Source organism: Calliphora vicina, chromosome 1, assembly GCF_958450345.1.
Source record: "Calliphora vicina chromosome 1, idCalVici1.1, whole genome shotgun sequence".
Classification (NCBI taxonomy): Eukaryota; Metazoa; Arthropoda; class Insecta; order Diptera; family Calliphoridae; genus Calliphora; species Calliphora vicina.
The window spans coordinates 148,806,013-148,928,253 of NC_088780.1; the positions used below are offsets into that span (position 1 = coordinate 148,806,013).

At 29.4% G+C, this 122,241-nt stretch overlaps 6 protein-coding genes and 1 long non-coding RNA gene across 11 annotated transcripts; 5 read left to right on the forward strand and 2 right to left on the reverse strand.

The window, feature by feature from the left end:
- Positions 1 to 3,118: 3,118 nt before the first annotated feature.
- On the forward strand, positions 3,119 to 3,507 carry LOC135958982 (uncharacterized). Its single transcript, XR_010576486.1, has 2 exons — positions 3,119 to 3,246; positions 3,315 to 3,507. It is a non-coding gene; the product is annotated as an uncharacterized LOC135958982 (long non-coding RNA).
- Positions 3,508 to 6,487: 2,980 nt separating this feature from the next.
- Positions 6,488 to 7,064, reverse strand: LOC135958986 (metallothionein-2). Its single transcript, XM_065509958.1, has 2 exons — positions 6,664 to 7,064; positions 6,488 to 6,598 (listed from the first exon to the last, which is right to left on the reverse strand). Exons 1-2 carry the CDS (start codon positions 6,686 to 6,688, stop codon positions 6,489 to 6,491), a joined length of 135 nt encoding a protein of 44 aa, XP_065366030.1. The 5' UTR covers positions 6,689 to 7,064; the 3' UTR covers position 6,488.
- Positions 7,065 to 7,182: 118 nt separating this feature from the next.
- LOC135958994 (metallothionein-4-like) lies at positions 7,183 to 7,561 on the forward strand. Its single transcript, XM_065509970.1, has 2 exons — positions 7,183 to 7,301; positions 7,370 to 7,561. The coding sequence occupies exons 1-2, from the start codon at positions 7,277 to 7,279 to the stop codon at positions 7,477 to 7,479; spliced, it is 135 nt and encodes a 44-aa protein (XP_065366042.1). The 5' UTR covers positions 7,183 to 7,276; the 3' UTR covers positions 7,480 to 7,561.
- Positions 7,562 to 11,822: 4,261 nt separating this feature from the next.
- On the forward strand, positions 11,823 to 18,870 carry Spps (Sp1-like factor for pairing sensitive-silencing). The gene is made up of 2 exons (XM_065516111.1): positions 11,823 to 14,761; positions 15,995 to 18,870. Exons 1-2 carry the CDS (start codon positions 12,251 to 12,253, stop codon positions 17,318 to 17,320), a joined length of 3,837 nt encoding a protein of 1,278 aa, XP_065372183.1. The 5' UTR covers positions 11,823 to 12,250; the 3' UTR covers positions 17,321 to 18,870.
- Positions 18,871 to 26,543: 7,673 nt separating this feature from the next.
- On the forward strand, positions 26,544 to 112,703 carry twin (CCR4-NOT transcription complex subunit 6-like twin). 5 transcript variants are annotated; one of them, XM_065516117.1, is made up of 8 exons: positions 26,561 to 26,876; positions 31,190 to 31,221; positions 31,484 to 31,612; positions 31,688 to 31,874; positions 35,955 to 36,130; positions 107,832 to 107,900; positions 109,649 to 109,961; positions 110,043 to 112,703. In XM_065516117.1, the coding sequence occupies exons 2-8, from the start codon at positions 31,215 to 31,217 to the stop codon at positions 110,818 to 110,820; spliced, it is 1,659 nt and encodes a 552-aa protein (XP_065372189.1). In that variant the 5' UTR covers positions 26,561 to 26,876; positions 31,190 to 31,214; the 3' UTR covers positions 110,821 to 112,703. The 5 variants fall into 5 exon arrangements, with proteins under 5 accessions (XP_065372188.1, XP_065372185.1, XP_065372189.1 ...); XM_065516113.1 differs by having other exon boundaries at positions 26,552 to 26,876; positions 31,484 to 31,874; XM_065516114.1 differs by lacking the exon at positions 26,561 to 26,876 and adding an exon at positions 26,883 to 27,660 and having other exon boundaries at positions 31,484 to 31,874.
- LOC135964054 (G-box-binding factor) lies at positions 49,486 to 52,413 on the forward strand. Its single transcript, XM_065516112.1, has one exon. The coding sequence runs from the start codon at positions 49,741 to 49,743 to the stop codon at positions 52,399 to 52,401; it is 2,661 nt and encodes an 886-aa protein (XP_065372184.1). The 5' UTR covers positions 49,486 to 49,740; the 3' UTR covers positions 52,402 to 52,413.
- A 4,449-nt stretch (positions 112,704 to 117,152) lies between the features above and the next one.
- LOC135964057 (NFX1-type zinc finger-containing protein 1) lies at positions 117,153 to 120,776 on the reverse strand. Its single transcript, XM_065516118.1, has 4 exons — positions 120,552 to 120,776; positions 119,448 to 120,490; positions 117,910 to 119,259; positions 117,153 to 117,840 (listed from the first exon to the last, which is right to left on the reverse strand). Exons 1-4 carry the CDS (start codon positions 120,676 to 120,678, stop codon positions 117,550 to 117,552), a joined length of 2,811 nt encoding a protein of 936 aa, XP_065372190.1. The 5' UTR covers positions 120,679 to 120,776; the 3' UTR covers positions 117,153 to 117,549.
- Positions 120,777 to 122,241: the final 1,465 nt, after the last annotated feature.

The following is a 122,241-nucleotide window of genomic DNA, read 5'->3' on the forward strand; positions in this document are numbered from 1 at the left end:
ATTTATGAACAAAATTAACATATTTTGAGAAATATTAAAATAAAAGCTTATTTTTACTTAAAATATATCCATATTTACTTGTATATGAGTTTTTGTCCTCGTAGGATACCGTTAACCTATTCGCAGGAATGACCAAAAAAATTAAATTTTTTTAACGGCAGTTTCAAAACTCCAATTTCAAATTTTTAAAAATTTTGTTAAACAAATTTCAGAATTTTTTGATCATCACATGGGGATTTATTGACAACATAATAGGGAATAAAAATGTGAAAAAAGTATGTCAATACCTCCTATAGTTTTTCCGTACCTGCGATATAAATTTTGCGATTTTCGAGAAAAACTAATTTTTTGGCCATATTTCGGGGAATGACCAGAATTTCCTTACTGTAATGATTTTTAAGTAAAAGCTATTCAGAATAATATAGTCCAGGTAATTTTAAATATAGTCTGAAAGTCTTACTAAAATCGGAAAACTTTAACCCTTAAATCGTGAAGGTCAAAGGTAAATTTTTTCAATATTTGGAATTTCTAATGGATAGATAGCGAAATATTATATATTTTTGGGCCGATTTTGATGAAACTTAAGAAAAATATAAAATGAAGTCTAGTATTCACAATAACAGTACAAAAATGGAAATTAACCCTTAAGAGTACTTGGGGTCAAAATGAATGTGTTTTTCGTGATTTTAAAAGTTGAGGGTCATTTGGACCCCAAGTGCTATTAAGGGTTAATTTCCATTTTTGTACTGTTATTGTGAATACTAGACTTCATTTTATATTTTTCTTAAGTTTCATCAAAATCGGCCCAAAAATATATAATATTTCGCAATCTTTCCATGAGAAATTCCAAATATTGAAAAAATTTACCTTTGACCTTCACGATTTAAGGGTTAAAGTTTTCCGATTTTAGTAAAACTTTCAGACTATATTTAAAATTACCTGGACTATATTATTCTGAATAGCTTTTACTTAAAAATCATTACAGTAAGGAAATTCTGGTCATTCCCAAAAATATGGTCAAAAAATTAGTTTTTCTCGAAAATCGCAAAATTTATATCGCAGGTACGGAAAAACTATAGGAGGTATTGACATACTTTTTTCACATTTTTATTCCCTATTATGTTGTCAATAAATCCCCATGTGATGATCAGAAAATTCTGAAATTTGTTTAACAAAATTTTTAAAAATTTGATATTGGAGTTTTGAAACTGCCGTTAAAAAATTTTTTTTTTTTTTGTCATACCTGCGAATAGGTTAACGGTATCCTACGAGGACAAAAACTCATATACAAGTAAATATGGATATATTTTAAGTAAAAATAAGCTTTTATTTTAATATTTCTCAAAATATGTTAATTTTGTTCATAAATTTCTTGTTCTAGTGGCCTGAGACACGTTAATGGCCTGGCGATTTTTTAATAACTTTAACATTTTTTCACCAATTTTTGTCTTTTATATCTTATTATAACGACAATTACGTACACATTTCGATTCTTTTAAATTAAATTGTAAAAGTCATTATTTAATGGCAACATTTTTACAAAAACTGAAAAAATTGCATATTTTCCCCTTGTAAATGCACCTCAAAACTTCAGCGTCGTTGCGCCACCAGTTAACGTTATCTTATCATCCTAATATTTTACACAATGTGTTTCTACAATACATAGAACAATTCTAGAGGGGGGGACGGCCTGTACCTAAAAAGTTTTTTTCGTCCATACAATCTTGGAGCACTCTAATGTACATATATATGTTCTCTGTAAATATGTGTGATTACTATTGTTTTAATAGAGTTTTTACTATTGTTGTTGTTGCTACTGTGTTTGGTTTTAACTAAAACAACGACATTTTGAAATCAAAACCATTTACAATATCCTGAGGCGCAACAGAAAAAAAGAAAAACACAAACTCTACTCTCTATGGATTTTTTTCATTTTGTTCTATTATGTTCCTATGAATGATTCCAAAGCTCATGATGATGCTCTTGTTCCTTGTGATGATAATGTTGCTGCTGTTGGTGGTGTTGGTGTTGGCTTTAAAACAAAAGCCATAGAAACAGATTCTACTCGTAACTGATGATTTTGGTTATGATATGGCTAACTGGCTTTTGGTGTTTAGTTTACATACGTTCGAGTTCATTTCGTATTGTTGTTTAATAATTCAAAACAACAAAACAAAAAAAGATGCATATTGTTGTTTAGCTTTATTATATTGTTGCTGTTTTGTAGTTTTGCTCTTTAATTAAAACTATTGTTAAGCAAGTAGGATAATAGTCTCTTCCAGTTTGTTGCATTTGCATATTTTAGATTCTATTGTACATATCATTTGCTAAAGGAAGTCTTAACATAAACAAAGATCTTTTAAATATAAAACAAACTATATTTGTCCTGCATTATTCCAATGATCTTAATTTAAAAGGTTATTGCATGATTTCGTTATAACGAGGCTGATTCCAAAACTGGAATGAAAGCAACAAATTCATTGTTGAAGTCTCAGTTATTGTTAGGTATCGGTCCAAATTAATTCTCGGTATATATATGTGTACCACTGGGATATTCCCAGCAGTTAAACATGTAGTCAATGTATACCTTATAGCAGGCGCGGATCCTGTTCAGTCATAAAGCAACATTTTATGTTACATTTTTCACTTTTTTTATACAAAACTTTTCGGTTTTTGGGGGGAGGGATTTCATTGTTTCACCCTTATAGAATAATTTGGCTTTTCATTATTAAATGACAATGTTAGGTGAGCATGACTCAGATGTTTAATAATATTGTCTATAAGAAGTTTCCATTTGGTACTTCAGTTTTCTTTTTTCTAAATATTTTGCTTAAAAACACAAATTCTGATAAAATCGTACTGATATGTTCTGGTTCTTTTGCTTGGTCTCTAATCAAAAACACTAGATAATTTCGTCACACATTTCGTTGATTATATTATGGGAAAACTGATAACAATTTACAAATGTTATCTATTGCGCACGATTTTATGCGGTTCTACACATTTGTGAATTTCTTTTTAATTCATAAAATTATAAAAAAAAAGCTTTTTTCAATGTGCAATTTCACTCCTCACTAAAGCTTTTACGTTATACACAAATGCTAAATTTCAGTACTATAAAATATCCATTAAAATTGTGAAAAAGTATCAATTAATCAACACAAGTTAATTAGTTAGTTCTACATACAAAATCAACAAAGTTTAAAAACAGAATTCAAAAAATGGGCTGCAAAGGATGCAATAACAGTAAGTTGAAATTTCTAAATTAAAAAAACCAAAAATATAATTTTTTTATTTAAATTTGTTTATTTCAGACTGCCAATGCTCTAGCACCAGATGTGGCGATAACTGCGCCTGCACAAAGGAGTGTCAATGTGTTTGCAAAAACGGTCCCAAGGATAAATGTTGTGAAAATAAAAACTAAAATTTTGAATAGTAAAACTGAAAATTGTGGTAAACAATTACAACAATAAAAATAAATAATACAATATGTAGTTGAAAATACAACATGTAGTTGAAAACATTAAAAAAAATATCTGGGCACATATGCGGTTTATAATTATTTTGTCATTCCACAAAAGTATATATATTCTGGGTCCTTATAAAATTCGAAGACGTTCTAGCTATGTACATCCGTCTGTGCATCTGTTGAATAGGGTCTACAGGGAAAGACTTAGGGGAATGAAAAATGTCTCAAATATTCTTTGTTGATCAGAAATGTTTGGTATTGAAAATGGGCATAATAGACAAATAGAACCAGAGTTATGGACCAAACTGTGAGATAACCTCCCACAAATTTTTTGCAATTTTTTTTAAATAACAGCAGATAAATACATTATCGTTATTTGTATTATAAAAGAACAATACTGAAATGTTGAAAATGGTAAAAATCGATCAATTATTTCTTCTAGCACACATTAAATATCTTCATGGAATATGGCTCTATGGCACAGAAATGTCTATAGAATAGTGGTATCCATAAAGAATATGTTATTGAAACAGGTAAAATCAGATAAAAACAAGTAAGAGAGCTATATTCGGCTGAGCCGAATCTTATATACCCTTCACCAAATTATACTTTAAAATACAAGTTTTAAATATTTTTAGGTAAACAAAATATAAAATTCATTTTTCAACATTTTTTTTTAAATTTTTTTAGATTAATTAGTGAAACAAATTTTGACAAAAAAATTTTTTTGATCAAAAAAAAATTAGGGTTAAAAAATACTATTCCCGATTTTGACCCATTGTAGGTTCAACTTACTATAGCATTATTGCGATGAACTTTGAAATATCTAGCATTAGATAACCATATTGTCTATATTAATGACTTAGTCCAGATATACTTAGATAAAAAATTGGCCAAAAATCGAGGTTGTGCCGATCTTTTCCTTACATCTCAGCCATTTGTGGGCCGATTTTCTCGATTTTAAATAGAAACCAGGCCGGAAGAATTCCCGATATATTGATGTATCTATCCGGTTTGTAATTTATTTGGGGCTACGGATAGTTGATTTCAACATACAGACGGACATGGCTATATCGACTTCGCTATCTATAACGATCCAGAATATATATACTTGTGGGGTCGCAAATGAAAAATGCCACTCATGGTGAAGGGTATAATAAATGTACAAAAGTCGGTGTCAGTCTTATATTAATGGTGGATATATACGATTCGTCATAGCCTAATATAACATTCTTACTTATTCCGAGTAATTTTCTTTTTTTTATTTTTTAGTGGAATTACCAAATTTTCTTATACAATTGTTTCTTTATTTTTATACCTACCATACAAAAAGATGGGGGTGTATTGATTGTGTCATTCCGCTTGTAACACATCGAAATATTCATCGCAGATCCACAAAAGTATGCTGGGATCTAAGACGATCTACCTATGTCCGTCCGTCTGCCTGCCTGTTGAAAACACGAACACAGCTAGCTGGGAGAAATTCCCCACAAATATTCTCTGCTGATAAGGTTTGGTTGGTATTGAAAATGGGCAATGATTTTACATACAAATGTCCCCCTGGAATACTCATTGAGCAGTCATAAATATGTTGATTATGCTGTAATCCTCATAAAATTAGTTCTAAGTAGATACTCTAAATTATACATACAAGGTCCCCTCAAAAAATTACTTGAACATTCATAATTAATTGTCTTATAATAACACTGTCCAACAGCATTTTTGGAACAGAATAGCGACCCTATAATTCTGAAAGGGCATGTTTTCTAGATAATTTTTGTAGAATAAACTTATAGTCCACCTGCTTTTGAATTTTTACAGTAGGTCAAAGTTTTAATTTTTTGATAGAAGGAGCAACTGAATAAAATGATGTAAGTTAATGTCTAGGAGAATTCTTATTGTCACAGTTATATTGTGGAATTCTATGGGAATAATTTTTGTGGAAGATTTTAACCCTCTAGCTCCTCTCCTTAGGGGTCAATTTGACACTTTTTTTAAGATAATCATAAAATTCCTTTCAAAAAGGACATTTAAGGACTGAAATATTCGACGAAAATTTTTGACGGAAAATTTCAGTGGAGGTCACCAAAGATACCAAAGTTGTAGTTACGCTAAATTAGCAAAATTGCTTGGGTCTCAAATTTTTTAAAAAAATTGCCGAAAATCTATTCCAATCAAAAAGTCTCAATTTGTTGGACAGTGTAATTAATATGGTGATGAAATTAGACACAAACAAGTTTTATATGAATTTAAATCTTTTTACCAACTTTTGTGAGGATCGTTCATAAATCATTTAAAGTTTTAAGAAATTAATCACCCTATCAACTTCTGTTCGGAACATAGTTCGGAACATAACTGATTCAAGGCCACCATAGAATGCCATAACTACATATTGATGGGGGATATACAAGATTCAGCACAGCCGAATATAACACTCTTGTTAGTTCTGAAAAGGTAACAAATCAACCTGTGAATAAAAGAGGGCGAAATTAAAATTGATTGCTAAATGTATCTTAATATTTTAAACAAACCCACAATCGAGATATGCTGCTTTTCAAAAGCAAAATGTTGATCCATTATATAGAAAGAAATATTAACTGGTAATGTTAAAACAAGAAAGATTTATAACAAAATCAATTTTTGAAAGTTTTAATTAAGTTGTTATATAAAATAATTTATTCCAGCTTGAGTTTACCCCCTGTCTACACTTGACAAATATTTATTATAACAATTAATGACGTTTGTTGTCAAGACAAAGTTGTCTGTGCAAAAGCACTAACAATTTTGTCATAACTAATAAATGGAGACTATACTGGATAATTTTATATCATGACAACGATTTTGACGTTTATCATGATAAAAATTTATCAGGTATAGACGAGCGAACACCTTAAACATTTTGGTTTATTTGTAATTAATCAAAAATTGTTTTCATTTTAATTCATCAAAATTTAAATTGATTTTTTTTTATTTTTTCATAATTTGATAAAAGTTTTATTAGTTTTCTTTAAAATAGTCTTTAGTTTTTATTTTCGCAACATTTATCCTTGGGTCCATTCTTACAAACACATTGACAATCCTTGTTGCAGGCACAGTTGTCACCACACTTGGTGTTAGAGCATTGGCAGTCTGTAATTTCATTGAATATATATGTTTTAAAATATTTTTTTTAATAAAGTGTTAATAAAACTTACTGTTATTACATCCCTTGCAAGCCATTATGTTTTTTTGTATTTTTTTGTAATTTGATTTAATCTTAAGAACTTCAAATGTTTATTTGATATTGTTTTTCAATTTGTATTTATTTATATTTTATATACTTTGGTTTGAAAGCATGAAAACCTTTAGTAGCGAGCGAAATTGCACATATTTTGATAAAAAAAAAGCTTTTTAATTTTATGAATTATAGCAAAGTTACTTACGCATCAAAACAACAAAATATTAGTCCTAAAGACGTGCGCACTAGATAAGAAAAACAAAAACATTATTCTTAAAATAAAACATTTTTTATTGTAGATACGAGTACAATTTTTCCTTATTTCGTTGCTGCTGATAGAAAATTAATAATTTATTATCTATCTGTTGCACACGTGTTTCTTGTTTTTCCTGAACAAAATTTATACAATTTTTCACAAATATTTTGTTATCAGTTTTTGTGCAATTTCACTCCTCACTAAAGCTTTCAAAGTTCAAACACATTAAAAGAACAAGTATAAAATAGCTTTCTTTGCAGAGAGAAATTATCAATTAACCATTACAAGATCTTGATATAAAATCAACAAAGTTAAAAAAAAAAAAATTCTAAACATGGGCTGCAAAGGATGCAACAACAGTAAGTTTTAATTGAAGTTTCTAATAAAAAGAAGTAATAATAATTTAATTTTTTTAATAATATTTTAGACTGTCAATGCTCCGCCACCAGATGTGGAGACAACTGTGCCTGCAACACCCAATGCAACTGTGTGTGTAAAAATGGACCCAAGGATAAATGTTGTGAAAACAAAAATTAAATATGAAACTATATTTGTAAAATATCAATATTATGAACAGAATATATTGATTAAATAAAAAATAAATAAACTTGAATTTCATAAAATATAAAAAGTCTTTTTACTGTTTTAATTAGCAAATTTGAATAAACGCTAGAATATTGGAAACTTTGCTCAAAATGAAATCGACCCGTGAATGTAAAAATAGGACCGACATATCATGTAAATTTATTTATAAATTCTGTTCACGGTTTTCTTACTAGTATTTATGTAATCGACACTGAACAAGTTCCTTAATATTAGATCTAAGACCAATTAAATATTCAATCATATCCGTTGCAATACTCTGTCCTGCCCTTATAACTAACTGCATCTGATAAAGTTTCCTTCGTGTTATAATTTACAGTTCGTGTTTTGCGATCCACAATATCCCATAGGTTTTCTATGGGATCGAGATTTGGCGATTGGGCAGGCCACTTCAAAAAAATATACCTCATTGGATTGTAACCCCAAACACATATCTAGGATTGTAACCACTCGGCTGGAATCTCCAAACTAGGGACATATTTTTCTCAACCTATGGATCTATACCAAATTCCAGTCATAATAACTTTTATGATATGAACTAGCTGAACCCGGTCCGCGTTGCTGGCGTAAACAAAATTGTTTATCACAGACCGAAAATCAAAAATCTGACAGTACACTGTTACCCAAAAGGCTTTTCATGAAGATTCCGTGAAAATTTCATCAAAATCGGTCCAGCCTTTTTTGAGTCTATACGGAACATACATACACACATCCATTTTTATGAAATATAGGGCACTAGCGGTATAATGTAAAAATTTGATTTTGCCACACCCCTCCGTCCACAGACCGAAAATCAAAAATCTGACTTTACAGTGTTACCCGCTAGGCTATTCGGATTCCCTGAAAATTTCATCAAAATCGGTCCAGCCTTTTTTGAGTTCATTCGGAACATACATACCCACATACATACAAACATCAATTTTTATATATATAGAAGATAGATAGGACTTGCCACCTTTCCCTTCGGTCGTCTTACAAATGTTCTCTCGGATGAATTTGAATTCATCCGAAAAGAGAACAGTATTTCATTTCTGTCTCGGCAATTTTATATGATTATTGCAAATAAATAAACGAACATTACGGATTTTTCAGAAATTATAGGTTTTTCGCGGGGTGATAGCAACTTAGACCAGCGTCATTTGCCTTGCGATTAACAGTTCGAGAATTAATTTCAAATTTTACATTATTTATAACCTTCCGGGGAGTCATCCTTTTGGAAATTTTTTAAAATATCTTGTTATTTTAAGTTATCTTCCTCACGAAATTTTTTTTTATATTTTTCGAAACTTCTAATTTATTAATTAAATATTATTTTGGTTTTTAAATTTCCACAAATTTTAACTCTAAGCATTTTTAAACTTATCTAACCAAAATTTAAAAACTTATTGTGCTAACGAAACAATTACAAAAGGAAATTATCAAAATAAATATTGAAATAATGATAAAACAAGATGATTTTTTTAAATCGATTTCTACATATTCTTTTTATTTTACTTCTTTTCATGAAGAAGTTTAAAGTTTCCACATTCTATAAATGTATAATAAAACTTAGTAAATTTGAATTTATCTTAGAAATAAATTTGTAAAAATCTCATGTTTTTGAAAACTGAAATTACGGAAAATAGTTTTAAAAAAATGTTCCATTATATTGTCAATAAAATCACAATAAGAGAAAAAACCCAGATTTTTTGTTAAAAATGTGTTCTCATTAAAAAAAAAAAACAAAACTTATTTTTATTATGAAAGAACTAACTAATAATGTTTTCTTATTTAAACATGAAAACTAAATAAAATCTTAAAATATACAATAACAATGAAACATCATTTTCCTAACTTGCAAAAACTTGGCAGGTTGCCAATTAAATGATTAAAAATTTATAATTTTTCACACAAAAAATAAATAATTAAAAGGTCTTGGACTTAAAATTTATCAATGCAAATAAACTTTTAAAATTCAAAAAGCTTATAAGAGTTTTATTAAAACACAATTTAAATTTATTTCTTATCTTGTGCGCACGTCTTAATTACTACAAATTGTTTTGCAAAATTGGTGTTTAATTCATAAAACGAAAAAAGCTTTTTTGTACTTGCCCATATTTTATCTATAAAATTATGTGCAATTTCACTCGTAACTAAAATCCAACAAGTAAGAAAGTATAGTCGGGCAAGCCCGGCCATGATACCCTATACCGAGTATATGATTATAAACAGTTTTCTGTCGATATAATGAAACTTATTATTTGTATTGAATCTTATTTGAATACAAGTGATATTCGGAAGTGGGCCTTATATGGGAGCTATGACTAATTATAGACCGATTGTTACGAAATTTGGTGGGATGATTTACGTATACATATACATATTATGAAATATATTTATTTGAATATGTATTTCAGAGATTTATGCACATTAATGAAATTTTAGGGAATCGTGGTTATATGAGAGCTATGGAACATTGTGAACCGATCGGTACTAAATTTTGTAGTTTTTGCTCAAAATAAAGCTTAGGTCGCTTGGACTTTAAAAAGTCAAAAAAGTTTTTGATTTCGGAAATAAATATAAAATTTTTTTTTTATTTTTTTAAATATTTTTTTCTAAAAATTGTGTCAGAATTACTATCAAATAGGTCTAATTTCATCCCGATCGGAAGACATCGATTTTAAAAGTATGTTCACTTGACATTAGGGATGCCAAACGGGACTGGGTTTTACAAATCCCGGGATGCGGGATTTTAGAAATGTAAATCCCGGGATCCCGGGATTTTTCGGGACCCCGGGATTTTTCGGGATTTCGGGATTTTTCGGGACTTCGGGATTTTAGTTAAACGTCAAAAACATCAAATTCAACAATAAAAACTATTGATTTCATTAATATATTTAAGTAAAAATATAACAAATCAAAAACTAAAGCATTAAATTAAAATAAATGGTCCATGATTTCCCCTAGCTCCATACAATTGTCCCCCGGAGTACTGTTTGAGCAGTCATAAATATCTTGATTATGCGGCAATTCTTAGAAAATTTTGCACAAAATGAGTTGTAAGTACTCTGAAATTATACCGTAAAGTACTGCGGAAATCGGACTACATTTGCCCCTTCAGAAAATAACTTGAACATAAATTTCGTAAAAGTGTAAATTGTGTAAAAGCCTGTCAATGGAAGGGAGACGTGCTGCTTCCTGATTCAAATGAAAAAATCTGGCTGCGTTTGGATTTGAAGCGAGATTATTATAAATATGCAGAAATTTAGCTTTCTAAGAGCTAGTTTCTGGGATAGAGATAATCTACATTCTTCGCTTAAACCTAAATTAAACTAAAAATTGTGTTTCTCAAACAAACAGATGGAAAATAAAATAAACAATTCAGCACAGCAGCTCTTTGTTTTTATTTGCTTTATTAACATCAATTTAATTTTTAATATACATTTTATATACTTTTATGTCCCTTTTTCTTATAGAAAGTTAAAATTTACAAAAAAAGTTATGTACGCGGTTGCTTTTTCTTATAAAATTTAAAGTGTTGCCATATTTATATGAACAAATTTGAAGAATAAACATGTGATTTGACTGAAAAGTATGGCAATGCTAACAAAATTAATCCACTAGTGAGAAACACAATCATTGGTTAAATTCCGGCAAAATATGTTTCAGGATTAATATAACAGCGTGTTAAGCTGAGTTTAACTGACAAGTAAGAAACTAGCTCTAAGTATTTTGGGTGCTTCAAAAATCTTCCTAAAATATCAAAAATCTCATAATATTTCGGGATTTGTTAATCCCGAAAAATCCCGGGATTCTTTTTCACAAATCCCGGGATTCGGGAAATCCCGATCCCGAAAAATCCCGGGATTTTCGGGATCGGGATTTCGGGATTGGCATCCCTACTTGACATGAAATCGCCCATATACTTATATATAATTTTTTTTGCCCTGCCCGCCCCTTGTCCGGTCTGGCTGGCATTTTTATCTTTTTCTTCTTTCTAATTTTTGCTGCAAATTTATTCAAAATTTTTTTTTTTTAAAGTTCGCGAGCATAAAGCTAAAAATAATTCTTTAGAACAGAGTTGTTATACTAATTTCATTTTACTGCCCCCTACTGTTTATATTTACAAACTCTTCTTAACCATAGACAACAACCTTTTCTCATATCCACTTTTCATCACTTTTCATTTATAACAACCCCGTTTTTCTACATATTTCGCAAATATCTGCCATCAAACTTGGCATCACTTGAACAGGTAATATTTTGACACTTCTTTTCTCTCGTTCTACATTATTTTTCATTAAAAAAAGATGGCCGCATTTTGTAGTAAAACGAATGAAATTTTCATTCATTAATTAAATATAAACAAAAGTGATAAAAATGTTTAATTTTTTTATAAAACTAATTAAGAATATTTAAATTTAGCGAAAGTTATAAAATTTAGCCAATTATTAAGAGATAAATAGGAAATATTTGCTATATAAAATCGGTGTCTGCGTTTTCACTGAAGAATGGGAATGAACAATAATTGAGTGTGTGGTATAATTGTAAGAAAACGAAGAAGAAAAAGTGGAATATCGAAAAGTGTGTGAAGTGGAGAGAAAGGGAGCAAATAAATGACTATAAACAAAAACGAAAAATAAAAAATCTAAAAAAAAAATGTTATAGAAAAATAGTTTCATTTAATACCAGTTGAATTTTAGAAAAAGCAGTAAAATAAAGAAAAATGTTACAGTATAAAAATACTACGCAAACAAATGCGGCCTCTGCTGCAACCACGCCTACGCAGACACAGCAAGTACAGCAACAGACAACGCAAAATGCCCCCGGTCAGCAGGTTCAAAATCAGGTTGCACAACCTGCCCAGGTTAAAGCAACTTTTGTCAATGCCCAGGGCCAACCACAAATGGCAGGTACCACACTGCCAAACAATCAAATACCGCTCTCACAGATTATAAATTTGCAACAATTACCGCAGCAGTTTATACAGGCGGCGCCGCAGCAAGGAGCTCCCCAACAAGCCCAGGGTTTGCCACAAAACATGTTTCAAATTGTACAACCCATGCAGACGGTAAATATTGATGGTCAAGAGGCCATCTTTATACCGAATCTGAATTCTCAACTTTCTGCCGGCCAACCAATGAATCTTAATGGACAGCAGGTGTTTCTAACACCAAATGGACAAATTGTGAGGGCACCTCAGGCATCTTCACAGCCTCAGACTGTACAATTGCAACCAGGCACTCAGTTTATACAGGGCCTAGGGCAGACTATACAAATACCCGCTGGTTTGGGAGGCGGCGGTCTACAGGAACAAACACTGTTTACAATACCTGGTACAAATATACAAATACCAGTGACCACAATACATAATCCCCAGACCACACAGCAATTGCAACAACATCAATTGCAGCAGCTATTGCAACAGCAACAACAGCAGCAGCAACAACAGAATCAGGCTCACGCTCAGGCACAAGCTCATGCCCAGGTTCAGGCTCAACAACAAGCACAACAGCAGGCTCAGCAACAGGCGCAACAGCAAGCCCAACAGCAGCAGCAACAACAGCAAGCCAACACAAATGCCAATAATGGAAATTCCAATCAAAGTCAACCATCAACAAATGCTTCAGCAACCTCCAATAACTCAACGAATTCCTCTCAAACCACTACCACCACCACAACTCTACCCAGCACCATAACAATACCCGGTACCAATATACAAATACCCACCTCTGTGGCGGCCGCAAACGGACTGCTCGGCAACATCCAGCAATTTTTGGCGGGCAATGCAAATGCCTCGATTAAACTGGAAAACGGTCAGACTTTGCAAAACATACAAATACGTCAGGCAAATCCGGCTGGTTCTTCCACACAAACACAACTGCCGCAAATTGTGCAATTTCCGCATGCTTTGCAACAGCAAACGACGGCCGCACAACAACAGCCCACACTGCAACAAACCACCGTGGCGGTTCAAGTCCCCATACAGACAGGAGTGGGTGGCCAAACAATTTATCAAACGGTTCATGTGCCCATACAACAACTGGCCTCAACAGCTGGTGGTATTCCCACTGCGAATCTCTTACCCACAGCCCAGCCAATGCAAATGCCCCAAATTATACCCCAGTTTACGCAAATCGCCCAGATTGTCACGCCTAATGGTCAAATACAACAAGTGCAGTTGGCTCCGCTGAATGCATTGACTTCGTATCAGCAATTGCCCACCAATGCCAATATTATTCACATACAGAATGCCGCTCAACAACAGCAAGTTCAGGCGGCAGTACAGCAACAGCAGCAGCAACAAGTTCAACAGCAGCAGCAACAACAGCAAGTAGTGGCCGCTCAACAGCAAGCTGCAGTTGTGGCTCAGCAGCAAGTGCAACAACAACAGCAACAACAACAACAACAGCAGCAATTACAACAATTGCAGCAGCAACAACAGATTATAAATGCCATAAACGCCGCCAACGAATCGGGTGCTCAAATACCCACCAACCAGCCGATTACCATCACAAACGCCCAGGGCCAGCAGGTGACTGTTATACCAGCTCAACATTTGCAACAATTACAAAGACCTGCAACACAAAATACCGCACCGACGGCACAGCAACAGTCTGCGCAACCCTCAGCTAACCTGATACAGTTGCAACAAATACCTGGTCTACAAGCTCTGCCCATACAAAACATACCCGGTATTGGTCAAGTGCAAATAATACAGGCTCAACAATTGCCACCCAATATGCAGCCACAAAATATACAACAGCTTTTAGCGGCGGCGGCACCCACAGCCCAGCAACATCATGCAACAGCACCACAACAACAGCCGCAACAACCCCAACAGCAACCTCAATCTACCACCCAACCCCAGCAACAATCTATGAATCCACCTACACAATCTGCTCAAACAAGTTCCACCACTACCCCTAATGCCACCAACACCGCCAACACCCTACAGTTACAGCAGGCCCCCAACACCAACAATAATAATTCTTCCACGGTTTCACAAACAACTCCCTCCACTACACCTCAGTCACCTAGCAGCAGCACCGGCTTACAACAGCCCAAACAGGAGCCTCAATCGCCCACTCAAATTGGCCAGACTTTAATAACGAACATTAAGCAAGAACCACCAGATAGTTCTCCGGTTTCAGCAATGAATAGTTTACCCAATGGCGTGCCACCTGGTACTACACAAATAAAATGGTTAATGCCACAGGCTACAACTGTAACGCAGGTAAGATAATGATTTTTTGTTTTGTATTTTAGGATAAATGTTTTTTTTAACAATCTTTTTTAAACAAAGCTTTTTATTTCTTTTGAATATTATAAAAAATGTTTCAAAATTTTTCACTTGAATCTTAAATTATTGTGAGGGAAAGACAGGTTTAAAGATTTTAATATTTCTGGGTTGAGAGACAGACTCATATTAATACTAAGATTATTTAAAAGATCCCTGAACTTGTTCCATAATCACTAGTTCTAGAGCGACTATAACCAAAACCACATCATTTTATTTGAAGTAGTGATATCGCAACAACTTGTAGCAGAAACCTTTCTAAGGACCATTAATAAGATTCTTAAGAAATGCTATAGAGTTGCAGGATCTTTAAAAATAATGAATATGTGTCACAAATCCACCAGGATTTTAAAAATAAGTGGCGAAGAGGAGCCATACTCTGTGTTAGACAACTATACTGTACATCAGCTAATGAACGGTGTTAAGAGAAAGTTGCGCAAATTATATGAAAGACAGAGAACAATCTAATTTTTTGTTTTTAATTTATGTAAAAATGTAGAATAAGGTTAAATTTGTTCGTGGACAGGCCTTATAAGAATTATTTATTTAGAACTATGTAGTAACATATTGGTTCGTGACTAGTAGTATAGAATACAAACTAGTTCTGAAAGAACCAATAGAAAATACGTTTAATTTTGTTTTGAAAACAATTTTAATTTGATCGTTAAAAAAATTAAATTGAAAAAAGTGACAATTTCGTAAAGATTCCGTAGAACTTTTTCCGAAGGTTACAATTTCAAACAAAAATCATTAGAAGCAATACCAAACTAAAACGAAAACTGGCTATATGCATGAGTTCAAGAACTACATAGTTGTGTAACAAATATAGTTTTTGTTGAGGTTTCAATTATATTATTGAATATAGTTATATAAAATCTCTTGTAAAATCATTATCTAGCGGTAGTTTTTATGATAACCATTTCATATGAACTAATTCACAAACTTCCAGTTTACTATTTAAGAAAACTAGGGATATCTTCATCATCATTGTTTATATAGAAAAAAGCCTCTTTGTATAAATAATCATGTTCAAACTCATTGAAGATTTATTTTTTAATTTAAGTTTGATTTGGTGGTGGTAATTTATTTGAATGAATTTCCATACAAAACGAGACATTTTTAATTTGTTTTCCCTAACAAGGTTACCTAACAGTCTACTCATCCTTACAGGTACAGCAGCAACAAGCCCAATTGCAACAAATTCAGCAGCAAATCCAACAAGCCCAGCAGCAACAGCAACAACAACAGCAGCAGCAACAAGTTGTTTCAACCATCGACAGCATGGCAATACCAGTGACCATACCAGCATCTTTACAAATCACAGCCATCCCACAGGCACAGCAACATCAACAACATACACTGCAGCAGCAGCAGCAGCAACAACCACAACAACCAAGTCAGTTTGTATTACAACATCAACCAACACGTAATGCTTTAATAAAACCTCATACATCACCACAAATTCTAACAGCTGCCGGAAATACAGCGACCACCGTAACGAATGCAACAGGAGCAACACAAATAACAATTGCTACAACAACTGCCAATAGTAGTAACAACAACAATAGTGGTCAAACGCAGCAGCAACAACAACAGCAAAACTCGGCTTCTAATCAACAACAACAACAGTCCAGTTTGCAACATCAACAGCAGCAGCAAAACAATACTCTCCCACCACCCCCCTCACAAACCTCCGTCAATGTCAACATCAATTTAAATGATCCCGGCAATTTGGGCATTAAGCCACGTTTAAAGCGTGTCGCCTGCACTTGTCCCAACTGTGTAGAGGGTGAAAATAAATCGGATCGCAAAAAACAACACATCTGCCATATACCAGGCTGTAATAAAGTCTATGGTAAAACCTCTCATCTAAGAGCTCATCTGCGATGGCATACTGGCGAACGACCTTTTGTCTGCTCATGGCTGTTTTGTGGCAAACGTTTCACCAGATCCGATGAATTACAAAGACATCGAAGAACGCATACAGGCGAAAAACGCTTCCAATGTCCCGAATGCAATAAGAAATTTATGCGCAGCGATCATTTGTCAAAACACATTAGAACTCATTACAAAACCAGATCTCCCATGGAACTTATGGAGTTGCAAAATATTGCCATTAAACAGGAGAAAGTCGACGGCGGTGGAGATATGAATGCAATGCAAGGCATGTCCGAAAACATTGTGAATATTAATTTACCAAACCGGCAAGATGGTAACCAACAACAGGGTACAACAGTTGCTGGTTCAACTATTGTTTCGAATAGCTTAAATAACTCCCTCACATCAGATGGTGGTGGCTCCGCCGGCCCAGGTGGTTTAAATAATTCTGGCTGTGTTGGAGGCATAATGCAGAATGTCGATCATGCCAGTAGTTATGAGCACGATGATGACTGTGATGATGAGGACGATGACGAAATGGACGACGAGGAAGATAGTGGTGATGATGAGGAAAAAATGACCATTTCGATTAATGAATTTGCGGAAAATTCTAACTAGCAGGACATTGACATGCTAATAGAACAATATATGTTTGATGATTTTTGAAATGCGATAATAACAAATGATGTGATCTAAGAGATTTGAGCTGAGATTAATATAATCGAAGTTGTAGGCAATTGACGACAGAAGTTTTAAGAAGTTTTAAACTAGATAACATGATGTTTTCTCTAAAACATATACGAATTTCTTCCATTTCCATAAAAACGTGATATTGAATTGTGTGTTTGAAAGAGATAAAAAGCTATGATATTTTTATAGCTAGCAAGGCAGACATTGAGTTACAAAAAGCGCGGGTGCGTTCGTAATTGCACAAATTTGTGCATCAAAAATTCTGTGATCTTAAAAATTTAGCATTTCAGTGATAACAAATATGCTTTTTTTCACAGTGATGCTCTATTATTGCTGAATTTAAAATCATAACCAAAATGCTTTTTATGAGAGACTCAATGTGAATTGTTTTTATAGAAAATTTTTAACTAAATTGAGTTCCTTCCTTTTAAAGGAGAACTGGAACTAGCGAGAGATATTTTGGAATAACTAGAACTAGCAAGAATTATTGGAGAACTAGAGCTTAAAGGAGTTGTTTAACATGAGTTGTAGATAGGAGAATAGAAAAATTTGATTTAGGGATAATTATTTCTGTTGGTACTCTCGCTAGAAATATTTCTTTAGAAGAACATATTGTAAAAAAAGTTGAGATATTTCAATTATCTAAATTTGTTCATACTTTGTGCCAGCTTCTGCCGCAGTAAATATTGTATATAAAATAGGAATGATATTTTGTAAGATTTAAAAAATTAAATTTCGATCATTTTTAAATAACTAAGTATTTAAAACAATATAAAGTATTTTGTAATTTATTAAATTAAGAATTAATATCAAACAAATTTTAAGATACAAATACATTAAAAAAATATAGACAAAAAAAAAAGAAAATGTTAAAAACACTTAAAAAAATATTTTTAAACAACTTCTGCAAAAACCCCTAGACCTAACAATTTTTTCCATTAACAATCTCTAGCTTATATTTTAAACAAAATCTCTCTTCAAGAAAAAGTATTTCAAATAGAAAAGTTTCTTATTTGATTTAAAACAAAATACAGTTGTATGTAAAAAGACTATTATTTAAATAAACAAGAAAAAGTACTTAAGTACTTTAAAGGTATTAAAATGTAAAAATATTAAGAAACTAAAACAATTTATATAAGAAAATATCAACAAATGCTAAACAGAAGGAACAATAGCACCCAAACGGGAACATTGTTTAGAAATTCATAAATTTTACATATTTACATATTTTATGTTTTATATTTTAGAATGTCGTATGATATCTTGGAGAAATGTGATACCCAGGACTAATTCCTTAAAAAAAAAGATATACTACTTATTTATATGTAATAATATCAAAATTTAAACAAAACAAAAAATGTCTGTCATTATTTATAAATGTAAATAATTTATGTGTCTCTAAATGTATATAGATTATATATACATACGTTAATATCTAATATAGTAGAGTTTCGATAACATTTGCTGTTTGAAAAAAATAAAAACAACAATTTTGTATTGTAATTTGGTTAAAGTGTTTTAAAATTTATATATTTTTTTCTTTTTCATTAAAATTTTGTGTTTTTCTATTTTAATATATTTTACAATATACTCTAACAACTAATTATATGTTTAAATTTTTTACGTTTTTTAAGAATTTTAAATTCTGTTCAGAGATATAAGATTATTTACCACATAAATAAATATATGTATGTTTTTGATTTTTCTTTAAGTTACAGTTAAGTTAGAAGATAACTTATAATAAAAGATATTGAAAAATATTTCTATATTTTAAATGCACTCGAAAATAACAGAAAAATATATATCATATTTCTTGGAAAGTATAAAAAAACAAACAAATATACTATATATAAATATTAATTGTTGAGATTTTATTAAGGGATTTTTACGATACTGGGTCTCATTAAAACCATTTTTTGATTAGAACTAGTGAACAGGCCTGTCACAGAATTCCATTCCGATCGAAAGTGGAATTAATTCCGTTTTTTGCTTCTTCAGAAAAAGTAAAACGAAAATTTCTTTCGGAATAAGACAACTTTCAGTTTTTAAAGTGGAATTGATATTACTTTGTAATTATTTGTTTTTCTAAAATTTTTAATCAGTTTCTGTTCAAATTAAAATCAGAAATACAGAATTATTAAATATTTTTGGAATTAATAAATTACACGGAATCTGAAGAACCTAATACAGAATTGAAACCATTCCGAACAAAATGTGTGACAGGCCTGAAAGTGTTTTTCCCCCAGAATTATATATTCATTAACATTTTTGCATAGAAAATCTACAAAATGGCTGAGAATAAACAAAAAACCACGGAAAAAGTATTTCAGCCAACACACTAATTTCATAACAATGAAAGTATACTAAAGTATATGTATATAAACTTGTCATTCCGTTTGTAATTTCTATACTTTTTAATTTGCGACCCCATAAATATGGCCATGTCCGTCTGTGTATTCATAACAACTTTCCGAAGCCCCCAAGTAACGTTCATACCGATATAGTCCTGGTTCAGTTGCTATTTAAATTCAGCAAAATGGGCTCACAAATAAATTGTAGAATCAGAACTAACTCGATGGATTACTAAGTAATTAATATAGACAATTGTAAGCCATATTTGGCCCAATGGGCTTGGTTAATAAAATTGTATTAATTAGTATTATTATTATTAATATGGTTGTAGAATGTCCTTTCCAACGACGTATAAAACGCCTTAGAAATTTTATTCATACATACACAGAAAAAAGTTTCAACATAAATATTATGATTCGAATTCATTGATTTCAATTCATAACATTTATAAATAATTTCTTAAATAGTATGATTTTTTTAATATTTTATGTTTTGAAATAAAATCTAGAAGGCTTGAAAAATATAATTTCAATTTCATTTTTATTTTTATGTTGTTCAAAAATATTTGAAATTTTTCATGGAAAATTTTTAGTTTTTTTATGATTTTCAGCTACAAAATGATATAAAAAGCGCGAAAATGATTAAATTGATTTAAGAGGATGAAATGCTTTTATATTTATGAATGTTTTATGTTTAATTATAATTTTTAAGTTTCAGATATTCTCCTTTTTATCTTAAAATATTGGCCAATATATGGCTATTATGCAAATATTCTTGCACTAATTCATTATATAATACAATTATAATGCAATTTATTAAAAAAATTAAGTAAAAAAAGCAAAAATTTCCGTCATGTAAAATTTTATAATATTTATGAACATGTTCTTATTTTGAATGAAATAAGTTTGGGAAAAAAAAGTCAAGTTCGATTAATAATATTTATTACAAAATTCATTCCAATTATGAATTTTTTTTTTCTGTGTATCTACAATAAAATTTTTTTTAGCAAAAAAAAATATTTTCACAAAAACATGTTCTATTTTTTTAACAAAAAAAATCCACCAAATAAAATTTTTTCATTATAAATTATACTTTGGTGAAAGGTATATAATATTCGGCACATAATTTGAATAGTTTTTAAAATTGTGTTAAAAATGTATTGAATATAATCCATTTTCAATGATTTTTAAATAAAAAGATTAATTTAATAAAAGCTTACCTTTCAAAAACACAATGAAAAGCTTGAAGCTAGACAGCTGCCTATTGCTGCTACCATTAATTAAAAAACTGCCTAAGGAATGTTATAATACAATATGTAGGTACATTTATCCTAATTAAACAAACAAATGTTAATGGAATGCCCAACTAATTTACGATTTTCGGTTCTCCCAGAGTCTAAAAATATTCTTACTTAAAATTCGGTTAACAGATTTATGAAATGGTTTGAAATAGCAACTAGATACATTTAAATCGCCAATTAGTATCTATTTAGAAGAAATAATTAGCTGAAAACCTTTTGCGATTTTGTTTCAAATATTTTTAATTTTTTTATTAATCGAAAATTTGGGAGAAATACATGGAATTTAATAATTTTGTTCAAAATCTGAATGAAATACAAAACATAATTTTCTTTGGTGATCTTTTCCCACTACTACTTTTAATTCCAATTAATAAATTGGAATTAAAAGTAGTAGTGTTGCGAGAATTTACGAAAATTGTATTTTAGATTATACCACCACAATTACCTATTGGCAATTTTTTTACAAATAAATTAAAGTAGCCAAATTTATTTCCTACAAACAATTATGTAGTTGCCACTTATCCCCTTTAAGTATGCATGTATGTAGATATATATGCACTTATTACATTGCAATTGGGAGCACCCTTTCTAAATAGAAATTGTTGCCTGTCTCAAGGTTGAACAATCTTATCGGTCTTAATTAAATTGAAACATTGAATATTAAATTGTTTACAAAACTTTAACTTTGATACCACTACAGACAATTAAAACTAAATATTGTATATAATAAACCCACAGGCTCTAAATTAACAAAATTGTTAATATTTTATTTAACAAATGGTAGCATTACTAATGGTTGGCTTTTATTTTAAATTTTCTCACTAAACTTCATGTTGTCAACAAACACTTGACTTTCATTAAACACTCATAACAGAGGTCTATACATTTTACTTATTTAAACTATTGAAATTACTGTTTTACTAAACAAATTTATTAATTTTCACTTCCACTATAAAAAATAACGGCACTTGGCCATTACCATTCAATTAGGTGGGAAATCTAAGCTTACACTTATTTGTACAATTTGGTATTAAATATACTACTTAAACCAAAAGCGAAAAGACAGTAGTAGTTACTTACTACAAAAAAAGTAGGAAACGGAAAAGGTAACTATATAGAGTTTTAGTTAAAAATTTTTATATAAATATTTTCTGTAATAAGCCATACATAACAATTGTTATTATTAATATTTTAGAAGATTTTTTTCAACTTCAAGATTGATTTTATTTATAAAAAGTTTAATAAAATATAGGAAACGGATAACATTGAACCGGAAAATAATACCTTTTAATTATGTGTGTACATACCTTTTTGATACAACTGTTTTTAATAGAGTCTGGCAACTTTAAAATAACCTATGTTCTTTCTTTTCATTCTTATATTTGTCTGGCAACATGTGCAGCGAAATAAAAAATAACGGCACATGCGAACAGTGGTTTAAAAGAAAAGTATATAAAAACAAAATAGAAATTCGCAGGCATAAACAAGTTAAACCATTTACTGGAAAGAAAACTATTTTTCTTTGTAAAGCTTATAATAAAATAATTTGATTTTGTCTAAAGTTCATTATCATAGAAAAAACTTTCTATTATATATGTTGACAATCTTTAGTGTGACACGATTCGTTCCTGAGCGTAAATGAGGGAAATCAAGCATTTTTGAGAATAGAAAAAACTGAATTCAGATGGCTTTTATTTATTTTATCATACTTATAGGCAGAAAAATTACATGTGAATCCATAATCATAGGTTCCTACCAATAAATTACATGACAAAGTTGTAGTTCATGCATGAGTTCATTCAACTGATGATGATTGAATTGACTAAGTTTTTTAGTAGGGGTACCTATTTAGAATGAAATCTAATCCTATGGTATACAATTGTGGTTTTTTTTAATCATTGTGTTAATTTTTGTATATAAATTTAAATAATATACACTTCTTTCTTCTAGATACCTATTCATCCTACTTTGGTAAAAGCTATATTTATAATTTTACCGTAAAAATGTAGCCGTTCGACTACAAGCCGGACATACTCCGGAGGTAAAAGGCCGGCTATATATATCTTTATATATATAATTCTTCTGTACGTGTGTTAGTAACTGAACTCCTCCTTGTTGTGTGTGTTTGAGTGGGTCCCTGGATGGTTTAGATTCACAATTGGCCTATATAGGCACAATGGGCATGGCATCCCCCATACAAAGTTAAAATGTATGTATTGCATATCTGGAGTACTATTATAGCGGGAGTCTTCAAACTTTGTGTGAGCTATTGCAGAACAACGTTTGTATATGAATTTAAATAATTTACTCTTCTAGATGCCTATTCATCCTACTTTGGTAAAAGCGATTTTTATAATTTTACCGTAAAAATGTAGCCATTCGACTACAAGCTGGCTATTAGGACATACTAAGGAAAAAGGCCGGTTACAAGAAGATGTAAAACCGAACAGAATAAACTTTTGATACTTTTGCGATCGTATAGGTAATGCAATCTTTAAGGATGCATTAAGATTATAATAATATAATGCTAATTTTATTAAAAAAAATCTTTAAATAACATTCATTTAAAAAATAAATAAAAGTTAAAAGCGGAAAAATAAAATATAAAACAAAGTAGAATACCATATAAAACAAATGGAAGTTAAATTTTAAATATAAGATGGCTTTTTCATAATCAATGTTTAAATTTATCAAAGGTTTTTTGTATGGAAATCTTGTTGTATAAACCTTTTAAATAGGTATGTAGTAATTGATTATGAATTAGGGGGAAAGTTTACAAAATATAAATTAAATATCTTACCTTTGAAATAGATTTTATTTATTTAAAAAAGCACATGACCCCTATTTTATACAGAACTGCCTATTCCTGTCATAATTATGTTTAACCTTCGCTTTACCAAAGTTTTTTTTATGTACATGGTTTACCAATACCCACCCGGGTGACACTACACTTCTATAAATATATGCGACGAACGAAATTTTAAAAAATTTAAAAAAACTTATAAAAAGTTTAAAATGTTTCTATTAAAGTCTATAGAACTCTAAAATTTTTTCAGGGAGTATAAATTTCATTTAAATCGAAAGAAAATTAAAAAAAATATTAAACCAATAAAAACGATGTGGTCACCCGGGTGGGTATTGGTAAAGCGAAGGTTAAACTAACTAAGAAATCTGCGAATAATATTTGTATATACTAATTGGACAAACTATGGAATGGCGCGCCATGGCGTACTCATTTAATATGTATATGATAAATAAATAAATTTCTAATTATAATATTGTGTTGTAATACTTATTAAACAAAATATGTAATTGAATATTCACTCAACTCAAATTTTCTAACGACAAATTTAGAATCTCATTAATATTGAAGTATAAGGTGTTAGATCATTTTCTGTTTTAAATAGCAAATGAACTAATTATTTCTTGAAAATTGAAAAATAATGAACTTTTGGTGTTCAAGAAATCCCCTTAAACTTGAAATGAATATTTATTTCTTATAAGAACAATTACAAAAATGTTGGCTACTGTGTTAATGGACAATTTATAGAGATAAATTATATTAGCCAACAAAAATAAGTTTGACAACTGAAATACATAACTTTTTAGTTAATATTGACAAAACCTATAGTGATCACAATCCTCTTTAAGTAGTAATAGGTACATTAGTTAGTAATTGGGTGCTCCCCTTTTTTACAGAGAATTTGCCTGCTTTAAGGCTGGATACTAAACAAAACACTTGTCAGGATATACATTTATTGTGAAAATGGGGCCTTAATGTTTTTAGCTATAAATGAACTAGATTGATAATGTTTTTTCCATTCCATTTAATATATGGTAAGCTGTACTATGGGGCTGGCTTTTTATTTTAAATTTTGTGCACTAAATTTTATTCTATGAACCAAACACTATTCTTATTAAGCACACATAACTTTAGTCTACAAATAAAAGTTATTTTAAATATTAAATTTACACTTTTACTAATAAATTTTATAATTTTCACTTGTACTATTGCAATTCACTTGTTGTCTTGAAGAAAAAATTAAAAGCACTCAGCTTTTAATTTGGTGGGAATTCTTTGCTTGCACATATTTGTCCAATTTCGTATTAAAATTTTACTTAAAACTAAAAGCGGAAATTAGTAGTAGTACTTAAAAAAAAGTAGGAAACGGAAAGTATGTCTTTACTTAGTTTAGTTTTAGTAACATATTGTAAAATTTTCTTAAATAACACGTAGAAATACTAGTGAAATAATTTGATGAAACTTATTTTTAGCTTTCTATATGTTTTATATTTACATATTATAAAAAAGTGTATAATAAAATATAGGAAACGGAAAAGTTTGTTGCAGAAAATAATACCTTTTAAGTAGATAATACATTCTTCATACAACTGTTTTTAGTGAAGTGTGGCATCTTTGAAATTTGCAAAGTCCATTATACTTGATTCTTATATAAAAAAATATAACGGCATATACGGACAAAGTTTTAAAAGAAAATAATAAATGCAAACACACAAATATAAATGTCATAAAGTTAAAATGTAAATAAAATACATATTGGACATTCGTATATAAATTAATTAAAAAACACAAATAACAAAAAGGAAAAAGTTCAAAATTAAGAAAATTGCAGATGATCATTATTAGCTATATTCGTACATATTTAATAAAAACTTTAATTTCAGATTTTTCTATCCCAGTATTGCCAAAGAAAAAATACCACTCGAAAATATTAAATACATAATAAGATCATAGTCAATAGGTAACAAAATGTTACTCAAAGTGAGGTTCCATGATCCCATCATTATGCCTGCTGCAGATGTTAAGATTATAAAGCGGCGGACGAAAACAATCTCAGATCAAATAAGACATTTAATTTATAGATAAACAGAACGAAAAATGTGTGACCATAAAATTTGGGCGAACACTCCATGTTTGAGGTTTTTGATTTAAGTAAATAATCAAGTCATAAACATACAAATTTAAAAATAACACAAAATAAATTCTGACCGTAATTTTATAGTCAATAGAAATTAGAAATGAAAAGAATAGTCTTGCAAAATTTCTTAAAAATTATAAGTCGAAAATATTAGTTATTATGTATTTATATACATAAATAATTATGAAATTTATAAATAAATAATTTTACATGTTTTAACAATAAAAATACCTATGCATGTAGAAAATCTGAACAAAAAGAATTTATTTCACTAGTTTTTTAAAAAAAAAAACATACTTTTGCATATTTGATAGCTATTAGTTTTGATTATTTCCCCTGTATATTTTAAATATCGGAAATTAAGTATCTTTACATATATTTTCTTGAACATTTTCAACTTGTATTTGTATATTTGTATCTATTCTACAAAACAATTTTGTATAAATTCTCCACAAAAAAAGTACTTAAATTATCAACTTTTAATATCTCAAATTGCTTTGTTTTGTCTGGCATCACCATTTTTTGCTTCCAAATCGCATTACGTTTCTCAAAAAACTAATGACGGCCAAGTGTGAAAAAGTGGCGGCGATCAGAAAAGAAAAAATACATTTTTTAATAAAAAACAAGAAAAAACCATAAAAATAAGTGGAAAAAGTGAAAAACAACAATATAAATTAATAATTTTTTGTTTATACATTATAATAATTTCAAAAAAAACAAGTAAATTTTGTGTTGGAATATCGTAAAACCAAAATTTTGTTTTTGGTAAAAGGCATACATTACCTTTTAGATAGAAAAAACGAGAAGCAAAGTGAAAAAGCAGAGAAACAAAGCCAAAATTTATAAAACTAAAAAATCGTATATAAATATATAAATTATTTTTGTAGTGGAGGTGAATTTATTTTGTTTTTTGCAAATTGTATTTAGCTTAACAAACGAAAATAAAATGCATGTGAATGCTTTGCAATTGTTAAGAGATAATATTAATTAAAACCAAATTGTTGTTTGTGTATCTTTGTTGGTTGTATATCTTTTGTTTGCCTTAATAATAAATGGTCCTATTAGATAGTTTTTTTGTGTGGTAATATTTTTCTGATTAGTTTTGTTGTTTCGTTTTGTTTGTTGGATTTGTGTGCGAGTATGTGTTTTGATAGACCTAAAAAATGCAACACTGCAAATTGTTATTACTGTTGTTATTATTTGTTGGAGCTCTGAATAAACGAAACACAAAGTCAGAGAGAGAGTGAAAGAAAATACGAAAACATTGAAAAGTGTGGTTAAGTTTAATGAAAAAGAAAAATTTAAATTTTGTTCAATAAAATAATAATAAATATAAATAACTAAATGTATTACTCAAAGTAAATATTTTATAGATTGAAAACAAAAAGTTGCAAAAAAACAATTCGTTTATATCAGTAGAGCGGTTGCTGGTCAATAATTTTCTTTTTTTTAATTGCGGGTGCTCCATTTTTGTTTTTCCATTTTATACGCGGACATATTGCTGCGAAAATTTTATTAAAAGCTGTGAAAATATTAAGAAAAACTAAATTTTGTATTTCTTTATTGTAAAAAAAATAAGAAAACAATTGTGTGTATAATTTTGTATGTGTTGAATTTATTTAATTTGTTGCGGGTCAAAAATTGAATGCAGTCAGGTTTGCGTATTTTGTAAATAAGTAATTTAACTTTTATTTAAAGTATATTTTTTCCCCTAAATTCTCCATTTTATTAAAATTTTTGTAAAAGTTTTTTTTTTGTTGTAAGCGACTGCTTGATTTTTACCTTTGTATGTTTTTATGTCTCTTATTTGTTTTAAACTTTTTTTATTTGTCTTTTATTTTTCCAATGTTATTTTGTTTTTGTTTTCTTTTTTAGAGCGTTTTTACATTGTTGCTTGACGTTTTTTGTTTTTTAAATTCGGTTTTTATGTTTTGCTGTGTCTATCTATATCTGTATTTGTGGCATTTATACGGTTGTGTGCCCTCATTCCCTAACACCAATCCTTTTGTTATTGTTAGTGTTTTCTTTTCGGACATTTACTTCATCTCTTCACTACCTCCCATACATCTCCATGCATTTAATTAACCATCTATCGACGTCATTGTATTTTTTTGTGTGTTCCAATATTCTTTTATTTTTTTTTTGTTTTGGAAATTGCTTTGTAATTTAGTACTCATTTTCGGTTAAAATTTTTTTAATTGGTCCATGCTAGATCTCAGTTAAATTTCAAGTTTAGCTTGGAATAATTACATAGAATCGATTAATGTAGAAACAATTACAAAATATTTATACAATTTATAACGAGCTTATAGGTACCGTTATTAAAAATTATTGGAACAAATTAAGATCCCAGTAACTGTATTGCCGGCCTTCGGCTTCGGTAAAATCACTTTTTCTGTATCTATATCAAAATTTTCTGAAGTACTGCCATATAAAATAAAAATGGAATTTTTGGTTCAAATTGTTAATAAATAGTACCATTATATATCATTTAAAAGGTATTTTGAAGCTCAATGATACCCATAATCAACGATCATTTTCTAAATATATGAGAAATTTACTATTAATTATATCGACTTTATAAATTTCTATAACTCTTAAACTAAGAGAGAGCAGGCACAAATTATGAAAACTATCAAAACAAAAAAAATATTAAAATGCAAACTGTTTCGACGATCTTTATTTATGCCAAATTATGAAATTTAACAAAGATTTTCAAGGAAAATTATTTTTTAACTTATAATAACTTTAGTAATTGATTTGGAATACTCCTAGTATTTTCAGATTTTTCATTTTTGAATTTAATGTAATACACAATAGAAGTTATTATTCAAATAAAATGTTATACCTACAAAAGACCCTAAAATATGTCTGATTATAAATTGGCCAATAACTTTAAAACTGTATATCAAAATACCTTTATTTCAAACACATGTTAAAGCTGCCATTTTTTTCCAATATTATTGCAGACTATTAGTCAATTTTTGGGAGGGTATATAGCCTTTGTGCTGATATTTATAACGTCCATAAATATTAGTCTTCGCCAAAGGCCGAAGTATAATGAAACTGGTTAAAATCGGTCCATTATTTCACATAGTCCCCATACAAATAATCTCCCATAATAGGACTTTTTTGTCATAAATTTCTGATTTATATATGTATCTTTGTAGTCAGCCTAGAACCATATGTCACTATGTCAACACTATTTCTGTATCGCCAATTTCACTAGTTAAAATGTCGACAACTTTCATTTAAGCATCAGTAAACATACGTTAGATACAACAGTCCTAGTGTATATCTGGTTATATTGTCTACGAACGCGTCAATAGTTTTTTTATTATGCTGTGCAGTCAATAGGTATAGAAAATAACTACCTAGTTCATTGGATTGGGGTACATCTATCCTCCACAAATTAATTTTATATAAAAGGAAATCACAATCCATAATTGACCATAGATCCCATATAAGTTCCAATTCCAGAAAACCCTTTAACGAGCATAAATCTCTTAAAAATTTGCTATCCATATCCAATTTAAATTATTTTACAAAAATAAGTTTCATATAGAAAGAGATCATGCGACCTAATTTCATTGCTATTGGTTTATAATTGTTCATAACTCCCATATAAGGGCCACTTCCGAAAATCACTCACGAAAAAAAATATGGAAATTTTAAAAGAAAAATGATTTGCACAAATATTCAAATTTACATAATGGCGGTACCATAATTTAGAGATCACTAAGCTATGTTGTCAGCCTTCTTTATACACAATACGTTTAGCAACTTGAAATTTCCCTCCTTATGCTTTTGTTAAACTTGGGCATTTTTTTTAATAACAAAATATATTTCAGAATGGATTATTTTAGCATGACAGAATTGATTTTTTATTCAATTGGGCAATTCAAAAGGTCTCTTATCATGTCATAAATTACTAATATTTCACAATGGTTTAAAAATATTGTTATTGACTTTAAAGCAAAAGATTTCCTAAAAATAATACTAATTCTGTATGCTATGTTTATTGTGTTATCATAACCAACCAGCAGAGATCTGCCCCGAACGCCTAAGAGTTGGTTAATACGAGCACCCGATTAAGGAAATATTAGGACATTATGACATGATAAGAGACCTTGTGAATTGACCAAATATGTTCATATATTAACCATTATATTGTATTTACATAAATGTAGAATTTGAATGGATGAATATTCAACCACAATTTTAATTTAAGTAAATTTACATATAGCAATATCCTAGCTCCTTATACATTGAAAAATTAATTAGCTAACTTGACACTATTGGTCGATTCACAAGGTCTCCTATCATTTCATATTGTCAAAATGTCCTAATATTTCACTACCGCCGAGTAGACTTCACCGACTCTTAGGCGTTCGGCACAGGTTTTTGCTGGTTGGTTACGATAACACAATAAACATAGCATACAGAGTAGTATTATTTTAGGACATTTTTTATTTGAAAGGCAATAACAACATTTTCAAACCAATGCGAAATATTAAAATATTATGACAATATGACATGATGACCTTGTGAATCGAACATATGTAAGTTTGTATCTGATTTAAACAAATGATTGGAGTTCAGGCAGTTGATCCGATGTAGCATGAAGGAGGGACTGATAAATGAAATAGTTTTTTTAACACTCAAGCTGATTTATAAACATTCAAATAACATAGTGTAACTGTAGCTTAAATATAATTTGTAAGTAAAATGCATTTTGTTTAATTTACTTAGTTTATCCGTTGTAGAGTTTGCCTTGTATTCATTTGTGTATACTATTTAAAAATAAACATTCAGTATTATTATTAAATTCAATTTGTATGTTTATATTACATCTCATATTTATGTCTACAAAAATTATGTTTAATGTTTAGTTTTGTAAATTTGTATATTTAAGTTCGTTCGCATTAGTAGTAGTTTATTAGTTACACACAATCAACTTATAAAAAAAATCCAAACAATAAAACAATCAATCAAAAAAGCATCCATCCATTCTTTACATTTATTTAAAACAAACCCCACATTTACCAAATAAAAGCAAATCAAAAGAATAAATTTTTGTTTTAACTTTTACAAGAAAAAAGAAAATTAAATACCCCACAAAACTGTCAAGCAAAACCAACCTACAACAATTAATAAATTAATAATCAACAAACAACAAAAACTTTATTAATATTTTTTTTGCAGAGACGCTTATCATCAGGCGGTTATTATGAAAGGTTATAATTTTTTTCATACTTACAATTATTATTTACAAATTATTAATTAACTAAATTTTTAAAGCAAATGTTTAATTTCATTTCTTTTTATAATTTTTTTCTCTCTTTCTTTTAACTTCTGTTTAATTGTTCTCTGTATTATAATTTTTCTAAAAAGAACACTAAAAAGTGTTTCTTTTTTTTATTAAGCAATTAAAATTTAAAATTTTCTACTTTGTAAAATGTGTAATGTTTAATTTATTTTATTTTTTGGAAAATTTAGGCAACCTGTATAAAATGTCTCGTAATAAGGACAAATATGAAAGCGGTAATCGTAGACAACAGATCTTTATGTCACCCGAAGATGTTGCAGCCGGCAAAAAATCCAACTGGACTGGCATTGAGATAACAGGTGAAAGAAATTATTTAATTAAATATAATTTAAAATTTTATAATATTTTATTATTCTGTTATGCTTTTCATTTAGGCTCCGTTCGCAATATAAGCCCTTCATTGTGGGAATTTGAACATTTGACAGCTTTATATTTAAATGATAATCATTTGTTACGTTTACCAGCTGACATTGGACAATTGGTTAATCTTCGTACATTAGATGTATCCAGTAATAAATTACGTAGTTTACCTGCTGAATTGGGTGAATTGATACAATTAAGGTGAGTTTGAAAATAATTATTATAAATAACCTACTAACTAATTTATTTTAGGAAATTAATAACTATAGTTTACAAGGTTTTTATTCATGATTTGAAACATATGTATATGGGTTTGCAATTTTAGCCCTATAACGTTGGGGAAAATATTGAAAAAAAAATCCAGGTCGTCAAACTTTTGAGATATGTATTTATTAAGAAATAAACAACTAAAGGCATTATTCTTAATCAATTTTTAAATTTATTACAGGGTTATAAAACAAATTTTGTATGAAAATTTTGTTTTATAAAATTTTAAAGTAAATTGTAATTAGGTCTATGTTAATTTTTATTATAATTTATTTGTAATAATTCAAAGTTAAACTTTTATAAAATTACAAATTGATTATGAATAAAGGGTAAAAATAACATAAAAGTTGGAACAAAATTTTAGAAATGAACAGAGTTAATTCAGTTTTTACAAATAATTTAATTTGTTTCCCTCATGACACTTCACTCCACTCAAATCCGGCACTGTAGGCTCGATCAGATAAAAAGTAAACGTTTGCAAAATGATGTAAAAAAATCGTACAGGAGGACATATGCTTTGAGGAAATTATTGGGTGTATAAGTTAAAAATGTGGGATTCACAACAGATGCCGTATCTTTTGAACGTGGTTTTGCCTTTAATAACTTATATTTCATTTGAATTCCCTCTTAGTTGTAAACAACAAAGTTTTTTTTTGCTTTGAAAATGTCGAAATGAAGATCCATGAAGATTGTTGTCAAACTCAACAAGAGCTTGCAGAATTATTGGGATCTACTTAAGCAGCAATTACAAAACGTTTGCGAGGAGCAGGATTCATCCAAAGGTACCGTACGAATTGAGACACACAAAAGACCTTGAAAGACGATTTCGCTTGAAAGCTATAAAAGAAAATAATTTTTGCACCGAATCATTGCTTCCGATGAAAAATGGATGCATTAATATAACTTAAAGCGTAAGAGATTTTACGTGAAGTCCGGCCAACCAGACGAATCGACATCAAAGCAAAATATCCATGGCGCTAAGGTAATTCTGCGTATTTGGTTAGAGCAAAAGTATCCTAATTATTATGAACTGCTGAAATTTGGCCAGACCATCACAGGGTACCTGTACCGAACGCAACTGATTCGTTTGAAGCGAGCAATGGCCGTAAAACGCACAGAATATACGACCAGACATGAAACCGTAATATTGCATCATGACAACGCTCGAATACATTATTCAATATCTGTTAAAAACTATTTAGAATGAAGTGTTTGGGAAGTTTTGCCTCACCCTCCTTATAGTCGAGACCTTATCCCGTCCGAAATATTTTTCGGGAATTTCTTTATAAGTTTTCTTCTTAAAGTTACAATATTAAGATTTGTTGTGATGGCCAAATTTGTTGCCAATTAAATGATTCCATTATTTCCAAATCAAATTAATAACAATAGTAGTGTAATAGTAATTAGTTTATATACAATCTGATTTTAAAAATGTCTCTCAAAACTAATCACTAACCACATTTTTTCTAAACTCCAAACTAACATGAAAAATTATTAAATTCAAAATTTTAATATTGATACGAAGAACTGGTCAAAAATAATATTTTTTTTAACAAAATAATAAGTTTAAAAAATTATTATTAACTACATTTATTGGAATAGATCTGTCATTTAACTATTAGTGAAGCAGATTTAGTAAAAATAGCCAAATTAGTATTGAACTGTATGGCAGTCTTTGAAAAATTCAAATATTTGAAACAAAATATGTCAATGTGATCTGAATATGATTTTTTCTTTCTGGATTTTGTCTCATTTTTACAGTCTTTTTTATTGGCGAAAATAATATAAAATTTCCTGGGAAAAAACGAAAGGAAAGGTACACTTTAGTCCGTAAATATCGTTTTGATATGTGATCCATATCATAGTTTCTATCACCTAGATGATATAGTTCCGATATCGCTATAATGTCGTTTGGACACACGGGTTCCGTTTGTCCTATATTTTTTGAAAAAGGTATATTATGTACAAATCAAGATAATTTAGTTTTTGTAATGGTTGATTAACATATAAACTGAGTTAGGTACTGTTGTCAATGAGTAGACAGACTACTTGTATATACTTTACTTTAAACGAACATTTTTGTATAAAATTCAAACGGATTGAGATATCGTCATCAAATATGTAAAATATAATATATAGATTGAAAGGTATATTAATCAGTGGATTCATAACTTTTGTCACTGTCTTCACTGAAATACCAAAATTCCCAAAACGGGGAAAATATGTTACAAATATTGAGTTTTTTCATAAAATACGTTATTTACCGTATGATATCTTATTAACTTTTGGTGAATTTAAATAATCTGAATTTTTTTACAAAATTGACCAAGTTTGATTAAAAGAGGGGGTCACACGGAATGTATTCCCATGGTAACACGTACATATGTAATTGCACACGTACAATTGTAGGGCTGATGATGGCTCTGTTGCCTTAAATGCGCCAAAAATTTGGATGTGTTTTCTTCTAGAAACAAATACAAAATATATACCAGACCGAATAATTTTTGTTTTCTATAAAAGAAATAAAAAGAAGACATTTTTGGGAAGAAACTTAAAAAATGTGGCTTATTTTAGATTAATTTAACTTTTAATAGGGTCCAGATAACTGTATGGAAATTGTTTAAATTCTTTTTGAAATTTTATCAAAAATACAACAGATATTTAAAAAAAAAAAATTCCAACCCTATCAAGCAAAAAACAAAAAATCTCAGCGAAAATATACAGTCAGAAACTGACTGACAATGTGAAATTTTATAAGATATCTTCAATCGTTCACGAGCTATCGAATTATTTCTAAAATAAAAAGTTTCTAAATCACTGTGTTGTAGTTTACAAAACTATATTAATTGTGGAACAAACATTAGTAATTTTTTTCGATGTAATTTCGTCCAATAAAATATTTTGTTATCTAAAATACACACAATCAATATTGTTTAATATAACAAGTGTTTTGTAAGATCAAACAGCATCAAATAAAACTAAAAATTTGTTTTGAATCATCCTACGTAAAATAAGTTTATAATTGGTTACATATTTTTTGTCAAATATTTGCCATGTGTGACCCTACCTGCACTTAGAAGATCAAAAAAATGCAATAAACAAACCGGCAATTGATCCTCATCGTGTGAATGCTCTCCTATGTTTAGTACGTGAGCACGTAGGTGTAAAATCCAGATATGCCGATTGCTTGAGCTTGATCATTTTGCTTCCAAAATAATATAAAAGTAAGTATATTATTTTGGAAGCAAACGAGAAATAAAAAACAGTGCAATTAGAGTTTTTTAAGAATTTATTGAAAAAAGTGCTTTTTTAAGTCGTCCAATATAGAGGACATAGGTCACAACAACAAAACTAAAACGCAATAATGAAACATTCATGCATATAACAATCAAGCAACTCTTCATAAATATAAATTCCAAACAAATATAGTATTTATTCACTTGTAAATGTACAAAATTTTACTTTCCGTACAAACGAGATATGTCCATAAAGACTGAATAAGGGCATTATGAAAATATCACAAATTAAAAATTCTATAACTCAAAAATAGTAGCAAAAAATAATGCGATCACACAATCTCCCATGAGGTATTGGTGAGTACTAAGTATGTGAACAAAAAAAATGGTATTTTGATAAACGTGACGTATCCTGTAAACAAAAGCTACAAGTAGCACAGTCGGCATATCTGGGTTAAGACTTTAAACGAGTACAATCAAGATATTAAAATTAATAGGTCCACTGCTTTCTCGGATTAGAAGAAGTATATTATTTTAAAACTCAACTATGTTTTTTGTTTATATTATTTAAAGACTCCAATCTGAAACTTCCTTGCTAGGAAATCACAACTCTGTTGTGTAGTTTTTTGTTATTGTAAATAATTTTGTGTTTCCTAATCTTTGGCCCCTAAATATAATAATAAATTCTTTTATGAAATACCTTGTAATTTAATAGTTAAACTCTTTATTCTATTCTTACATTTATATTAATTAATTTGTAATACTTTTTTCATTTCAGAGAACTTTTGTTAAATAATAATTTTCTTCGTGTTCTACCTTACGAAATTGGCAAATTATTTCATTTGCATGTTTTGGGTTTAATGGGTAATCCTCTACAAAAGGAATTTCTATCCATTTATAATGAACCCAATGGTACACAAAAATTATTAACATATATGTTGGATAATTTGTCAAGTAAGTACACTATTTTTATTATTAATATAAGAAATCAATTAAATTTGTAATCATAAAATCAATTACATAAAAGGAAGGAAACATTATCAATAACTCGAAATACTTTTCAAAACAATAGAAGTAAACTAATAATGCATTTAAATTTTATTTACAAGAATTATTAAAGTGTTAAAAAGCTATAATACGATATGTTTAAATAAACATTTTAAGTGAAAATGTGAGAAAAAGCTTTTAAGAGTATAATATGCCAAAAAATAAGTGAAAATGTGGAAAAAAGCTCTAAAAAGGCTAAAATAAGCAGTTAAGCCGGAAATATGAAAAAAAGAAATGTTAAAATAAAATGATATTCCTAGAATTATTTTACATGAAGACAAAATATAATGGCTGTGATATAATCAATTACAAATTGGCATACATTATACATGTCTCGAAATGCTTTTCAAAACAATATTAACAATTCATTTAAATTATATCAATGTGGCAAAATAGCTTTTAAAAAAAGGCAACATAAACATTTTAAGCGAAAATATGGAAAACAGCTCTTAAGAGTGTAACATGTAGTTAAACCGGAAATATGCTTAAACAAATCGTGATTCTTAAAACTATTTTACATCAAAACAAATTAAAATTTTGTATTAATTAATGTTTTTTAAAGAAATAATTTTTAACATTGTTAAAATATTTATTAAGTAAACAAATTAAGATTTAAACAAATATTTTGTTGCTACTCCTCAAAAGCATCCTTCCTATTTTTACACAAATAACTGCTCTAATACTATAATTGTAACCACTTTGCGGCGTTGAAAATGAAACGAATGTTTTCAAATACATAGATATCTGTTTTCTTTTTCAATTTAATCTACTGTATTATTATAAAACAATTTTTAGTTTTTTTTTTTAAGTCTTTGCACTGGCCAAAAACTTTTCAAAAGGTGCAAGTAATTGATGACTTTGCCACAACTCTAATAGACTTGTAAATCATCTTTCATAGTCAACTATAATAAAATAGCTTGTAAATTTCTATTCAGTAGTTATAGGTGATTTTCCTAAAATGTAAAAGATGAAGAAAAAATAACATAAAAATCGATTAAATAGCCGCTTCAATTAACTGCAATTTTCCCGTATAAAGTGAAATGAAAATGAAATTGTTTTTTGTAAGTTAGTTTATGCGGTTTAAAGAAACACACAGGCAAAAAAAAGCAGCAGCAGCACAAGCGAGTTGCAAACATTTTCATAACAACAATGTTTTTTTTTTTCAAGTGGCTAAAGTAGTATTTAAATTACAGTTTTAAATTAAACGCCTTCCAAATCCAACAATAACCATAAGACGCGACCAATTATGCTACCAACCAAAAATAATACAAAGAAATCTGCAACTACTAATGTCGCCTTCATTATTAGCATTGAACTGTGGTTTAAAATTGCCATTTTTGTACTATAAATTTGGTACAAAGTATTAATATATAATCTTTTAGATATAATTTAATGCCTTCAAAGCACACCAGATGCTGTCGCAATAACTTTTAGAATATAGCTTTAGCGTATGTTAATAAAACGTTTCTTCAAAAGTTCAAAATGAACGCCCTACTGCAATCTAGATCAAAACTAACAAAATTAAAATTAACAAATGACCAGGAATCCAGCACAATGACAACTTACTGTGCTTCCCAAATTCGTACCAAGTGATAACACAGTTCAAATCAACTTTTAAATTACAAGAACGGAAAATTTCGGTAATTTTTTATATGCTTTCTTCTTATAATTCAATTATATCAATAGACTTTTTGGTCAGAAAACAACAACAAACTTTTTTATTAATTCCCGGGAATGAAAAAGGTTCGGGAAACTATGAACTCTATATGATACAGTATGGGTGAATTCCAAAATGTATGTATGCAATGCAGTCATATCTTTATCAAGACAAAGCATGCAAACGCGTAGTTAAAATTTTAAAAAAACTTATAATAATGCCTGTTTTTACTTTTTCATACATTTTGCGATATGAAACATTATCAAAGTTTACACGGTTGCGTTAAGAATCGCTCGACTTTTAAAGGTTGCTTTACATACATACATTTTGGAATTCACCCTATATTATCTCAGCGACCTGCCACATAGATTCATGATGCTGTGCATCAATTTAAATGTCCCAGTTGTGGTTAACATCGACAGAGATGATACAACTTTTCCATAATAAGAACCTTTTGCAACTGCAGTTTATTACTATTTTCATAACTGCCTAAAAGTATGCCACTTTTTTTTTGCAAAGTTTTCAATTTTACGATCTACTACTTAAAATAATCATTTTTCTGAGCAAAAATTATGTATTTCTATTTTGTATTTTGGAATTAGCTTAGGACATTAGTATTTTTCGGCATGGAATATTAAAAAGGCCCAGAATTCATTTTCTTTACGAGGTCAGGTGCGATGTACTACATGTCACAACAGTTTTTTTTTTGTTATACTTTAATCTAGAGTTTCGTGTTCGGTTTTAACCGAAACCGCGGTTTTCAAGGCCTAAAACCGAAACCGACAATTATTCTTCGGTTTTACATTTTAATCTATATTCAGCAGAAAAATTCAAAATTTAGAAATAAAAAACAAACTTTTACATCCAAATATTCATCAAATTTCTCTAAAAACAGATCGGTCAAGTTAGAATAGCATTTCCTATATTATCAACTGATTTTGTTTCTATAACACTTAATATTTAACAAATTATCTCAAAACCGATCGGTTTTCAACTTTTTAAACCGAAACCGCGGTTATGAAATTCTTCGATTTTTTGGAAACTCTACTATAATCAGAGATTAATAACAAGATCGTAAACCTAAGTCAGTTGTCAAAACTTAATTTCGTAATAAATATACAAATGTCTTTCGAAATCACTGTCATTGTATAAATCTTGGAGAAATGTAAAAGAAAAAGGAGCTCTACATAAAGTAATGACCAGACAGTCGTACAGACATACTACACATTTCAGAGTGGTTGGTGTGGTCTGGCTGGCTGCTGCTGTTGTTGTTGTTGTGGTGTGCAGTTGAAAAAGGCCGGCCAAGCTACTTTAATAAATCAGACAAGGAGTTTTCTTGTTATTGTTGGTGTTGCAACTGACCAAAGTGTATTTTGTTGCAGTTTACTTACTTGTTTTTAATAAACACAAACACTAAACAACAAGTTACAACAAATTTAAACTAAAAGAGAAAGTTTACTTTACTTTTTTTTGTATTATTTTTTTTTGCTGTACCAGGTTTGTTGTTGTGTTGTTGCATCGTTTTACTCTGGCAACCAAACACTTCAGTAAGTAAAAGCTACAGCAACAGCAACATTAGTGGCAGCAGCAGCATCAACAACAGCAATCGTCATCGTTAACATCTTGGTTGCCAATACCATACATTTTAATATACATTTGCTTGTAGAAATATAGTATCTACGTACCTCTAGTCTAAGCTGTTGTGTACGAAACCCAAAGCCAACCATACAGCCAGCCAGCTCTGATGGACGTACCAACCAAGTGTACGTAGGAAAACAGGCAAAAAAAGTGTTGAGAGTATTGTGTTACTTTGCTGCTGCTGCAACAAGATTAAGTTGAATTGAAATGAAATGAAAAATAAAGTTGATTTTTCTTTTTATCGTGTGCTGTGCTGGTGCATGTTTATACATAGTTTGAAAACATGCATGCAACCAAACAACATTACATACCTTTTTTCGCCGAAGTTAAAGAAAACTATTAAAACCTGCATTTGTTTCATTTTATATATTGTACATACTACTTACTATTATTATTTTTTTTTATATTTTTGTTTATACAAAAATCATATGGCCGGTTTTTTATTACCTTAACTTTTAAAATAAACAGCTTCTGCTTTTTTGCAACATCATCTTTCTTTTTTTTTTGAGTACCCACCACGTTGTATTGTAGAGAAGGGTGTTATGATTTGGTCAATTGATGTGTAACATTTGGCAGATGTTGTTTAAAGTGTAACACAACTGCAGTATAGATTCGAAATTTTGAAATGCTTTTGAAACTTATAAAAAGTATCTAAACCGCTGTGCAGCGCAGTGCTTATTTTTAAATTTACCAATCATAAATTAAATTTATAATTAATTATCCGGAACCATCAATTGTTTTAAAATGTATTTCAGGGTTGGCTGAGATATATAACTGGTTTTTTGACCAATATATATTTCCATATCTAAGTCGTTTACATATACAATATGGATTTCAAATGAAAGGCATTACAGAGACCTCTCCAACGACATATATAACGCCTTATAAACTGGGACCGGCAATGGGTCAAAATCAGGAAAATATTTTTTAACCTGGGGGGTTACTCCCTAATTCGATTCGAAGGAAATCGTTTCGAATTACAATGTATTTAGTACACAATTTTGAACATTTCCGTTTTCGGATTGAGTTACGCAGTAAGCCCCCTGAATTTTGTTTCACCAAAAAATTTGTTTCACTTAAAATATTTTTCTATCTATAAGTATACCTTGTTGAAGGTTATATAAGATTCGGCACACTCTTACTTTTTAAATCTATAAAATCTTGATTCATATTGTAGGGTAACCAAAATTCGTTTTCTATACAACATTAATCTTTGGTACTTGCTCTTTTTTCTTTCTTTCTTTCATCATCTCGTGTTGAAAGTTTCATTCAGTTTCATTTTTATTGTTATTGCAACTTCATGCCACATTTTTCGTTGTTATTTCTCTTATCGTTGTTGTTTGTGATTTGGCTGTTTGTTGCATTTTATTATATTTATTTTCATATACTGAGCCAAAAAGGGAGATTTTATATTTGTTCATTTAATCGTATCTTTGTAGCTTATTTTCTTTCTCTAATTTTATTGTACAAAACGACGATTTTGACGATTTGCTACTCTTTGTTAAAATGCCTTTCATAGTTCATAGATGATTGACCTGAAATAATCAGTTTTACTGCTGTCACTTATAAATCAAGCCAAGATCTATGGCTCAAGTTTTTGCGGATTTTCAAACTGAATGAAATTATTGAGAACTAATTTGTTTTTATTTATTTGAAAATTTGTTATAAATATTTAAACTGATTTAGTTATTTGGCCGTTTAAAAGTTGGGGTTAACGATTGTTTTTTTCTTTAGAAAAAAAAAACTTTCGTTTCAAGCTGTTGAATTCTTAATTGAATTAATTTAGCAACTGAAATTTATAATTAATATATTTTTAAAAAACTTGTACAGGTTAACAGAACGATTATTTATAGATTGAGTTTAACTAATCTGTGGCGTAAGGCCAGTTTTAATTACAGGTCAGTAATCTGAACAAAATTGACGTCTTCAAAACCGGGCAGTTTTTTGTGAAAAAAAAGATCTTTTCTATTTGTTTTAATGATTTTTAAACTAATTATAAAAATGTCAGTCAATGTTTCTTTTTTTTAAAAAAAAAAACATTCGTTTAAGGTTGTTGAATTCTTAATTTTAAGTTGCGTGTAAATGCATGTCTCAATGCATTTGACAAAATAGTTAACCTTGAATTGTTTTCAAATTTCATATATTTATTTGGTTAATAAACACCTGCTTATTAATTATATGTGGTTTTCAATTATTTTATGACAAAACTCACCTTAATCTTTACCATAAACTCAGGTGTAACTGCTTAATTTGGTATTCAAATTGTTGTTTTTTAAAATTTAAGCATAATACTTACGTACTACATACAAGATTAAACTTTAAAATCTTGTTTTTTGACTTTATACCTTTAAAATGTGTAAATATTTTGTATCATTCTAATTGTAACATTTATATACAAACGAGGATTGTGACAAAAGTTTTGCCTTTTTTTGCAAATTGTTATTTTTTTTGTGGTTTTTCTGCAAAAAGGCAAAACTTTGAAAATGTTGCCTCTTTATAATAATTTGTTTCTGTTTTTGTTATCACAAAAAGAAGCTAAAAGAAAGTCTTTCACATTTTCCGCGTTTAATTAAGGTTTGACTGAATAATTATTCTCGCTTAACTATTAACTGATTTATAAATTTAATCAGAATAAGAAAACTAGATTAAATGATTAATTTATGTTTAATGAACAACTATTAATATTTCAAAGTTTTATTTTAGAAAATATACTATTATATGTTCAAGAGTTTTAAAATCAATAAATTTTCGAGATGTAGTTATTCTCTCTTGTCTTAAATTTTTTTCTTCAAATGCGAGTTGTTTCTTTTTTAATTCTTTTTATTCTCTTAATTGTTTTTAAATTGAGGAACATAGTTATTAATAAGTATTCATTCATGACGAATTTGACACCACAACTTCTTAAAAGAACTACATTTTTATAAATTTTTCAAATTAAAGTCAAAACGAAACTTGACTAATCAACGTTATTAAAAACAAGTATTGAAGAACAACGGTGTCAGAAGAAAAAATAAACGAAACAAAAACCTTCAATTAAACTTCACAACTCATGGCTGTTTAGTGTACTTCATTCAATAATATTGCGAAATACACTCGACAATAATTGAGCAAAGTACTTGATGTATTAATTAAACGAAAGTGTAACAAAAAAAAATTAATATTAAAGCAAATTTAATACAAAATTAGGTATAGTTATTGGCAGGTTAGTTAAAACGGGGTTTACGGAGCAGTTGAGTTAAACTTAGCATTAATTGAACTGTACCTTAAACTTAACATGAATTGAACTGTGATTTGTCCAATTATGATTTTAGTAGGAGAGTTTTATATTAGAAACTATAGGATAAAAAAGAAAAACGTTTATAAGACTGCATAATTTCCTTTGGTGCAAAGTCAATTTTAATGATCGCTTTTTTGTCTCTCCTGTTAATTTTAAAAAAAAACAATCACTAAGCTAAAGATATGTGGATTCAAAAATGAATGACTTTTTTGTTTAACAAATTTTATGCAGTTAATTTGAAAATATAAAATACATAGTTGCAACATCTTTGAATAGTCAATTTTAATAAATAATTGAAAGTTTGTCTTCTCGATTGTACAATATAAATTTATTCAGAGTATTTGCCATTGTTAGCTATGATATTTTCTCAGTTTTCTGGCAACACATTCCGAGCCAAAAGAACTCATCTTTTGAGGCCAAGAACGAATCAATCTAATATCGGATACTCTTGTATAAAATGAAGCGTATCCCAGAGAGAGCGTTTTGGAATACGTTCTGGTATACGATCGAAACAAATAGTATTCGGACGGGACATGGTCTGGACTATAAGGAGGGTTAGGCGAAACTTCCCAACCACTTCATTCTAAATAGTTTTTAACAGTTACTGCAAGTTTGTCTTCTCGATTGTACAATATAAATGTATTCAAAGTATTGGCCATTGTTAGCTATGATCTTTTCCCATCTTTCTGGCAACATATGGATTCCGAGCCAAAAGAACTCATCTATATAATATATAATATCGGAAGCGAATCCCAGAGAGAGCGTGCATCGATCGAAACAAATACTATTCGGACGGAACAAGATCTGGACTATAAGGAGGGTGAGGCAAAACTTCCCAACCACTTTATTCTTTAAAGTTTTTAACAGGTATCGCATAATGCGACCGAGTGTTCACGAATCAGTAGCGTTCGGTACAGGTTCCATGTGATTGTCGGCAAGATTTCAGTAGCTCATAAATACTCCTACTAAATACAAAGCATTAGGTACATTAGCGCCATGGATATTTGGCTTTGGTGTCGATTCGCCTGGTTGGTCGGGTTTCATGTACGATCTCTGACGCTTCAGGTTATCGCAAGCAATGATTCGGTGCAAAAATGATTTTCTTTTATAGCGTTCAAAGATTAAGATTCAGACATGCAAAATCGTCTTTCAAAGTCTCTCGGCTTCAATTGAAATTGCAGCTTGAGTAGCCCCCAATGATTTAAAAGCTCTTGTTGGGTTTGACAACAATCTTCATGGAGTAATGCCTCCAATTTTTGGTCTTCAAACTTTTTTGGATGGCCTGGGCGATTTTTGTCTTGCGCGTCAAAATCTTTATTTCTGATCCACACAAACCATCTCTCGCACGTTGAAATCGATGCAACACATTCACCATGAACTTTGGTGAGCTTCAACAGTACTTTTTTCAAATTAAAGAAGTAAAGCAAACATTTCCCCATATGACGCTTTGTTGGCATAATTTCTACATGTTTTATTTACGACCCCATAAAAAGTATATTCTGGATCGTTATAGATAGCGAAGTCGATATAGCCATGTCGATCTGTCCTGCTGTGTCGACTAAATTGATTTGTGCTTTATACAAAAAAAAGACAAATACACATAGATAGGAAACGCTGCTGTCAAAGAACTGACCCAGTTTTCAAAAACCTAAGTTTTGAGTGTTTTTCATCACACTCGTATGTGTGATGATTTTAGGTATTTTTTTTTGGTTTGAGTGTTTATCTAGTTTCCGCTCTATCTATGCTTTATACATTGTAAATCGAGCATGTATCTTTTGAATCTGATTATGCAATAAGCCCTCATGATTACATGAACAATGGATTGAGTTTACCCCTAAACATTATCCCAAAAACTGTACTTTAAATCATTTAAGTGTACTGGATGATCTGTTTTTAAGTGGAAGGGGAGGACTGTTTAAACAACTTTAAAACTATAAATTTCACTTTAACATTTTCCATAATTTATGGCGCATTCCGGGTTGCCACGATAAATAAAAATTCTTTGAAAATATAAATATATTTTGTTTTAATTAAGAATTTTAAACAGTATAAGAATATTTATAGAAAAAGAAGAATAGTTTATGATTAGATATGGATCAGTTTTTCATCATACAGCATTACATCCATCATTTATAAACAAGAAAAGAAAATTTGTTTCTAAAACACGTCTGTCTCCCTATTCAAGTCACGTGTGCAGCATAAAAGTAAATTTAATGTGAAGTAGAAGTAGCAAATTACAAATTACGATCAAATTTTCGAAAAAAATACCATAAAAAACATACATTTATTTGTTAAACATACTTACAACAACAACTACGTACCCATAGAACCAAATACATAGTAAATACATGAAAAAATTGAAGATATTTATGTCTTAAACGGATGAACAGTGGTGATATCGAAAAACAGAATATGAGAAGTGGTTGTAAATAAACTCGAACATAAAAGTCTTTAAACCTTTTGGATGAAACTGAATAACAAAAAAAAATAAAAAAAAACGTAAATACGTAAAACAAGAACTAACCGGCCTCGACATAAATAGCAACAACAAAAACAATTGCAGTTTGTTGTAAGAAAAGCTTCTGAAAACACATATTTAAAACACTAACAAGAATACATACAAAGTATGCTTAAATATGTATAACCAACGCATGGTTAATATTGTAAATAAAAACAATAATAACACAACATAAAATTAAGTTCTCTCTTTTGTAATAAACGGGAAAATAAAGCTGGGTTTAAAGCTTTGCTAAGTGGCTTTAAAAAGTAGTGAGAGTGTGGATTAAGTGAGTAGTTTTGCTTACTTTGCTCTTTTTGTGGATTATATGCGGCAGAGTTACCAAATCTTTTTATACCATAAAATAAATATTAATAAAATCTCCTAAGAAATGTTTTTTTTACATTTTTACTCACATATTTTTAATTTAAAATCATGACAAATTCAAAACCAACTCTCAACGATCAACAAAAACATCAAAACTGTTATTTTTGGTTATATTTTTCTAAATTGTTTATAAAAATATGGGTTTGTTTTTAATATTTGTATATATATAAAATATCGTTTTTAACACATCTGTGGCCAAAATATAAAAATATGTTAAACAAAATTTACCGCCTGACTCACGATGTCGAAAGAAAAATGATTCGAACAAATTTTGTATGAAAACTATTCGAAAGAATTTTAAAAACTGAGTGTTTTTCATACAAATTTGTTCGACTCATTTTTCTTTCGACATCGTGGGCCAGGCTGTTATTTTTTTTGTCTAAGTAATAATCTAGATGGCTTTGTAAACAAAATGTTTGCTTAAAATCTCAAATTTGCACCAGTTGTAATAATATACACATCAATCTAATTTCGATTTATTTAGTTTTGATGGAAAAATAGGGAGGTTTTTCTTTTTAAATTTGTATGAAAGATTCAATCAATGATTTGAAGATTACAAAAGTAAATACATTATTTCACATCTGCTACAAAAACCAATTATATTTCCGTTACTCTGAAGTGTGTTCTATTATTCTGTATAAAAACAGGAATTCGAATATCGAGTAGGATGTGCAGATCGTATGAAAGTGCAATGTACTAATTTTAATACCCACCACCAAAATTGTTGTTGTGTTCTATTATAATGTATCACTAAAAACAAGAATTCGAATATCGAGTATGTTGTGCGATCGTATTAAAGTGACCGTTATTATTATTTTAATTATAACCACCATGAAAAATAAGGGAGTTTATTGGTTTAGTCATTACATTTGTAAAACATCGAAATATTGGTTTTAAACCCACACGTGTATTTACAGTGGTTGACAATACAATGGAAACTTTTCCTAATACATTTTCAATTATTTGTTAAAAATATAAAAAAAAACTTAAGAAATTTTTATTTTTTGTAAAAATGCAAAACAACCTAACATCCTTTCAACAATTTTGAGTCCATATATTGCGATCTACAATTTCTATGTTGTTTTCTTGGGATTTAGATCTGGCGATTGGGCCACGTGTTGGAATCTGCAAATTACGAGCATCTTTACCTCAGCGTATGGATCGTTTAAAATGAAGCTGTATACGATTTCAGTCATAATATCTTTTATGATACAAATTGGCCATATACCTTATACTGAAAACAGTCAAACACCATAATATTGTCACATTCATACTTCACTATCTTATTTGTGTACTTGGGGTCAAGTCGGTGTCTTAGGAATTGTACACAAGCTGTACGGTTTTTTTGGATTCCCTATTCGATTACGAATGTGAGAATTAGCCCACAGTTCGAGAACTAATATCCAACTTTAGATTATTGATTACCTCCCGAGGAGTATTTTTTTTCGGGTTGTTTGTCATTTAGTTTGTAATGTCCACAATATAATTTTCCGACCCTATAAAGAATGTATATTCCGGGTCCTTATAGATAGCGGAGTCGATTGAGCCATGTCCGTCTGTCTGTCTGTCTGTCTGTTGAAACAACTTACCGAAGCCCCCAAATAACTTACATACACGATTCATACATCAATATCTCTGGAATTCTTCCGGCTCGGTTACTATTTAAAATCTAGAAAATCGGTCCACAAATGGCTGACCTATGTATATCTGGACCTATGTATATCTGAATTACTATAGACAATATGGATATCTAATGATCAATATTTCAAAGACCTTTGCAATATAGTATATCTGGATTACTATAGACAATATGGATATCTAATGATAGATATTTCAAAGACCTTTGCAACGACTTATATAAGACCAACAATGGGTCAAAATCGGTAAAAAAAATTTTAACCGGAATTTTTTTTTCACCAAAAGTTTTTTTCGCTAGATATTAAATAAAAATTGAAAAAACAAAAAAAACTTTTAAATTTAAAAAAAAAAATTAACAAATCGAAAATTTTTTTTTCAAAAATGAAAAAAACGACTTTGGAAAAAAAATTAATTTTGTTTACCTAAAAATATTTAAAATTTTTATTTTGAAGTATAATTTGGTGAAGGGTATATAAGATTCGACACAGTTTAATTTTAGCTTCATTTGTAAGACTTTTTATAGTCCAATTTTATATTGAATCTTATGTCTTGTTATAATCCAATTGTAGGCATTTTAATAGTCCAATATTAGATTCCATTATAGGCCGTTTTATATTCCAATTTTATATTCAAATTTTATATTCAATTCTAATTATTTTTCAATATTAGGTCTTTTATGGTCCAGTTTTAGATTCAATTGTAAGTATTTTTATAGTCCTATTTTAGCTTTAATCGTAGGTCTTTTTATGGTCCAATATTAGATTCAGTAGTGAGTTTTTAAATAGTCCAATTTTAGATTCAATAGTAGGTCTTCATGTGGCGTATTGCCTAATACTAAAGAGATACATGGCCAAAGTAACTAAAACTGTGGTCAATGTAGATTTCTATGAAATAAGAATCAGTTTTTATAAAATAAGAATTCATTTTTATAAAAGACCTAATAGTTCATGTGTTTTTTTTTAATTATTTGCTTACACTTCTAAGTTTGTTGTCGGACAAGTCTGACAATTTACAAACAAACTAACGTACATCGTTTTTCTACATATTATTTTTGTTTTAGTCTTCTTTCTTTAATCCTTAATGCTTAAAAACGCTAAAATGTATATTTTAATAGAAAACCTAATAAATTTGTATTTATATTAGAAATACTATAATATAAATTTTGAAACTTGGTGAAAGGTCATGTTTGTGAAAACTGAAATTTAAAAAAAGTTTCCATTGTATTGTCACACACTGTAAATGAAACACTAAATCTCTAACGGATTTCTACCCTCTTAAATTCAACCCCGAACATAAAAACATCCCCCTAGATCTCAAGGGCAAAATTCTCAGCTTGGCAACACTGTTGTACAGAGAGCAAAATTCATTTGTCTGTATGTGTGCGAGTTTTAAACAACAAAAAACTATTAGTGTTTCAGTTATGTTTTTTTTTGTATTTTGTTGTAACTCCGGTCTTGTTTGTTGTGTTACTAGACCATGGTTATAATAATAAAGCTTTTTTTTCTTTCAGTTTCTTTGCTTTATTTTTTCGTGTTTGTGTTTGAGCGCTGCTGGTAGGCTGTTGCCTTAGTTAATTGAAATTGAATTTTTAGTCTGCCACAAGTCTGGCTTGAAAACGGTCGTGCGGTCTAGAAAAAACGCTCATGTTAGACAAATTTTATATAGAGAGAAAAGCAAAAAAGAAATTTTCATAAACAACTTTCGCGATTTAATTACGTTCGTCTCTTGTGTTAACTAAAAAAGTAAAATCCGTGTTGAAACAAGAAAACATCCGCTTTCAAGGAATAACAATTAAACAAAAAAAGTAGTTGGAAAATTTATAACTAACGAATTAAAAAAAAAACCGTTAAATAAAAAAAAGAAACAAAGTTGAAAATTATTTAAAAAAATTTTATCACAAAAATTTGAAATAAAATAAAAACTCATTAAAAAGGGTTTTTGCTCGCGAAAAATAACCAGTTAAAATTATAAGAAAGAAAAAGAAAATTTTGCTAGAGTTCTAAAAAAATTTAGTTAAAAAATTAAGCAAAATTTTAATGAATGAAAAAAACAACGAATAATAAAAAAAACTCGATTTAAAAAAAATATGTTCGATTAAATTGCAACTCCCAGAAAAAGTGTTAAAAGCTAAATAAAGTCATAAAATAAAAACTAAAAAAAAAAATATTCGATTAAATAATTAAACCTTAAAAGAAAATAAAAAAAATATATGCTAAAAAGTAAAAAGTGCTTAAATACGAATAAATTTAATCGAGTAAAATTAATCGTTTTAAAAAATAACTAAAAACCTTTACAAATTGCGTTTTGATTTAGTAATCATTCATAAAAAAATCTAATGGTTGTAAAATTCGACCAGCTTATGCCACTAGCGAAGCCGCATTACAACAACAATAGCCAAAACTGCAACGAAAACGGCAAAGATTATGAGACCCCATGCAGGCCAACAGCAGCAGCCGCATCATCAGCAACAATACTGTGCAGTAGATAATTGCTTGAAACAACAACAGCAGCAGCATTTTCTAAAAGGCCATCAAAGCCTGCAACAACAACAAACGGCCACACATTTGCAGCAACAACAAAACTATCACCAACATCAATTGCAACTCAATCATGTTCTACAACAGCAGCAACCACCACTACCACCGCCTCACATGTGGAATCCCCATCTTAATGCAGCTTGCTATAACTCCCAACCACCCACTAACAACGCAAATGGCATAAATTCTGCAACAAATCCAAACCATATAAATTTACAAAACTGTCGACCTTTTCCCTCGAATCGCGTCTATCAACATCATACACACACACCTCTCTATCCCCCATCCAATGGATTTCCCCATGGCCTACCCACAAACACTCAGGCCTCAGAACGCATGCCTTTGACAGCTCCCAATTATGCGAAATTACCTCCCCTGTCTGTGGTAAATCAGCAAAGGATTAATGAATGTGCTGGCATACCATTAATATCCACAGCCACGGCTCACTTAACGCCTGGACAAAGACAAAGGTTATCACGCAAGCAATCTCATTCACCGCCCGGCAAGAATTGGGCCAATATGCTGCCTGGTAATACAGCACAAAATTATGCTGCTGCTGCCCAGTATGCAGCCGCCCATGCCCAGGGTGCTCCTTTAATGTTAAACAAACAACAGCAGCAAAAGCCGGAATATTGGTCTCCCAGTACATATTTCTCCCCAAACAAGCAGCAGCTTCACCAGCAGCAGTATGCCGCAAAAACAATGCAGTATAACAACAAACCACAGGATAGAACACGTACTCCTTTGCGCTATCAAAATTCTGCCCCAGCCGCCTTGTCTTCGTCCAAGTCTAAAGAGAATCTGCAGCAACAATTGAAGCACTCGAAAGACAACGAAAATTCATCGTCCAATAATGGAGACTCCTCCAACAGCAATGAGACCTGTTTGCCGCGCATCATAAAGCCGCGTAAGAGAAGAAAGAAGGATCGTAAGCCGCCCAACAATTTGGTAAATGCGGTCTACATGAAAATGGACAATAAATCCTGCAACTCCCCAAGCAGCACTATAAAAACATGCAAATCTTCCGAGGACTTGTTGAAATGTTTGCAAAAATTCACTCAAATAACAAATTTAAATGAGCAGCCTTCACCAGACCCCAACTATTCCGCTAAAACAGGTTTAAATCATGACACCTTATCCCAGAGTAAAAAGGAGCCAGCTCAAAGCTTGTCACTGTGTTCGAGTGGCAGTGATATTAATCATGGTATATGTTTCTGTATTGAATGTGATCCTCTACGATCAATATGGGATTATCCTTTAAGGAGATCTCTCTCAGATTCTGCGTCCTCGGATACAAGTGGCACCGGTTCATTAAGTGACAATGCCACTACATCATCAAACGATTCGGCTGACACAGCAGAAACTAATTGGCCTAAAACCAGAGCCGACATTGTGGGTGTTATAGGTTCCAAACGTAATAAGGATCAGCAGAATTCCTCATATACAGCCAGCAGCAATAAGATAAATAATGTTGATGTTATGCAGGACAATAAATTATTTAACAATATTTTAAGTGGCATTAATTTAGCCAGTGAATTATTTAAACACTCAAACTCTACAGCAGGTTTTGGCAGTTTGGATACTGCTCTAAGATCGGGGGATAATATGCTGCTATTACCCGAGACAGCTGAAAATTTACTAGCCAAATCCATTAATGAAATCTCCAAGAAACTTATAGAGACCTGCTCTAATGAATCATGCGACTTACCTTTGTCTTCCTGCAATTCATTGTCTTCATTCTCAACCACCTCTTCAAATTCCTCGTCGGCCAATTCCACATGTGCTGATTTCTCTAACGATAGTGGTATTGAAAGTGCACACATAAATGCTGGCGATGATTTAGTTTTTAATTTTGATAATTTGCATATAACTACAACAAAGTTGTCGTTGTCACCATCATCTTTATCATCAGCATCCTCAACATCATCGTCTTCATCGTCGTCTTCGTCTTCATCAACAACTTCCTCCTGTGGCAATATATCAATGTCTTCGTCGCCTACGGTTAAATTTGCATCAAATTTTCTAACAACACAAACAACAGCTTCATCTCCATCAGCTACAGCTGCATCAGAACAAACTCCTTTAACACCCAGCAATGCAGTTATGGGCACAACAATAAAGGCAGCACCCACCTTGGATTTGCTGGTTGATTTAAATAATAATCATTTACATGTTGCAGCACCAAAAGCCATGATTGTTACTGAAAACAAACAACTGCAACAGAAACACAAACTACTTAAACAACAGTTCAATGATCTGGTACAAAAACATCAACCTCCACATCAACAGCCAACAACTCCGACACCGACGACACACCAACATGATCAACAATTTTTCAATAATTGTTTCGATTTGATGTGGCAACAACATGAAAGACAATTGGGAAACGTCACCACCACCACTTCTACTGCCTCCACCACCAACAACAATACCAGCAATCACATTGATCAATTAACTTCATCTGCTTTACCATCAAATAATGTTGCAATGTCGTCGTTTCTTGATTCAGTGGGATCTTTAAAAGCCGTATTTTCTACCATATCTTAAAATCTCAGAGATACGAAAAGAAACGAAATTAAAAAAAAACAATATTCAAATTAAAAAAAATGAAAGAATTGACAGTATTGGTTTAGGTGTAACTAAAGTGAAAGACTTTATTTAAATAATGTGATAATTTATTAAAAGAACAAAATCACAGTATTTGAAAACATTTTAAATATCGAAATTATTGGAGTGTTGAAAATTTAAAGAAAAGGGCGTAGAGCAGAAAAAAGCTTACGAAAATATGTGTGTTTTAAAATTGAAATAAAAACAGATTGTAAATACTGGTTTTACTTTCAAAAATTAAAAATACCGGGAATGGATGTGTGTAAATGAAATGGAAATATCTGTTTGAAACATTTGTTGCTGTAGCTGAAGAAAATTAAAAACAAACTAAAAACCCTAAATATTAATAAAATAATAAAAATGGTTTGAAGGAGTATTAATCAATAACTGAAATAAGGCTATAAATGAGTCTATCCAAACAATAAATACTGGTTTATTTCCCAATTAAAAATGGACTTCAAATTGTTGCAGCATAAATTCTCTTACTCCCAAACCAAACAGAGAAAGAGCCACTACAAAACTTGTCATTGTGTTCGAGAGACGGTTTATCAATCATCCTCGACGATCTATATGAGATTATAATACTCTAAGGAGATCTGTCGCTGATCTGTTCAAAACATGTGGACGAATGTGGATCAAATTTCAATGAGGATATTTGAAAATACTGGCTTTACATGATGATTACAACAACAAAACAGCTTACGATTTTAAGTGATGATTAAATAAACTGGGTTTTGGATTTCTCTCCCCGATTGCTCATATCTTCATCTGTTTATTGGATCATACAATATTTATGTTCAAAACATGTGGACGAATATTTGAAAACATGCTGAATTGACAACATCAGAAGCTTTTAAGTCATTATCAAATATACTGGGTTTTGGATCTGTTACAAAATTGTTTTTAAAACCAGTATTGTAATTTTAGAACAAGGCCACACAAATAAATATCGGTTTTATGCAAGAGCGCTTAATGGCATCCCGTTTTATTAATTTTAATTCTAAAATAATATAAAAATACTGGTTGTATATTTCATATTAAAGAAACTGCTGCTAAATATTTTGCAATTGGAGCTGTGAATTGGAAAATTAAGCAAAACTCGATAGGAGAAGCTATAAAAGGCGAATTCTATATTGTTTGCTGTCTGCTGATTCCAAAATTTAATAAAATTCCAAATTATAGCGAAAATTAATCGGGAGTAGCTGAAAAATAGTGTTACTGAGCCATAAGAAAAACTGTTTTTTGCTATTGAAATTTCTACATGCCGTAACTATAGCTGAGAAATCTTAAAAATTTAGCTGTTTCCAAAATTCACTAGAATTCTACATAACTGAGACAATAAATCGGAGTAGCTGAAAAATAGTGTTACTGGGCCATAAGAAAAAGCGGTTTTAAACTGGTATTGAAATGTCTACAAGCTTAAATGTAGCTGAAAAATTTTAAAAAATTTGCTGCAAACAGCTGTTTCCAAAATTTACTAGAATTCCACATAACTGAGACAATAAATCGAAGTATCTGGAAAATACTGTTATACTGCCGTAAGAAAACCAGTTTTTAAGAAGTCGTTTCATTATTGAATGTTCAGTTTGTATAAAAAATACTGGTTTTAAGCAATACCTCAAAGAAAATTTGCATTTTTGGAAAAAGGATTAAAAAACCAATGATTAGGATATGGATTCAAAATGACTCCAAACGACATCAGTTTGAAAGAAAAATACTGTTTTTTTTCACATTAAAACAAATAAAAAAAGCTTCTTTTAAAAGAAAATAATGGTTTTGAAATAAAATATTAGAAATATAGAAAGATTTCATTAGATTTTTATATTAAAAATTGGTCAAGCTAATTTCATACAGAAGACATCAGTAAGAAAGAAAGTTTACTTCAATTAAAGATGATTTACCGCTTACCATGCTGCTTTCCCGATAACCTATAAACTAAAAACTATTTATAAAACCTCTATAAATATTCTGCAATTTATTAAACCCCAAATACAAAAATTCCAATAAAATTAAACAAAACATATTAAATTGTAATAACAAAAACAGCTGTTGTATTAAAAAAATAAACCGGCGAAAAAAAAGCATGACATAAATTCAAAACAAAATCTCACACAATTTCAACATCATCATCAGCAGCACGATATCCAGCCATAAATAAAACTATTGCCAAAAAAAGACATAAAGAAAGTGTTTCCTGAAATGTTCGTGCATAAATCAATCATTAAATCATATAAGAAAGACCTCTTCAATACAATAAACCACAATACAACCCAACCCTTTTGAATTTAATCGTCATCTCAAAGAAATGATTACGAAATTTTGACCTCAATACGAGTGTTAATGAAAACAAAAAAGCCCCATTATTAAAGACGTAAGAAAAAGAAACAAAAAATATTGCATAATCTTTAAAAAAACAAGCATTAAAGTTTTTATTAAAAAAAGAAAGAAAAAAAAAAACATTTTATATGAAATTTCACATAACATAACTATGACTATGACGACGACATTATCATCACCATCAACATCGTCATAATTTGCTTACTACTACTACTGCTGCTGTTGCTGCTGTTGTTGTGTGTATATTTCACAAAAGCTGTTATGATTTCCTGTTTCCGTTTAATTGATTTTTAAATGACTTGCAACGGTTAAATACAATAAAAACAAACAAACGCACATATTTATACTCAAAAATTTAAACTAAAACAAAAGAAAGCACTAACAAAACCCAAACCTTAGACAACAAAATTTATAACAAAAACGAAACAAAAAAACCACAAAAAAAACAAAATAAATTAAAATATAACCAAAGCTTTAGCTTACAACATATTTTTTTATTTTTATTTTTGATACAAACAAAACGAAAAAATGGATTTAAAACAAAATATAAAATAAAAACCAAAAACCAACAAAAAAAAAAATCAAAAACCCAGCGGGAATATTAAACGCAAGAAATAAACTTTGAAAAAAATCGGCAAAAAAAACTTTCACTTTCACTCTCCATAAAGTACTTACCAAACAGTCAGCCAGCAACCAACCATCCATTGAGCTACAAAAGGCTTTTTTTGAAAACGAAAAAAAAGACAGATGGAAAAATGGACGGACACAAAGACCATCATCCAGCCAGTCAGCGAGCATATTAGTTAACCAGCAGCCAGACTTGGTTAACCATTTTACATTGTTTTTTTCTTTTGGATTTTTGACCAAAGTAAATTTACCAACCAAGCAAGCAGCCCGCCTAAGCCAGCCAGCCAGTTTGAAAAACCGTCGAACCCCACATCCAAACAAACCAAGCATGCACGTTTCCATAATGTGTGTGCTTTATTTTGATCAACATCATCATCATCGTCATCTATTTACCATGTGTATGCAAATTATTTTTACTTAACTTTATTTTATTTATTTTATTTTACTTTTTACATTGTATTCTTTACGTTGTCTGTAGATAGATTGCTACTCCAAGTACTCTGTGGTCTTACGCTTTTTGCTTAAGAAAAGTGTTTTAACATTAAGTTTTTCTTTCATTTTTGAATTGTGTATTTCGTTTTTTTTTTAACTGAAAATTTTATTATTAAGAGAAAAAGCTTTTAAAATAGTTTTTCCATAAAATGTTTAAAAATAAACAAAAAAATAAAAAAGTAACTGAAAAAATATTGGTTTAGGGAAAAAGTGGTTTTATATAAGTAACGTTTAATTCCAAATTCTTAACTTCGGATTTTCTATATAATGATAATAATAGAATAAGAATCTAAATAATAATTTGAAACTAAATCAAATCATAATTTCAATATATTTTAATTGAATTAAATGAAACAACATTAGACGAAAAAAACGAAGCATACAAACGTAAATAGTTAGATAATTAAGTATTTTAGTATTCTATATACATATTTCATTTGAAATTAATGAAAGGAAAAGTGACATTGTTGTCCATAAATTAATCAATAAGAAATAACCTAAGCATACAAATTATACAGTATGATAAGTCTGGTTCACATCACCATCACCGAAATGAAGCTGTAATAAATTTGTGTCCAAAGATTTTACTCCACTTCTAATGTCTGTAAAGTTACCGTGTCCTAATGTGTCTTCTAAAGGTACGGTCACACATGGCAAATATTTACTCAAATAAGCGTAACCACTTTTTGTATAACAAATTTGTTTGACTTTGTTTACTCTTACAAGTGTTTTGTAAGATCAAACAGCATCAAATAAAATAAAACTCAATATTTGTTTTGAATTGTGCTAAGTAAAAGGACTTTTTTGAAATAATTAAAAGAATTAAAATATATTTTATTTAGCGGTTACGTATTTTTCGACAAATATTTGCCATGTGTGGCCCTACCTTAAGACTTTCGATACACAGTCGAATTTTTGTTTGACTGTAGGCTGTAAAATAGCAAGAAGTGAGCCTTTACTGGCAGTTTCTATTTGTATTCCAAATCAGCTTGATTACTCCAGATCATTCCCAATAAGCATTTTTGCTGGAATTCAAGTTGAATGCTAGTGTAATTCAAGCCTGGAATTATAGTCAAGCAATTGAATTACAGTTGTATTACACTTTATTTCAATACCATTCTCCTGTAAAAAGGAAACATAAATTCAAACCATGTATTTTTTGTTTGAAAAATATTTAATTTTTTTCAAATATTTTTTGCATTCAAGTCATATTCCAACAAAATGTTCAAGTGCTTGAAATGTTCAAGGCTTTGGTGCTTATTGGATTTTGTTTTTCAAGTTAATTGCTGTAAAACTTCTAAATTATATTTATTAATGACTACTTGATATTAAAATTGATCCATATGATCTTGTTTAATTCAACAAACCGATTAATATTGTTCCATTAATTTAGTCTACTTTTTAACATACCCCTCGATAGGTTTAACATTAGCTTTAACAGCGTTATAAAGACCTTTTTTGAAAATGTGACAATCATCTGGATCTGACCAAATTTCATTAAGTTTTGGCATTTAGTACCTTTTATAATGAACAATTAAAATTTAACTGGAACTATAATCAATTCTTAGGCGAAAATGCCATTCAAAATTCTAAGGAAAGTTCTGATTGTTCAAATCTCAATATTCAGAAAAGATTCTGCATGATCTTATTCTATAATTTGACGATGTCTGATTTTAAAAATGTAGTGTTAGCATGTATTTCGTCAAATATTTGAACAATGTAAGTTTCCTTTACGATCAAAACAAATGATTTCGAATAAATTATATCGAAGTGTTTCCACAAAGTGCTCTATTAGTCGAATTATTTCAAATCGAAACATTTGAACAATGTAAGTTTTGTTTACGATCAAACCAAATGGTTTGGAGTAAAGTGTTTCCACAAAGTATTCTATTAATCGAATTTCTGAAAGCAATTTGTGGTGCGGACAAAAGCATTTCCGTAGAATTTATCGTAAATATTTCTGGGACCTCGATTCAAAAACAAAGATTGTTTTTGCTTTTATACTTACCACCAAATACTTAAAACACATCAATATTTCGATGTCGTAGATCTACCCATTTTGGGTCCTTATATAAGACGATCTAGCTATGTCCGTCCGTCTGTCTGTCTGTTGAAGGCACGATAGGATATATAGAGGAGGGTATATATTCTAGAGTAAAAGACCGAGAGGGATGAAATTTTCCCCAAATATTATCTATTACTCAGAAATGTTTGCTATTAAAAAAGGGCATAATCGATTCAATCAAATAAAAATTTTAAACAGAATTTCCGTTCAACATATAAGAACAGTGGAAATTCGATAGGGCCTAAACGAGGAACCTTGGAACAGTGAAGGACCTAGAAGGATGAAGTTATCCCCAAATATTCCCTATTACTCAGAAATGTTTGGGCATAATCGGTCCAACCAAAAAATATGTTTGAACAGAATTTCCGTTCGACATATAAGAACAGTTAATGCTCGATAGGGCCTAAAAGAGGAACCTAGAAATTTGGCCATAATAGTTAGGTTACACCTAACTTATTTGTCAAAAAATAAAACAAAATCGGTTGAAAAGTTCTGGATCAAAATATATGAACAACTTTGATCGGACTTAACAGCTGTACATATTTTGTTATTGATAACATTTAAATGCATGGATCTAGCAAGTTGGAATTTAACATGTATTATTTAGTAATGAGATTTCTAAGATTTGGCACAGCTGAATATAACACTATTACTTGTATTTTTAAAGCTACACAGAGAAAACAGATTCGTGCTAGCAACCGAATTTGTTGCCAATCGAATCTGTTTTCTCTGTGTATATTTAAATGACATAAGTTTTTTTCAAATACTAAACTTTTCATCTACTCCGGTTGTACTTTATTCTATTACGTTTTCATTTTGTATGCTTAGATTTTTTCGTGCAGTTCATTTTTCGGATTTATTTAAAGCTAGTATTTTATATAATGTTGGACTGGTAAAACTTAATTACGGATTTATAATTAAGTTTTACCAGTCCAACAGAAAAGTTGATAACATGGAAGCAGTAAAAATCAAATAAAATTGCTTACAGAAATACATTTAAGAAGCTGTTAAGTAATGCAATAAAAATACCTTCTAAGTAGAAAGTGATTTATTGTATTTACAATAAGGCATGATTTGTGTGCTTCCAGGTATCAATACATAATAATCTGCCTTACTTTACTAATCCCTAACTGGGTTTCAGTATGTTCCATGGAGCTTACTAAATGAATTATACTTCTAACAAAGGAATATTAATGAGAGTTTGCTTAAACATAGAAATTACATTTTCCCTTAAACCAATAACAGTTATTTGAAGAAAAAATATTTATATACTTTTATATCTTAATAACTATTTCTATGATTTAAATTTTAACTAATACTAATTGTAAGTTATAGTATGTAGTAAATAGTTTATATTTAGTTTATAAAAAACAAGAGTTTGTTAATTGTGCATAAAACTCACTACAAATACATAAATAATCAACATAATATAGTTATTTATTATAGTTTTTATATATTATAAATAAGCATAATTAGCATCTATGTTGATAGATAATAATAATGTTGAAGATCATTATTATGTTAATCATTATGCAGCAGATTTAAGCAAGTAATTAGTGTAGATTAAAGTGAAATTAAATGTTATTTTCTTTATGATTTTATAAACAGAAAACTGAAAAAAATAACTTTGTGAGAAGGGGATCATCAAGTGTTTTAGAGAAAGGTCTATGTGTTATTATTAGTTGTTTTCTTTTATTTTTTTAGTTTTTTTTATTATTATAATTATTGTTTTAATATAAGGTTAAAAAGGTTTTAATTAAAAAGAATTAAATTTAAGCTGGGGTGAAATTATTAAAGAAATGTTAAAGAGGTTATTGAAAAACAAAAGTTTTAGAGAAAACTTAAGAGCAAAAGTTATACCGACATATTTAATAATATTTAGTTGTGTAAGAGAAATTTTCTTTAAGTATAACAAAATATTAATGAATTTTATTATGTAAAGGAACGGTTTTCAATTGGAAATTTCAGGTCCCATCTGACTTTTTCCCCAGAGTTCATTTCAAGAAAACCTGGTTCACAAGACAGGCTTTCTCAATCAATTGATAAAATGACATGTCAGTAGTACAGTAGTACAAAAGCAATATGTTGTCATTAGTAATTAAATTTTCAATAATACTGATAACCCGCATATTAAGTTTGGTCTGAAATCAGGGTGCTAATTCTTGCATTCGTATACTAGCGAATATTTATTTGAGCAATTTATTTTGATTACGAATGCGAGAATTAACCCTCTGTAAACATAATTGGGAAGGTAACAATATCAAAAGAATTACTACCAGAATCGTTCCAAAGAAGGCATGATTGTTCTTTAAGGATTCTGTAGAACTAGTTCCAAATAAGACAATTTTAAACTAAAACAAAACCCTGCATCTATGTGAACTGGAACTAGTACAATTTCCAATTTCCAAGGTTAATATGTTAAAAAACAATTTTTAAAAATTTTCAAAATATATTTAACATTTAATTTAATGAATAAGAAATTCCCTGGTAGAAAACAAACCCTACATACTACATAAATTTAAATATTATTGCGTTAATTAATTTATTATTTTATTTTTAGTTGTGTGAATACTTGAGTTACCAACCTTGCTATAGTTTTGCAAACTTACAAAGTTTAAGAGATTTCGCTCTATTGTTGTTATTTTAAACATTTTTCGGTATATTTTTTTTTAAATTTAATTAAAGATTTCTTGCGAAAACAAAACAATACAAATAATAATACAAAAAAAATAAAACAAAAGTTGAAATGTCACAGATTTTTCAAAATTATTCGCAGTTGTGGGTTTTTTGTAAAGACAACCAACCGAATCAATTCAAACCAAACCAACTACCATATTTTAAACAACAATGGTACACGAGAATTCTCTTTTTAGTTGTATGTATTTTTTTTATTTTATTTTGAAATTATTTGCAACTATGTGGCATGGTGGCATGCAACTTGAATTTTCACACGATCACATTTTATTGTAATACTACATATACGAGTATAAAAAAAATACTTTGTACCAAGATTCATATATATATATTTATTTATTTTATTTTAGTTTATCTTTTCTTATTTGTTAAGAAATATCTTGACTTACAATTATTTATGGCTTAAAGAAACAAAAACATAAAAGAAACAAATTAGTTATTTTAATTTTTTTTAGGTATTTCGTTTTAATTTTCTTTTTTATTTTATCATACAATGAATTAAATTTTATGCACAATTAACAAGCCTTTCATTTTCTATATATACATTTCATTTAAAACATTATTTATTTATTTTTTTGTTGTTAAAATTTAAGTAAATTTAGTTTTCTCCATTTTTCAAAACATAAGGAAATCATCAAGTATTTTTAAATTCTATTATCGTTTACTATTTTATTACAAAAATCGAAATATAATAAAAAAGTATTGTACAAATTTATGTTTACTTACTTAATTCTATTTGTATGCGTGTTTTTATTTTAAATTATTTTCATTGATTATTTCAATTTATATCTCTTAGTTTTATTTTTATAAATATTTATTAAAAAAAAACGAAAAAACTTATATATTTTTGTACATTGAGACAAAAACAAATTATTAAAAAAAATAAAATAAAAAAATACAAATCAATAACTTTTATTGTTAAAAAAAATCGAGTTGTTTTTTATTTCTGTTTGTTTATTTAAAAACGGTTGCTAAAATATTGTGTTTTGTTAACCTTAATCATTTTGTTAGAAATTTTAACAGTAGTTTATAGTTGACTATTATACCCTCCATCAAAAAAGGTGATATATTAATTTTGTTGGCTAGTATTTCCACAAATACTCTCTGTTGATAAGGTTTGTTTGGTATTTCACCTAGCCCCCATGCAAATGTCCCCCCGGAATACTGTTTGACCAGTCATAAATATGTTGATTATGCGGCAATCGTGATCAAATTTTTAAATAATTTGTGCTAAGTACATACTCAGAAATTATAATGTAAAGTATGGCGAAAATCGGGTGACATTTGTCCCTAGAACCCCTCAGAAACTGACTTGAACATACATAATTGTCTTATAAAAATTAATATCGTGATCAAATTGAAAAAAAACATATTTTATATGAACATAAATCTTTCTACCAACTTTTGTGAGGATCGAAATAACCGAATTTTTGTAAATTCAGTCATTAAGACTGAATCATCCGATTAGCAACAAATTCGTTTATCACAACTAAAACTGTGTGACAGAAATATAAAAATGTTTATTCTGAAGAGGAAAATTTTAATTATTAAGGTGTCTAACATTATAAATTCTAATGATATTCATATTTTCAGAAAATACGAACAATAATTGTGGTTTAAATTAGTTAATAAAGATTCTGTTTTTATCCAATCTCTTTCGAAACGAATTACTAATTTCTTCCAGATCTTTTAATAAAACAGTAGATCGATTAAAACTGAAGGCAGGTCAGGTCAAATATCTTTATTTAAAATCCAAAAAAAAAGTTGCATCAACAAACCAAAAATATTGTATAATTATTTTAAAACGCAAGCTCAAGTCTATAAAGACTACTTATTTAAAAAACTTTACTCTAGAATTCCCGGAAATTGCAAGCAGTCCGGGAAATTAGGTATCGAATGTTAACCGATTTCAGTAAATCTTCAGTATATTTTTCCTATATACAGTGCAGTAGGATCAAGATATTTTGAAATAAATATGCAATTTCTAGCTGTCTGTTCCGATTGAACTGAAATCTCACTTGAGCATAGCTTAGAATTATGTGATTTTACATTTTGATGACGGTCCCACAGATCTGTTAGAAGTGGCAATGTTAAGCCTCAGAGTAGGGCATCTCAGGTTGATGTCTATGGTTGAAGTAACTGAAAAGCAAATTGATAAAGATGACAAACATTTGAAACAAGCTAATTTATGACACCCAATCTAAAATAATTTTGCACTCATAATTGGAAAGAATGTTCAGTCATTTAAACTGACTCATTCGATAATTCACAATTCTGTTGACACAAGAAACCTTGAAACCTTGATCATCTTTTATAGTTTGCGAGTTATACGCACTTAAGAATCAAATTTCAACGAATTTATACTCACATTTGTGTTGTATACATCAGAATTTAAGATGGCGTTCCGCCCCTGTTGGCTATGGGTAAATAGATAATATAAAAAATAAACATTTGTTTAATAGGACTCTTCCAATTTAACCTATTTTATTTGGAAGTTTTTTGTTCAGCTTAAGTTTTCTAAAAGCCCAAAGATGTGATTCCCAAACAGACAACAGTTTTCCATACTATGATGTATTACAAATCAACCAAAATCAACTTTTTCCAGCTCCTCACCAAATGGGGACTAGATGGGCAAAATCCACAATTTTTCTTAATTGCGATTTGCAATTTTTATAAAATTGCCGAAAATGTATTGCAATATATTAGCAAACAAACCTTCTTTGAATATTATAGATTTATGAATTCTCTATTTTTTTAAATTTTTGTCTAAATATGCAGTATTTTTAGACATTGAAGACCATTTTGAACCGTTGTCAAATATGATTTAAATTTGTATGTTTTGATACTGGCAAATAATATTAATGCTATACACTATTTGATTTCTCATCTTAATTGAAAGGTATTTTTTTTTTTAACAATTTAAAGACATTTGAGTGTCCAAATATTATATAATTTATCAGATATGCATTCAGTTCATTTGCATCTGAGAATATTTTCTGAACTGACGAACTTGTCACTTGCAATGGCAATGTTATGACCACTTTAATCATTGACTTAACTGCTTCAATTATAAATCAGCCCAATTATGAATAGAAATTCCCCGGGAGTTTTTTCCCTTTTCTCATTTTTCCTATTCAAATTCAATGGGAAAAAACTCCCGGGGCTGAATATGTTTGTAGCAATCATTACCATGATGAAAAATTACATCATAATTATTATAATCTGAGAGAATTACTTTATGATATATTTCTTAATCACTAACACGATCGCTACTAAACCATTTCCAATTGTATTTCAGAAGTTTCTAATTTCAAATTGAATTTCAGAAATTTCCAATTGAATTTCAGAAAATTTTCAATTATATTTAAAAATTTCAAAAGTTTCCATTTATATTTCAGAAATTTCTAATTGTATTTCAGAATTTTCCAATTGTTTTTCAGAAATTTCTATTTGTATTTCAGAAATTTGCATTGGTATTGCTATTAGAATTTTCTGAAATACAAATGGAAATTTTCGAAATAAAAATGGAAAATTCTGAAATACAATTGGAAATTTCTGTAATACAATAAGAAAATTCTTAAATAGATTTGGAAAATTCAGAAATAAAATTACAAATTTCTGAAACATAAATATAAAATTATGAAATATAATTGGATATTCTGAAATTCAATTAGAGAATTCTGAAATATAAATGGAAACTTCTGAAATATAATTGGAAATTTCTGAAATTCAATTGGAATTTTCTAAAATAATTGGAAATGGTGAAATATATGTTTGGTTGCGACTTCGGCAGTCATAACAGAATTAATTCCTCTTTCGATCGGCATAAAATGCTAGGGCAGGGAGATTATTTCATAATAACTAATTTAACTTTTAATGATGGTTTGTTAAAACTTTCAATATTATTATTAGCACATAACTATTAGAAATATCTATAGAAATATTAACAATATTTCAGCCTATCTTTCCACTAAAACTACTTGTATCTACAATGTCTTTGCGATAAAGTCTTAATTATTTATTTTGTATTTATTACAAGCATTGTGTAACTAATTAGTAGGGTTTTAAAAAATTCGACCTAATTTCTATATAATTTCCTTATATGTACGGGTATTTATTGTATGGTCTGGTCTGTCTTGCCTCACTGTTGTTTGGTTTTTAAAGAAAATCATTGTTAGATTGTTGTCATTTATTGTACAAAAATGTTGATTTGTAATCCTCTCTACTTGTCTAGTTTGTTGTTTGTTTTTATTTTATCTTGTAAATGTTTGAAGTTGTTCGTTTTCAGTTTGTTTGGAATGTTTATTGGTTCAACATTATTTTTTTATTTTATATAATGCGTGGGAATTACTTGATTTACTTGAGACATAAAAGAAACAACTCTTCTCTGTAAATTGTCGTGACTTTTTTTTTTTTGTAGTGTAACTACGTGACCGGAATTTATTTATATTCGATACAACTTGCTGTATTTTTTTTTATTGAATTAAATGTAACCATTATGTTCATTGCGATATTAAAATACATAATTTAAAAAATAAAAGTGTGAAATTAAATTATGTAGTATGTATTTTAATTTGCGTATTATTTAGGTTACGAGTTTTAATTCAAAAGTATTTAAATAATCTCCCCTGTTCTGGCAACCGAAGTCGAGTAATGTTTTCGTTATTAAAACGAATGCAAATGCTTGAGTTTTACAAATTTATTTCAATGTACAAACTCGTGCGATTTTGCAGAACATTGGTTTGTCACCTATAATTTCAAAACACTGGATTTATTTGAAAAATTTTACTGGTTTTTGGCTTAATTTAGTATTCAAATATTGCCGGGAATGAACGGACTTTTTTATTATTACCCTGGAAAGAAAATTGTAATGAAGAATTGAACTAAGAATGTACTGAATATTCCTAAAGAACTACAGAAAGGACTATTAAGAGAAAGATTTGTTTCATTGCTCAATTAAAGAAAAGATCACCCTGTGCTGATCTTTTCTTTAATTTTTTCCAGAGATAATAGCAGTTGAAATCTAAAAACGTTATAATTTATTATATTCCAACACAATTCTAAGAATTTGTAAGCCCTAAAATGGTCGTCTCATAAAAGCTCAAGGTCAGATTTTTGCTTCATTTCTCATAGACGTTACAGTTTTTGTATTTCTTTTCAACTACTACAAAACCTTTTATTGTTATAAATTAAATTACTTTATTTAACAAAACGACGAAAAAGGTATTTTGTTTTATTACCATTACTAAACTAAAAAACCTAAACTCATTTCTTTGCCATGGCTCATTTTGTTGGTTATTTCGTTCTGCTTATAAACTAATTAAAATTGTTAAAATTAGTAGATCATTAAATAAATTAATGACTTTATTTTTTAGTGCTTTCGTTTTTCTTTAGGTTTTTTTACTCTTGTGATCTTATTATTTGTCTTAAATAAAAAAGTGTTTATAAATAATTAACTCTCTCAGTCATAGACAGACCTCGTTTTGTTTTAATTTCTCATTTTTTTTTGTGCAGTTGAAAACTAAAAGTTGTAACATATTGGTGCTAAAAAGATTAATAATAAATTGTTTGTTTCTTCTACTTCATTAGCTACTAAATTTAATGGTTGTTATTTACCGGTATCTATTAGTTAGTATTTCTTCACTATCTCTTCAAGTAAATTGTTCTTTATAAGGTTTCCATGCTTAAGTGATCGCAGACACTGGCTACCATTCATTTGAACTGTGATAAAAATCTTAAACGACCGACCACTTAAATGTTTGTTTAAAAATATTTTTTTTATTCCATTTTTTTAGCTAATAAAGTTTCAATTGTGTGGAAAGAAAAAAAAAACAAATAGAAGTAGGGGAAAAATTATTGTTTTTTTGTATAAGTGGTAGTAAGAAATGTTGACACATCTTAGAAGTTTTATGACTAATATCTATTTTCAAAAGTAGAATGTATTGAGCAATTATTGAAATGCTGAATGTTAAGAAATATGTTTTAGTGAGTAGAGGACATAAATTTGTTTAATCACAAACAAAAAGCTTATTTTTTTTTTTGATATAAAATTAGTCAGTTTTTCGTTCGCGAAAAAATGCTATACGATCGATCCGTTTGTTGAGCTATTAAACAATTTTGTTGTATTTAATAACGACCAAATATTAAATATATTATTCAACCGAAACTAGCCCAAACCAGCCCTAATGTGACGATAAATCAGTTTTTACTAGGGATGCCAATCCCGAAATCCCGTTCCCGAAAATCCCGGGATTTTTCGGGATCGGGATTTCCCGAATCCCGGGATTTGTGAAAAACAATCCCGGTATTTTTCGGGATTAACAAATCCCGAAAATTACGAGATTTTTTAATATTTTAGGATGAAACCTAGAAAGTTAAATTTCAGCATACTTATAATACTAATATAAAACAAGTAAGAGTTTTATATTCGGATATGGCGAATCTTTTATACCCACCATCAATATGTAGTTTTGGTCTTCTATGGGGACTTGAATCACTATTTATGAATGAATTAAATTTATGTTAATATCATTATAAACAAATTATTTTTTGACAATAAAATATTTTCTGATATAGAGGTTATATTATTATGGACTGGTCCTCACAGGAGTTGGTAGAAAGATTAATTTTCATATACAACTTGTTTATTCAATTTTATTACAATATTAATTATTATAAGACAATTATGAATGTTAAAGTCATTTTCTGAAGGGGACCATGTATGGGGACTAGGGACAAATGTAGCCCGGTTTCCCAAATACTTTATATATATTTTAATTCAATGCATTAGTTTTTTCTTTTTTATATTTCTACTTAGTGTATTAACGAAATGGTTTTTATTGTTGAACTTGATGTTTTTTGACATTTAATTAAAATCCCGAAGTCCCGAAAAATCCCGGGGTCCCGAAAAATCCCGGGTTTTACATTTCTAAAATCCCGAATCCCGGGATTTGTAAAACCCAGTCCCGTTTGGCATCCCTAGTTTTTACTGACACATCAATCTCAATCTTTTGTTGGCATCATTTACGAAATTCGTTCTTGAGCGACCATCGACCACGTTTAAATTCGGAAGCCCAAAGAATCACTATGTTTCGAGATTGAATGTCCTTTAATTTTCAAAACAATCGAAAACTTCATTCCTAAAATGTTCCATAAAATGTTTAGCTTTTATTTTGAAACATTTGTACAATATAAACTTATTTAAAGTATTGGCCATTGTTAGCTACACAGAGAAAACAGATTCTTAGTAGCAACCGAATTTGTTGCCAATCGAAAGATTCGGTTGCACACATTGAATTTTTCGGTTCTATCAACTGAATGTATGTAGATAAAGAAGAATTTCGGTTGAAGCAACCAAACTTTTGTTACCCCTTCTAAAGTTCTGTAGCCACAACTGTAAAACTTGGTCAGAAAGAAAGAATCATTCGATTAGCAACAAATTCGGTTGCTATCACACGCAGAGAAAAAATATAATTGGGCATGGTTACTGTAACCATTTAAATAGTGTTACAAGATTTTTAACAATATTATAGTCACAGTAACCATTTACATGATTGTGGTAACCATAATATGTTGAATTTACGATTCATATGATTGTATCAACCATATATATGGTTACAGTAAACAAATATATGTTTGTGGCAACCATATTTATGATGAATAATTTTATCATAATATGTTGTTCTCAGATTATGATAAGCCTTAAGCCGAGAGCACCATAATATGATAAGTCCTTCATCATATGAATGGTTGTCACAAACATATATTTGTTTACTGTAACCATATATATGGTTGATACAATCATGTGAATCGTAAATTAACCATATTATGGTTACCACAATCATGTAAATGGTTACTGTGACTATAATATAGTTAAAAAACTTGTAACAATATTGAAATGGTTACAGTAACCATGCCCAACTATATTTTTTCTCTGCGTGCACGAATCAGTTTTCGAATCAAATCGATCAAAACAAATAGTAGTCGGACGGGGCACAGTCTGGACTATAAGGCGGGTGAGGCAAAACTTTCCAACCGCTTCTTTCTGAATAGTTTTTAATAGGTATTGCAACATGTTGCCTTGCATTGTCATATCTTGCCGCTTATGCTGGGGGTTTTTTGGCCAATGCTCGCTTCAAACGAATCAGTTGCATTCGGTGCAGTTTCCCTGTGATGGTCTAACCAGAATTCAGCAGCTCATAATAGATAGGACCTTTTTGGTCCCACCATATACAAAGCATTACCTTAGAGTCATGGATATTTGGCTTTGGTGTCGATTCGGCTGGTTGACTGAGCTTCATATACGATCTCTTACACTTCGGCTTATCGTAATGGATCCATTTTTCATCGCAAGTAATCATTCGGTGCAAAAATTATTTTCTTTATAGAGTTGAAGCAGCATTTCAGACATAAAAAATCGTCTTTCAAGGTTTCTCAGCTTCAATGCGATTGGTACCGCATTTCATTGATTTTGGATGAATTCAGCTCAATGATTTTGCAAGCTCTTGTTAAGTTCCACAACAATTTTCATGGAGTAATGCCTCGATTTCTTTGTCTTCAAACTTCTTTGGCTGGCCTGGGCTATCGTTGTCTTCCGTGTCAAAATCACCTCTTCTGAACCGCTCCAACCATCTCTCGCATGTTGAAAACGATGTAACACATCCACCAGAGCCTTCTGAAATGCTTTGGTGAGCAATCGGTGTACTTTAGCGGCACTTTTTTCAAGTTATAAAAGTAAAGCAAAACTTCGCGCATATGACCCAAGCGGGAAAAATATGCAGTAAAGAGACCTTCCTAAAGGCCTCATTTTGCCGCATTGCAAAATCATTTAAGTTTTACACGGCGTGTCATTGCGAGCCAATGCATACTCGCTGGTGAGAGACGGCTGAGAGAAGGACTACTTATGATGCTTATTCGAAAAACTTTACTAGCTTTTGGCTTGATTTAGCATTAAAAAATTTCCGGGAATGAAAAGTCGGGTAGTGTTACTTAAATTCGTCAATTATCCGCCTCTTATAAATATTTTTTTTTTTCAAATTCATTTAACATTTAACTTAGTAACAAGTTACCAATAATGGCTGCTAAAGTGGTGTTGTTGCCATTATTGTGATGTTGGCTGTCGTCTGTGTCTGCCTTTATTTCAGCCATTTAACTACAATCGCTTTAAGAGTCAGACAACACAACTTCTTTTGAAGAATAGAAGGTTTATGAAACTATCATCTGGTGTTGGTAAAATAAAATGTACTTTATTCATTCTCTTTCTTCATTCTGTGTTATTCTTTTAACAACTTTTGCTTCTTACAACTTATTTTACCGGCAGTGGGTCAGTAGATAATTGGGTCGTTTACTACTTGTTGTTTTTGTTATTGTTATGATTGTTTTTGTTGTTGTTTTTATGTTTGGCTGTTGTTTTTTATTGTTATATGTTTGCGCCATCAATCCATTCAAGCAACCAACCAACCATGCATCCATCCATCTACCCATCCAATCAAGAAGACCCAGTCAAACTTAACGTGGTAGATAGATAGAAACTTAAGTAGTTGGTTGTTGCTTAAGTTTGTTTTAGTTAGTTTCTTAGCTGGTTGGTCTCTTGTTGGTTCTTCGTTCTTGCTTTCATCATCGTCACCATCTTCATCATCATTGTCTAGCAACATCATTAGCAGACAGTTGGTTTGTTTGCAAGATCTTCAAAACAATTGTTGCTGTTTGTTTGTTTGTTTCTTAATAGTGTGTTAAAGTTCTTTCTTTATGTTTTATGGTGTTGCTATTTTTGTAATTGTAGTTATTGTTTTTTTTCTCTATTTTTTGTCTTCTTCTTTATTACCAAAGTCTGTCTATATTGTTAAGAAATGCTCTGTTTTATGTTGCTTAAGTTGTATGTGTAGTTTTTTATTTTGTATTTCTTTTCTTTTTTCTACAATAGTAGAAAGAAGAAAAAACTTTTCCATGAAAAGAAAATTGTTTACATTGAATTTATAATAAAAAACGTGCTTTTCGAAGTGTTTATAACTCTCTGTCTGTTTTTCTTTTTATCATGAGGTTGTGTTTTTTTCTTTCAATACATTAGTTTTTTGCAACTCTATTACCAGATCATTTAAGACATTGGTTTTCTTTGGTGTTATGTTGGCGAGGGTGGTTTCAGAAGTTTAGCAGTTTTTGATGAACTCAGAGTTCCAAAAGTTGTAAGTTCTCTGAATTTTTAATGTTTTTTTTCTCATACTAACACTTGAAGTTTGGTTTGGTTATGTAGTAAAATGTGCGCAGAAGATATATGATCTAGATCTAGAATTATAACATATCTAAGTTGGTGGATCTCAGCATCTATACGTAGAGTTCTTCTAATTAATCAACAATACACTTATCATGTAACCGAATGCCTCATCATCTGTTAGAGAAGCTCGGAATTGTTGGACGAAATGTCATGTAGATGCCCATATGATCGTCTGACTATCATTTTTATATATATGAGATAACCAGAGCCTTCTGAAATGCTTAAAAATCATCCTGAAAACACTTCACAAACCATAGCGAAAGACTTTGTGTAATTGGAGAGTCCCGCTTTCTGTTTAGGAACTTCCCTGAAGACTCCCATTAGTTTCACCTGTCAATATCTTCCTTCCTATTCCGAACTTTGTCTATGAAAGTACGTGCGACCAGAACTCAGAACTATGGGATTTTAGATGAAGATGGAGATTTCTTCCCCTGATCGGCCATTTCGCCAAGCATTCCCGGATGGAATGTTGTGTAGATGCAAATACGAATATCGTTCTTATATATTCAAGAGAATGTGATCTTAACACATCGTACAATGTAAAATCTAATCTTTCAAACGGGTTTGAGCCACTAACGCTCTTTTGTGTCCGGCATTCTGTTTAGCTATTTCCCAGGAGACTCTCAAGTTTTACCCGTGAATATCACCCCTCCTACTCAGAGCTTTGTCTATGAAAATGCGACCTTTGCCCATTTCACTAAATATCTTTGTACCCATCTGTTGAACTGGAGCAGCAAGCCCACAGAACATTGACGTTGAGATGGGATTGTAGAAAAAGTTGGAGAATTCTTTCCCATATCGGCCATTTCTTTGCCGTTTAGATGGGTTATTGAGCCAGGCGCAATCTAACGTTCTTTAGAAAACATTTGGCATCCTTCCTAAATAACTTAGCCAATTGGTGCTTTGTTCTGTGTAGGCAGTGTCTTTTGGAAACATTCGTTTGATTGGGCAATATTATATGTGCTTTGTGAATCCAATGACTTCCTCCAGTTCTCTTAAACTCCATAGCCACTGGGGTTCTCACATAAATCAGAGCCTTATCGCCTATGTGAGCAATATTTGCTTTCGAGGAAGCTGGTTTGTGGTTTATAGCCAGCTTTAAGGCCCTAGAAATTAGGTGTTCTTCAAATTGCGTCCTGTTGTTCTGATTCCGCATTGGCTCGCAGATTGGTCGGATGTTGTTGCAAGGTAGCATTGGACTCATAACGTCTGTTTGAGGATTAATATTGAATATACAATTGGAGATTATGAGGATCTCCAACAGGATACTGAATTTTGTTCAGACAATTCTGAATTTCTTCTCCCATTATCGTTGGGTCAACTACAAACTACTCATCCGAAATTGCAAATTTCAATGAAAGTGTATTGTTTGGAGCTTCGAAAAATGTGATTATTTATTAGCCTCTGATATTATAAGGATATTCAGCAATTTTCTTCATACAATTCGGGTTTCTATTTGATACCTTCTGCCGTCACCTTGGGATCAAAACTACCTACTAACGATGGTAAGAATTGGACAATGATAAATCGATGATCCAGATAAGTACCCAATCTCAATTAGTACTTCAAAAAATGTGAAGATGTTTTATGAAGAAATAGCATGAGTTTGAAACTTAAATCTAAAACTTATTGCCGCCCCACCCTCGTATGTTTCTTATAAAACAGCCGCCACCACCTTTAACATGCCATGCAATTTTCTTATTCACTGAAATCTTGCTGATTCGTTTCTGTGGTTGATGCTTTTTTTCACAACTTATTTTGTATTTTATTCAACTAAATAGTTTTTTATCGCCGTCTGTCTTTCTACTTAAAGCACACTACACTGTCTGGTTTCCTGTTAGAAATTGAAAGTAAATTTAGTTTTTATTCAAGTTTTTTTTTTCTTTATTTTTTGATAAACATTATTTACAACTATTTTTTTTTTTGCTAACATACTCTACAAGCCCATTATATCTGTTGATCGGTTGATGAATATCTCTTAAGAAATGAAAAGAAGAAAAAAAAAAACGTTTAATTAAATGAAGCGTTATTTAAATAATTTTGTATCGCTTTCATTTTATTGATTGGTGTGTGAGCCAATGTGTGTTGCTTAACACCTTTAAGTCATGATGCATTAATTAAATTAACATCTTTTAGAGAGATACTTGTATGTTTGTATGCTAAAAAGTATGTACTGCTGCTGCATGCCTTAGCAGTAGTTTAATTTTAAGTTTAGGAGGCAATTATTGTTGGACGATTTTATTTATTTTTTTTTTAATATTTTTGGTGTGCCAATCTCATATTAACAAACTATCATGTATGTCTAGACATTTCTTTCACTTTTGCTTGGCTTTGTTCGTTTTTGGGTAAATTTAGTTTTTTTTTCTTTTCGTTTGGCTGCTAAATCATAAATTGTCAAAAAATTGGAACAAATATGATTTTGTTGTTACAAATGATTATTAACTAGTATAGCTGGCGTTGTATAGGGTGTTGTTAACATGAGATGTTATTATTTTTGTATAAGAAAGAAATATGTTGTGACACACAGTATCAAAGGCCATTTTTTTGATATCTGCTTTCTTAGAGACCCGATCCATCTTATTGAAATCATGTTCAACAATCTGTACTAAGCAATTAATCAATTTCATTGTGTGATAACAGAATTTGTCTTAATTATAGGTTAAGTAAGACCAATTCGATTTTTCTATCACATGCTTACTATATGAGGCTATCAGTGCAAAAGCGGTGTAACCCCAAACTATTTAATTACATCACTTCTGCTACATTACTTTCAGCTCCATCTGCTTTTGAATACCAAAAGGTAGCTTATACCACTTTTGTATTGATATTGGCGATGTAAGGACTGTATGTAACACCAGAATAGCAACCAAAAAAAGATGTGGGGTTACACCACTTTTGCGCTGAAGGGCCTAAAGTAGCTCAGTTATAGTTCTTCACTTAATATAAATCTAAAGTTTCTATATTTTCCAATTATCACCTCAATTTTGTCACCCCCTGTGCTTTTGCACAACTTAAAAAGAAATTTCGATTTGTTTCTTTTACAGTTTCTGTTATACTTGTTTTAAATAAATTGAAACTAATCTTTCATTTGTTTTTCTTTCATTTCTCCTAGATTTGAGTTTATTGCATCTGGTAACTAACTATCTCTTACTTTACTTACTTACCGTTAGCCTAGACACCATCCATCTAAGCACGCTTATGACTTAAGGGCAACCCATATTCTGTGATCGTTTTTTTTTTTTGTTTGTTTCTACTTTTGGTTCGTTTCTTTTGAAATTGTGATAATTAGTTGTGTTGTTAGTAAGCCTCCTCTCCTCTATCTCTTGGAGTATTTGTCTCTTTGGTTCGTGGTCATCTTATAAAATGTTTTAATATTAAGATTTAGTTTTTTCCGCACTAAATTAATGGTTTTTGATGTTAAACTAACACGTAGAGTTTAATTTTTGAAATTAGAATAATGTGTGGTGTGGTGCAGGTGAAGATTGGGTTGTCATATTTTTTTATTTTTGGCCTTAATAGGCTGGTTGTGATGCCAAGATAGTTGTAAAATGAAAGTGCAGGTGAAGATGAGGTTCAAAGCTTTTGTTTAAGTTTCTCTATGATTTTTTCGGAATAAAAGTAACTTTCTAGTGTATGTCAAAAGGGTAAATTAGAAAATATGTAATGTTAAAAGTTCAGTTAAAGAGAAGAAATTTGTTGAAAATTTAATTTCATAGAATGCGTTTTAATCAAACTTTAGTGCATTACACTATGCCACAAATTTTTACCTAAAACAAAATATATATGTTTACAATTCTGACATCTCTGTTTCGATTTGCAGGAATCTGTCATTATTTTAAAAACAATTAAATTATTGTATTAACGAAACAATGACATAAAATATCACAAAATTCCATAAAGTCCTACAATTTCGGATTTCTTCACCACGTTCTGTTACATACACTTTGTTCGGAATAGTTTTGATTCCATATTTACTATTTCGATCGATTTTATTTTAGGTAAAAAAAATAGGGGATTTATGTCCAAAATAATGCAACAAGAAATGTCAAGAAATTTCATAAACACGCTTAACTATTTTTTTAAAACGTGTAAAAGAAATAATTTTGTGTGTTTTTCAACACAAGGGTAAGATAAAGGTTAACGAAATGTACTGAATCTGTATACACTTAACCAAATTATACCTTTATATACAAATTTTAAATATTTTTAGGAAATTTTTTTTTTTAAATTTTTTTTAATTTATTATCGTTTTATTTTTTAATTTATTATCGAAAATTTTTAAAGTTATTAAATTTTATAAAGAAAACATTTTTAAATTAGGGGTAAAAAATATTTTTCCTGATTTTGACCCATTCGACTTATTTTGGACTCATATACGTCGTTGCAAAGGTCTTTGAAACATTGGATAACCATATTGTCTATATTAATTACTTAGTAATCCAGATATAGATCAAAAATAGGTAAAAAATCTCAGCCATTTGTGGGCCGATTGTCTCGATTTTAAATAGCAACCGAGCCGGGAGAATGATATCAATATGAATCATGTATGGGGGCTACTGAAAGTTGATTTTAACATACATACGGACATTGCTATATCGACTCCTCTATCTCTAACGATCCAGAATATATACACTTTGTGGGGCCGCAAATGAATAATGTATAAAAGGGTATAAAAATGTCAAGATAAAAATTCTTCATTTGAAATTTATTTATTCATTGTTAAATTAATTTCTAATAAAATTTATTTAATTCTTCATTCAATTTGTTTCTGTTTTGCTTTTACTCATATACAACATAATTAATTGAAATTATCTAAAGACTATTTGTTATAGATTTGAATTAAAGAAAACTTGATTGATTCATTAAGGAATTAATTCTATAAATTATGATTTCTCAAATAATTGATTTCAATACATTTGAAGTACTAAGGTATTTGGCTTATGAATTCATAATTCGTAATTAATTCTTTAATGGAATGGTTAAGATATTAAAAAGATTTTGAAAATTTAATTAGGAGTTAAGTCTTTCGAACCTTTTGAATACATATTTCTTCTATATGGGCAATTCCACGAGAACGACTACCACGACCGAAAGCCCAAAAAACCTTGATACTTTTTTTCAAGATGATTTAAATAGGAGAAAACACTAAAATATTACTATGTGTTTAATAGTTTAAACTGACTATATTTAATTTTTTAATTTAATTGACATGTTTTAGGCTAAAATTTCGGTTAAAACTAAGTTCCGAATTAGCAAATAGTATGAAATGAATTTGACTCTGATTGTTTATTTGCTATTATAAAATTGTTTATTGAAACCGAATGTATTATTTAATTTATAGATTTTTGGTAATTATTCGAACTTTTTTATATATATAATTTGAAAGTAAATTTTTTTAATTAGGCTTAAGTTCATTTATATTATAATTTATTTGTAATAATTCAAAGAATATCACGATTCGAAAATTTTCGCATATTTCTACATGTACTTCAAAATTATTTCCGTTTTATGTCACGTACGATATACCCTTATTTCGCTCGATATTTTGGACAACAATGTTTGGAAAGAACTTTTTATTATTTTCAAATATAGTACCCTCTGAATGGAAAATAAAGACGAAATTTTCAAATACTCTTATTTTTGCAAAATCTATTCCACTCTATAGGCGTGCAAATGTCACTTACGATGATATGGAATTGCCCATATGTTAAATGTAACATCATATTAATCTGGTTTTCATTACTTTAATAAGCCTTATGCATAATAATGAACATATATTTCTTTATGATTTAAGGATTTTTTAATAATTTTTTCTTGAATTAATGAAATATTTCGTTATATTAACAAAATTGGGGTATTCACACGGTCTACTATTTGGTCGTATTGTCATAATGTCCTAATATTTTATTATAGTTTAATCAAATTTTTGTTGTGTTTGAAACAAAAAAGTTCTAAACTAATAAGACTATTCGAACTATGTTCATTGTTTTCTCATAAAATAATACTTTTTTTGTTTAAAACACAACAACAACTGTTATAATATATTAGGACATTATGACAATATGACTAATAGGAGACCGTGTGAATACCCTAAATGTATATTATATTACTTATTTTATTAATTATCTTGTTAATGTAATAAAACATTTTGTTGGTTTTAAAACTTAGAAAGATTGTCATTGAATTAATAAACAATGTTTGGTTTTATGTAACTAATAAATGGAATATTTTCGTTAATATAAAGTAACTTGAATAAAATGCATTGATATAATGAATTTAAATATTTCATTTGCATTAATATAACGCAATTTAGTTTGTTCTAAAAATATGAAGAAATTAATATTTTTATTAAACCTATTACAATTTTATTAGCAACGATGAAGTTTCATATTCTGAACAAATTTTACTATTTCAAATATATTTAATTTCTTTGATTTATCGTAAAACAACCTAATAATTCTCAATTTTTGTACCATTAAATATCTAAAATTTATAAAACAAAGGCTTAACTTTTCCATAATTATGAGCTGCTACCATTTTTCACATAAATAATTCATAAATTATTAATTTATTCATTACCATTTTTTTCTGTGTCTGGGAGCTACTACACCATTTGTTTGTAAAGTTCTATATATAAGATTACTTCCCTTTCCGGCTTCAAAATAAAAACCCAAAATGTTGTTTATAAATAATAGTTATCAAATGAAATCAAAAAAAAAAAAACTCTTTCACTTTTGTTTTCTCAAACCTGAGAAACTTTAAACATGGTTTATAAAACAATGGTAATATTGTTTATTTCTTTTTTCAAATGACCAATATTTAATTCATTTTTTTCTTCATATTAAAGTTATGGTAACTTTATTTTAAAATAATTTGTTTGAAAAAAAAGCGTGCCATAAATAACAATAATAGATATAATGGCAAATAATACTAGAGCATTGTGTTCCATTCGATGTAGCCAAAAACTCATATATATGTATAAAAAAAGAGTTAATAAATAACCTTGATGTTGTTAAACTCTTTTTTTACCACTTCCGTATATGGTCAAAGACTCAAAAGACACCATAATGTTAAAATGTATGCATGCATGTACTCGTACATTAACTATTCAAGTGAAAAAAAATATTGAAATAAACTGTACAGTTCACAAAAAACTTAGAGGCTTTTTATAGTGATTTAACGTATTCACTCACACTCGTAATCGTACACTTAAACTATATTACAGTTTACAGATCAGAGACTCTCAATTGTTGGTGACGAGTGCAGTGCGTATTGGTGATGTGCCAAAATACATATTGAAATAACCTAAATGTAACATAAAAATCATTTAGCATAAATCATACTAAGGAGTGAGATCGAAGAAAACTTAACACACTTTTTTTCTTAAAATGTTTAACCCAAGTATTATTTTATTTTTTTATCAAGTTGCCTTCGAAAATTATGTCAGTTGTTATGTTTAATGTCAAATATGTTCATTTGCTGTTAATCTGATTAAAATTAGTGACGAGAAAAAAGTGCGTACTATAATTATTAAATATTTTCAACATAACCCACAAAAAGTTGGCCAAACAATGAAAGGTATGCCGTCAATGTGATTTCAATGTTATTAAACAGTATCGGGAGAACTTGTCCATTGATAAAAAACCTGGTTCAGGTAGAAGCAATGGTCCACATGATGTTTCTAAAGCAAATAAATTGAAAGCATTGGTAAGCAATGTCTTTAGTGGCACAAGAACAATAATGTGTTATTTGTACCAAAAGAGGCAAATCCTCCAAACTGCATGGAGCTAAGGCAAGTGGAGAGATATTGAAAAGAATTGAAGAACACAAAAAAGGTGTCCAAAAGTGTGGTAAATTTTAAACGGAAATGGACTACCTGTTCGAACAAAGTGACAGAAAGCACAATAAAAACCTTAATGGAAGGGTTTCCGGATAAGGTTCATAAATTCGTCACTATTGATTAGAACTATAAAAATAATATTTTTTGTAAGTTGTTTTAATAATTTCAATCAAAAAAAATCTAAACTGTAGATTTCGTGGTTTCTTTTTTATTAACATTTATGTATGTTAACCCTTTGTCGACCGACGGAACTTATAAGTACCATAAAAATAATAAGCTTACAAAATGAAAACAATACATATTTTGACCCTTTTTGCCCAAAAGTACTTTGAAGTACACTATCATCTTTGGAATAATATATTTTTTTTGCCTATTGGCAAACTCGTTTACCCAGAATAGCGGTGAATTATTTCATGTTCTCATTGTGATGGTTATTTAATGGTAATGGTAAAAAAATACTGTTTCGTAAAATACCATAAAATCGACTTGTAATAAAAAATTTTATAAAAGTTACAAAACTAATCAATATATTAATAAAATTTAAAAAAAATCGATGATGCTGACCTAACGGTACCAGGTCCCTTTCGGTTCCTTACAGGTCCTCCACAAAGTTAAAATTTTGTAAATAACTTCCTGAAGTCCTCATTTTCAATATTTAATAAAAGAAATAAAACTTTTTCAACGATTTAAAGAATTGGTCCACAAGGGGTTAAGATTTTTTCGATCTCACTCCTTATTCATGTTGAATCTTTTTTATATCTAATAGTTATTGAGAAATCGCAGTCTTAGGGTTAATTGATATTAACAATGCATTTAGCATATGAATGATCACAGTTTGGGAACTGGCTGCTATAGGCCAAACCAAAGTGGGGCGCAAAGTAGTAGTTTAAATTTCAAACACAAACAAAATATAAAAAATTAAGCCAAATAATACAACATGAAATGAAAATTAAAACCAAAAAAACACAAATTACAAAAAAATATTGCTATATGGTTTATAACAATAAAAAAACACACATTTCGTAACACTCTATAACCGTTAACATACATTTTAAAGAAATGAACAAATGGTTAAATACAAAAGTATGAACGAAATACATACAAACAAAAAAAAACAAGTCATTAAAAGAAACCATCAAACACCACACTAAACTCAAAGTTAACTAAACTTAAACTAAATTTGAGCTAATGGGGGTACAAACACCACTTACAATCATTCGTACAAAACTATGTAGTACATATGAGGAACAGCTTCATAATACGAGAAACCACAGCTGAAATACTACGACTTATGAATATCTGTTGTATATTTATGTGTCTTGTCTGTATGTCTGTCTGTCTCTTGTAGTTATTATTATATTTTGAGTGGCAAAGAAACCCATTTCAATAATTTGTTTAGATTTTGAAATTTTTAACACTAATTATTGTCTGTCTGTCTATCTGTATGCTTTGCATGCATGTTGTATTGTATTGTATGTAGTATTATTATGATTGTTTAATGAACATGCCTTTGTTTATGATTGGTGATCATGCTGATGATGATGATGATGATTTTTATAATCATGACTAATATTATAATTTAAAAGAAAAGGAAATAATACCATATATAATAATATTACAGGCAATATAATTCTCATTACTTATCGGATTTAAAGTGCATTTTAACACAATTTACCTCTTAATAATAAGAATTGTTAAGATTTATTTATTGTGCTTGTTTCAGGCCATATTCATTCATTCATTCATTTGCCAATAATACCACTAATCGTGCAAAGAATCAAGTTACAAAAATTCTTAGCTAGTGATTAAAGCAGTTTTTATAATATGACTAATGAATGTGAATTTAGCTTATTAAGAGATAAAGTTGAAAAAAAAATGTACTGCATACTTTATGAAAGTACATAAATAATAAGCTTTAGTTAATTAAAGTCGAAAATTTTGTTTGGAAAAGTAAGTTACTTTACAATTTTAGTTTTAGTTAAGATCAAGATTGATTAAAATAAGTATAGAATAGTATTGGTAAGATAGTTTGGTACACATATCATATTCCGAAAATACATTTAAACAAAGGTTAGCAACCGTTGCTCCTAAAATACCATTTCAGCCCAACTACAGTTACCAATAAGCTACCGATACCGAAATAACTGCAATTACCGTAACCGCTAAAATACCGTTAACGATATATACGTAAATACCTTTACCGACTAATCCAAATTATCGTTACCGTTATCTTTTAATAGCTTCGAATCGGTAGCCAATCTGGATTTAAACAGTATTAATAACAGTTTATAGTAGAGCGTTCAAATTGAGGTTTGATTTGTAGATTTTTTTACAGATATTTTAACAGTTAACAGATTTCAGCTTAGAAAATGAAAGCAAAAAAGGCTTGGGACTTTCAGACAATATATTTTAATACGATACAGAATCAATGTATAATTTTAAATTTTTATGTTTAGCTTACTTCTTTACTTACTATTGAAGTTGAATATTAGAGCATATTTCAGCTCATTTTTGGTGCCCATTTCATTTTTGACAACCATCTTGAACAGAAAAGTTTTTCTGAGGGTGCTGTTTACAGGAAGCTTAGACGTTTTAAAATAAAATACAAGTTTTTTGTATTCAATTTCAACATAAGGACTGAGATCTAAAAATTCTTAACATATTAATAAAAATTAAACCACTAAACTTACAGTTTTGATTTTTTTTTTTCATTTTATTGAAATTGTTATTACAATTTACAAAAAAAAATATTTTTGTAGTTCTAATCACTAGTGATGAAATTTAGAACCTTTTTCGGAAACCCTTTCATTATGGTTTTTATAGTGCTTTCTGTCACCTTGTTCGATCAGGTTGTACATCTCCATTTAAATCTACCACACTTTTGGACACCTTTTTTTGTGCTCTTCAATTTTCTTTTAACAAGATATTTCACTGGCCTTAGCTCCAGGCAGTTTGGAGGATTTGCCTCTCTTCGTACAAATACCAGATTATTGTTCTTTTAGCACTCAAGACCTTTCATGCCATAGTGGCAGGATGCCAAATCAGGCCAAAAATATGCGGACACATTAAGAAGTCTTATGTATGAATGGAAGCATCCTTTTTTGTAAAACATTCCTTGATGTTAAATTCCGTATTTATAGAGCCCTTTATAACAAATGTTTGGCTTATTTTGCCGCAACTTCATATTGCTTGCCATACCAAGAACTTTTTGGAAAAATTATCTGCTTTTGGGTCATAAACTTTTTTAAACAACATTCCCTCGAGCATCAGCAACATAAAAATATTCCAGAACATTCGTTTCGTCATCTATTATGCAGCAGGTATATATTTTTTATAAAATTTGACTTCAATTTCCGTGCTCTGTCTTTAGCCTATAAATTTTCAGCAGAGTTCCTGCCAGGAACTTTTTGAGCCTTGTATGTTTTTAAACCTGCATTGGCTTTAACTTTTCGTACCAAATAGTCCGAGTACTGACCTAGCCGGACTGCTTTCCTACCGGAGGTGTTGGGAGCTGTTTTGAAAATGCTTTCTATTTTTTTAGCTTTAGAAACATCATGTGGACCATTACTTCTACCTGAACCATGTTTTCTATCAACGGACAAGTTCTACCGCTACTGTTTAATAACATTGGAATCAGTTTGACGGCAGACCTTTGATTGTTTGGGCACCTTTTTGTAGGATCATGTTGGGTTTTATTGAAAATATTTAATCACCCCTATCGCGAATCAATATTTCACATGAAATATGTTCCCTTTTCCCATTATTCGTTCATAAACTTTGTTCACGTGAAAAAATTCCACATGTTGTGCAATTTTTAGATGGAATTTTGTAAACAATAAACAGCTGTTACGAACAAAATCAACTATTGTGAATGAAATGTTTAGGGGAATATCACGATAGCAATTTTGCGTTCGAGGGAAATAGATATTTCATGGGATCATAAATTTCACATGTTTTTCACGATAGGGGTGAATAATTTAAGTACGCACTTTTTTCTGGTCACTCATTTTAATCAGATTAACAACAAATCAATGTAATTGTTATTAAACATAACAAATGACATGCTTTACAATAATACTTGGGTTAAAAGTTTTAATGAAAAACGTGTGTTAATAATTTTTCGATCTCAGTCCTTATTCGAAACTTGTTTCTCCTTCAAAATTCTAAAATCTTAGTTTTTTTTTCTTTATTACATTTCGGTTTTCTAATATGTACCGAATACTGGTATTAAACCGATTTTAGCCTAAATCGAAACCGAATATTCGGTCGGACTCTAATAAATTTTCTATAATTTACACCCCATTCTACAGAATATGTTTGAATAAATTAATTAAATAATCAGAATAATATTTCCTATAAAATTTACTTCTTTAATTTTCTTGAAATCATCTTAAAAAAAACATAACAAAATTTGCAATTCCAACAGTAACAATAAAAAAGTATAACAAATGCCAAATATGTGCATAAATATTGTAAATTTTCGTTTAAAAGACAAAGTTGACGATGATTTCGAAATAGTAAAATAAAAATAAAACGGTTTCTTAAGCCAAACGAAAAAAAAAAATAAGAAAAACAAACTTAAAAAATACAAGTAAAACTTCAATAAAAACAAAAGCGTGAACTGAGCAGAGCATAATATGGGAAATTGTATAAGCTGCTGGCTGTACTTAATACAGCAAAATAGAATTTAAAGGAATTAATTCTTGTGAATTTGCAACACGTTGCTCTTTAAAAGTAATGGAAATTCTATGAGCTATTCTTACCTTAAGTATGTAATTAAGCATTCCTGAAAAATTATCCTTGAAACTGACAGTTATGAAGGATTTGTAGCATGTCATGTGTTAAAAATCTTATTCGTTGATTGGATCGATTTTGTCAGTCTATGGGTTGAAAACCGCATCATTTGAATTCATCACAAAAACCCTCATAACTCCAAGTAATGGTAAACAAAATTGCTTTTATTTACAGGGATTTAAAAATATACATGAATTGTATTACTCAATTTAGATGTCAGCTTAAGCATTTGAATGACCCCAGTTCTAGGAGACTGTCCCGGACTAGTGACTTTACCCATCATTTAGGGTGGCATCTAGTTACATAACTAGCTACATGACTAGTTATTTTAACACATACATGTCCTAAGCTGGGGGTCTAATGACCCTTTGACAGTCTGTCTGATAGCTGGTACAAAATAGTCAACGCATTGGATTTACATACCGGTTACATAAAGTCAATAATCTAACTGGGTACTTGATAATAACTAGTTATTGTAATATATACGGGTGCAAATTGAACTTGAATAGTCAGATAAAAATACATCTCTTATACAGTCCTATAAATATATCGGGCATTTTGTTTTACTATGGGCAATTCCACGAGAATGACTACCACGACTGAAAATCCAATTTGTACCTCAAAATGACTTCCGTTTTATGTCACGTACTATATACACTTATTTCGCTCGATATTTTGGACAACAATGTTTCGAAAGAACTTTTTATTATTTTAAAATATAGTACCCTCTGAATGGAACATAAAGACCAAATTATTTTTCAGATACTCTTATTTTTGCAAAATCTATTCCACTCAATAGGCGTACAAATGTCACGTACGATGATATGGAATCTAACGTAATGTCTATTTACGTTGCTAACTCTAATATATATATTTTAGGATCATTTGACATCATTATGTGACATTTGTAGTCATTTGGATACTTTATAAATCCAAGGTAATCTATCATAGAGTCAATTGACACTTTAGTGTACCTTAGTAATGTAGAGTGTAGTCAGTTTAAACTTTTTAAATTTCACTTTAGAAAGTAATTTAATCTGTTGCAGAGTCAATAAAATAATTTACCTAAAGTGAAATGAAATGAACTTGTCTTCTTATAGGTTCAATTATAATTTTACTGACCTGTAGACAATGTCCTATTTGTGTTTTTTTCCATAATTTTGACTGCCAAATTCCAATTCATAACCCTTGTATAGTTGACACTACTATTTCTGTGTTCTTTAAAGTCCCTTTTAGAATTGATCAATATTCTTATATTAATCGCAATTCTAGACAATTGTGTGGTTAGTTTGCTTTGGGTACAAAATATGTATCTTTGTCTTCAAACGCGTCGCTTTCATAATGAAACTGGCTACGGTTTTAAGTAGTAGCCAGTGGTTTATAATGGCTTAGATTTTCTCCAACAGGAACAAATTGCTTGCCAAACCAATCTGGTAATTTTTGAGACATTTTGACTTACTTTTCACTTTACAATGATCTAGCAGGGATCATGGAACATGGATTATGATTCCTAATTTTCCGGACTTTTATGATTCCGGGCAAATAATATATCCTTTCCCAGAAATTCCACCTTCACTAATTCAGATACAATGTGGATAAAATCACTAGTTTCACGTCAGTCTCCTGAACTGCATAAATAACCACCAACATTTTAATACGTCTTTATGATCTCAAACTGTTAATTGAAGATTGAACTACTTTAAAGCTTCTTATTACCAACCGAATGAGTATCAAAATAAATATGCAGTTAAAATACTTACAAACAAAATAACAAAACCCAAAACGATGAAGAAAAAAAAAACCATACCAGACCAGACAAGACAACACTACTTTAAAGAAGGTTATGTAAAATGTCAGACAGTTAAGAATCTAACGGCTTCAAAACAAAATAAAAACCAAAAAACGACTACTATTAAGGTATTGTTTTGTCAAAAGTTAAAAAAGCTTTATTTTTAACCAAAAATAAAAAAAAGTGTAATACACAACAAATGTATCTAATATAAAATACTGTTAACATTAACAGCAATAAAAACATTGTAGATATAAAAACTATATATGGATAGGAAAAATAAGTACAAGAATTCAAGTTAAAAATAGAGGAGAGCCCCCCAAAAATAAAAAAAGAAGATTAAAGTTGAACCAAATAAAAATAGACAAAAAAATAGTACATTCAAACAAAAATATAAGTGTTTTTTAAACCCCAAATAAAAAAAACACAACAAAATGAAAAATGTATGTTATGGTTATTAACAAAAATATGTTAAGATACTTTTGTTTGCTGTTGTTGTTAAGATTTAATTTGGGTTTATTGCTTGTCTCACTTTTGACCAATTTTATACCCGTTTGACCACAAACAAACAAAAAAACATGACAAATTAAAGAAGAATGATCTCAAAAAGATCTGATTAAGTATGTTGACATAATAAACATATGAGTACAAACAATGTTACCTAATTTTTTAATTGGATTAATCTACAAACAAAATAAAAATCCGTACGATGAACTATATTTTATTTACAATATTTCATCATCATTATCATTACTATCTGTCATCTTCATCAAAACATTATTTTTATTTTTCCTAAATGTTTAATATATACAAAAAACCAAATAACGGTTTATTAATGTCCACAAAATATAGTCCATAATACCTCGAAAGATAATGTATCTTTATGTTTAAAACGTTGTACGAGTATGTGTGTGTGTAAAAACAGATTTATTTGTAAACAATTATTTGTGTTTATTTTTTTGTTCAGTTTATTACTGTAACAATAATACTCGTATACCGGTCAACATATTTAGTAAATGTTAAATAACTTTTGGCATTTTGTTTTTCGTACATTTAATTTTTTTTTTAATAAACAACACCATTTCTCTTTATAATTTTGCAAAACCTTAAAAAATTAAGTTCCACCATTGATTCCGCCAGTTAGTAAACTTTTACTGAACTACTTAGGTGACTGGTTCCTCGGGTATAGAGTTCTAGTTCTAATATGAAAGGGATCTGTCAAAACTTTATGCTAGGAAGGAGAAATTTACATATCATATTCACTCTGTGACGCTTTACACATTTTCCGCATTTAAGTTTACTTTTTTCCTTATGTAGGATGAAATCTGCTTATGAAATCTCCCTCCTTACGGGAATTTTTATTGATTACATGTGCTCAATGTGGTTGAAGTCTGAACTGTCATAGCAGAACGATTTTTCTGAGTGATAAATATCCAGAACTCATTTTAAAATGTTTCACCAAAGAGTATCAACACTTTGTCCAAAAAGATTCATCTAAGCCATCTTGCTGTCCAAAGTATTTGGTTTTGAGCATTGAACCTATGTAAAATCTGTCTAACCATAATATGATTGTGTCCAACCATATTATGATTCCACCTTATACATAATATTGTTGTGTAAAAACATTATAGCTGATATGATCATATTATAGTTGTAGCACAATCATATTATGATTGAGCCAAACATATTGTGTTTGAGCACAATCATATTATGATTGAGCCAAACATACAATGGTTGAGCACAATCATATTATGATTGAGCCAAACATACAATGGTTGAGTACAACCATATTATGATTGAAACCAACATATTATGGTTGAGCACAATCATATTATGATTGAGCCAAACATAAGATTATTATTTTTATCTAATCTAATCAACCATATTATGGTTATACCATATGGATCATGTCATGATTATAAATATTACAATATTTGTTCATAGTGAGCGTAATTAAATTAAAGTTCGAATTTTCAAAAACATAACATCGTTCAAAACCGCTATTACCAAACATATTGCACGTTATTATTAAAATATACATAAAGTCGTTTGCCGCAACCATGTCTTATCTCTGCATGTAATGATTTCACAAAAGTCAAACGCTTGAGAACGATTTGATAAACATTTGAGATGTGTTGTTGTCAAACATTATTCTCAGCTGTATTTCAATTTGTTAACTAAACGATAATATAATTATAATTATTTGTTAATGTCTTTAGGTTTAAGAATAACTTGAGATTAATATTTAATGTCAAATTGAAAAATAGAAACACCATTTGCAAACGTTATTTCATAAAATGAAATTAATTATTGGTTTGTAAATGATTTGAGAACAACCTCAATTTGATATAAAAATTGAGAAAATAATATTTTTCAAGAAATTATTTTCAAATCAATTCAAATCTGAAATTTAATCATTTTGGTTAGGGAATGTCTTGAGAAATACAATTGATATCAAGTTAAAAAAATAAATTTCAAGAAAATACAAATCTTTGTTTACATTCGAGAATTATATTTAATACCAAAGGAAAATTATATAATTTATCAAATAATTGGCTTTGTGATTACTGAAATTATACATAATTTCAGGACCTCAAGTTGAATTCAAATGTGGAATTTATAGATCAAATTGAGAAAATATAATTTTTCTAGAAATTATTTTCAAGTCAACCAACCTCAAATTGAATTTAAATATGAAATTGAAATTATATTTGAAAACCCTTTGAGAATTATGTTTGATACCAAATGTGAAATTTATAGCCTTGTTTAGGTTTGAGATACCTTAGAGAATTATGCATCGAATGTAAATGACATAAGATAATTTTTAATTTGGCGTTTGACAGTCGAAATTAAATTAGTTGTCGAGATGCGTTTATTTTAATTTCTCTAGTATTCCTTTGAGAAACCATTCACAATTAAAATTATTTAGCTTCTTTCAAAGACTTTTTAGTAGAATTCATTCATTGTTGATTGAACTCATAATGGAATATTTGTTAATTTAAATCTAAACCAAAAAAAATTGGAGAAATTTTGGCGGATTAAATAAATAACAGTTTTATGCGCATAAGTTTAAAATCAAAAGAATTGCATTTTTATAAGGTTAGTTTATTATGAAAAATAAGAAAAAAATAATAAAAAACCACCCATTCCAAGGTTTTTATAGAATGGGGTGGTTAGTTTATTAACCACTATGGCGGTTGGCATTAAAAATAATTATGATAGAAATTTACGTAGCGTATAAATTTGTTTGAAAGCTAATCATTTTACTTCGATATATATTTTATAAAGCTAAATTGTAAATAATTTGAATTAAAGACAAATAGAATGATTCAATAAGAAATTAATTCTATAAATAATGAATTCTCATTTAAATGCATTCAATACCGTTGAAGTACTAAGGAATTAGGCCTATGAATGAATTCATAATGAATGGTTTAATGGAATAGTTAAAATATCAAATTCGATTTGATTTTGAAAATTCAATTAAGAAAAAAAATCATTCGAACTTTAATTTACAAACGCCTTTAATAGCTAACAACTAATTATAATGTGTATGCTTAGGTTATTTCGTTCGAAGTATAATAGATTAAGCAAATTTTGCAACAACCATTTGGAAAAGCAACCTAAATAAAATCTAAAAATGCTACCACTTTATTATACACATTTTTTATAATGTATAAAAACTATTACATGGGAATATGATAATTTAAAGCATCGTATTAAATCATGATCTGTAAAGACAACTTGCACAATACCTTTTTTGTAATTAATGACTTTTTGCTTTTAATAAATCTATAAAATATGATAAATCATACAATTTTGTAAGATTTTATTAGGCTTTTTAAAATGTATAGTAAACTAAATTAGGCTAAACAAATTTTAAAAAAACTTGTCCATAACTTGTCTTTTCTTTTAAGTGGAATTTTTTTTTATTTTCTAGCAACCTGAAATTGTTTCGAAATTGTAATAATTTTAATTTGGGTTGTTTTCTTTGAAACCATGTCAAATGTGGAAAATTATGAAATCTGAAAAAATGGAAAGTAAATTCATTATAAAAAAATTACGCATACTTTTTTATGAATTTCGTAGCTGATGACAACTAATAATAATAGTAATAACATGACATGACATGCGAGTATGCTATGTATGCAAATATGTTTATTTAAATAAAAGTAGCGCCCCCTCTCATTAAAACTATCACTTGTTGCATGACAAATAACTAACAGCTAAGACAACGACTACGACAACGATAACAGCAAAAAAATAACTAACAACCACTTAAAAAGTTGTTAAAATGTTAAAGAAAATGTTTAATTTATGATTTCACCGATTTAATAGAGTAACAAACAAATCAAATACATACATACAGCTACAAAACAACATACTATATACATATGTTTATACCTGTAAATAGCTCAGACGTTTGTTCATACCCAGCTACGAGTATTTCGGGCTGAAGTATATTTGTTCATTTGTTTCAATCAGTGTGTGTTTTAAGTATTTTAGGCCTAGAAAAGTTATTGAAACTTAGTTACCTTCAAATGTTTTAAAAAACAAGACAGCTTTTTTTTCTTTATCAACAAATACTATCAAGGTTTATTTGAAAATACATACATACATAGATTTAAAAGTTTAACAAACAAATTAAAAACAAAATAATCTGCATAAATATGAAATTAGTCTAATAAACAAACATGAAATGTTTAACATATTTGAATACTAAATAAAAATTTAATAGTAGGTACTTTTAAGTTTCAAATAAACATTGAAGTTCAGAATTTTGTGTTTTAAATATTTGAATATGTTTTTGCATAAAATGTTTCTAAATTTATAATTTAAACTAGGTTTTAAATTAGTCCATATGAGGAAGACCCTTTGTTCTCTTTTATGTATGTTTGCTTCTTTCCAGAGCAATCTGAATCGTCTTTAAATCATAACGGATTTTGTAATATCGATCAGTAATATTGGGTGTATGACTTAAAAATGCGAGATTTATAATAAATGACCTATCTATCGAATTTTGTGCCAACAAAGCGTCATATGCGGGAAGTTTTGCTTTACTTCTTTAGTTTGAAAAAAGTGCCGTTGATGGTTTGTGCGGTTTGGAAGTAGTGATTTTGAAACGAAAGACAAGGAAAAGTTTGAAGACCAAGAATTGAAAGCATTACTTCATGAAGATTGTTGTAAGAGCTTGGAAAGTCATTGGGAACTATTCAAGATTGTTGTAAGAGCTTGGAAAGTCATTGGGAACTATTCAAGCAGCAATTTCAAAAAGTTTTCGAGCTGTAGGATTCACACACAAGCAAGGAAGCCGAGAGACCTTGAAAGACGATTTTGCATGTCGGAGTTATGCTTGAACGTTGTAAAAGAAAATCATTTTTGCACCGAAGACCATGAAAAATGAATCCATTACAATAACCCGAAGTGTAAGAGATCGTAAGTGCAGCCCGGCTAACCAGCCGAATCGACACCAAAGCCAAGTATCCTTGGCGCTATGGTAATTCTCTGTATTTGGTGGGAGCTGCCGAAATCTGACCACACCATCGCAAGGAACCTGTACCGAAAGCAAATGATTCGTTTAAAGCGGGAATTGCCCAAAAAAAGCCCAGAATATGCGGCCAGACATGAAACCGTAAAAATTCCATCATGACAACGCTCGGCCACATATTGCAATACCTGTTAAAAAGTCCGACTACTATTTGTTTCGATCGATTCAGAACGCTCTCTCTGGGACACGTTTCACTTTGGAACATAGTATCCGAAATTGGTTTGATTCGTTTTTGGCTTCAAAAGATGATCGGAATCCATATGTTGCCAGAAAGATGAGAAAAATTCTTAGCTAACAATGGCCAATTCTTTAAATAAACTTATACTGTACAAATGTTTCAAAATAAAATCTATGACAATGAAAAAATCTCGCATTTTTAAGACATACGCCCAATAAAACTATGCGCATTTTCAACTTCCTATGTCATTGGGGATTCCGAAAGCTCTGGAGAATAGCAAACATACATAAAAATGCTTAGGAAATTATATATAGATATTTCTTAAAAAGAGTTTTAACTGTAACGCAGTGATAGTTTTGAAATGTTTATTCACCCCTATCGCGAATCAATATTTCACATGAAATATTTTCAATTTTGTTCACGTGAAAAAATTTCCCTACGTGGGAAATTTTTAGATGAAATTTTGTAAACAATAAACATATGTTACCAACAAAATCAACTATTGTGAATGAAAAGTGCAGAGCAATTTAACGATAGCAATCAAGGCGAATTCATACAAGGTGGTGTCAGTTCTACAAAAACAACGATTGGTCTTAACAAATGTCAAAAAACCCAAATGAAAAATTAAATAAATAAGTATTTAAACTTAATATAGTGTAGATAATTGAATAATGAGGGCTTTACTTATTTATGTAAACAATAAATATTTTGTTAATAAGCTTATAATATGTAGATATTTAAATATAAAAACAAGCTTTGACAGTTGTTAGAACCAAAAAGCGAAAACAAAATTATCAGCTGTTTGACTGAATCCACCTTGTATAAATTCGCCTTGATAGCAATTTTCCCTTAGAGGGAAATGGATATTTCATGGGAACATAAATTTCACACGTTTTGCCGGTAGGGCAAAATAATAATATTAAAACATTTTATAAGATTTTGATTCAACATGTTGTAACTTTATGATTTCAATATCTGGTGAATATCAAGCACCTGCTTCGCTAAATTAAGGTTTCTCTAAGTACGATCACTAATTGCAACTCATTTATGCCTTTGTGACACTTTTTGGTGAGTCATAACTTCCAGGGACAATTCTAATTATATGACCATAGCCGTTTGAAAGTGCATACAAAAACCATACATAATTTTCCAAAAAGCCTTCATCACATATTCATTGCAAACATCTCCATAATCATTATTATAAATCATGTCATACATGTATAGTACATGACTTGTTTTTTTTTACCATCATAATTATCATCTATTACAAATCTATGGATGGTGGTTGATGGTTTAACGAAAATGAACTCTTTTATTTCCATGTTTTCATATGAAATTTTATGTAAATTAGTTAAATCAACGAAGCGTATGTTTAACAAAAAAAAAAAAAAATACCAACAAAAATAATAAATAACATCCTCCCCTTTATTATGTATGATTATGTATTTGTTAAAAGAAAATATAATAATATTAGAAAAACGACGACAATAAAACAAAAATTAATAAAATTTTCATACAAAAAAAAAGAGTACCAATCTTTTTCAATTGTTATTAAACTTTGCCTATAATATTTTTATTTATATTTAGTTATGAAAATAACTTTCATACACAACGTGCAATGAACAGTGGTTTTCAAAAATATATATTTTCGAAAATGTTTGATCTGATTTGAAATTAAACTTATGTTCAAATCATCTACAATAAGGGGAGTTTATTCTCAATTTGAAAAATGTAAAATTGTTCTCAAACCTTATCAGATGCATTTCAAATGTGGATTGCATAAATAATCAGAAACTGGGTATATTTTTGCTTGTCTGCAAATACACCCAGAGTATGGTAGAAATCGAACCCGTAACCCTCCTATTGATAGTTCAGCACACTAAACATTTGAGAATAATAATATTCTCAACATAAAGCGGAATTGAGATATGCATTATTATCCAAATGGGGATACCTTTTCAATTCAAATGTGGATCATATGTATATCCTTTAATATTATTTTAAATTTCAACCAAATTGAATTAAATCATAATAAACTGAGGTTTGATATTAAATCAAAAGATCTTAATGTCAAATTTAGAATTATATTTGAGAATTGCATTTATTATTAAAATGTTAACCTTTAGTTAGGTTTGAGAAACCTTTGAGAATTACGTTTTGTATCAAATGTATTTTTTATCAAAAGTTTGACTCAGTATTTGTTGAGAAATTGTTTAATTCAGACTTATCTTAAGATTTGTGAATGATTTGAGATCAAATTGAAAAGAAAATTTAATTTTTTTTTTCAGTCAATCTCAAATAGATTTCATATGTGGAATTCAAAACTCTGTTTAGGTTTGAGAAAAATACAAAAACTCAAAATGTTTGGTATGAAACGTTTGACTTTATGTTTGTAGGGAAATTTTTAAGTCAGACTTTACCTAAATTTGAGATAAATATTTGATATAAAATTGAGGAAACTACTCTTTTCAAATGATTTTGCTTCTTAAACTCAAATTTAATTTTCGATTTGAAATTTACATTTGATATCAAATTAATCGAATGCGAAAGGTTTGGGAAAACTTTGAGGAATTGAAAGGGTGATTTAAAAATCTGTTTAGGTTTGAAACCCCAATTACAATTGCATTTGATAGTAAATTGAGAAAACGCGACTTTTCAAAAGTTTTTGCTTCTTAAACAGAAATTTAATTTTGGATTTGAAAATGAGTTGCGAATTACATTTGATATCAAATTAATCAATCCAAATTTAAACATCTGTTTAGGTTTGGAACCCCTTTGAGAATTACATTCAATATCAAAGGAAAATAATGTAATTTATCAAATTAACTTTGTGTTTGTTATTTTTATACCCTTCACCTTCGTGAGAAGGGTTGTCTGTTGGCCGTCTGTCTGTTGAAATCAACTTTCCGAACTTAACTTACATACACGATTCATACATCAATATCTCCGGAATTCTTCTGGCTCGGTTGCTATTTAAAAATCGGTCCTCAAATGGCTGAGATATAAGAAAAAAATCAGGACAACCCTGATTTTTGTTCTGTATCTGGATTACTAAGTCATTAATATAGACAATATGGATATCTAATGATAGATATTTTAAAGAGCCTTGCAATGACGTATATAAGACCATAGTAAGTTGGACATACAATGGGTCAAAATCGGGAAAAGTATTTTTTAACCCGATTTTTTTTTTTCACCAAAAGTTTTTTTTTCACTAAATATTAAAAAAAAATTGAAAAAAAAATTAATTTTTAAAAATAAAAAAAATTTAAATTTAAAAAAACAATTTGAACATTTTTTTTTTCTAAAAAAGCCGAATATAGTTCTCTTACATGTTTTATACCAGACTTGTCTTGAAGTTTGAAAATGATTTGTAAAATTTATATATTTGATATCAATTTGAAAAAAACACCATTTTTCATTTAACTAAAATTTGATATCAGTTTTGAGTGTAGATTGAGAATACAATTTGTTATGAAATTATGAATTTAAATATGAATCTGATATTAAGGTTTGAGAAACCTTTGCGAATTGATTTTGATATAAAATGGAATGGAAACATATTACATTATGAAGAAAGAAATGCTTTAGATCCTGCTAAGTACAAAAAGTCATCGAGAAAAGATTTGTTTGTAAAACTTCTGATTTTTGGGAATTTTCTAAATATAAAAAATGAAGTTTGAAGTACATTGCCTAAGCTACAACCTAAATTTAGGTTGTAAGTGTATTTTTTTTTGTTGTTGCTGCAGTCAGCTAAGAAAAAAATAATTTCCAGTTGAGTAATAATATTATTGTCCTTTCGTTCTCTGATGGAAATTGAAAAATCTGACTCTGTTAGGATTTGAAGCAAGATTAGTATTACAAGTAGTGCTTAGGCAATTATATAACAGATTATAAGTCAGTTCTTACATAACTATGTACTTTTAAGTAATGCGGTATGTGTAGTATTTACAAAATATGTTAATCACTATATTAAAATGTCTACAGTTTCAAATTCATGCCCGCTTGAACTAATTAAATCCCCATAAATGTCGTTCCCTTTTTATTACATCCTAAAATGTAAAAGTTATTTAATTGTATGCATAATGAACCACTGTATGTATTAATTTTGTTTTTAGCGCACCTTGATTTGATTTTTCAGCATTTTAGTGTTGCTTTTTAAGCGTTTACGAGCTGAATATATGTATATAGATATAGACAACAATCTTTATGGTTTTCAAGTTGGGCAAGCGTAACGAAAAAGAAAGTGAAATTCAAATATCAAAAAGCTAAAAAAAAAAATCATCTACAACGCGATATGTTATACAAATGTGTGGTGGTTGGTATCTATCTAACCATGCACAAATATAGCATTTCCAATTTTGTTTAATTTGAATTTTGATTTGTATGCAGCATTTTACACAGTCAGTCAGTAAAGTTGACAAACCGCCAGTCACGTTTAGAGACAAAAACACACATTCGTTTTTTTGTTTTTTTTTTTCAATATAGTAAATATTGGTGGTAGTTGGGTAAAAATAATGCTAGTAAATGAAATATAAAATAAAAATGGATCGTTAATAACATGTTTTCAGGTGCTTCATTATTACTTACTACCATTAGATAACTAGTTTGTTTGCCTAAGACCAAAGGCACCTTGCGCCAAATGCACTCACTAACTCAACTCGCCTTATGTCTGCCAACTGGGTTTTGAGTTTTTTGTAATTTTTCTTTTCCTTCTTTTTTTTTGTTTTTTGTTGACCATTATTGATCATTACAAATGAAATGGAAAAAATGCAATGCTTACACTTTTGAATACACGCACTTAGGCTTAAAAAAACATGTAGAGTCAAAGAAATCTATGCTGGTAGTTTCTTTCTTGACGCACAGCGAAATCCAAAAAAAAAGTGCGAACACGCGCATGCGTATTGTCTTTCTAACACGCTGTCTGTCTGTCCATTTAATTTAACAATATTTTTTTGTAATTTTTGTTTGCCCATGGCAAAGAAGAAAAAGTTTAAGTGGTTTTTTCATTAAGTTGTGAAATTGACAATTGTGTTTTATTCCACACACTTTGACTCAGCTATACGTTTAATATTGAACATTTTCATTATTATATAGATACATAGATATTATAAAAAAATCTACAAAAGAAATGATTCTGAAATCCAAGATTGGATACCAAAAATAAAATGTCAATTTTTAGAGATTGGAAGCAGCATGACAAACATTAAACAAAACCTATTTAATCATTTATTTCGTTCCTTTATATTATTTCAATACTTTGTTTTGTTTCAACATTTTTCGAACAAAACTTTTTTTTTGTTGCTGAACCATAAAAAGTTGGCTTGTTATTAGCGTTATATACTCATAAACAACGTTGCACATGCGCTCAAATCACTTGGAAACCAGTTGAACTGCATTTTTATTTTAAATTCTCCTTAATAAGCAAATGGAAATATTTTATAAATTTTTTATTGTTTCTGTTTTTTTTTTCAATGTTTATTTTTATATTTCCACATTACTTTAATTGGTTTGTAGTTTTAATTTAAATGTTATTTATGTTTAAATGTTTAACAATAAAAACAATCTCCAACGACAGACAAGCTCTCATTTAATGTTTGAAATTTTGAATTGAAATTAAACAAAAATAAAATGTTTTTTTAATGGCCAGACATTTGTTCCTCACTTGGCGGCTTGCAATAATACAACAACGCCCACCTTATTTTGGGAGTTAAAACATATTTTATTAATCTGTGTTCGCCTAGAGTTGATTTAAATAAAGTAATGCCCAATTTTTTTGAAAAGTGAAAAATATGAAAAAGCTTTTTGACAACAAGTTTTAGAGAAAATTATTTGTCTTATCTGTATGTTGCCACAATTTGCAGCATCGTTGTGTAAAAGTAGTTAGTTGGAAAACTGGAACAAGTTTCTAAATTAATAGGGCAATAAAAATTAGTGCCTATGTTTTTTAGGAAATTCATAACAATTCTTAAAAAAAAATTTCAAATATTTACCTTAGTCCTTGATAAAACACTTGTAAGAAAATTATGTATTGTATTAGCAATTTCAATTTAGAACAGTGGTCGGCTCTCGTAGCCACCAGTAGCCAAACATGATCGTTTACTGAATATTAAAATTTGTCAAAACCTTATGTGTCATAATACAATTTCATCTTCTAAACAGTTCAATTAAAGGTCGATTTGAGAAAAGAAGTTCTAACAGAAGTTTTAAACCTATAAAAATTGTGTTTTCTCAAAACATTCTCAAACCTAAAGACAAGTCTGACTTATACAATTTTTTAATCAGCTTTAATAGTTTTAAAAACATTTGAGGAAAAAGTATTAAAGCTCTGTAGAGCATATTTGCTAATTTGAGGTTAATTTGAAAAATTGTGTTTTCTCAATTTGATACCAAATACTGTTCTGAAAACATTATTAAAACCTAAAGTCAAGTTTGACTTATATGATTATTTACTCAACTTTAAAATGTAGTTTAAAAACGTTTTGAAAATAAAGCTATTTCTCAAATTGATAATAAATAAGAATAAAAGTTCTATTTTCTAAATACATTGTCAAACCTAAAGTCTCTTATACAATTATTTAATCAGTTTTAATAGTTTTAAAAAGATTTGAGGAAAGAGGATTAAATTTCTCATTTGAATTCAATTAAAGCTTTATTTAAACTTATTTGCTTTCAAATCTAATTTGAGGATAATTTGAAAAATTGTGTTTTCTCAAATATTGTTCCAAGAACATTCTTAAAACCTAAAGTCAAGTCTGACTTTTATGATGTTTTAATCAACTTTAATATATAGTAGTTTCAAAACGATTTGAAAATAAAGCTATTTCTTAAATTGTCAATAAATAAGAATCAAATAATAAAAGTTGTGTTTTCTCAATACATTCTCAAACCTAAAGTCTTATACAATTATTTAATTAGCTTTAATAGTTTTAAAAAGATTTGAAGAGAACTAAATTCTTTATTTGAATTCAATTAAATCTAATTTGAGATTCGTTTTAAAAAGTGTGTTTTCTCAATTTGATAACAAATATTATTCTGAAATCATTATCAAAACCTAAAGACAAGTTTGACTTATATGATTATTTACTCAACTTTAATATATAGTTTGAAAATGATTTGAAAATAAATCAAATTGAGAATGAATTTGAGTACGACTCTTTCTTTTAAAAGTTGTTCCAACCTGAGTGTTGCACTTCAAATTCATTTTGTGGTTAATTTTAAAAATCGTGTTTTCTCAAACCTAAAGAATCTGACTTATAAGAATATTTACTAAATTTTAATCGTTTGAAAACTATTTGATGAAAGAGGAATGCGTTTCATTACATTTTAATTCAATAAAACGTAAATGATGGAATATTTGATTTCAAATTAATTTTAAGGTTAATTTGAAAAAATTTTGTTTTCTCAATGTGATACCAACCAAATAGCAAGTCTGACTTATAAAAGCAAGTCTGACTTATAAAATTATTTTATAAACCTTAATGGTTTTAAAACGATTTGAAAACAAGCTATTACTCAAATTGAGAAGTAATAAAATATCGATTTGAGGAAACATTTTTTTTTAAGATTTCTGAAACCTATTTGACCTAATATGAGTTCAATTTAATTTTGAGGTTTAATTAAAAAATTAAAAAACAGGATATTTGATTTTAAATCAAATTTGAGGTTAATTTGATATCAAATTTTATTTATTAAATATTCTCTAATTATTTATCTCGTCTCAAACGAATAAATAATTAACTCAATCTAAGACCAATTGTTCTTTAAAGAAATATGGTTATTTTTCTCTAAAGAAATTCGAAGAAAATTAATACGAAACAAGAAGTTAAAATTGCAGGCGAAAGATGTCCACTATCAGTAGAAAAAATCAGGACGCTCCATTACGGAAAAATTTCTGATAAAGTAAAAATGTTCATCAAAAGCGGCTTTTTAAATGATATCGTAAAACATAAATCTAAACAGAAAACTATTAATAAAACATAAGTGTCATTAAGATTGGTTGATTACATTAAACGTTATGTACAATGTTTTATTCATACACTATTTAGATCGATCTCAGACCGTATAATAATATGAATTGTTATTTGGTTTTCAAATGAACTATGTGTGCATTGCAAAAATTATTGAAAACAAATCTTTGTTATACATATGTTGAACGGTTAATGTACTTAACCGATACCGGTAGTTAACCTTGGTTTAAATAAATGATTTTCATCCATTCAGTTCATTTACCCTGTTTTGCTTTTATGGAAATTGTGAAATGATGGAAATGAAGAAACAATGCAGACAATTTATTTTTATTTTTTTTTTTCATTCGGAAACCTTTCGCTTTAATTTCATCAAATTTAATCGGATCGCGTGTATAATTCAAGTTAAAAACAAAAGGAATCAATTTCATTAAATTAAATATTAAATCCACTTAAATGGTAAAAAAGCAAGGAAAAAAATAACCGGCAATTCAATGTAAACTTACAGTGAGTGCATTTTTGAAATGCATTTAAAACGACAGATCAGATATTTGTTCAATCGTAGTCATCGTCATCCGCATCTGTATGTAGAGTGTTGTTGCAACACAACAAACACATTTCTTTTCCGCTGCAGTTATTGTATGGGATGTCTGTCCGTCCATCTGACTGACTGAATGACTGTTTTCCAGTCTTTGTTAATGTGCATTCAATCTTTATTATTTTTCGTATAGTTTTTTTTTTTGTTAAACAAAGTTTTAGAAAGCGCGGGTGTTTTTTTTGTATAAAAAATTTTCTTCTACATTATTTTTGATTGTTGCATTGTGTTGTACGTCCGTCTGTCCTTCCATCAGAGGGTTCCCTTCTCTTGAAATAAATTTATAGAGTTTTTAGTCGACTTTCTTTCATTTAACTGTCATTTCAATGTTTTGATATTTATGTTTTTTTCTTCTCTCTCTCTGTGTATAAACAAAATTTATCTTGGCGTAGGTTGAAAGGTTGAGTTTTTATTTGTAAGTTTTAAGTTTTATTATGTTTGTTGTTGTAACGTTTATGAAAATTCAATATTGTAGATACATAGTATTTGACTTTTTTCATCATCCCAGTTTACGTAGGAGACCTCTACTTGGTGGCATATTTGGTTCTGTTTTTATTTATATTTTTTGTTGTTTCGTTTAAATTTCTGTTTGTTTGTGGTAATAAATTTATTTGATCCAATTTAAAGTACTTTCTCTCTTTTGTTTGCTTGTTTTTTTTTGTATTTTTCTTCATCTATAAATTGCTGTAGGAATTGCAGATTTCATATTTTAGATTTGAAATGTGGTGCAAAATTTGTAGCAATTTTCTTTGTAGTTTAATTAAAATAAATTAGTAGTTTTTGCAAGGTTTAGGTTGAGATTGTACAGTGTTGGTAACCTAATTAGCAGAGACTCATATAAATCAAATTTATGTTTTTGTTGAGCAGTATTTATTGCTCATAAAAATACAAATTATAATTGGTTATAAACTAAATGGGACTGAGGTCGCGGACCCACTCATTGGATGCTGTCTGTAAAGTAATTTAATTTTCAGATGTTCAGTTAGTGATCTGAATTTTTTTTTGAAAACTCTCCCAGCAAAAACTCTATTTCTCTAGTAAGTCAGCAAGTAAATATGAAGTAGTTATCATTATCACTTACTTATTATTTGACTGAAACACTAGTTATTTTTGTTTGCAATTTGACAAAATTCATGCGTATCGCTTACAAATGTAGGTACATTCCCCCAAGAATATGTAGGTACAAAACAGAAAGAAATTGCCTTGTGTGAGAATCGAACCGGCATGCTCGGCTTTAATAAAAAATATACATAATTTAATATCAAAACAGTTTAAGAAATTTACAAAAATTATTCTCCGAGAGGGTAGGAGCTAAGATGGAAAATAAATTCTCCAACTGTTAGCCACAGGTCTTGGTTGCAATCGTACCGTGAAAAAACGTACAATACAATTTTGACAACGAATTGTTCTCAATGAAAAAATAACCCAACTAATATAAAACCAGCCGGAATTTATAAAATTCCGTGCCTTTTTGAATGAAGCACTGGTTTTTAAATAAACAAATATTTTATCATTCAACATCTCTTTTGAGCTCTATTCTATTTTTTTAACCCATCCAAAAAAATATGATATGTCAATAACATTAAAAACAGGTATTTTTTGTGAGATGATTTCAACGTTGGAGTCAAATCTCTTTTTTGGACACTCTAGTGTGCACCCGGTTGTACTTACCTTTTAAAATATCAAAAATACACATCCGATTGTAAGCAAACGCGGCAGCCATTTTGCTGAAAGCTATCTCATACCGAAGTGATCATTCAAAATTTAAACCACTGAGCCATGTGAAATAATAACAAAAATTTTAAAATTTTAAAAAAAAAGTTAAATTTAAAAAAAAAAAATTGAAAAAATTTAAAATAACAATTAGAAATTTTTTTTTCCAAAAAATTTTGTTTACCTAAAAATATTTAAAATTTTTATATTGAAGTATAATTTGGTGAAGGGTATATAAGATTCGGCACGGCCGAATATAGCACTCTTACTTGTTTTCAATTGTTTCGGGTGTAGAAACCTTAAGTGGGCGTCCAGAACGTTCGGCATCTTCAGTGCTTGTTCGGCCACACTTTTTTACCATTAAAATTGATGGTGCATAGTCCCCATAGTAATTATCAAGCTTAGCCTCTAATTGAGTAATATTTTTTTTCGCCAAAAATTATGCTTAATGAGCAATTAAAATTCACTTTTTTCCAATTTCTCCTCAAGTCACGAGACTACTATCAAATTTTGACAGGAGTCAACTGACTGTTGACAGGATGTTTTCTTAACTATTATAAATACAATTTTGTTCATTATCAAAAACTTTGTGACAAAACTAAAGCACAACAACGATTTGTTCTTGATTTGACAACAGGCCGTTCTTAATTTGACAACGTCTGGAATTTGTATATTTTTGTTCTTGATTTGACAAAGTTTTGATCTAGATTTAAGAACAGATGTTCTATGGACTCTTCGTGTCAAATTGATACCATACATTCATAACTTTAGAAAGCCAACACAAAAAATCAGTATGAAGAAAATAGCTTAGAAATATTTAAATTTTTAAAAGTTTTTTTTCGTTTTATATTAAATCGTTTAATATTATTTGTTATAAATTATGATTTCTGTTATCAAAATATTTAATAATTTCTTGAGCCATCTCGTCATTAACATTTTCGCCATGTTACTTATTTTCGCTGTCATCATTTGACAAATTAACAAATTCACATTGCTTTCATTGTTAAACAAATTTCTTAATGATATATGGCAGAAATGTTAGAAACCCAAAACTAAAAATTTGGAAGACCGCTTAATCAAATTAACAGAGATTTGTTAAAACTTCTTGAAAAATTATGGTATACAATTTTTGCCATAAATTTTAGATAAATTATATAAATAAATCTTTATACCACAAAAAGAAAAAATAATAATAAACACACTTACATAAATAATTATGTTTAACGACAATAAAACAATAGCTTTAAAATCAAGCTGTCAGTTAATAACTTTTTTTTTTGTTTGTTTTTGTCTTGAAGAAAATTAAAACATACAAAAAAATATATATCGCAACTACTAGCTACCACAAAGAAAAAGGCAAAAATTAACTTTAAATAAATACAGACATTTCGAAATAAAAGTGAAAGTTTTTCCAGCACCAAGAGCAAACAGCTGAATGAAGTTACAGCTCAGACTCAGGCAACTTACTCATAAACCACCAGAAAAAAAAAATCGAAAAAAACTACAAAAACAATCAAAATAAAACAAAAGCAAACATTTTAAGAAAAACAATCAACCATATATAAATTTAAAAAAAAATTAAAATCGAAATTAAAATAAATATTCATATACAAAAGAAGAAAAAATACCTAACACTTTAAGTCATACAACAAAATCAAATAATCCAATAGATATTCATTCCATTGCACACACATCTAACCACAACAAAATAATAACAATCATAAATTATACAACAATATTTTGTTGTTCCCTCTTCTTATTTAAGAAACAAATAATCGCTTTAAGTCTTTCGGTTTGTGTATTTGATGATGGCTTTAATGCCGAAATAATAATTGTGGAAACAAAATTATAAAACAAAAGTAAAAGGTTTTACAATAGTTTATATTTTTCTTGGAATATGCCAAGCAAATAACTAAATTCGTTTTTAATGTCTACCAAATGGAGTATTGGAGCTTTTGAAGAGCCATATTCAAATGATTCACATGATTCAAAAACTCCCCGCAAACGACAAAAGCGAAAAACCGCACTTAAAATGTTTTATTATTGTTTTCGGTTAGCGTACAGTGGTCTCTAAAAATAAACGTTCAGATCCACAATGGTTCAATTCTGACCACAATTAAACTTTAGTATGAACGTAATAAATTACGATTAGGGGATTCATGGTGTCGCTGATTATGAGTTGACTCAACCTCCAACTTGCTTATTATTTACTGGATGTTATTATAAATAAACGCATCTGGTACTTTTGTGGTCAGTGCATACAAATATGTCAGATTTTTAAAATTTAAAAATGTTATTCCAATATTGAAACATTTTACATCTAATAATAGAATATGATGCTGATATAACGAAAGTCTTGAACGTTTTGAAATGCACTATCAAAAATTATAGACGACGAATATTAAATTAGTAGTCTAAGTTTCGTCAGGCCGAAACTAAACCGAATCCGTTTTTATACACAGAAAAAAATTACGGACAAATCGGTTGTCACATTAATTACCGAATACGTCAATAATATTATTTTTTAATTGAAAGGACTTGTACCATTTTTATAAATACATACTAAGAATATTTATGTTAAATAAATTTGTAAACATCCCACAATTTTCTTAACAATTGATTTTCTTAAAATTTATTAACCTCCAACCAATTATATTTTAACAATTGGTCAATTCACAAGGTCTCTTATCATGTCATATTATCGTAATGTCCTAATATATCACGACTCGGCAGCTCGGCTTAACCGACTCTTATGCATTCGGCGCAGGTCTCTGCTGGTTGGTTACGATAACACAATAAACATAGCATACAGAGTAGTATTATTTTAGGACATTTTTTTCTTGAAAAACCATAAAAACCATTGTGAAATATTAGGACATTATGACATGATAAGAGACCTTGTGAATTGACCAAATGTGTTAGTCGTATTGTACAACTAATGGGTGTATGACTTAAAAATGCGAAATTTTTTAAAATGTTTAGATTTAATTTTGAAACATTTGTACAATATACAATTGGTCAATTCACAAGGCCCCTTATCAGTCATATTGTAATAATGTCTTAATATATCTCGACACGGCAGCTCGGCTTAACCGACACTTAGGCATTCGGCGAAGGTCTCTACTGGTTGGTTACGATAACACAATAAACATACTATACAGAGTACTATTATTTTAGGACATTTTTTACTTGAAAAACAATAAAAACCATTGTGAAATATTAGGACATTATGACAATATGACATGATAAGAGACCTTGTGAATTGACCAAATATGGTCAAGGTCTGAACTATAAAGCGGGTGAGACAAAACATACTAACCACTTTCATTCTAAATACTTTTTAAAAGGCATTGCAACATGTGGCCGAGCGTTGTCATGATGGAATATTACGGTTTCATGTCTGGCCACATATTCTGGGCGTTTTTCGGCCAATGCTCGCTTCAAACAAATCAGTTGCGTTCAGTGCTGAAATCTGCATGGTCTGGTCAGATTCCAGCAGCTCATAATAGATAGGACCCTTTTGCGCCCACCAAATACAGAGATTTACCTTAGCGACATGGATATTTGGCTATGGTGTCGATTCGCCTAATTGGACGGGCTTTATATCTATTACGCTTCGGGCTATCCTAATGGATTGAAAAATTTGACCTTTGTTTGACCTTCTCGATTAAAATCTTCCAATTGTAGTAAAACTTTCAGACTGTTTTTAAAACTACCTGGACTATAATATTATGAATAGGTTTTACTTAAAATTCATAACCGTAAAAAAATTGGTATCATTCGCCAAAATATGGCCAAAACATTGGTTTTTCCCGAAAATCGTAAAATATAAATCGCAGGCACGAAAAACTGTCAGATATTGACATAATTTTTTCATATTTTTATTTCCTATATCCCAATAAGATAATCAATAAATTCTGAAATTTGTTTAACAAAATTTTTAAAAAATTTAAAAATGGAGATTTGAAACAGCCGTTAAAAAATTAAATTTTGTTGGTCATACCTACGAATAGGTGATCTGTATCATACGAAGACAAAAACTCATACATAAGTAAATACATTTTAAGTAAAAACTACTAAATTTCTTGTTCATTGTCTGGGGAAATTTTTAATAACTTTAACATTTTTTAACCAATATTAGTCATATATATCTCATTCCAACGACAATTACGTACACATTTCGATTCATTTACATTCATTTACATTCAATGGCAAAAGTAATGATTTAGTAGCTAAATTTTTACAAAAACTGAAAAATTTGCATTTTTTCCGAATTTTAGGGATAATACAGTTTGAGGGTCAGTTTTTCCAAAGGAGATGGTTAATAAATAAATCTACACATTTCTGTAAAATAATGCAGAATGTTAAGGAGTTTCACACATCTTTGACCTCGATGCGGGTCCCGAAATCTTTGTCCGATTTGGGTCAAATTTCTAGCACTTAAATTTTAGACCTAAACGTAAAAAAAACTAAACTTTTTTGAAGCATGATGTGTTGAAATGGTAATTTTTAATTGCTAATAGAGAACACCGGTTTATCCATGGCAGATTTTCGATGTTGAAAGAAGTTTGTCTACCAAATTTGTATGAAAAACACGTCTTTCGGATGATATTTCAATAACAAATTCGCGAAAAGACTTTTTGTCTGGAAAATATATTGTCCATCAATGATAAAAAATTATATTTAATATTATGTATTTAAAAATGGTTAAAATAAAACAACATTTACTCTTTATTGAACACATACTTATGGAACGCACTGTTTATTTGAATGACAACAGCTGATCAATGTAAATAGTTTTTTTTTTGTTATTGTTTTTTCCCAAACAAAACAGTGACTAGCATTTTAACAACCATGGCTCCATGCAATTTGCAAATTCATGTCTTAAAGGGGTTTGTCTCTCTTGTTTTTTTTTTCTTTATAAAGTACTTACTCTTGGAGTAACAGTTTGATATTTACGTTTATTTGTTATTGGTTTCTTTTTTGCATAAACATATGTACATACAAAAAAAAAATACAATAACAAAACTATCATTGATTAACACTGTCGTTTTCATTTGCATGTAGTGTTGTTGTTGTTTACTCATATAAGAAGAAAAAACAGGTTACTCTATTGCTGTTGTTGTTATTATTTGTAGTAGTGTTTTTGTAATGATCAATAAGCAAAAAAATACTACAACTATAACATGCTAAAGCAACAACAGGTTTTTTTATATTTGTTTGATTTTGGTTTGATTTGTTTGCAATACTGTGTGGTGTGAGTGTGTATGAAAGTATGTATGATTTGCATGTTGCTCTATTAGCACCTTACCAACTCTACAAATACTCTCGCTGTGCACTTGCTTTGCTTACTCAACATACAAACACACATACTCTACAGTTTAATGTAATTTTTACATTTAACTACAATATCGTCACCTAAAATGCAAAATAACGTAACGTAGAAGAAGCAAAAAACGATATAAAATGAAAACTACTTGAGATATTGAAACAAAATTTTCAAATCTGAATTACAATGAAACTAGAAATTAAATTTGAAAAATATTAGGAAACTAATTAAAATAACTTCCAATACTATTTATTAATTAATTACTCAAAACGTATACGTTATCGTGCAATTGATTATTTTTGATAGTAAAAGTTTAAAATTTTGTACACATGTAATTATGATGTAGAGAATAGTAATCGATAATAAAATCAATTTTGAATTTTCAATGATACGTTATTTTGCATTTTAGGTGCGATATGTAGTGTGTTTGTTAATACAAATGAATGTAGTATGTTATGTTGTGCTTAGTTCTTTCTTTACTATGAAAATTATCATCATCTGTTTGGCAAAGCATGCAAAACATCAGCCGTGTGTTTGTTTTCTTTTACTTTTTGTTTAATTTCATTTAAAATCGTGTCCAATTTTTTAAAGTTAAACTTTTAAAGTGACAATCCTCATTTACTACGATGCGTTTACTGATTTGTTTTTGTTTTTATTTCGAAATCTGTAGTTAAGTGGTTGTAGTTGCTGTTGTTGTTATTGTTTTTGCTTTCAATTTTTTACATTTTAGCGACACGGAAGTAATTTGTGGGTTACTTTCACCGTATGTTTTATAAGTATGTAAGTACCTAAAAATACACCTTGAATTTAGCAAACATCATTGCAACAATTGCACTTTTTGTTTACAATTTGTATTTTCATGATTTTGAAATTGTGAAGCAAAGTTTTTACACGAAATATAGTAGTTTTCTTTTATATTAAGTTACAGATTTTCTAAAGGATATTGTTTAGATATTAGTGGTTCCTTTGGGACTATATACTTCTTGTACAAGTTGCAGTTTTTAACAGAAAAGTATTTTGATATTGAAAAGTTTCCTTTTTCTTTTTTTACACACATATTTTTGAATAAAAAATTATCAACAATATTTTTAAAATTTAACTAATTAACAAATATTTTTGCTTTTATTTTTAGTTTCCGTAACACCACCACCTCAGCGGCCATGGATACCATTGGCGAAGCCTAACAAATCTAGACCAGCCTGTAAGTATTTAATTTTATTTGGGAAATAATGGATAAATCTTAATATAATTTCACACAGACAGTGTTGAGGTGTTTTTGTATTTACATGGGTTCGTAGTTGGAGAGGCCAGTGCGCGGCATCGCAAAGTTGCTTTATATAGGGCCTTCCAAAAATATTTTTTTTTATTTTGCTCGCACTTACGTTAAGTTTTCTTTCAGAATATGTACGAGCCCGAAGTATTTTTTTTTTCTATAGGGAAGATCCATGTGAAAGCGGAAAGCAGTCGGATGGTTAATGAAATTTACCACATACATAATTGGGGTATTCACACGGTCTCCTATTAGTCATATTGTCATAATGTCCTAATATATTATAACAGTTGTTGTTGTGTTTTAAACAAAAAAAGTATTATTTTATGACAAAACAATAAACATAGTTCAAAAAGTCTTATTAGTTTAGAACTTTTTTGTTTCAAACACAACAAAAATTTGATTAAACTATAATAATATATTAGGACATTATGACAATACGACCAAATAGTAGACCGTGTGAATACCCCAAATATATCCAATATGTTTCTCATATCAAAATGAAAACTCATTGAAAAATTTGTTAAAATTGTATAAAATTATATACACATAATTGCCAAAATTAATAAAGAACATGATATGAGGCACCTAAACTCTTTACTATATTCGTGCAAAATAATTTCGATGGAGACTCGATTAGTTCTGGAGTTATAAAGAAAAACGTTATAAAAAGTACGTTTTTTCATATAAAAATTTAAGCACCTATGTATGTTTTACCATATAAATTTAAATTGATTCAATTGTGTTCTGTTTTTTATTTGCTTAAATTTTTATATGAATTTATATGAAATACTTTTAATAACGTTTTTCTTTATAACTCCTCAACTAATCGAAACTCCATCGAAATTATTTTACACGAATATATTGGAGCGTTTAGGTGTCCTCATACCATGTTTTTTTTGGAATTTTCAACACCGCGTAGGATTTGTGTAACTTTTTGGATGTGTGTAACTTTTTATAGGGACCTGTGTGGAACTTTTTTCCATTTTATTTAAAATTTTATCAGATTTATCCGCCCAAATTTTTTTTAAATAATTCTTCAACTTTAATATCTCTTAAACTAAAAGACATAATCCACACAAGTAAAGCTGGGTTTCCGCATACACCGTAATCGGCGCCGATAACGAAAATTGAAACTGAAAAACGCTGGTGTTCGTCACCGTCTCGTTTCTGAATTGTTTTCGTTTCAGTTGGGTGCTTTGCGGAATAAAACAGAAACGAAATTATTTTTTAATTTGGATGTCGCACATTAAATAGAATTTCATTATTTTTGACAAAATCTATTATCTTCCAATAAAGAAAATTACTGATCGGTGCCGTTTCGTTTCCAATTTTCGTTGCCGATTTCTGAAACGAACTTTTTTCGGTGCAAATGTATGGAATTTCGTTTTCGGTGCCGATTACGGTGTATGCGGAAACGTAGCTTAAGCAAACATATTTTTTTAACTTAAACTTTTGGTAATTTTTTAATACAAAATTTGAGGCCCGTCCACTAACCCCCTATTAAAACTACGAATACATGCAAATACAAATCAACTCAAACACACCTTATTTAACAGACTGAAATTTCATTATGATATCTCCAATCGTTCAAAAGCTACCTAATTATTTGTAAAATAAAAAATGTGAAACCTCAAAGAATATTTAACTAAAATATAAATTCCTTCCATTCTATTTAGGCATTTTTACCGTCATGTGTTACAATGTTTTATGCGATAAATATGCCACCCGTCAAATGTATGGCTATTGCCCATCGTGGGCCCTTAGCTGGGAATATAGGAAAAAGGCCATACTCGATGAGATACGTCATTATTCGGCTGACATAATAAGTCTACAGGAAATTGAAACGGAACAGTTTTACAATTTCTTTTTGCCCGAATTAAAGAATGACGGTTATGAGGGCATATTCTCACCCAAGTCACGAGCCAAAACAATGTCCGAGATGGAACGTAAATATGTGGATGGCTGCGCTATTTTCTTTAGAGCCTCAAAGTATGCATTACATTTTTATTATTATTATTATCTTCTAGTGGATTATATGTTTATAATATTACTCTTGTTTTTATTTTATAGATTTTCTCTTATTAAAGAGCACTTGATTGAATTCAATCAACTGGCTATGGCCAATGCTGAGGGTTCGGACAACATGTTGAATCGTGTTATGCCCAAGGACAATATCGGTTTAGCCGCTTTACTTAAGGTTAAAGAAACTGCCTGGGATCCCGTTACCGAAGTAACGCAAATATCTCAAGCTCTGTTGGTGTGCACCGCTCACATTCACTGGGATCCAGAATTTTGCGATGTGAAACTTATACAGACCATGATGTTAAGCAATGAAATAAAATCAATTATAGACGAGGCTAGTCACAGTTTTAGGCCTGGCCATAAGAATGACTCAAATAGTGTTCAACTATTGTTGTGTGGTGATTTTAATTCGTTGCCTGATTCTGGTGTTATTGAGTTTTTGAGCAAAGGACGCGTTCACATGGACCATTGTGACTTTAAGGATATGGGCTACAAGGCATGTCTACAACGTTTACTCTCCAATGACACGGCTGAGTTTACGCATTCCTTTAAACTGGCCTCCGCCTACAGTGAGGACATAATGCCGCACACTAATTATACGTTCGATTTTAAGGGCATTATTGACTATATATTCTATACCAAAACAGGCATGGTACCGTTGGGCCTTTTGGGGCCCATCTCCAACGAATGGTTGCGAGAAAATAAAGTCGTGGGCTGTCCACACCCGCATATACCCTCCGATCATTTTCCATTGCTGGTGGAATTGGAACTAATGCATACGGCTAGCCAACAAGCCCCACCAAATGGCCTCATTAGTAGACGGTAGCAATAAAACGTCCCTACAAAGACAACGTCATCATCCCAAAGAAACCTCTTAATATCTCTACTATTACTACTACTACTACTGCTGCTGCTACTACTACAACAACTACTGCAACTACAACTGTGTTTAGAGTTAAGAAGAAGAAGAAGGAGAAGAAGAAGTAGGAGAAGAGGTTTTCATAAAATTTATGCTGCCGTTGTCAATATACAATATAAAATCATTGTCTTAGTTGTCGTCGTCGCCGTCATAGTTGTCATCATCGCCGCCACATCGGTAGTATCTGTCGTCGTCGTTGTTTTCATCATACAACCAACAACAACAAAAACAAATACAACCACCAACACAAGGACCACAAGAACAATCTTCAACAAACTGATGTCATGATCATAAATGAATAATTTATTTCTTAAGTTTTAAAACAAATTCAACAACACAACAACAAAAAACTAATAAGTAGAAATTATTTCTTTTTTTATTTTTAATGTTTCTTTTCCCTACTATATCTCTATCATCCCTCATCCAGCTATTCAATATTTAGTTTCAGATTTTTTACTGCATATCGATCGCTGCTATATGTCTATATGTATTTTACTTTCAAAATTTAAATGTATAAAATTATATTCTTCATGGGAAAACAAGATGAACTTGAGATTCAAAATTTTAATAGCTTTAGTTTTATATACCAAATTCGAAGTTGATTTTCGAATTTTCTTTATATGTGTATGAATTCTGCGAATTAGTAGTAGTTCACGTACAAAAATCTCTGCTGAAGTTATTTTGTTGTAAAAATTTAATATAATTTCAAATCATTTAACTTTGCTCACGTAAAGTAGAGCTTCTCTTACTGTTTAATATTTTTATTGCAAAACTTCTTATTAAGATTTTAAAGCTTAAATTAATGTTATAGATTTGAATTTCACATACATTAATTAAGAATAAAAAATTTGCTTGTTAAGTAATCTAAATTTCCCACTCTAATATTTTCACTCTTTAAACTCATCTTTTTTTATACTGCAATATTTCTATAATATGTTCTCTACCTCCCCTCCAACTATTACAATAATTTTACAATTTATACTTGATAAAATTTGCCTGCATATATATTAATATAAAGCAATATACACTTTCTTTTCGACAAGCGTTCATAATACAACGTCAAAACCAAAATACCAAACAAATTGAAAATCAAGTTAACTTCCCATTAACAAAACAAAAGATTTAAAAAAAAACAACCTGACACGCACACATTTTATTTTAATATTTTTATAATTTTTTAAAAAAACGAATATTTGATTTTCCAAAAGTTTTTATAGATACTCCTAAAGAACTGCTTGGCTTATCTACAAATATTTTTTTTATTAGAAATTTTCTTTAATTTTAAAATAATTTCTTTTAAAAGAAACTTAAAAAATTATTGTAATATTAAGTTTTAAAATAGTAATCATACATACATACACACACACACTCTAAAATTAATTTAATATTTTTTTTAATTTAAATAAAGTGTAATTTATATTAATTTGTTTAAATTAGTTTGCTTTTTTAAAAAAAAAACACAAAGACATTATTTTGTATACATCCTACAACAATATATCTCTCCCTACCTCTCTCATTGTATCCCAAAACCTTTTCCTCAACTCCCTTCCCCCTGTCATACAATATTGTTTCTTAATATTTTTTTTAGTTTTTAAGTAATAAATAAATAATTTATACATTGTAAAATATGCACTTTAAACAAAAAAACAAATTTAACAAATTTATAGAAAATATATCATAAGATCTATAAAGAATCAAACACAACAACAAACAAAAAAACAAGAAACGTCTCTTAACATTAAAAATTAAAAACTTAAACAAAAAAAAAAACAAGCATTAAAAATTTTAAATATTTTGTTTTATTCATTTTTTTTACATGACTTTCAAAGTTTTCTTTTTAAGGATATCGTTTTGGTTGTTTTCCTCTTCTAGCATATTAAAAAAAATAATAATAAAGAAAAAGAAAAACAAAATCATATTAAAAATTTTAGCGTATTTTTATATAGTATTACAAACAAATAAAGAAAAAACGTTAAATATGAAAAAAGTTTAATAAAATAAAAAGAAATTCGATTAATATAAACAAAAATAATTATCAAATTAATTTAAAACAAAAATAAAATAATAACAATTAAAAGAAATATGACTATAAAAATATAATTCTATTGGCAATGTTAATCGCAATATTAATTAATATAATATGCTGTTTTTATTGAACAAACGATACTAGTGCTATATTCTGATTTTTCAAATGTTATATATCCTTCACCTTGGTATATATCATATTTTTTTTTTGTTGAATGATTTTGAGGAATGATTTAGGTCCTAAAAAATTTTGATGTACAGGGTTGTCCAAATACAAATATCTTTTTAAATCATGTGTTATTTTGACACTGATAGATTTTTTCTATTCGAAATATTGACCATCATACCTCCGCGTTCAAAATCAGTCTACGCTTATTGCAAACTTTTTTCTAAATTATGTGCTGTATTGCCCAAACTGTGTATTTGATGAAAATAAGATGTTGGTCGAAATTAAGCACCCATCGCAAGTTCGTGAGGCAGCACTCAATCGTATGGTGCGTACCGATGATAATGTGGCTGCTGTGGCCGAAAGTTACTATATTTGCTAAAGCTCCATTATCTACTCAACTCAAAAATTTCGAAATAGTAATATAGCCCAATTATGAATAAAAATTCCCCGGGAGTTTTCCCCTTTTCTCATTTTTCCTATTCAAATTCAATGGGAAAAAAAACTCCCGCGGAATTTTTTATTCATAATTGGGCTGATAATGAGTTGAAAACGCTAGCCGATATCACTAGGGAAATGGATAAAGAACCCATGTTAGCTACCTTCAAACGATTGGTCGGCTCGTTGTTGTTATTGTAGCAGCATAAACAGTTTTACAATATTCAATTAGAGAGTTCTGCATGTTGATCAAGTCCAAGGAATATGTACTTCGACCGGATGAGTCCATAAATCCGTAGGACGCAGTGAAGTAGGGTTGGCTAAACAGTTGAATATGTGGAGGGTGTCATGAGGAACCTGGGGGTTATTATGTAATTCGATTCGAAACGAAACACTTTCGAAATGCAATGTATAAAGCATCCGAACGAATTTCTTTTCGAAACGAGTTACATAATTACGCTTCAGAATCTTCCAGCTTCTGATATCGATATCCTGCTACTGCGGAATTGATGGCTTCCCTGTGAATGTCGTTCAAAGCTGTCATATACGAACGGCGATCAAATGGATCCTGCACATACCTCTGTATGGTCGGCTAGTAGTCAATTACTCTGGTCACTTGTTGATTGATATCCCGTGGTAATATGTGAAGATACAAAAGCTTTGCCTTAACGATCGGCGTTCATAAATGTTTGTTTTATCACATTTAAGATGTAAAATGTTTATTAGTCAAAGGTCTCCATTAAAATCCCAAATATTGAACTGTCCAGCCAATCCTGCTTCGATACGTCCTGTGGATTTATGTTCAAACCCGGCATAAGCAGCTCAATTCATTGGACTTGACCTAAATGCATAATCTCCAGAAAAACTGTATATTAAACAACAATTTAATATGGTTGAATGCCAAGTTCGTTTCATTAATACTCAACATTAAACATATCAAGACTTGGTCAATCGTGATTCAAACGATTTCCCAGCAGTGAAGGAAAACAAAACCACAGCAAAGATAACAACTAAACTAATAAACATGATTTCAACCGGGAAACATAAATCAAAGGATTAATCAGTAATATCAGTATGTAATCAGACATTTAATTTATTAAAAATTTTTGATAAAGTATTGAACTTGAAAATAGCATTCAACTATATCGATATATCCAAGAATTTTCTAGATGTCCTAGTTATAATTAATTCATCATATTCCAAAATAAGTTTGAAATCTATTCATACAATAAACATCTTCTAAATAGGACGATCTTGAATACATCGAATCCATTGTGAAAACAGATTATTTTTTATGGTCCGAACTCCTAAAAAATAAATGAACACCTCTGCATATATTTACTTGAAAAAATCAAAATAATACCAAAAAAACAATATGTAGATAAATAATCAAAAGTCGATATTTGGAAATAAAACAAACTGGACGAATTTTAAATAATAATTTATTGTGCAACATATTAGTTTTATCTTTTAGGCAATAATAAATCTGCGCTTTTCCTAGTTCTATATTTTAACCCTGTTTTACCATAATCTGCTTTAATCCTTACAAGGCTAATCAAAAATAATAACAATTTTAATCAATCTATAAAAATGTATCGTTTGTTTTGTAAAAACCAGCATTGAGTCAACATTTTTTTTTTAATTTTTATCTATTTGCAATATGTGTGTAAAATGTATAATATAAAATTGGCTTTTTAACTAATATGTTATCTAGAATATTAGACAATGTTTACAAAGCGTTTTTTTAAAAAAAAAATATTTTCCGTCCAAGTTGACTGGCCTGCACTACAAGTATTCGTAATTCTCGAAATTTTTTATCAACTTTTCTGTACATAATAATAATACAATCAACATTTTAGTACAACAATCAACATTAATTCATGAATCAACAAAGTAAAAATTGGTATGTATGTACATATTTAATATTTCTATTTTTTTTATTTTAATTTGTTTTTAAAACGCAATTAAATCTAAAACTCGTGCCTACAACTTACTGTGACTGAAAAATGGAATTCATTTATATTCATAAAGTCACCAGGAAACTATGCTGTAAAAACCGAAAAATATGCTCATAAAAATGTTAAAGCCAAAAAATCCTTTTTTTTAAAACTCAATACCATTTCTTTAACAACAAAAATTGCAATTTTTGTTCAATTTTTCCAGTAGTAAAATTGATTTTTCAAATAATTACTGATCTTTTGCTTAAGTACTGAAAAGAGTACATTATCCAAAGCAATACAAAGTTATTCTTAAAATTTACATCCAATATTTTTAAAGAACTTTCGGATGAACAGATTTTTCCAAGATAACTGCGTTTCAAATTCTAACAATAAAATTTGTCGTATTATTGGCAGTCGCTACTGATATCCATATTCGTATTTTCCTAGAAGTTTCCCTATCGATTGTTTAGATAATGTGTAATATGAAAAATAGTATTTGGGAAAATTCAATAATAAAAAACAATTTTCGGCTGTACCGAACCGTATATTCCATCACCTAAGTATATTTTAAGATAAAGATTAAAAAAATTTTTTTGCTGAAACATTTAAAGAAAAACTTTTTTTGCTGAAAAAATATGTGATAAAAATAATAAATATAAAATTATAAAAATATATACAAATAGGGCAAATATGACATAAATATGCTGTAATAAGTAATATTTGCAAAAATATGCTATAAAGTGCAAAATATGGAAAAATATGTTCCGAAATGGACAAATACCTTAAACACTGACATATAGGATAAAACATGCATTTGCATGATTCTGGCTTCCCTGGTCATCATCTATTACGAGCTTCGTTCTAGAAATAACAATCTACTTATAACTTTATACAGGAAGTCGAAATTCTCGAATTGAGTTTTGCTTGATACTCCGCCATGTATCTAAGTATAATTTATAGGTTATGTATCCAAAACGAAAGCATGTGGGCAATGCCAACTTCTAATAACCATAACGAGGTATAATTAGACGACGCCAATCATTTACTAATACGAGACTGAGCTGGAAAAATCTCTCGTAGGCAGCGGTAATAGCAATGATGAGGGAGCAGAATTACGACTGCTGTATACCTCATTTCTTATTCGAAAAAACCAATGGTTTAATTTAGTATTGAAATTAAGAACCATAAACTAGAGCTTTGAATTCCATAAAACTATTCCCAATAAACCAGTTCTTTAGATTCAATCAAAGGCTTTTAATATAAGAGCATTCATTCATGGTTATATATCAATATATCCGCTATAGTCAAAATTTGGTTGCTATTTAAAATCGAGAAAATCAGCTCATACATGACTAAGCGATTTCCACGATTTTTTCCACATTTTTTTTTAATTTTGTGAAATATTTTTTGGACAATTTTGTTGATTTTCTTATTTTTTGGATTATTTGATTAACTTTAATTCACATGTTCTAAAATAAACATTTCACTTGGCGTTGAAAATTATTTATGAAATTATTATTCATTAAGCTAAAGTGATGTATGTTACGAAATTTCTAAATATCAATTCTATCAAATCAAACTCAAAAGTGCATGGAATGCATTGTAAATATTGTCTATTTTAATAAAACAATTAATTATAAAACATTTTAAAGAGAAAAAAAACCGTTAAATTTGTTCAAGTAATTTTTATTCTTTAATAAATAAGGAGACGAAACTTAAATAAATACAAAATATTTGTTTTTTCTTTTCACATTTTTAATTTAAAAAAAAAGTATTGTAGTTTACAAACAAACAAAATACGTTTACAAAAAATAAAAAAGTATATATTAAAATAATAATAAAACAAAACTGAAATAATAAAATAAATACAAATTAGTTTTTTTTTCCTCGTAAAGAAATAATTTTATAAATCAAATATAAAAAAGGAATCCAGGTTTTAAAAACATAAAATACATATGCATAATTTTTAGCGTTTTCAATATATAAATTGAAACTGTTTTTACTTAGGCTAGTATATATTAAAAAAAGATCGGTTATGCTTATTTTATTCTTATTGTTTTTGGTTAATTAGGCCTCTATGGGGAACTTGGGGCCCATTGCATTTTGTTGTAATAATTTCTCTTGAATTTGCAACCATGTACTGCTGCATTGACTTAGTAATTGTAGATTTCCAATGATATACATGCCATGTTTGGCACGTGACAATGCTACACATATGCGATTTGCTTGTTTCAGAAAACCAATTTGTGGTATTGTGTTGTTGCGTACCAGTGAAAGCAATATAATATTACATTCCAGGCCTTGGAAACTGTCCACTGTAGACGCTTTCAAGGAGTTGAGAGAGGGATATTTTTGCAACTGAAATAAATAATAGAAAATATTTATTTGGTAAATATAACATTTTGTTAACAAAAAATTAGTTTTTACCTGTTTCTTGATCAAATCCACTTGTTTGGCATAAGGACTGAGTATGTGAACATCCTCCGGTGCATATGCAGCATTCTCAATTAAATGCAATGACAAATTTATAATTTCCTCCACTTCAAAAGGGTTATACAATGATGAATCATATTGGGTTTTTGCCTCTTTCATGTTGTGAGTCATAAAATAGAGATTTGCGGACATTTTACGAATATCAGGATATTGTGTGACCGAAACATCACTACTCAAATCTTTATAAATTGTATTACACAATAGATCGGCTATTTTTGGATGCATACGATATTGAGTTTTCAATTGTATGGGTGTAGTTTGTTTAGTAAATATCCTTTCAAATAACGAGATATTCATATGGGAATATTGCTGCAGTTGGTAGCTAGAACTATAGGGCTGCAGCTGTTGATGATCACCAATCATTATAACATGTTGAGTGTAGGGTGTCAAACACGCCACAACATGAGATTCCAAAATTTCTGCTGCTTCTTCGAAAATAACGATTTTACTTTTTAACAAACGAAATAGAAAATTAGTTTTGGCCGCACAAGTGGTTGTGAGAGCTATAATTGATTTCTCCTTGGCCACATAAAACTGAAACATGATTCTAATGGTTTGCAATTTTTCAGTAACTTCGGCCAATTCACGCTGGGCCTTCAAAATCTCTTGGTATGTATCGTCAGTGCCGTCGAATTCTTTGTGTTTTAATTGTAAATTTTGAAATTTATTTTTAAATTCTATATTTATCAAATAATACAGTCTCTTTAATTTGGGATTAATTTGCGCATGTTCCACCACATCTTTAATATTGTACTTCGCAATGGCAGGATCTCTAGACTGACTACCAAATCGTACAATTTTATCGGTATATTCGGAAAGTTTAATTAAAAACTTATCCAATGATTCGTTGGTGTAAGTTATTAATACCAAAGGTGTTTCAGCATTTTCCATTAAAGTTTTTACCATTTGTACAGATAGATAAGTTTTACCAGTACCCGGCGGTCCCTGTATGAGGGTAAATTCTTGTCTTAAAGCTTTTCCAAAAGCCTGCAATTGTGAATCATTTAAACCCATAACATTTTGTGGTGGTTCTTCGTTGAGTGGTTTGAATGTTTGTCCATAACATTGATATACTGTGTTCTCATTTAAATATGATGGTATCTTGTCAAGGGGATTTTCCACATCCACAATGTAGTTCTTCATGGGAAAATTGGTGATGGTGCAGTTTTTTAAATAGTTGAAAACATTGTGATATGGTTCAAAAAATGCTGGTGTCTCAAACATCAATAATTTACGATTGTAGATGTTGCCAATGTTGTATTGGCGTACGATTTCGATACCAATCTGAAAGAGTATAGATACACAATTTAAATCAAATTTTTGTTTGCAAAAAATTAGATTTTTGTTGAAAACATTAAACATTGTATTAATTTTGATAAAAAAGCTTTTTGGAACAAGATTTTGGAAATTTCTTTTTTTGTCAATATTATTAAACTTTTCGTTAAGCTGATAGATATAATTTTAATACTTACAAATCCTTCCTTCATACACTCATGACTCGTGTACGTAACCGTGGCCAATATTAAATTGTCGAAATTATAACTGGTACTAAAACATAGCAAAGCGCCAGATTTAATTTTTCTCAACTTCTCCTGCAATTGATACGGCATCTGGACATCCTCAGTGTCCATATTTCTGCGCGAACCCAAAACATCTACGAATACCAACTCATGGCGATAGGCATCCAAAAATTGTTCATTCAAAACTATTAAAACATTTTCAAAAACATAAAAATTGTCTGGTAATTCAGTCGTATTACGTTTGTTTCTCAACAAACCAACGCAGTCTTTTAGGGGCAATAGAAAGTCTTGTTTAAGAAAACGTAAATGTTTCGACAAATACTCTTGAACACTCTGTTGTGAGGTTGTTTGATTGTTTTCTAGGGCGTTATTAAAGGCTTGATCTTTTGTTAAATCGTCTAAGGTGGGATATATTTCTAGATTGTGTTCAGTGGACTGCTGAACTTTGAGGGCTTGTTCTAGATTCTCCTTAAATTGAACAAGTATTTTTTTCTTTTTTATGGTAGGATTATCCGTTTGTTCCAAAATGGTTAATAGGTCCTTTAACAACATATGACATTTATCCTCCTTGCTATAGAGTTTAAATGACTGTAATATCAATAATTCCATGTTATTTAAAAACTCAATCATCTCTTCTTCCTTCAGCCACATATCTTTAAAGCGTTTGCACATTAATTTGGCCACCAGCAAGCGATATTGTTCCTGCAAGTTGCCATTAAGTGTAAAACTCTTTAGCAGATTCTTATGAAATCCCGGCAATTCTAGCCGACATATAGTAGATAAAACCGCAGTATAAAGTATAACTTTCTCTTGGCTATCGTTTAAGTAAATTTGATCTGTATAGAAATCATACTCCACGGTGGATGCATATAAGAAAATATCCAGCGGTGTCATATTAGACAATTTTCTTAAATCGGTTATTTTAAGTTTGTTTTTCTTAGCATCTCCCGTGGACTGTGCTGCTGCTTTAATTGTCAGTTCTTTGATATAATCATCTGCAAAGGAAAATGTTTTAGTTCATTTTGACGGTAATTCCAAAAGGTGTCTACGTTTTACCTATAGTATTTGTTGTTGTCTTTATATATTCAGTATTTGCTTGTTGTTTGGTTTTTAGAGTTTTTTGCACATCTTTAATAAGTTCATCATCGTCTTTGTCGAACCAATCACAATCGGAGTCAGACATGTTACAATGAATAATTTTTTACTTTGAAAATCTATAAAAATAACTTGGTATAATACGGTGTTAAACGATTTTCCCGGAGGATTTTTATTTTTGTTTTGATTACTTGTTTCTTTTTTAATAAACTGTTGTGCCTGGCAATGCCATTTAGAACAGCTGTGCAGTAGTATCAGCTTAGCGTTTGCTGCAGTATTTCTAGTGTTTTTTCAACGCCTACATATTTTCGAATACAAATCAGTCTTTGATATCGTCAGTAATGTGGGAATGTGTTGTTAAATATCGATACTGTTTTGACATTTCGTATTTTAAATAATACAATATAAACTAAAATTTAAACTTTTTTATAGGAAGCCATTCAAAAAGCTCTTCTTTTTATATAATTAACACATGTTTATCTAAAAAACCTTTAGAATTATTGAAAAATATCTCGATATAATAAATACTCTAATAAATATGTACGTAATTTTTTCCTATTATAGTGGTAATTGGCACTCAATACACAAATACTCAATACTTTAATATCACTAGTTTGTAGCTGGAGGTTATTAAACGGAAATTACCACACGAAAATGGAGAATGGATTATTTTATCAATAAAAAATATAAATAAATCTTAATTTCTTTTGTATCATTTATTTAAATGAAGCAATAATAAAAGTTTCAACCCAATTAAACAATTCTATAAAGTATTTGGAAATGTCTGAGTAAAATAGCTCAATCTTATGAATAGCGTTATTTTTAACCAAATTCTAATTTGTTTCAAATATTTATTAAAAATAAATATTCCCGGAAATACGATTTGTATACCCTATATCCAATAATATTGAATTTAACAATATTTATTATTGGAAGTATAATTTTACTCTTTGAACAAATTGTCTATACAGTAAAATAGAAGCAGTGCTTAATATCCCATTTATTTCGATCATATTGGAATCTTATTGATAGTTGCTGTAAGGTCCAAGTGTTGTTTGAAATAGATTTTTCGAAGCCCGCATGTATCCTATTATCATATACAGTAAGTGACAATACAATAAAACTTTTTTTGATATGTTAAAATTTACTAGATTTTATATTTAACTATAGTAAATTTCATTACCGTTAAAAAGAATTGATTTATATGGTTATACTGGTTAACACAAAGGAAATTTTTGCTAGAGTCAAGAGTTGAGAATTTAACAACCAAAACAATCATTTTTTGTATTGATTTGAAGAATTTTAGTGTTGGTTTAGAGCAAAATATTATCAGGGATGACTATTCAAATAGTAAAAATCAAAGGATATCCAAAAAATGAAATTATTTCATTGTTTTGTCAATACCATAACAATTAATACTTTTTAGTTTGTTTTCTGTTTTCAGAATTTAATTCATTAAAATACAAATTTCTTAAGAATTTTTTGGGATTGTGACCTATTAACTGAATATGTATTTGGAAACGTTTGCATTGTATTGTCAACCACTGTATACTCAATTTAAATATATACCTATTATAACAAAAATAATTTATTTTAATTTACATTTTTACTCTATTTTTTAGCTACTTATAAATATGTATATATTTCATTC

Bases quoted from the DNA above. Each gene is read 5' to 3' on its own strand.
- LOC135958986 (XM_065509958.1), bottom strand. From the start codon at position 6,688: ATGGCTTGCAAGGGATGTAATAACA. The intron at 6,599-6,663 runs GTAAGTTTTATT...ATGAAATTACAG, and splicing joins TTGCAAGGGATGTAATAACA to ACTGCCAATGCTCTAACACC.
- LOC135958994 (XM_065509970.1), top strand. From the start codon at position 7,277: ATGGGCTGCAAAGGATGCAACAACA. The intron at 7,302-7,369 runs GTAAGTTTTAAT...ATAATATTTTAG, and splicing joins CTGCAAAGGATGCAACAACA to ACTGTCAATGCTCCGCCACC.
- Spps (XM_065516111.1), top strand. From the start codon at position 12,251: ATGTTACAGTATAAAAATACTACGCAAACAAATGCGGCCTCTGCTGCA. The intron at 14,762-15,994 runs GTAAGATAATGA...TCATCCTTACAG, and splicing joins AGGCTACAACTGTAACGCAG to GTACAGCAGCAACAAGCCCA.
- twin (XM_065516113.1), top strand. The intron at 36,131-107,831 runs GTAAGTACACTA...TTTTATTTTTAG, and splicing joins TATGTTGGATAATTTGTCAA to TTTCCGTAACACCACCACCT. The intron at 107,901-109,648 runs GTAAGTATTTAA...CATTCTATTTAG, and splicing joins TAACAAATCTAGACCAGCCT to GCATTTTTACCGTCATGTGT.
- LOC135964054 (XM_065516112.1), top strand. From the start codon at position 49,741: ATGAGACCCCATGCAGGCCAACAGCAGCAGCCGCATCATCAGCAACAA.
- LOC135964057 (XM_065516118.1), bottom strand. From the start codon at position 120,678: ATGTCTGACTCCGATTGTGATTGGTTCGACAAAGACGATGATGAACTT. The intron at 120,491-120,551 runs GTAAAACGTAGA...TTTCCTTTGCAG, and splicing joins GACAACAACAAATACTATAG to ATGATTATATCAAAGAACTG. The intron at 117,841-117,909 runs GTAAAAACTAAT...TATTTATTTCAG, and splicing joins TGGATTTGATCAAGAAACAG to TTGCAAAAATATCCCTCTCT.